Here is a 142,886-nt window from a genome sequence, read left to right as displayed (position 1 = left end):
TGGCCTATACGCACTAACCATCTATGCGGGGACAATTATGGGCACTCGACGTCGTGGTATCAGCCGAAGCCTTCGTGACGTCAGTGACTGAGTGGCGCGCGCCGGGTTGGACTGCGTAACGCAATTTCCTTTGTAATGGAGGTTGCTAGGTCTGCTCACCGGCCGCGGACGCAACATGCAGGTGTGCAATGGGCGATGGGCCCAGACCCCTGCGCCATAGGATTTAGACCGGCGTGCTGACCTCTCTGTTGTGCCTAGGTAGGGCTGCGACGAGTTGATCTTCCGAGGCCGGCCATGACCCAGGAAAGTGTGTCCGGCCAAATGGGATCGAGCATGTTGGGTTATGTGGTGCACCCCTGCAGGGAAGTTAATCTATTCGAATAGCCGTGATCTTCGGTAACAGGACGACTTGGAGTTGTACCTTGACCTTATGCCAACTAGAACCGGATACTTAATAAAATACACCCTTCCAAGTGCCAGATACAACCGGTGATTGCTCTCTCACAGGGCGACGAGGGGAGGATCATCGGTTAGGATTATGCTATGCGATGATACTTGGAGGACTTCAGTCTACTCTCTTCTACATGCTGCAAGACGGAGGTTAACAGAAGCGTAGTCTTCGACAGGATTAGCTATCCCCCCTTATTCTGGCATTCTGCAGTTCAGTCCACTTATGATACCCTTATTCCATATGATACAAATGCATACATATGTAGTGTAGCTCCTTGCTTGCGAGTACTTTGGATGAGTACTCACGGTTGCTTTTCTCCCCCTTTTCCCCTTTCCTATATCCGATTGCTGCAACCAGACGTTAGAGTCCAGGAGCCCGACGCCACCGACGACGACGACTACTACTACTCGGGAGGTTCCTACTACTACGTGCAGCCCGCTGACGGCGACCAGGAGTAGTTTAGGAGGATCCCAGGCAGGAGGCCTGCGCCTCTTTCGATCTATATCCCAGTTTGTGCTAGCCTTCTTAAGGAAAACTTGTTTAACTTATGTCTGTACTCAGATATTGTTGCTTCCGCTGACTCGTCTATGATCGAGCTCTTGTATTCGAGCCCTCGAGGCCCCGGGCTTGTAATATGATGCTTGTATGACTTATTTTATTTGTAGAGTTGTGTTGTGATATCTTCCTGTGAGTCCCTGATCTTGATCGTACACGTTTGCGTGTATGATTAGTGTACGATTGAATCGAGGGCGTCACACTGTTTCAGGGTGGAAGGTGGTGCATCCACTAGTAGAAAAAGGGCCTGTTGTCCCGGTTCGTAAGGGCCTTTTGTCCCGGTTCCTGAACCGGGACTAAAGGGTCGGTACTAATGTCCTGTCCCTTTAGTCCCGGTTCAATCCAGAACCGGGACAGATGGGCCTCGACGTGGCCTGTGCGCGGAGCCCAGGCGGGAGGGCCTTTGGTCCCGGTTGGTGACACCAACCGGGACCAATAGGCATCAACGCGTCAGCATTTTTGTGGCTGGGGTTTTTGTTTTTTTGAAAGGGGGTGTTTGGGGTTTTTGGGGGGTTAATTTAGGTGTTTCATATATTGTGTTAGCTAGCTATAATTAATAGAGAGAAGTGTCCTCTCTTATGTCCGTGCTTGGTTGACGCTACGTACTATACATACATATAGAGAGGACTAGACACGCTAGCTAGCTAGTAAGCAAACGAAGGAAACAGAAGATTGTCATGAACATATATGCATACAGAGAGAAGTGATATCGACCACCTCTCCTTCTCGTAGAGATTGGTCGAACAACAAGTTCTCGTATATCTATCCGACACTACCGGCTACATATATACAATAATTATCTCTTACAAATATAATCTCCTAACATACGGACTCATGGTCCACATAGTATTCTCCGTCTTCAGCGATCACGTGGTCAAGAAAGAATGCCGCCAATTCCTCTTGAATTGCTCGCATGCGAGCTGGTGCTAGGAGTTCATCCCGCTTCCGAAACATCTAATTTAAAGAAGGGGGTCAATACATACATACATATATATATATGAATGAATGAAACTCAACACAAATGATGGTAATAAAATAAAATTGTGAATGTTGTTATTTACGCACTTCATATTGTTCGTCGGAGTAGCCCCCCTCACAGGTCGTGTGGCGGATGAACTCGCAAACGTAGTATCCACAGAAATCATTCCCTTGTTCCTGCCACAACCACTTTACATGAAATAGAGGTCAATCAAACTGATAAGCAAGAATGCCAAATGGTATTGATAAAACTAGCGCTTGAATCAATAGGAGATGCGCGGAACATGCTACTATAGTACTTACTTTCGGGTGTCTAAATTGCAGCTTCTTCGGGAGTCCCGGAGCTTTTTTGGTGAATTTTTTCCAAACCCTGCCAGACAAAGAAAACAATTACTTGATATATCAGGAAATGAACAAAGTTGCTGATATGGTGGATAATGATCGATTTAACTTACTTCTCGAGCATTTGAGTCATGTCCGCATAGTCCTGGGGATCTTTTTGTCTTGAGTCTAAGACGGTTACTAGTCCCTGCTCAAGCTTAATCTCTAGGAGAATATAGTGGAAACTGCACACGCATGCATAACTCATCAATTACATTACTATAACCTTGACTAATATATAAGGGAAACCGAATACGAACAAGACAGTAACACTCATTGAAGTTGTAAGGAAAGAGTATTATATCTTTGTTTTCATTAATTACCAACGATCGTAGCAAGTTGCCCTTGGTATCTGTGGCATGAAATTTAACCTGAGTTGCATCTATGATATTTGTGTTAATGAAGCCAATATCACCGATTTGTCATTTCTTCAATTCGACGATCTTCAATCTGCATAATATAGTGAGGATAATTATAAATACATGCAATGAAAGAGCTGACCTATATAGAGAGACAATGACAGAAGTAGTACTACTTACAGACAGTAGCAGGTGACCGTTGCTTTATCGAGGGCCAATTGATTGAAAAACTGAAAGAACTCCTCAAATGGAACAGGCAACAGATCAATTCCAACGAGGTCATGCTCCTTTTTAACTCTCACATACAAAGTACTCCTCCCCCCAGACTCTCTGCAGATTTTCATGTACCAATCATGCAATCTTCGCATCTTCGCATCATCGTTATTAGAGATCTTTCATCTTTGACAAGAGGCTTCCCGTACTCCTATCTTTGTATCTGCACCTCCATGAAATCTTAATGTACATCGTCGGGCAGGTAATCTCCAAGATTGCTATAACCGAGCACCATCCTCGGATCATTAGCAACGATGTCGCTAGGCACCTTGAGCGGGGGGCACGATTGCTTCGCTTATTCGCCGAGCTGTGCAATTTGTTTCCCAGCTCGTCGTTCTTTCAGCCTTTGATCACTGACAGTACTTCCCGACCGCTCCGCTTCGGCAAATTCCTTTCCAATAATGCGCTCATAGTTTCCTTTCGGCGGAGACTTGGGTGGTTTTGTCAGGGCAGCCAGAGTGCGCTTCGCTTTCACGGGATCTACCTTCTCCTCCGAAGGTGGATGTTTCTTTGCTTTCACCCCTTCAAAGAAGTTCCTCACTTCTTCTCGCGCGATCTCGGCGTTCTCCTCCGGGGTCCTCTCGTATGGTAACTTCTTTGGAGTCTTCAGAGAAGGACCGAATCTGTATGTCCTCCTGCCTCTGGTTGTACTGCTAGACGTCGGCAGAGCAGACGGAGCGGTTGTCTTCTTTACTTGCTTACGAGGCGGAGGAGGACTACGACGTGCCGGAGCAGCCGGAGCGACGGCAGGTCTCTTCCGCCCTTGCTGACGAGGCGGAGAAGGAGGAGGTTGGCTGCTCGGGCGCGCCGGCGCAGGCGGAGAAGGAGGCGGAGTGCCGCCACGCGCCGGAGAAGGAGCCGGCCGAGTGCCCTGACCGTCACTCGCCGGAGGAGGAGGCGGTGGAGGAGGCGGAGTGCCTTGACTCGCCGAAGGAGGAGGAGGAGGCGGAGGCGTCTAGTTCGGAAGGTTGATGAGCTCCTTCCGCCATAGGCATGGAGTCTTCAGAGCAGAACCCAGCCGAGTCTCCCCTACACCGGTAGGGTGGTCAAGCAGGAGGTCCTCAAATCCCTCCGTTATTTCATCCACCATCACCCTAGCATATCCTTCTGGAATCGGCCGGCAGTGAAAAGTTGCGCCGGGTTCAGTAGGAAATACAGAGCCAACAGCCGCCTTGACCTTCATATTAATCCATTGCGTCATAAGGTAGCAATTTTGAGACTCCATGATAGCATCCACGGGATAGCTGGCAGGAGCCGTCAAGACATGCTTCGGCTGAAGCAGCTCGGTGGAAGCCACACTGCTTCTCCGCTGAGATGGCGGGGTAGTTTTAGGGGAAGCTTCGGCAGTTTGTTTGCTGCGATTTGCTTCTCGTTCCTCTATCGCTTGTACCCTTGCTTGCAGCGCCTGCATTTGGGTCTGCTGCACTTTTTTCCTCCTCTCCTGGCATTTGTAACCGCCTGCGTCCGGAAACCCAACCTTCCACGGAATGGAGCCTGGCGTGCCTCGTGTCCGTCCAGGGTGCCCAGGATTCCCGAGGGCCATTGTGAGCTCGTCGTTCTCTCTGTTTGGAACGAACGTCCCTTGCTGCGCTGCTTCGATATACTGCTGAAGCTTCTTGACTGGTATGTCCATTTGATCGTTCGTCCAAATGCACTTCCCTGATACAAAGTCCAAGGTTCCGCCAGCCCCGAAGAACCAAGTCCGGCAACGGTATGGCCAGTTAATTGTCTCTGTTTCGATCCCTTTATCAGCCAGATCATTCTCAGTCTTGGCCCACTTAGGCCGAGCTACGAGGTAGCCACCTGACCCCGTGCGATGGTGATGCTTCTTCTTCTTCGCAGCATTTTGCTTGTTTGTCGCCGACATCTTCTTACTCTTTTCCGATGTCTTGTGGGCCACAAATGCGGGCCAGTGATCTCTGATCTTCTCATATCTGCTCTTGAATTCTGGTGTCTCTTTATTTTCGACAAACTTATTCAGCTCTTTCTTCCACCTCCTGAATAGTTCTGCCGTCCTCTTAAGAGCAATAGACTTGATTAATTGCTCTTTAACTGGCTTCTCCGGATCATCCTCTTGCGGTAGGGTGAAATTTGACTTCAGCTCAGTCCAAAGATCATTTTTCTGCATATCATTGACATAAGACACCTCGGGGTCTTCTGTAGCCGGCTTTAACCATTGCTGGATGCTGATCGGGGTCTTGTCCCTAACCAAAACCCTGCACTGAGCAACAAATGCGCTCTTTGTCCGGAGGGGTTCAATCGGTTGGCCGTCGGGCGCGATTGCTATGATCTCAAACTTTTCATCCGAGCTCAACTTTTTCTTCGGGCCTCGTCTCTTTACCGAAGTTGTGCTCAATCCGGAGGTCTAGAAAAAAGAACAAAGACTTAATTAATATGTGTACATACCAAAACAATGAATGCATCAATTAGCTAGTCAGCAGAAGCTTAACTAATATATATACCTGGCCGGACTCGGTTCGGTCACCGGAGACGTCATCACGGTCTCCTTGTTGCACCGGCATTGGGTCACCGGAGCCGTCCTCACGGTCTCCTTCTTGCACCGGCATTAGGTCACCGGAGCCATCATAATCATAGCCAGCTGCTTCCAGACCATCGGTGTCGTTGAGAAACAACGAGCAGATGGCATCACTTCCTCGCGCGATTATGTCCCCCAACAACTCTTCTTGTACTTCGTCTCGGGCGGTGTCCATAGTTTCTACAAATATTTACAACATGGCAATTATTATTCGAACATGACAGATGGATATATTAGTGGCAAACGTAGAACTAATATTAATTAGTGGCCTCGAGCTGCTTCTCTAGGGTTTGGGGTGGCCTCGACGCTGCTTCTCTAGGGTTTGGGGTGGCCTCGACAATGCTTCAAGGATAAAAAAAGAAGAGGAAGAAGAAAAAAAGGAGAATAAAGAATAGAGGAGTAAGAACTCCTCTATTCTTTCTTCTCCTCTTTTTTTTCTTCTTCTTCCTCTTTTTTTATCGGGAACGAGGGTCGTCGAGGGTCACCGAGCGGTAGAGGAAACCCTAAATAGCAAGTATCGTGGGTGTGAGATACATGTGGCCGTCGGTGTCGGACACTACATCCACGTCCCACAAGTGACGTGGGCGTCGAAGCCCGCGTCACTTGTGGGACGTGGATGTACTGTCCGACACCGACGGCCACATGTATCTCACATCGACGATACTTGCTATTTAGGATTTCCTCTACCGCTCGGTGACCCTTACCCTCGACGACCCTCTTTCCCGATAAAATAAAGAGGAAGAAGAAGAAAAAAAGTGAAGAAGAAATCTTTCTTCTCTTCTTTTTTTTCTTCTTCTTCCTCTTTTTTTATCGGAAACGAGGGTCATCGAGGGTCGCCGAACGGTAGAGGAAACCCTAAATAGCAACAAAATACTTATTGTTGCAACAAAATACTTTTTGTTTCTACTTACAACAAAATACTTATTGTTGCTATTTTTCCAGTTTTATTGTTTTGTTTTCTGCATTATTTATTTTCTTTTGTTTTTTGCTTTATTTTTTTATTCTTTTTGCTTTTAGTTTTAGAAAAAATATAAACTTTCTGTTAGTGCCATTAGTTTTCAAATTTGAAAACACTTTTTTAGTTTTTTTTGTTTTCTTTGTTGCTTTATTTATTTTATTTTGTTTCTATTTACAGAAAAAAATACTTATAGTTGCTATTTTTTTGTTTTCCAGATTTTTTGTTTTGTTTTCTACATTATTTCTTTTCTTTTGTTTTTTGCTTTATTTTTTATTTCTTTTTTCTTTTAGGTCAGCAAAATTATAAATTTCTTGTTAATGCCATTAGTTTTAGAAAAATTATAAAATTTCTGTTAGTGCCATTAGTTTTCAAATTTGAATTCTTTGAAATTTGTGTGAATCACAAGTTTGTGATTAACTTTACTAAAAAAAATGAACATAGATGCATCTATAGAGAAAATTCGACCTAAATTCATAGTTTTCAAATGAACTTTGAAAAAGTTGGCATAGCATACTCGTGTGTTACAAAGTTGGCATGGTATCATCATAATAGTTGCGGGAGAAAGTCTTCACTTTTTCTTCGCTTGTGTCATTTGCTTATTTCGCCGTAACCATGGATAATCTTCATCGTTTATCAGGATGCTTGGGTCAGCCTTGACATTGAAGGGAGGAATTTCATGAAACTTTTCATAATCTTCAGACATGTCTGTCTTGCCGTCCACTCCCAGGATGTCCCTTTTTCCTGAAAGAACTATGTGGCGCTTTGGCTCATCGTATGATGTATTCGCTTCCTTATCTTTTCTTTTTCTCGGTTTGGTAGACATGTCCTTCACATAGATAACCTGTGCCACATCATTGGCTAGGACGAACGGTTCGTCAGTGTACCCAAGATTTTTCAGATCCACTGTTGTTATTCCGTACTGTGGGTCTACCTGTACCCCGCCGCCTGACAGATTGACCCATTTGCACTTAAACAAAGGGACCTTAAAATCATGTTCGTAGTCAAGTTCCCACATATCCACTATGTAACCATAATATATGTCCTTTCCGCTCTCGGTTGCTGCATCAAAGCGGACACCGCTGTTTTGGTTGGTGCTCTTTTGATCTTGGGCGATCGTGTAAAATGCATTCCCATTTATCTCGTATCCTTTGTAAGTCAATACAGTCAAAGATGGTCCCCTGGACAACACGTACAACTCATCACAAACAGTGTTGTCACCTCTGAGACGTGTTTCCAACCAACTGCTGAAAGTCCTGATGTGTTCACATGTAATCCAGTCGTCGCACCGCTCCGGATGTTTGGAGCGCAGACTGTTCTTGTGTTCATCGACATACAGGGTCACCAAGGTGGAGTTCTGTAGAACTGTGTAGTGTGCTTGAGACCAAGAATATCCGTCCCTGCATATTATTGAGTCACTTCCAAGAGTGCCTTTTCCAGTCAGTCTCCCCTCATACCGCGATTTAGGGAGACCTATCTTCTTAAGGCCAGGAATGAAGTCAACACAAAACCCGATAACATCCTCTGTTTGATGGCCCATGGAGATGCTTCCTTCTGGCCTAGCGCGGTTACGGACATATTTCTTTAGGACTCTCATGAACCTCTCAAAGGGGAACATATTGTGTAGAAATACGGGCCCCAGGATGACAATCTCGTCGACTAGATGAACTAGGACGTGTGTCATGATATTGAAGAAGGATGGTGGGAACACCAGCTCGAAACTGACAAGACATTGTGCCACATCACTCCTTAGCCTTGGTACGATTTCTGGATCGATCACCTTCTGAGAGATTGCATTGAGGAATGCACATAGCTTCACAATGGCTAATCGGACGTTTTCCGGTAGAAGCCCCCTCAATGCAACCGGAAGCAATTGCGTCATAATCACGTGGCAGTCATGAGACTTTAGGTTCTGAAACTTTTTCTCTGGCATATTTATTATTCCCTTTATATTCGACGAGAAGCCAGTCGCGACCTTCATACTGAGCAGGCATTCAAAGAAGATTTCTTTCTCTTCTTTCGTAAGAGCGTAGCTGGCAGGACCTTTATACTGCTTCGGAGGCATGCCGTCTTTTTCGTGCAAACATTGCAGGTCCTCCCGTGCCTCAGGTGTATCTTTTGTCTTCCCATACATGCCCAAGAAGCCTAGCAGGTTCACGCAAAGGTTCTTCGTCACGTGCATCACGTCGATTGAAGAGCGGACCTCTAGGTCTTTCCAGTAGGGTAGGTCCCAAAATATAGATTTCTTCTTCCACATGGGTGCGTGTCCCTCAGCGTCATTCGGAACAGCTAGTCCGCCGGGACCCTTTCCAAAGATTACGTGTAAATCATTGACCATAGCAAGTACGTGATCACCGGTACGCATGGCGGGGTTCTTCCGGTGATCTGCCTCGCCTTTGAAATGCTTGCCTTTCTTTCGACATTGATGGTTGGTCGGAAGAAATCGATGATGGCCCAGGTACACATTCTTCCTGCATTTGTCCAGGTATATACTTTCAGTGTCATCTAAACAGTGCGTGCATGCGTGGTATCCTTTGTTTGTCTGTCCTGAAAGGTTACTGAGAGCGGGCCAATCGTTGATGGTCACGAAAAGCAACGCCTTTAGCTTAAATTCCTCCTGTCTCTGCTCAACCCACGTACGTGCACCGTTTCCATTCCACAGCTGTAAAAGTTCTTCAACTAATGGCCTTAGGTACACATCATGTCGTTGCCGAGTTGCTTAGGGCCTTGGATGAGAACTGTCATCATAATGAACTTCCGCTTCATGCACATCCAAGGAGGAAGGTTATACATACATAGAGTCACCGGCCAGGTGCTGTGATTGCTGCTCTGCTCCCCGAAAGGATTAATGTCATCCGCGCTTAAAGCAAACCATACATTCCTTGGGTCCTTTGCAAACTCATCCCAGTACTTTCTCTCAATTTTTCTCCACTGCGACCCGTCAGCGGGTGCTCTCAACTTCCCATCTTTCTTTCGATTCTCACTTTGCCATCGCATCAACTTGGCATGCTCTTCGTTTCTGAACAGACATTTCAACCGTGGTATTATAGGAGCATACCACATCACCTTCGCAGGAACCCTCTTCCTGGGGGGCTCGCCATCAACATGACCAGGGTCATCTCGTCTGATCTTATACCGCAATGCACCGCATATCGGGCATGTGTTCAGATCCTTGTATGCACCGTGGTAGAGGATGCAGTCATTAGGGCATGCATGTATCTTCTCCACCTCCAATCCTAGAGGGCATACGACCTTCTTTGTTGCGTATGTACTGTCGGGCAATTCGTTATCCTTTGTAAGCTTCTTCTTCAATATTTTCAGCAGCTTCTCAAATCCTTTGTCAGCCACAGCATTCTCTGCCTTCCACTACAACAATTCCAGTACGGTACCGAGCTTTGTGTTGCCATCTTCGCAATTGGGGTACAACCCTTTTTTGTGATCCTCTAACATGCGATCGAACTTCAGCTTCTCCTTTTGACTTTCGCATTGCATCCTTGCATCGACAATGACCCAGCGGAGATCATCATCATCGGGCACATCGTCTGGTTTCTCTTGATCTTCAGCAGCTTCACCCGTTGCAGCATCATTGGGCACATCGTCTGGTTCCTCTTGATCTTCACCAGCTCCCCCGTTGTAGCATCACCGTATTCAGGGGGCACATAGTTGTCATCGTACTCTTCTTCTTCGCCGTCTTCCATCATAACCCCTATTTCTCCGTGCCTTGTCCAAACATTATAGTGTGGCATGAAACCCTTGTAAAGCAGGTGGGAGTGAAGGATTTTCCGGTTAGAGTAAGACCTCGTATTCCCACATTCAGTGCATGGACAACACATAAAACCATTCTGCTTGTTTGCCTCAGCCGCATCGAGAAACTCATGCACACCCTTCGGAGGTGTGTCTGTCACCGTACATCCATTGCCGGTTCATCTGCGTGCATTATATATAATTAAGTGTCCAAATTAATAGAAGTTCATCATCACATTAAAACCAAAGTGCATACATAGTTCTCATCTAACAACATATAGCTCTCCAGAGCATCTAATTAATTAAAACATACATTGAAACTATGTAAAACATTTCAATGCGAAAACAAATGCGATCATAATCGCAACCAAGGTAACAATTGATCCAACGGCATAATGATACCAAGCCTCGGTATGAATGTCATATTTTCTAATCTTTCTAATCTTCAAGCGCATTGCATCCATCTTGATCTTGTGATCATCGATGACATCCGCAACATGCAACTCCAATATCATCTTCTCCTCCTCAATTTTTTTATTTTTTCCTTCAACAAATTGTTTTCTTCTTCAACTAAATTTAACCTCTCGACAATAGGGTCGGTTGGCATTTCCGATTCACATACATCCTACATAAATAAAATCTATGTCACGTTGGTCGGCATAATTTTCATAAACAATAAATGAACCAATAGTTATAAAGATAATATATATACCACATCCGAATCATAGACAGGACGAGGGCCGACGGGGGCGGATACCAAAAGCATCACACTATATAAGATGCAATAATAAAAGTAAGAAAATAATACAAGTATCTATGTAAACATACAAGTAAGAATATTTTTCATTTCAGAAAGAAGATAAGAACAAGAGGCTCACCACGGTGGTGCCGGCGATGAGCTCGGCGCGGGTGATCGACGGCGGTGAAGACGGGGACGGGGCATGACGGACCGCTAAATCTAGACAAATATTGAGGAAAATGGAGTTTGGAGGTCGAGCTTGGAGAGGAGAAAGCTTAAGTAGTGTGGCTTGGGCATTCCATCGAACACCTTGTGTGCATAGGAGGTGAGCTAGAGCACCACCAAGCTCTCTCCCCTCGGCCAGAAAAACAGAGCAGTGTGCTCTGCTCTTACGCGAGGGGGTATATATAGGCACCTCATTGGTCCCGGTTGGTGGCATGAACCGGGACCAAAGGGGAGCCATTGGTCCCGGTTCAAGCCACCAACCGGGACCAATGGTGGTGGGACAGGAGCGAGGCCCATTGGTCCCGGTTCGTCCCACCAACCGGGACCAAAAAGTCCAGATGAACCGGGACCAATGGCCCACGTGGCCCGGCCGGCCCACTGGGCTCACGAACCGGGTACAATGCCCCCTTTGGTCCCGGTTCTGGAATGAACCGGGACTAATGGGCTGACCCAGCATGGATCAAAGCCTTGTTTTCTACTAGTGATCATAGTGTCAGTGGTTTTCTGACCGTACTTTCTGGGAAAACACATCGCAGAGAAAGGAAATTTCCGAAAAGAAAAAACTTGCATGATGCCAAGTCTAGATTATCATGATTGTGCATGTGCAAAAATGTATAACTGTGAGTGCAATCTGTACCTAACAAGCAAGATAACCAGCACAAAAATGTAAAAAAAACTAACAGTGATGTAATTGGTGGCAAAAAGAGACGCATTTCTGGCAGCGAGGAAGCAGTATGTAGCCTTGGTGGATGAGGAGCCCCAAGTCCTAAGAGCATCTCCAGCCGTTGCGCCCCAAGACGCGCTGAAAACCGCTGCTTCGGGCGAGCCGACGCTATTTTAGGCTTGGGTGCTAGTGCGTTCCCAGCTGCCGCCCCACCCCCCTCCCCCAGGTCGCCCCCAGGCGCCGATATCTGCCCAGTATCGGCGCTTTCAGCCCATTTTCGGTGCTGGATTGGCCCAATTTCCGGCGCAAAACGGCCCACGCTCAACGTGTTTCGGCGCTCATTCAAATAAAATCATCACAAATAATAAAAACACTCATATTTCATTGCACGTCCAGCTAGGCGTTGCCCCGTCGCCCCGGCGCCGAGCCGCCTCGGCTCGGGTTTGCATCGCCGGCAAGCAAGCCGGCCAGGGCGGCGAGGACCATGAGGTGTTCTTCGTCCTGGGCGGCGGCAGCGGCTTCCTCCTCGAGCAACGCCGCGAGCACCTCCTCGTCGTTGGAGTCCATCGCGGCCGGGGCAGGCAAAGCACCGAGCACGTAGCGGGCGTCGTGCGCAGACTCGTCGGCGGGTGCCGGAGCGGCGAGGGAAACTCGGGGAAAGTGGGGGTAGAGGGCGTCGGGGGGGTCTTTCTTTGTTTCACGGCGAGGAATGGCGAGATAGCGGCGGCGGCGGCGGAGAGGTGGCTCGCGACGCGGGGATCGGCAAGGTGTCGGGAAAGGAGAGGGGAAAACAGGGCGAATCAGTGTGACTTTTCGCCTGACAGTGGGGACCCGGGCGATTTTCCCTTCCGCCGGCGCCCCCAAGCGCCCCCAATGCGCCGGGTTCGGCCTGGGCGCGCCGAGTCAGAAAACAGGCCGATCCGACGGATTTCAACGTCTTGGGGGCGCGACTGGTAAAAAAAACCGGCCTGGGGGCGTCTTGGGGGCACGGCTGGAGATGCTGTAAGTCGTCCATGCCGCAGGATGCAGGCGATGTGCCGTCTCTGGTCCACTCGTGAGCTGCGGCGGGCCGGGAGGAACGGCGGCAGCGGCAGCGGCAGCAGACAAGCGACCCGGCTCTCTCCAGTGACCAGTCCACCTTGTGGAGCCTGTCCATGCATTGAGGTACGTACGTACATGTTGGGCTTTGACTTGAATCTGACTTGCTTTGATTCCGATGGATGGATTGAGAACGAACGAGAGGAGGATATATAGTGCATGTAGGATGCGGTACATGATTTTCAATAACACCCCCTAGATCTCTGTCAACCTGGTGTGTGTTGAGGGAGATCTAACACAATCGAGAACTGGGCTGTCCTTTCTGCCGTCATTGAGCAGTGGTAGGACATTTGACATTTGAACTTGGAATTTGCAGCTTTAGGTCGGACACCATCAGGTTGGACACAGACGACAGAGATGCCATGCCCAAATGGGTCTACTACAACATTGAGCAACAAAATCTGCTTGTCTTTGGTACAGAGAACGTGCAAGCCTGGTTGTACGTGGAACTCAAGCTTCCTGGAGTATCTGATGGTCGTAGGCGGCCGCTTGTGCATGGAGGTGAAATGGTCAAGAAGGGCGGCCGTTGGCCCCGCAAAGCCGCAGTTCAACTCCGGGCAGAAGCATGGGGCGTTCGGGCATTCCTTCTCGTGCCCTTCCTTCTGGTAGTAGGTGAGCTTCTCTGCGCATCCACGTTTTGCATTGGAGAAGGGACCATGACTGATTCCATGAGACGTTCCATCCCTAAACAGCGCAAGGTAGTTTCGGCAGAGCATAAGTGACAATTGTTGTGCATGAGCTTGGGACGGCAACACGAGCATATGAAATGCCCCACAGAACACTGTGGAACAAACAGGAAGGATTAACCAGGTCCTCGTGTTAGAATAACTTTTAACAGGAAGGATTAACCACGCACAAAAATTATGCGAACATAATGCTATTAGAGAGGTATATCATCCACCCCTGATCCATACCCTACCTAGGGATCAAGCGTGGACTAGAAAACAGTGTACATTGTTGCTGACAGTTTCAGTCTTGATCAAACTACCGGTGTCCTAAGACTACCCACAGTGGAAGTAACTTCAACAGTAACATCGAATCCAACTCAGCAAATTTGTTTATGTGGTAATGAGTTAATGAGGAAAGAGGTGGTTTGAGTACCTTAGCTAGTTACTGTAACATCACATGTCCGAATACAATATAAGTCTATAACCTAATAAATAAAATTTTGCATTACACTACACTTATGTTACTACCCATTAAAAAGATAGTAATATAGTCTAGGGATATGTGTATGTTACTAGTGTATGTTACTCCTCATTGTGGCTAGTGTAAGTCTGTGGACACACACACAAAAAAAGTGACCATTCATAGGCCATAGCTACTCCATTCCATGCTGTCAAAAGAAACTGTTTCTTGGCAAGTACTCCCTCCTTTCGAGAATATAAGGTATATTGATTTCCATGCAAGTCAACCACTTGAAAGTTTGACCAAGATTATAGAATAAAATAATAACATCTGCAAAAATCTAAGGCCAAAACATGTACCCCTTGACTCTGGTCAGCTGGAATTGGGTCAAGTGAAGTTCAATGTATTCAGGTGATGCACGGTGGCTTCAGCTGCTTCTCTCCTACTCTTCCACCCTCTTGACCATATTTAACTAGCACCTCGTCCTTAGCTAGAATAATTGCATTTATGAAGTCCACCGGCTGCGGCGAGCTTTTGCTATTCTCATCAGCCACAGACTAGCCGGATACAACTTTCTTCGCCAGGTTTCGTATGTACGAAGCTGATATGCTAGCCGTGAGCTAAGTGTTGATATGCACGCTGCATGCAGTTTGAGGTATCAGTGGGCGCCGCAAACCCTACTCAAACCACCAATCGGATGGCCCGGTAAAAAAAAGCAATCCAGACGGGCAGTATGGACTGACGGGGCTTGAGATGACATGATTCAAAAAAGAGCCGAGTATCATCAATGCTCACTTTGTGAGGGATACAATCTATGACTATGAATCTTCTCTACATATAAGCAGAGTAGATTCATAATGACAGCCATTTCTTCCATAAAGGATGCAATGATGACTCAAACTTGCCGCATTTGCATGACGTAACTATTTAACAGGCCGCATCGCTCCTCGCGTGGTGAGGTGGGACTAAACCAACTATGCATGTGTCGAGCCTCACTTAGCCGAAACTCGACAAACATAGAAAAAACGATCATTTTTTACATAGAAGACGTGTTTAGAAAAATAAAAACATATGGTAACAACAAAACTGAAGAAAAATGAAAAGTTTAAACAATTTATTTAAAATAAAAATCTCTTTCATCAGGCTATCAATGTACATGAATGAGCCGAAGTTGACACACGACGAACAATCATTGGTTAATTAAATGCAATCTTGTGTTAAGCTATTTCGTCCACGCAGCGAATTGATGAACCTAATGCAACAAGAGATAGGCTTATCACCGTCAGCAGACACGGCTACTAAAGCTGGTCGGTGCGTGTCTCGTGCAGTGATGTGGGACTAAACACAAGTCAAGGGGCATAACTTCGCTGAGTTCATTCTATCGGGAACTCGACAAAGATGGGTCCGATGAAATTCTAATTTAAAAATATAAAAAACTAAAAAGTTCTACCGAGTTTCTGTTAGAAGAAACTCAGGAAAGAAAGTCTGCCGTCATGGCTCCATCACCTGCTGCAAGGTGTGGCCCACATGTCAGTCTTTGCCGAGTTTCTTCCGTCGAGAAATCGGCGAACTTGATATTCTACAAGTACTTTTTTCGGATTTGCTATTTTACAGTCGACTGTTTCTCAATTCGACAACATTCAAATCTCTGTCTGTCCGTTTTTGCATGCAGATTCGTGCTTGGAGGTGTGGGTTTTGGGCTGGTTTGTTGTTTGTCGGGTGTGGTTTGTTTCTATTCCAGCCCGTTACGGCCGCCCCGGTCCGACTGGCTGTTTTTTTTCCTTTTTGAAATTGTCTGTGTCTTTTCCCCATTTCATTTGGCGGTACTGTTTGGATAAGGCAGAGAGGAGAGAGCGAGAGAGGGGAAGAGGCGCTCGAGCGGTGAAGGAGCGGAGGCGATTCCCGTCAGTCATGTCGATTCTGAGATCCCCTTCCCTTTGAGCTTGATTTCTCCTCCCTTGCTCTTCGTTCCTCGGTTGCCCCGGTTGGTTGTTCTCGTCTCTCTCTCTCCCCCGTGTGATCTAGGTTTCTCCTCCATTTCTGCTAGTTTCGATTCGAGATCCATGTATGTTCTGGTGTTTGATTGATGGATTGTGTATGTTCCTACCCGTGTTTGGTGTATGTGCTCTTGTAGATTTTCCCCATGGCTCCCGATGTGTTTGTGTAAGTTCTATGAAATTGATGTGGTTCCTCTGCTTAGGTTTTTAGCTCTTTCATGTCTGAATCCCCTTGGGTGTAGGCGCTGGTATGTGTTTCGTTTCCTGTAGTCGCTGGTAGGGGTCTAGATTTAGGGTTTCTGTTGGGTTTTGTTCTGGTTGGAGTATGATTCGTGTGTAATGCTTCATGTGTTTGGGTTGGTGATTTTGCTCTAGTGGGAGTCTCTGTAATGCTTAATGTGTCTCGTCCTTGGGAGTATGATTCTTCAGTGGATGTCCCTGATTGTGCTATTATGTAATCTCATGTGTTCTAGCCCTGCAATTGCTCCCTGTGTTTTCAGTCTTAGATCCCTCCAGTATTAGAGTGTAAGGTTAGGTTCAAGTGTTCTTAGTCATGTATTTGGCAGCATTTTCCGTGTGCTTACCCGGTAATATTTATCTGATTTTGTGGTGTAATTCCCATGCTTAGTGCATGTATTTTGCAGAATTACACTGTATTACTTCTTTGCACTATAATATTTATCTGATTTTGTGGTGTAATTCCCATGTTTAGTGCTTGTATTTTGTAGAATTACACTGTATTACTTCTTTGCACTGTAATTCACCTGATTTGCAGTGTAATTCCCATGCTCAGTCACTGTATTTTTTAGTTATATTACAGTGTATTTATCTCAGAGTTCCACTGTACTTCTGATGAATTTCATGTAGGCTTCTTCATCACACTGTATTATTCCCTTGATTTACTGTGTAATTCCCATGCTTAGTAACTATTTTTGGATATATTAATGTGTAATATTCCCAGATTTACGTTTTGTAGTTCCCTTGCTTCAAATTTGTAATTATGGTTGTACTGTAATTCCCATGCCCAGTCATTGTATTTTTTAGTTATAGTAAAGTGTAATTTTCCTCAGGTTTCTTGTGTAACTCCCATGATTTTCATGTATGCTTCTTCATCACTCTGTAATATTTCCCTGATTTACTGTGTAATTCCAATGCTTAGTCACTGTATTTTTTGGATATATTACGGTGTAATGTACCCATATTGTAATTCCAATGCCTCATTTTTGTAGTAATGCTTATATTGTAATTCCCATGCGTCGTCACTGTAATTTTCAGCTATATTACAGTGTAATATGGCTTAGTATTACAGTGTAATTTTGGGGTATTTTACTATGTAATTGCCATGCTTCTCCTATGTAATTCCTGTACAACATTAGTGTGTCTTATTTGCAACCATATAGGTCCTGATTAGTTTTCTTATTCTTTGTTGTTAATCTAGTATTTGATTTAGGATTTATGTAGCATTGTTTAAGAGTGTTTTGGTTTTGTAGTTTGACACTACTAGGGAAAAGCCTACCAGCAGCGAGGGTTTTGGGCCTCTCAGTAGCGCGGGCACCGGCGCTACTAATAAGGCGCTACAGCTAATGTATAGCAGTAGCGCCGGTTGTCCCACGCTACTGCTATACATGAATAGCTATAGCGCTCTTTGGGAAATGGCGCTACTGATATTATCTGCAGCGCTGTTTGCTGGGACGCGCTACTGACAATGCGGCGCTGCTGCTAAATTTCCCCCCTCGCTACTACTAGTTTATTTATTAGTTTTTTTCCTACATATTTGTTTTGTATTTGAATAGGCTTTATACAATAATCTTTAGCATATCATACACATACAAATGTAATCATAGCATATACATACAATTAGTCTCATCAAATCATGTCATCATCATAATCATCATCCAACACAAAGTGGTCTCTCGTCATCATCTCGAAAATAGCGATACAAGTCTCGAATGATATGCAAATACATCGTCATCCATCTAAACAATGATATATGCGAGAAGAGCTATCACTTTGAGAACATGAGTTCGTATCCCTCTTTCGCATTAGCGTGAACCTCTAAACTAACTACTGCCTGTCGCTCGGAAACCGGAAGGGCCTGACACTCCGGCCACTTTTCGTATATATACTCCTGGCATAGCACTTCTTCGCCATCTATGATATATGCACCTGCATCATCACATGAGTCGATGATATGCAACATATATAGTTGAGCAACAGAAAGAGACAGACTTGGCAAAAATAAAAACAACATATCATAAGCATAAATAACAAAGTTCATCGTACCCCAAAATGCCCTAACTAGAGTGATTTTCGCTAGTCGAGGAGGAGGACGGTTTAATTACATCACAAATAAAGTTTCACCGTGCATAACTCAAAGTTTTGTCATACAGAAAGTATGGACTAAACGGACACATTGTCATATATCGACAATCACTCCAACATGTCGTTCCATCCATCCAAGTCAGGGAGATAGTCCCCGAGCCTAGTGAAAGGCTTCAGGTCGAGACGCTGAGAGGCTATCCATGTTCGGACGTCTTCCCGCGACATTTGTCCTTCTCCGTAGAACATCCCTGTTTTTCCGACGACCTCCTTCATGATGATTTGGGCAAGTTCGCGTTGGATGTTATAGAACTCAGCTCGAAGTCGATGATCCTCGATATCTCCTATGTCCTTTGCCCATTGCGGAATATGGGCATCGCCGGATCTAGGTGACATGCGAAGGTTCTGGTGATCCCGTCTGTACTCCAGCATGTGGTGTAGGACATAGAATCCATCATTAAGAGAATCGTTCGGTTGTTGGATGCAGCAGAAGTCGGTCTTATGGCCGAAGGCGACCCTGCCGCCCCTTCTCTTCTTGTCCCTGACCTCTCCACCCCTTGCTTGGTAGTAAAACATAGCACTGTCGAGAACATCCTTGATGTGGGTGTAATCGTTTTTGTGAATGTTCTTCGACGAGTCCAAGTAAAGAGCGTGGGAGAATCGGGGGTAGAGGATGATGAGGACGGCGCGCCCGCCGCTGCGCAAAATAAGTCCTCAAATTAATTAGCCTCCACCGTGCAAATGAATGATTGAAATCGAAGGAAGGATAGCAGCGCGGATGACTTACACGGGATGATAAGGCACGAGAATCGCCTCCTTGTCCTTATTGGCGAGCATGAAATTGACGATGTAATCCCTCGCCTATTCACGGTGATTTTCGCAGACTCCCAAGAAGCCCTCGTGCATGTAGTACGGGTCAGCGACACAGATATGAGATATCTGCTCAACCCTGATGATGTAGTTCATGTGCAAGGCATAAAGGCAGACAAACGTAAAATCGAGCTTCTTCATGTGAAACATGTTGAATATGTAATCGAATCGGAGGAAGAACTTATCCGCGGGGAAGTTGTCGACGTACGACATTTGCCGCGGAACGTTAACCACGTAGAGTGGGTATCTTGGATCTTTCGAGGTGATGAGGTCTTTCTCTACCCGCAGCGCATCGTCATGAAGTCTCTTTAGATCGCCGAATCTGGCCCGTAGCGTTGTTGCAGGTAGGATTGGTTGACGGGGATATGCCATTTATCCGCACCGGGGATATCTATACGGTCCTGAAGACGAGGCTGCTGAGGCGGTTGGATCATAGAAACGGCTTTTTTGCCTTTCCTCGCTCTCTTCCTAAACTTCTTTACTACCGGAAGGTCGTCCATAATATGTTGAGACGGCAATTCAGGCACCGACTCATGACGCTCAAACCCTGAGGAGGCGCCAGTATAGACATACTGTTCAGCAGCGCCATCGTCGTCCTCATCCTCATCCATGGCGACGTCATCAGCGACTAATGGAGCCTCCTCCTTACCCCGTCTGCTATCACCCAACCCGACACCCGACGATAATTGGGTAGGTGGAGTGTTGATGTTCATACCTTGCTGAGGCTGCGTGCTCGTGGGTGTGCTCCCGGTCGCCTCCAGACAAAGCAGACTCTTTGGCCACAACAGGACCCACCCAGCATTGCAACAATCACCAAGCCACCGCGGTGTCTCGTCATCATCCCCCAGTAGTACTGGAGGAGGCAAATTCTCGTGGCCCGGTTTGACACTGGCCACGGAAACCTTGAAGACGTTCGGGGGGATCGGCCGGGTGTGGAACAATGGTTCCTTCGGCTCCATTATCGTTGCCTTCCCCACGTCCACCTTCTGGTCACCGATGGTGTACAATATGGTGAACGGGGTTTCGTCGGCCTGCAAAGAAAAGTCTGCGACGTGAGACATCCGAAAGGCAACGAAAACGGGAGATTATACATTTATATTGAAGGGGGCCGGTGTGACAGATACCGTGAGGGCGTCGAGCTCAGCCAAAGACGAAGCACCGCCTAGCACGTCCGATGCGGGAGCCGGTGCGGGAGCCGGTGTGGGAGCAGGTGCAGCTGCAGGTGCTGGTGCAACGCTAGTCGAGCTGCTCCCCGCCAAGAAATCAGCAAGGGGAAAGTCCGCTGCATCTTTTTTTGGATTTTGCCTGGTCCAATTGAAAACGGCCAGAACCAAGGTAGTAGAAATATCTAAAGCCACCTGTTTTGCGGCAGCTACCACTGTTGCGACTGTCTCAGTTGATTTCTTCTCAACCGCAATCTCAACCCTCTTGTCGATGTTTCCTTCATTTAACCTCCGTCTTTCCTTTCTCTCCTCCGTGGTCTCACGGTAGTACTTCTTCCACGTGGCGCCGTCTCGGACACCGTGCACGCGTCCATACGACGGTCGAGTATCCACCGGTTGTTGTTTCAATATGTTCAACGCCCGGTTGAATGGAGTGTCCCACTTGGGCCTCGCCAATGCCTCAGACGGCGAGTCGATTTCGGCCGCAATACTGTGCTGCTCTCTCTACAAAAGGCACAACGATCGTTTAGAAATATGACTAACGTGTGCAGTCGAATTGATCAGAAACTAAAATTACCAGCAGTCTCATGAACTCCGTAATGACCGGTGTTGTCTCGTAAACCTTTTTCACTGGGTCCCAACGGTGCCGGGACCTGAGGACGTCACGCTCCTGCGGGACGGTGAACTCCGCCAAGGGGTCTGGGATGCCCAGACTCGCGGCTTCCGCGTCCTCCTTGGCCCATTTAGACCTCTTTCCGTCGTAACCACGGCTTCCGAGGTGGTGGCTCCCAATGTTCCTCTCTTGAAGCCCCTTCATGTACTTAGACTTTTTTTGGCATCTTCGGCCTCGCAAGCCTCCTTGAATATTTCAAACTGCTCTTCCGTTATTGTCAGAATATCCTTTACAATCTCGGAGTAGGGTTCCTTCTTGTCGATGATCCTTGCTTTCACTCGATTTTTCCAGACGGCCAACGCGTCGCTAAACTTGGTCATGGCGTGTTTGTTTATCTTCTTCATTGCCGGGTCCTCATCTGGATCTTTATAATCCTTCTCATTCCGGCCCGGGAACAAGAATATCTGGTGAAACTTCTTTAGGAGGGAGCTCCTCATATTTTCTATCTTCTGTAGTTTCTCATCGTTGATGGTGGCGGTTGTCCGTACGATGCAGCCTATTTGATTGCCGTAGCATCGACGCGCTTCCTCGGGCGTCGTTGGCTCAAAATTGGCGTCGTCCACCTCCGTGACCACCACTCTAGTAGTCCTGAGTTTGTTAGGAACCCGTTGCCTCTTTGCTTTCGGTTCTACACCGGCTCCGCTCCCCGAGGCAGTGCCGGTCTCAGTCTCAGCGCCGGTCTCGATGCATGTCTAAGTCTGAGCGCCGGTCTCAATCTCAGCATCGGTCTGCGTGTCGGTCTCAGTCCCCGATGCCACCGGTGGGCCCAGCAATAACATCAGTTGATCATCGGTAAGGCTAAAAAATTCGTCTGCCGCCCGGTAGGCGTCGTCGCAATCACCAGAACCCTGTCCTTCATCGTTGCTAGCCATGTTTCCTATGATTAAATCTAGTCAATTAATTCTAGACCTAATAAAATGAATAATGACATAAAAAGGCCTATTGTTTTGCAGGAACGTTGACTCCTTCCTGGTGCGGCAAATCACACGGGCACTCGATATGTCCTAGTTTGTAGCACAAGTCATGCCGAAATTCACGGAAAATTTCGGCATGACCTTTGCTAAAAAGTGGACAAATCGAGAACCTGAAATTTGCCGGAACGGAAATGAATCAACATTCCGGCAAAATATATATAGGCCACTCAGCTTCATTGAAACAACAAAGGCACTTGGGCACAAACAACATGACCACTTCAATGAAAAGATATAATCAACAACAAAAGTCTAGGAAGGGATCATCTTTAAAATAAAACTTGCCTAAATAACCTAGATAATTAGCCTAATCAAACTAGTTAACCTGACTAGTTCTCTGTCAAAGCCCTAACTAAATTTTTGCACTAACCTAGGTAATTAACCTAATTAAACTAGTTAACCTAACTACTTCTCTGTCAAAGCCCTAACTAAAATTTTGCCCTAACCTAGATAATTAACATAATTAAACTAGCTAACCTATGCATGACAGAGAGAGAGGAGGGGTGGGGGCTTACAGAGGATGGCTCCGGTGGTGGCGAGGGAGGCAGTGGTGGCGAGGGAGGCAGGGGCGTCTCCGGTGACGGCGAGGGAGGCAGTTCTGGCGAGGGAGGATCCGGTGGCGTCAACGGCGGCTCCGGTGGCGTTGATGAGGCCGCGCGGCTCCGTGGCGTTGGGGGCGGCTCCGATGGCGTCGACGGCGCACGGCTCTGGTGGCTCCGGGGGCGTCGACGTCGGCAGGAGACGGCGGCGAAGTGGGGCGACGACGAATCGGGGAGACGGCGGCGGGGTGGGTCTAAAGATTTGGGGGGCAAGTGGTGGCCAGGGGGGAAACTATTTTTTGGTTAAGTCAAAACTAGCGGTAGCGCGTTTCACAAAACGCGCTATAGCTAAAGTAGCTATAGCGATTTTTCCAAAACGCGCTACTATACATATGTAAGTTTCTCTCTTTTTTATTTCCTTTTCTATTTCTATACCGGGGGTCCTCGAAACGCGCTGCAGCTGCGTTAGCTACAGCGCCTCTTACTAACACACGCTACAGCTAAGCCTTTCTCTGTTTTTTCGCTTTTTCATTTATTTTGCTTTACATTTTATTTTTTTTCTTTCTCCTTTTTCTGTTTCTTTCATTTTCATTTACTTTTCTATTTGTTTTTCATTTTATTTTATTTTCATTAGCAGTAGCGCTGTTACAGGAAAACGCGCTGCTACTCATGCCCTAGCGGTAGCGCGCTTCCTGCAAGGCCGCTACTGCTATGCGTAGCCCATCGTTCCAGCAATGGGAATATTAGTAGTAGCGTTTTTACGGGCACGCGCGCTACTGCTAGAATCGTATCTGCAGCGCGGTTTATTCTGAACCGCTACTGCTATCTAGCACTAGCGTCCTTTTTTAACCCGCGCTGTTGCTAAATTTCTGTGTATAAGGTTTTTCCTAGTAGTGTGAGGAGGGTCCTGGCAACCAGTTTTTTCGTGTTTAATGGGTAGGCTATGGAAAGTCTATCATCAGGGCGTTCCGTTAGCATCTTCTTTTGAGAGTGCAGATTGGTTTGCTGACGAATCATTTGCGCCTGTCAATGGTAGCTATTTCTTTCTTTTTCTCTACTTTTTTCAACTCTTATTTCTTAAAGTCTGTTTATTTATTTTGTGTCTGTTGTATTTTGCATTTTTTGGGAACTTTCAGGTGATGAAGCAGACTTTGACCAAGCTCTTTTGAAGTTTTATGTGAACCAAGCTCATTATTTCTCCTTTTGCTTGTTGTTCTTGAGGATGCTATTGTAGCCACTAAAAATCAAGCCAGTTTTGAGTAGAAATTCATATATTCCTGGGCTTCTTATTTTGTTTTGAACTACATGCCTAACTGTGGCTTGAAATTGCTGCTGGTGTTCATAAGATTGCCTTCTGATGCAGCCTCTTGCTGATTTTGTAGGAACCTCTCAATGTCTTCTTCATCGAGGTATTCATTGTCTGTGTCTTGTTCATGTGAGTCCTCTATTTCTCCCCTTTGTCCTTCTTGATTTTGTGTTTGACTTTGATTTAGTTGTTGTGGAACTGGGGTCAGTATCTTCAGGGACCTGCAAAATTATTCTTTTTGTGTCCGTTTTAATTTTCAAACAGGTTTGTACAAATACGTTCATATTCTATTTGTGACTTTGATTTATCTATTTATGTGGCTACCTGTTCCAAACTGATGTTGTCAAACATGTGTGCCTCCTAGGGATTAGGTTATGTTGTGCCTTCTTCGCTTGCTGTAGCTTCATAATGCATTTCCTGCAATGTCTGCAGTGTAAGTGAGATGTTACTTTCTCTCTTTTTTCTCAGTTCAGATATGGGTTATTCAGTACTAGTTTTCCTCTCCATCTTGTGTAATGTTTGCAGCACCATCTCCCGAATGTACCTGCGAGTATCATGATTTCTTTTTAATTTAAAACTTCTCCTTCTCACAGATTTGTAGCTATGCAGTATTTAAATTTCATTTTTACCTTGTAGATAATGTCTGAATTGAGAAGCGCTGTGAATGAAAATGATTCCCACAAAACAATTTTTGTTAGCATGAATGTATTGTATATAGCATTTGCCTCTATTGATTTTTGCAATCAGCTTGCTAGTATTTATACATGTCTCACATTTAGAATGAGTTCTTCTTGTGACATTGATAGAAGATCCTCTTCAGTCACTCTTCCTATCACGCTCCCCATATGCAGTATTGAAGATTAAATGTGAGAGAATTTTAATTTTGTAAGCGGCAAACTGTTATCAGTAATAGCTCTTTTCTCTGCATGTATTTCCTAAGCAGAAAACTGTCAATATTAACTTTTTAAGGTCCAAACTACAAATCATTTTTTAAGGAGCAAAGTGTGAGTTCCTGGTTTTGGACACTGTAAATCCTGGGTGGCATGAGGTGTTTTTACATTGTAAATCGGTAGTTTGAATGGTAAATGCTGGGTGCTTACTATGTTTATACAATGTAAATTCCAAGGTCTTTGGACTGTATTTGACATGTATTAAGAATGTAAATTCCAGGGCCATTATACTGAATTTACAGTGTAGATATATGCATTTTTACAGTCTAAATTCCAGGGTTTTAGTACTGAATTTACAGTGCTAAAACTTGGGTATTTACCGTGTAATTACAGGGCCATTATACTGAATTTACAGTGTAAATACTTGTGTATTTACAGTGTAATTACAGGGCCATTGTACTGAATTTACAGTGTAAATACTTGGGTATTTACAGTGTAGTTACAATACAAAGGCCCTGAATACCTTGGGTATTTACACTGTAAATTCATGCATTTGTACAGTGTATGTTGCAGGGTTTTGCATTATATTTACAGTGTAAATTCCAGGGCCATTGTACTGAATTTACAGTGTAGTTACAGGGCCATTCTACTGAATTTACAGTGTAAATACCGGGTATTTACAGTATAATTACAGTACAATCGCCCTGAAAAACACTGTAAATACATGCCTTTGAATAGTGTATGTTCCAGGGTTTGTATTTACAGTGTAAATTTCAGGCCATTGTACTGAATTTACAGTGTAAATACTTGGGTATTTATAGTGTAATTACAGTATAATGACCCTGAATACCTTGTGTATGTTCGAGGGTTTTGCATTGTAATTCCATGGGCTGGTCCCTGTTTGGTGTCGGGTTGTTCTGTGGTTATACAGGTGTCATATGTTCATTTGTGAGGAAATTTGAACGTTGCCGAATTGAAAAACAGTCAAGTGTCAAATAGACACTCCCCTTTTTTTTGTTCACCAAGTTGTTTTTCATCAGAACCTACCAAAGCCAAAGCTCTTCCGAGTTGCTTATCACTGCCGATTTCAATTTGATCAAACTCGGCAGATGGAAGTTTGCCGAGTTCACGACAGATTGAACTCAGCAAAGTCTTGTAACCCAGGACAAAACTAGATTCTAGTAGTCCATGGTTATGGTGCACCAACGAGTTTAGAGCATCTCGAAGATGTGCTAAATTCCAAACCCGCAAAATCAATTTACGATTCGCCGTTAATCGATTTGTGTGCAGTTTATCACCGTCGCAGAACAGACGCCGAAAACGGTAGCAAAATTTAAAACATAGTCTTAAAACAAGCTCCCGCTACATAGATAGTCCGAACCTCACCCGAGTTCACATACACACAAACAAAACTATAAACTTAAGAGGGCGGGTGACGCCTCACGGCTTCACGCTTAGGTAGAACTCGCATGCCAATTGGTAGTGGGTGTAGGCCAGGTCGTAGTTCACCTTCGCCGCCTCGAAGCGCTCGGTGGCACCGTCTTTGCCAGCCTCCAGCTGCCTCCTTCGCGGTGAAGCGCGCGGCCTCCGCCTCACGAAACTTCTTCATCACCGGCTAGAACGGCTCGTAGAGCTCGTCGAAGCGACACCACACGCGGTTCTTTCTACTGCGGGAGAGGGCGCTGTGGTTGCGCGCCTATGCCGTGTGCCACGGCTTGACGGCTGGAGCAATCCTCCGTGTCGTGCCGGCCGCTCATGTGTAGTGGCGATACGCGGAGGCCCCTACGTCTGTGGCCTTCACCCGACATGAGAAGCGTTTGATTCGGCCGGATGCACTCTGTTGGGTATAACCCTAGCTAGCTCTCACTGGTTTTCTGGAACGGCGGTAGACGAAAGCAAATTTTTTTTTTGGAAAAGGAGGAGGACCCCGGCCACTGCACCCGGAAGACCAAAGCAAATAGGGACTTGTATGTTTCTGGCAACGTACGCCACGGCGCCTAACACCCCATTTTTCTCCTCTTATAAATCTGGCTACACCCCAGATCACAACAACCACCTGATCGTGGCCAGCTATGTAGCCTACGAGACGCAGCGCCCAAGCTTTCGTTTCGTACGCACGCACGTACGAGCGCCCATCGACTCACTTGCGTAGACCGTCCTCTACGACGCGTTCTAACCAATCCAGCCGCCGCTGCTGCTAACTGATTAAGACTCGATCGCGAGTCTTTCACGCACACACGCACACACCACTGTGACGAACGCGCACACACGCGCGACGCACATCCCCACATAGAGTTTATTCTTGACACGCTCGCCGGAGCAAAGAAATCACGGAAACAGGAGAGCGGCAGAGGGGGCAAGATCTATGCAAGACGGAAACCCTAAAACGCCCCCTCCCAGTACATATAGTGGGAGGGGGCAATTTGTGGGCCGTCCGTATAATGTTTACGGCCAGTGCAAATTGGCCGCTTCTATTCTTGCCTGAAATTACCTAGATACGCTCGGAATCACTAATTAAGGAGTACTCGTTGCAAAGAACACTCCACCTTTCAGGTCGCCACAAGTGGCGCACATGCAGCGCATCACTTGTCGCAACCTGGGAGTTTTTCCTTTTTCGTAGATTCATTTATTCAAAACGTTTTATCTCTTAAACCGTAAGTAACCGATGGCTTGAGGAAAGCTGTGAAAATACAGGTATGTTTTCCACCATACTCAATTTGTTATGTCCAGATGCATAGCTTTCTGAATAAATGCATAGTGTATGTTTACTCACTGTCGTGATCTTTGTACGTCTGTGCCTACACCCTACAGCATGAGCCACTTGATGACCAATCTGCTATTAGATGTTACAAATGTAGATGTAAATATGTTAGTTCTAATGTGGCATCAAAATCCTAATAATTCATACCTGAAATAAAATTGTGATTTATTCACTATCTTACTATCGTATCCGTGTTGAGCACAACCAAACACCTCTCTTTCTGGTGAGGCCAACTATCCAGGATCCTCCAACAAGCTTAAATCCATTGATGATTTTTTGTTAAAGGCTTTGTTCTATGTAGATACTGAAAATAGCAAAGCCAAACTTTTAATCTGGAAATATCACTTAACTTTTGGACTCTCCTTTTCGTATAGGTCTTGGCTGGCATTAACTTTCTTTTTGGTTCAGAACTATGGGCTTTCTTGTGTTTGTTTGTGCACGACTTGCTTCTGATGAACTGTAATTCCAGTGGTGTTGCTACTTGTAACTTAACTTCTACTGATCCATGCCAACCGCATAATTATTTTCTAGCTTAGTTTGTTGAAGACCGTTAGTCCTTTAAAGACCATTAATTAGCTAGCTTGGTTTGGACTTTGGACTCATATCCTGTAGCTAGCTTGCATTTCCTTGACGTCTTATTTGTTGCGACTCCTCATCATTTAGACAAGCAAGAGAATAATGAAATGCATACATGAAGGCTATCTCCCATATTGTTGGATCTGGAGTTTATACTTATGCAATCGTGAAACGAAGACTAAAGTTCAATTTCATATTTTTCCAGAAACTTAAAACAGTGGCATACAATATTGTCTCACTGAACATTACAGGCTCCTGCTTTCTAGAGAGCGGATCATACCTATCTTGTTTGATTTGATGGGGGATATGAAGGAGAGGCAGTCCAAGAGATCCTGTGCAAGGACAACTGAGTTTTTGATTTTCTGTTCTATACCGTTGATATAATTTGACTCTTTATGATTATTTTACATGGACCTATAGCTATGTTGTTTACCTTAGGAGCAGTACCAATCTTGAAACATGTTTCTAATTCAAGAAAAACTTGGGAACATGTATGGATTAACAAATTCTAGGATTTTATCCCTTTTATTGACAAATTGTATAACTTTTGGTCTTATAGAGGTTAGAATTTTTTATCCTGTTCTTTATGGCTTAGGTTCCATCAGTAGTTGTGTACTATCGTTTTGCCGAGATAGGATGCACTATATCAAAATAAGATATAAGCAAAAACTTTGTAGAGGTATATTGGAGGAAGCCAAAATGAACTCAAATGCTTGGGGTAGGGAAATCAATTAAACTTTGCTTCTTTGTTGTTGTTTTGCTTCGTTTACTCTGGTCTCGGCAATTATTACGAGTTTTTGTAGCATGTACCGGGTCTCTGTGTGAAGAAGAGTGCAAAGACATCTGAAGTTCTTAATGCGCTCTGTCGGATGTCCTAATAGTTGTTTCATGCAGGAACAAACTGCAAAAGATATGGAATGGTCTATCTTTGGTGGAAGACAAGTACATATATAAAGTCAACCAGACCAAGTGCCATGTGATTACTACTTCATAAACCAGCTTCAAAAAGAGAGCAATATCAACCCCTACCAGCTATAATTACCCTAAAGGTGTTTTTACAGACCTACCCAATGCAAAGATAATTGGTGACTGGTGCACACGGCAACAAAGACTTTAGCTTCCCCCGCAAAAAATATCTGTAGTATATATCTAATAATATCTATAGTATATATCAGATTAATAATTCTCTCTAATAACATCTGTAGTATATATGTAAATACTCTCAGATTAATTAAAGGAATGTCTGTTGGCATTTAAGTTTTATGTGCTTGCCGACTAAACTGAAACCTTGTAGCGCTGTAAAAACATATTCTGCTTCTCTAACTTAATAGAAATCATTCATGTTCATAACAAATTTTTTGTCATAAATTTGTATGATGGAGACATTATCTCTTATCTGAATTCAGCATGCATGTTCCAAGTTGAAACAATAAGTGAAAATGATAAGGATTCGACGATCTCTGCTCTTCAGCATGAGTAAGATTTTGTGAGTTACTACTCCAGATATGCTACATGTAATAGACATGTACGCATGTATTTAACCATCTAGAAAAGAGGCTGTATTCCTGTTGAAAGCTATATTAAATCCTAAATTTTGACTCTTCGGACGAAATGAAGGTGAGGAACGGCATCTTGCATTGATTGAAAAAAAAACATTTAATAAATATTTTAATTTTTGCAGTAGTTACGACTGTCCGAGCGGAATAAGAGTGAGGGTTGAGAATGAGTGGGATGGGGATTGGGGTTGGTTTGTTTAGTTAGGCCGAACAGGACAGAAAACGTGGCCCAACGCAAACGAGCAGGTATCTGTTTTTCGTTCATCCACAACCCATTCACGTCCCAAATTTGAGCCGGATTTGTGTCCAAACGGATAGGGTATGCCAGTCGGCACGACACACGCCCATGTCCTCCCATTGGTATGCCGGGGCACGACGCACGCCCATGTCCTCCCATTGGTATGCCAGCCGGGGCACGCCCTCCCCATTTCCCCCTTCCCTCCCACCACCCCCCTGCTCCACCCTCCCTTCAAGGCCCAACATGGTAACAAGCCGCTCACCCTCACCCATTGGTTGGACGATCATTTGCAATTGCCCCAAGTAGAAGGAGCAATACGCCACCCAAAATAAGAATGGAGGGTCGGCGACCGTGGTTGAGCATGAAGAAGGGGAGAAGCGGCCGAGGGGCAAGACCAACTCCAAGGTGGACGAAAAGCACGACACAGTGGCATTTTCCTTTCAAGAAACTTTGCAAGGCATGATGACCCAAATGCAAGCAAGGGAGGAGAGGAAGCGCGAAGAGAAAGAGGAGCAAGTACCCTACATTGAGATACAATAGAAAAAGCTCGAGATTGAGGAGAACGTCCAAACCAAGAAGCTCGAGATTTGAGGCGGACAATGCAAAGACAAAGTAAAATAGGTGGTGCTCGCTTTCACGGCGAAGGAGGTGGAGATCATGACCGTGGACTTGACAAAGATGTCCCCGAGGAAAAGGTTGTGGTTCAAGAAGAAGTAAAAGGAGATGCTCGAGCTAGATGATTGAGCTATGACCAAGAGCGCCATCATTTTTTGTATGTCGGCTTGTGTGCCGACATGACCTAGGGACGTGATGCAAGAACTATGGCCCTTTTTTGGGTGTTGGCAAGTGTGTCGGCCGCTAGCACTCTGGTCGGCAAGAACTATGGCCACTGGCATGTCTATGGGCTTGCCTTAATTTTCGATTTCAAATTTCTTAAAAAAAACACTACGCCCGAACGAGATGGGTCGGCCGGTTGGGTACACCGGCCAGATTTGGTTAGGCGTGGCCAGACGCCACCCCTTTGGCCGATCCTAACAGACAGAATCCACACAAAACGGATGCCCATTTAGGGTCATGCATTGGAGTTGGCCTTTTGGCTGTCTGGGCGGAATAATGTCCCTACATTAGAAAATGTGGCAAAATGCATTTCACTAAGATGGCTTTGCAGAAAATTTCATGAACGAGTTGTTCATATTTTTTTCATCAAGTCGTAACTTTTTTTGTTAGGATAGAAGGGTAAATCCATTTGATGGTTGCTTCAAGGGTCAATGACAGACACGATGACGTATCAGTTGCATGTCCAACAACAAACATCATATATTTTTTTGTGGTGATGCACAACATTCAATCGTATATTCCAACATGGAAATGGCTTAGGGGGCATCGGATCTGGCTTCTTGGCTCGGGAATGTCACAGGCGGCGGACGCTCCCCCCCCCCCTCCCCTTGATGGAGGCGGAAGATCGACACGAACAAGAGGGGATTTGGGCGGAGAGTGGGTTGGTTGACAGGGGGCTCCTCCTTTGCAGACCGTGGGGAGGTATGACGTGAAGGAGAGAGGGTGTCGTGGTGAAGGTGAGGTGAGTCTCATTCAGTTTTAAAGGAGAGGACTCCAGCGAGAAATGCGCTGCTACAGCAGGAAACCGAGGGGGAAGGGGAGGCTCCAACAAGAAATGGGAAAGAGTGAATTATGGGGTGGAGTTTTTGTGTCCGGACCGTGTGTTGGAGCTAACATGATGGATAGTCCGGACGAAGGCAGGATTTTGGGGAGCCTGCTGGGCGCCTGTTTGATGTTCGAACACGTCCAGACGTATGAGGGAGAAATGAGCGTCAATCTTAAAGATGACCTTAATTACTTATTGGTTCATTTATACGTTGGAGCCCGTAGCAACGCACGGGCATTCTACTAGTATCAGTTAAGACCGACAGTACCCAGGAGGCGGGGGAGGTTTCCGCTTTCATCTATTCCGATTCCCAGGAAACCATAATTCAAGTTGAAGTGCAAGTTAATGGGGGAAACTATAAATAAGTTGGCTGATTTTATTTTTCACCCGCCAAAGAAAAGGATTTTTTTTAGGGGTCAGTACCCCCCTTCTGTTTCTATGAAAATCGACAACCGCTGAAAGAAATTTCAAGTGACTTACAAGTAGTACCAAACTTGCAGCTTAATTGTATTGTGTTGTGTGAGCAGGTGTTCACAAAAAACTGGTACTGCTCCATTTTTCGAATCGGAAAATTACCAGCCACCACACGATTCGGAAAAATTATCTATAACCCTCGAGATACTGCCGCTACCTGTGATCAAGCAATCTCATTTAGTGACAGAAAAATGAAAGAGAAGAGACTTACTCTGTTTTGCAAAACAAGAAGAGGCTTACTGTTATTGTGAAACAACAACAGTACAATAGTCCAAAATAGAGTAACTGCAAAAGTTGGTGTTTCAGACTCGATAAGCATGTAATGCACAGAAATGTAATAACACAACTACACAAGTACTACTATTTTATGGTATCTACTATTGTGCAGTAGCCTTCGATGGGACTGCCAAGCCTTTTTTAAATTCGGAATAAATATCGAAGATCGGATACAGTCAGACGACTCGGACCTTGACCATGAATGGTGACTTTAAGCATGATACCATTTGCATCATCAGAAACCTTTCCCTTGGGAAGTATTAAGTCATACAGTGTCGGAAGCCCATCAGAGAGTGAAGAGCTCCTTATGCCCGAGCTTGTACTTGCACGATAGCCTGTCGTTTTGCAGTCATGACTCATTTTATATCTGAACTTGGATTCCGTCCAGTTTGGTTCGATGCACACGACTGAGATGGCATGTCCAAAAGGCTGTGATGTCATGCGGAGCAAGACAAAGTAGTTGTTCCTGCTGCATTGCAGAACATGTAAGCCTGGCTGTAAGCAGAGAGACACAGTGCCAGAGTCTGGGAGGGTTGTTGACGGACACTTGTGTTGGGTCGTCAAATGGTCCAGGAGCTCTTCTGTTGGTCCAGCAAAGCCACATCCAGACTCTGGGCAGAAGCATGGAGCACGCGGGCATGCCTTCTTGTGTTCTTCTTTCTTGTAGTAGGTGACCTTCTCCGAACATCCATACTTGTCATTGGAGCAAGATACTGTGACCGACCGGACAACATGTTCCATCCCAAAGCAGCGCTGGAATGAAGTTTCTACAAAACATAAGTTACACTTGTTGTCCAGTCGATCCTCACAGCAATCCTCGCATATGAAATGCCCCACGGAGCACTGTGGAACAGAAAGAATTAATTGGGTCCTGTGAGGATTACTTGCAACGTAAATATATTTTAATTTTGAGAAACATAAAACAACATGATAGTTCATTGTTTGAGTTAAGGTATTATCCTAGGTTCACATGAAACACTTCCTTGCCATAGCACTACGTCCAGCTTCAAAAGCTCTTATTTTATCTTAATCTTTATCACAAATGACATAAAAGCTCAAGCTCAAAGAAGAGCCAACAGATAGTGCATTTACCTGGAATATTGGTGACCTGAGGGGCTCAGAGCAGATAGTGCAGTCAAGGAACTCCAGCCCTACGGTGCCATTCAGCCTCTTGGCACTGCTCTCTCCCTCTTGCTGTGCTTCAGCTTTCCTCTTGCTCGAGCCACTACCATCCATCGCCAACAAAATTCCAAGGTGCCCACCACACGGAAAAAAATCTGGTACGACCGGGTCGCACAAGGCCAAACGGGAGACCACCTCGCGCGCATGACATCTGGCAGCACGAATCTCAGCGCAGAGTCACCTTATCCCGAACCGAAGACCAGGGCGAGCGTGCATCAAATCCCTAGCCCAACTCCTCCGACGCCCCCAATTCCGGCCGCCGGCATGATTCGCTCCGGCTGCTCGCCACATCGCCGCTGGTGTGCTCCTCGACGCTGGACCCAACTCCCCTGCTCGACGTCCTCCATTCCCGCGGGCACGGCCGCGTTCGTTGGCGGCCCAGGTCGCGGCACCGTCGTAGCTGCTCGTCGGCCTGCTCCTCGACGCCGACTTGCTCGTGGCTCTCCATCCCCGCCGGCACCCACCATGTTTTCCGGCGGCCAAGCTCGCGGCGCCACACCATCTACCCTTGTCATGCCGCTGCCCATGGCAATGCTCCTCGGCCACATTCGCAGCGCTGCCGGCTTATTGTACAGGCTTCATACGCCCCTTGGCTCCGGCCAACCGTTTCGACGCTGCTGTGTCACCCTGGTCGCTTCTCGGCAAACAACATCAACTAACAAGTTCCTGTAGATTTTTGTGTGTGATTTGAGCTGTAAAAGCCTGAACAAAGGCAACTATTCTGTATTTTCCTGTCTGAATTTTATTCTCTTACAAGACTGGCCTATGTTGTAAACGAATTTCTGTGTGAATGAAAGCTTGTGGAATTTGCAATGTATAGTTGTTCTTGTCCACTCATCATATAATGTGTTGCGACATTTTCAGTGTATTTGTGCTGTTGAACATACTGATCACTTGTTTCCTTCCAATATCTGGTAAGGCACCAAGTATATGCACCCTTGTGTGTGTTGTACAACTGATCAGTTCACAGAGACAAAAGAAACTTTGTAGAAACCATTGTCAGGTGAAACACTAGCATATAACAGCAGAAGAAAATGATAGCTTCAGTTTGTGTTGCAGCAAGTAAATAGAACCATTTGACATGAATAAAACAAGATTTGCAATGTATATGTTGGTGTCCATTTTGCATTTGCCCTGATAATCTGATACGGTGTCAACTGTTGGCATGAACAAACATTCATGGTTTGCTACAGAGGAAAATGATAGCTTCAGTTTTATATTGCAGCAAGTAAATAGCACCATTTGCCAGGTGAAATACACACATAGCAGCAGAAGAAAATGATAGCTTCAGGTGAAACACTAGCACATAGCAGTAGAAGAAAATGATACCTTCAGTTTAATAGAATATATGTTTGATAATAGATGTTCAGCATTGTCAGGTGACACACACATAGCAGCAAAATAAAAGGATAGCTCCAGTTTTATGCTAAACCAAATACATAAACCATATAGCTGACATGCCCAGCTAACTAGCAGTGAGGAACCAACAAGACATTATACATCAACGCACGATCGGGCTCGTCACGGCTGAAACCTTGATGTACTAGCACCACCGTTGAAATCCAGTTGACGAGCGGCCGGCGGTGTTGTGCCATCTCCATGAGCCTCAAGCAATAGTCTTGTGAATTCTCCTTGGATAGGTTGACCTAAAAATGATGGATACTCTCCAAATGCCATGGATATTGATGGATTTATAGTACCACCAAAATCATATTCCGAAGGGCCAACTGCGGACGGACCAAACACGGACTCCTTTGCTGGATAGTTTGTACCTTTTCCTGCAAATTGTATGTAGATATAAGAAATAGAAATGAAACATTGCTACTTATTCACACAGAACAAGCAAAGGTACCTTTTTTTTGCCTTTCTTTGCTCCCTCTAGCACATCTTTTGATCTTTTTTGCTTTGAACCTTTTATTCGTTCAGGAGCTCTAAATGGCACCTTTGTTTTTGCAACATATCCAGTCATTTCGGAGGAACTTTCAAAGTCCTCATCTTCACCCAAGTTTAAATTGCTAAGTAATTCTAGTGCTTACAAAGCCAACTTATCAATACCATTGTTGAGATGTGTAAGAACCTCCTTTGATGTTTTGCACTTCAATGCAAGTGGAATCATCTTTCGAGAAGTATGTGCAAACATGGATTCTAAGCTATCATTGCAATTCAGTTTTGATGTAGAAATTTCTTGTTTTGCATACTTCATCCATCTGTTCGATATGTACTGACTTGGCAGGATGATGATATTGCAGCATGTGAAAACCTTATTATCGTGCTTGCACAATATACCTACAACATTTAGAGCAATTTCAGAAGGGTTGCACAATATACATACAACATTTAGAACAATTTTAGGCAAACGCGGAAGAATGTATTACGTACCTACACAACCATACAATTTGCATGAACAAGATATCTCCAAAGTAGTTGGGTTGAAAGCCACTATGGCTTCATCATTCTTGTACTCGAAAGATGTCACCTTGTAAGTGCTAATTGTGCCATCGGTGCTCAGGAAAATACATGATAAACTGAACTGCTTCTTGAATTCCTCTTGAAACTCAGAATAGAGTGTCCTAGTATATGATTCAGCCGCAGTCTTCAACAAAGGTAGGTTTGGTAGGCAGGGTACTGGAATGGTATGGCGTGACTTGTAGTCTTCGTATTTTTCTTTCCGGCAAAGACGAGCAATGCACTTATCATATGCTTCTATCAATTCAGAAAGACAAAGCCTTTTGCGGAAAGTTTTCTTGAACACGTTGTTCATTCCTTCACTCCTTTGGGTTGATGTCATATATGCACTAAAAGAATCCCGACGATATATAGTAGCCCACTTCTCACGCAACTTGTACAGATTTCTTATCCAAGAATTATCCTCAATCTGATACTTAAGCAATAGCTCATGCCATCTATTCTCAAAATGTGCCAGTGATCTATCTTCATACACACACCTTTTGAATTCTTTAAGAAAATTATCATTGTCGCTGATTACTTGACTTAGATGTTTTGCAGCATTTTGATACAAATGCCATAAACAAAGACGATGTCGTGTTCTTGGGAAAACCCTTCCAATAGCATTTATAATGGCGGCACATTGATCGGTGAATATTGTTTCAGGCTGCTTACCAGACATAGCTTGTAGAAAGGTTCTAAAAACCCACTCAAAGGTATCTGCAGATTCATTAGATAGTAGTGCTGCACCAAAAAGAATAGTCTGCTTGTGATGATTAACACCAATAAACGGAGCAAATGGCATTTGAAACTTATTTGTTGAAAATGTGGTGTCAAAGGAAAGGGCATCTCCAAAGACAGAATAGTCCATGATAGCTTGTCCATCAGTCCAAATAATGTTCATTATTGTACCATCATCATCATCTAACTGCATGGCATAGAAAAACGAAGGGTCCTCAGCTTGCTTGTTCTTTAGATACTCCATTAATGTTTGTGCATCTTTGGTTTCCAAATACTTTGAGCGCTCACTTCGCAAATAATTGTTGCAATCCATTTGCAAGAATGGTATAGCATCTTTACCATACCAAAGCTCGCAAAAATCATATATTTCAGCTTGTTTAATTCCCGATGTCCTCATTTGCTTAATCATGTGGCGATCAACATCTAAGAGTTGACGCTGCGATCTAAGCATGTGCCTCTTATCTGGACTTACAAGCTGGTGATTGTGGTCAAGCGTAACTTTCTGAGCAGTCCAAATTCCCTCTTGATTGATGCTGAATTGAACTCGAGCCATACAATTAGTCCTCGAAATAGCTTGTTCTTTCTTGGCCACACGTGTTGGATTAGCATTTTTCACACCTGCCTTGCTACAAACAAAATATCTGGAACTTAAAGTCCCATCAGCTCTAAACTTCAAGTGGCACTTCCTAATGCTAAATCCCTTGGTTTGAGCATAAGAATTGTAAAATTGGTACGCCTCTTCTTCAGACTGAAAGCACTTCCCAACTCTTGGAGCATTATCTGCATCTTGTATGTCTTGATTATTCAATGGTGTGTTGCTCATTCTCCGCTGGCCATTAGTCTCAGTTCTTGGCAATTGCTGCAAGGTAATTGAATCAATCAAGAGATGCTTCAGGAAGAGAGGATCGTGCTAGCTGTTGCATGCGTACTGGTTACTGAACTTACCATGGTCGGAGTAGCTGTGGGCAGAGAGGATTCTGGAGCAGAGGCCGCCGGTGTGCTGCTCATCGAGGGCTGGCCATTAGTCTCAGTCGTTGAAAATTGCTGCAAGGTAATTGAATCAATCAAAATAGGCTTCAGGAAGAGGGGATTGTGCTTGGTGTGGCATGTGTACTGATTATTTTACCCTGATTGGAGTAGCCGTGGGCAGAGAGGTGGTCTCCCGATCCAGTGCCTCCTTGCCCTCGTCGGGCTGCGCCATCTTGGCACGCCGTCGCCGGCGAGATGGAAGAGACGGAGATGGGTTTTTTTCGTTTTGGAAGATGAAACAGATTAGAAGCTGAAAGGACGGGGCGTGGGAAACGGAAGTGGGGTGGGCTGGGCTGGAAGCCAGGCGAACGCTGCTTTGAGATTCGTACGCCAGATGTCATGCGCTCGAGGTGGTCTCCCGTTTGGCCTCGTGCGACCCGGTCGTACAAGATTTTTTTCCCCGGTGGAAGTCACGCGTAGATGTCGACGTGGCAGTGAAGAAGTTCACGCGTAATGATGACCGCTGCTACGACGACTTCCTGGCAGAGGTTCATGTTATCAACCGTCTGCGTCACCGAAACATCGTGCCACTCGTCGGTATGAAAGTTCTTCACCATTCAATCATATTATTTGTCGTGTATATTTTGGTGTTTTCCTTTTCTAAGCAATAATTAATATCAGGTTGGTGCTATAAGAAAGGTGAACTCCTGCTCATCTACGAGTACATGCCAAATGGCAGCCTGGACCAGCACCTGTTTGGCAGGCGCGAAACCCCGCAGCAGTCAGTCACCCTCCTAGGATGGCCCGCTACGACATCATCATGGATGTCGCTGCAGGGCTCCACTACGTCCACCACGAGCACGAGCACATGGTGCTCCACCGCGATATCAAGGCGAGCAACATCATGCTCGACTCTTCCTTCCATGGCCGCCTCGGTGACTTCGGCCTTGCCCGCATCATCACTTGCTTGGACAAGAACTCCTACACGGATATAGGCGTCGCGGGGACATGAGGCTTCGTAGCACCGGAGTACTCGATGAGCCGCAAGGCCACACGCAAGACCGACATTTACGCGCTTGGGGTGCTAATCCTTGAGGTTGTCACCGGAAAGCGGGCACTCAATGGCTACCATGAGTCCTTTCAACTGCTAGCTGACTGGGTCTGGACAGCTCACCGGGAGGGGAGACTGCTCGAAGCTGTGGACGACGAGGTGGTTGGAGAGTTTGACGATGATGATGCTAGTCGCTTGCTGCTTCTTGGGTTGGCGTGCACCAACCCCAACCCGCCGGACCGCCCAAGCATGGCAGAGGTGGTGCATATCGTTGCCAAATCCACGCCCTTGCCGCACGTGCCACTAGAGAAACCAACCTTCGTGTGGCCGCCAGAAGGCGGCTGGATCCCCTTGGAATTTGATGAACCAGTGATGATCACAAGCACACAATGGGAGGATGGCTCGTCGGTGAGCAGCAGTGATGCCCTGGGGGCGACAACAACCTAGCGACCCATTGCCATCGCCTTCATTTCATATGTGTTAAAGATTATGTCGCTATTTCCTTAAAGAAAAGAGTGTGTATATGTACTTTTCATCCATTTCTCTACTATACTTCCTTGGTTCACAAATATAAAATATTTTGATATTTCAATATGGACTAGATACGGACTAAAATGGGTGAACAAACATTCTAAAACATGTCTCAAAAGGTTAAAACATCTTATATTTGTGAACAGAGGGAGTACATATCATCCATCTATGGTCCATCCTACCTAGCTAAGGGAATGTAAAATGCAAGATATTTGCTAAAAGATTTTAATACCTACAACAGAGAGTGATTCGTATAGCTGCTTAACTGCTTTAAAACCTAAGGAGGTTGCAGCCGGAACCCCACAAGCAGCGGTTGGCATCCAAGCAAAAGTTAGCACATGTTGCCCTTCTTAGGCTATTCATAGTGGAGAGTATCATATATATATTAGTATCATGCATATGATACTAGTGTATGATACTACCTTCATAGTGTATAGTATCATAGGGTAGTATCATAGATTATTATTTATTGTCATGCATGACACAAAATAGCATATCATTTAATATGATACGGTATCTATCTATGTTACTCTAGTCCTCTCTCTCTTCTTTAATTCTTTACCACATGTGTATGATACTAGCTAAGATACCACCACTATGGCCGGCTTTAAGCACCCCGCCAAGCGACGGGCTAAATAAGACCCGGTTTTTTATGAAGCACCGACGTATATACATGCACCTGCTCTGTACTGGGCCTAATTGTTTGTATGACATCTCCTTAACTTATAGTTAAAAGATGTCTCACTTTGAAAGTTGCGGGATTGTTATCACACGCGTTTATAACGTGTCATTGGGTTAACTTATTAATTGATAGTTTCTTAAAAAACAATTTACGGGATAGTTAAACCAGCACAACGCAATCAAAGCTTAATGAGTGGAACTGAAGAAATAGATAGTCTTTTCTTTAGAAACGGGAGAAGAGACCGGCCTGCCGGAGTGGAGACTTCATTAGTATTACTGTACCTACTCATCCAGCAAGATATTGAGACGACCAAAGGTCACGCTCTAATTAGGTCAGCTGATGTGCTCGTATTGGCTGAGGTATTACGATGAAAAATGGGTGCAAGGAAGTTTCCTCGAAGTTGCTCTAGTTGGAGCAGAGTTCATGGAGCCCCGTAAACCGTTATCGTCTCCTCTTACCTCTCGTGCACGGAAACCTCCTCCTCCTTCATTTATCCACTAGACCTGCAGCGTTGCCGGGTCCCAACGCTTGGGCTGAGCGTGTGTACCAGGTATACTATAATTGTGGCACGAGCTTAACATGTTTAACCAGCTTAATAACTTGATTTATATGTCCATGACAAAGTAGTAGTAGCATAAAGTTTTGCGGCTTTTGTAGAATTAACTTGTGTTAAGTATTTGTACTAAAGGTAGAGTCCAATTCTAACTCGGCTACCCCCTCCCCCTCCTTCTACCCCTCCCCCTCGTGTCGCCCCCGTGGGCGATCCGGGGCGAAACCCTAGCCGTCGCCACTCGAACCTCGCCCGCCTCTTCTCCCACCTCGCTGCCGTCAGCAGCGCCGTCGGGCAAAACCAGGACGGCGGGGCATCTCTCCCCTTCGAGCGTCACGGCTGGCATGGGACGGCCAGATCGAGAGGAGGCGTCAGGCTAGCGTGGGGTCCGACAGCGAGGCGTGCGGGCAACTCCTGACGGCGGCTTGTGCGGCGCAGCGGCGGCTTTTGGCGCCGCCTCCTCGCAACACCGCTCTTTTTCTACCTTGGTGCTGCCTCTCACAGCTCCCACTCTCTTTCTCTCGTTGTTTCTCTCTTCTTCTCACAAGAGCACAAGAACAAACACACACACACACATGAAACTCTACACACACGCGCAACCAAGGAGAAGACCAGCTGGTGCTTTGCCGGGAGGCTCTCCTCCTTGGTGGAACAAGAGACTACATTGTGTATTTTTCCCAGCCCTCACAGCCTCTTTCTTCTCATTCATTTTCTTAACTTAAGTAGGCAGTACAAGATAAGACCATGCATCCCTGGAATCTCTCCACGATGCACAAGACTCGGCCTCCACGCACTAACCTACTGGCTACATGCACGTCATCCTTTCTCAACGCCCACGCAACCTGGCCATGCAACTCATGCATGCAGCCACTAACTAACTAACTAGTGCATGCACAAATCCTAGCCACTAACACATGACCCAGCCAACACACGCAGCTTAACTACCTTGCCGGATCACCCAGCTCCTCCTCATCGTGCAGCCGGTCACGCTCCAGCTTCATCACATCTTCCCGCTTCTCACGGCGGTCTGGCATCTCGCCTTCTCCACACATCTTTGTTGAAGCTTCGCCGGACTCGCTACTCCCTAGACATCTAAGTTACAAGTAGGACTCAAAACAAATACGCAGATACATAATCAAGATTAAAAAGCTTAACAGCGGCTTGGATGTGTTCTCATGGCGAGGTTGTGGCTGCGTGGTGGGCAAGACCGGGTGGTCGCGGGCACCGCCCGGTTCAGGTTGGATCCCTCTGGATCCGGCGCTTGGACGCCGTCAGCCGGTGCGGGGTGTTGGTGTTCGTCGCTGGCCATGTCGGATAGTTGGATCTGGTGCCTAGATATCTACGGTGGTTGTTCTTCTCGATCCTCCTTCTTGGTGGGTTGAGCCCCATGGCACTTTCAGATCTGCACGTTTCGGTTCACGACTCGCTCCCGGATCCGGAGCAGATAGATAACAAAGTGCATGTGCTGCTGGTTAATAAAAACACGAATTTCGATAGGCTGGAGGAAAGATACTATAAGTAGGACTTGGGTGGTATAGGATGGGGACCGAAGGAAACTTTGGCCGGCTAGTTCGGCCCGACATCGGCGACGTTACCCTCCCTGGAGGCGAAGCCGAGGTCCCTCCTATCCACCTCCAAACCCATCCCGGACAAAAGTCCAAAATTTCGTCTGGATTGGGCGGTGGCATTGTCCAGCGCATCGTATCCTCCATGGAGGCGCCGTCCATCCTTGAAATGGCGCTAACTTTTTTTCATGGTCTTGTATGACAAATTCATGGCATCGATGTCAAGTTGTTTTGGTTTTCGACAAATTTTGCTTTTTCCGAAGTTTTCTCGGTCAGAAAAGGTTAATAAACCGTAGATATAGTGGTCGGGGCGTGCGGTTTGCGGGCCGCGGAAATTTTTTGTACGGGCCGGGCGAGTATGCGGGCTCTGTTTTGGCCGGAAAATTGGGCCAAGCCCGCATACTCGCCGGAATTTTATAATTTTGCGTCTTTTGCGGGGTCTGCTAGAGTTGCTCTTAAGCATCCCGCCAAGCGGTGGACTAAATAAGACCCCTTTTTTTTATGAAGCACCGATGTATATATATGCACCTGCTTAATTTGTACATGTCCTAATCGTTTGTATGACAACTCCATAACTTATAATTAAAAGATGTCTCACTTTCAAAGTTGCCGGATGGATATCAACCGCATTTATAATTTGTCATTGGGTTAACTTATTAATTGATAGTTTCTTAAAAAACAATTTAAGGGATAGTTAAACCAGCATAACGCAATCAAATCCCAATGAGTGGAACTGAAGAAATAGATCGTCTTTTCTTTAGAAACCGGACAAGAGACCGGCCGGCCGGAGTGGAGACTTCATTAGTAGTAGTACCTACTCATCCAGCAAGATATTAAGACGGCCAAAGGTCACGTCCTAATTAGGTCAGGTGATGTGCTCGGATTGGCTGAGGTATTACGACGAAAAATGGGTGCAAGGAAGTTTCCTCGAAGGTGCTCTAGGTGGAGCGGAGTTCATGGAGCCCCGCAAACCCTTATCATCTCCTCTTACCTCTCCTCACACACTAAAACCTCCTCCTCCTTCATTCATCCTCTAGACCTGCAGCTTTGCCGGGTCACAACGTTTAGGCTAAGCATGTGTACCAGGTATAGTATAATTGTGGCACAACCTTTGCATGTTTAACCAGCTTAATAACTTGATTTACATGCCCATGAGAAAGTAGAAGTATTTAGTATGTCAAAAGCAACAGGGCATAAAGTTTTTCTGCTCCTGTAGAATTGACTTGTGTTAAGTATTTGTACTACCGGCCACTCAAGTTTAGCCACTCAATTGTGTCAAGTATCTGTATAGGGCATAAGTTTAGACAGCCTATTGTAGAATTGACTTGTGTCAAGTATCTGTGCTATCGGAAGCGCGCGGTGCCATACACTAAAAATACTAGGTGATACCCCGCGCGTTGCCGCGGGATTCTATAGAGGAAGGTTGATGCAATGATAAATATTAAAAATCATCAAGGGGTATTTACGTTTCTTGATTGGATTAATGATTTGACTGGAACTGTTGTTGGCGTATTCGATGTACCCCACGCATTGTGGCGGAAGATGGATAGCTATACATGAATGACATTAATTGTGTACCGAGGTGACATGTTAGATTAATTATACGATAGTTGGATGTTCAAATATATCATACCATAAAACGGAGTGAAAAGTTTGGAGATGACTGAAACTTCTGAATGTGAAAAATGATTAACTAAATGCACACTTAAGTGCAGTAATGTAATGTACAATCGAGAAATATTGTTATAAATATTTCCAATTCACCAACAAATCATTAGATCTTGACATTTTTCACGCATTGTAGTGGGGAGAGAAAGGCCATCTCATTATACATATGGCACATTGTTTGATATATGACAATTGATCTTATAGCATGTTTATGTACACAGAAGTTAGTCCTCTTGTTTAGTATATGCAACTTTAAAAAGAAGGTAGCAGGCCATAAGACCATCAAAGCCAAGAAACCGTACTATATAATCTACATAGGAGTAATGATGGAAAAAAACTTGTCTTTTACATATAATTACTTGCTAACATATAGTTGCAACTTAGAAAATTCATTGATGGACAACAATTTTAATATTAAATCTCTTCACTGTAGCTGAATGAAACAAAAACACAAAACTATTAGTAAGATATTTCCAGAAAAAAACAAATGAAATTTTCTAGCGCCTTCCTGTCGAAGTGCTTCAGGAAAGATGTATAATGGAAGGTTAGCTGCTCAAGTATCCGCTCGAATCAAAATTGAAGACCTGGGAGGCAAGAACTCCGACACAATGATTGGCCATGACCCCTATGATAGGTCATTAGTAGCATGAACGGAACTCACGGGAGCAACACATAACTTTTCATTAGTGGTGTTAGATCATATTGGGTGTGATGAACTGGTGACCTGCAAAATCTTATATACCAGCTAGCACACACATACAGATGGACCCCAAAAGGAGGAAGATCAACAGCATCAGTAAAAAAAATTGTGTAAGAAGCATGTACTACATTGGGTAGCAATTGGAATATACCCTAGATAGTCTCTTCAATAGCATGCATTGAAGAAAAATACTTCTCAACATAGCACACTGTATCAGTTTTCTACAGAATAAAGTTGAAGTCGTAATATAAGTTGCCCAACTTGAGGAAATTCCAAATGGAGTTCTGTTATACTTTCAATAGCATGCAAAAAATGATAACCTTACCCTTGTGGCCTCTTTTCGGTCAGTTCATCACGCATGCATATCTAATGTTCTCTCTTCCCCATCTCGGACAAACTGCGTATGTTATATTTTAGTTGTTATTAAACTCTAGCATTGACAGAAAGCAAGAAACTGAATTGTTAATGAAAGTCTAGCTCTCTATTCCCCAACATGTTGTTAGAAACGAATATACTCAATCATACACGAAAACACATACCTATCAGGAAATCATATGGGAACGGAGAAAGGTTGTGTGATCTTTTTATTCGATGAGCAAAACACCTTTGGATCCGAAGCGCCAGATAGCAAATTCATAAACCATGAGCTCGGGGAAAGGAAAGGCTGACTGTGGCTGACAATAGGTAGCATCCACCTACCAGAGTTGACGACCGGAGGCTGGCTCGGAGGGTAGGAGGACCCGAGCAGTCTTCTGTGGTCGATGACGTCCCTTTAAAGACTGTGATTGGTTGCATTTGCAAGGTAATGGGGGGCGGGGTATTGAAGGGAAATGAATGCTGTTGTTTCATGTGTATTAGTGGATGCCGTTTCATGGCAGTGGAAGAGAGAGCGGCGGCGTTGAGAAGAAGACAGAGCGGTGGCAGCGAGCGAAACAGGAAGACAAACCCTGGAAACCTACTGCGAACAGTTATGGAAACCTACTGCGAACAGTTATATGGGCTAGCTTGATGACTGCGGGATTTTACTTTTAGGTCAGCAAAATTATAAATTTCTTGTTAATGCCATTAGTTTTAGAAAAATTATAAAATTTCTGTTAGTGCCATTAGTTTTCAAATTTGAATTCTTTGAAATTTGTGTGAATCACAAGTTTGTGATTAACTTTACTAAAAAAAATGAACATAGATGCATCTATAGAGAAAATTCGACCTAAATTCATAGTTTTCAAATGAACTTTGAAAAAGTTGGCATAGCATACTCGTGTGTTACAAAGTTGGCATGGTATCATCATAATAGTTGCGGGAGAAAGTCTTCACTTTTTCTTCGCTTGTGTCATTTGCTTATTTCGCCGTAACCATGGATAATCTTCATCGTTTATCAGGATGCTTGGGTCAGCCTTGACATTGAAGGGAGGAATTTCATGAAACTTTTCATAATCTTCAGACATGTCTGTCTTGCCGTCCACTCCCAGGATGTCCCTTTTTCCTGAAAGAACTATGTGGCGCTTTGGCTCATCGTATGATGTATTCGCTTCCTTATCTTTTCTTTTTCTCGGTTTGGTAGACATGTCCTTCACATAGATAACCTGTGCCACATCATTGGCTAGGACGAACGGTTCGTCAGTGTACCCAAGATTTTTCAGATCCACTGTTGTTATTCCGTACTGTGGGTCTACCTGTACCCCGCCGCCTGACAGATTGACCCATTTGCACTTAAACAAAGGGACCTTAAAATCATGTTCGTAGTCAAGTTCCCACATATCCACTATGTAACCATAATATATGTCCTTTCCGCTCTCGGTTGCTGCATCAAAGCGGACACCGCTGTTTTGGTTGGTGCTCTTTTGATCTTGGGCGATCGTGTAAAATGCATTCCCATTTATCTCGTATCCTTTGTAAGTCAATACAGTCAAAGATGGTCCCCTGGACAACACGTACAACTCATCACAAACAGTGTTGTCACCTCTGAGACGTGTTTCCAACCAACTGCTGAAAGTCCTGATGTGTTCACATGTAATCCAGTCGTCGCACCGCTCCGGATGTTTGGAGCGCAGACTGTTCTTGTGTTCATCGACATACAGGGTCACCAAGGTGGAGTTCTGTAGAACTGTGTAGTGTGCTTGAGACCAAGAATATCCGTCCCTGCATATTATTGAGTCACTTCCAAGAGTGCCTTTTCCAGTCAGTCTCCCCTCATACCGCGATTTAGGGAGACCTATCTTCTTAAGGCCAGGAATGAAGTCAACACAAAACCCGATAACATCCTCTGTTTGATGGCCCATGGAGATGCTTCCTTCTGGCCTAGCGCGGTTACGGACATATTTCTTTAGGACTCTCATGAACCTCTCAAAGGGGAACATATTGTGTAGAAATACGGGCCCCAGGATGACAATCTCGTCGACTAGATGAACTAGGACGTGTGTCATGATATTGAAGAAGGATGGTGGGAACACCAGCTCGAAACTGACAAGACATTGTGCCACATCACTCCTTAGCCTTGGTACGATTTCTGGATCGATCACCTTCTGAGAGATTGCATTGAGGAATGCACATAGCTTCACAATGGCTAATCGGACGTTTTCCGGTAGAAGCCCCCTCAATGCAACCGGAAGCAATTGCGTCATAATCACGTGGCAGTCATGAGACTTTAGGTTCTGAAACTTTTTCTCTGGCATATTTATTATTCCCTTTATATTCGACGAGAAGCCAGTCGCGACCTTCATACTGAGCAGGCATTCAAAGAAGATTTCTTTCTCTTCTTTCGTAAGAGCGTAGCTGGCAGGACCTTTATACTGCTTCGGAGGCATGCCGTCTTTTTCGTGCAAACATTGCAGGTCCTCCCGTGCCTCAGGTGTATCTTTTGTCTTCCCATACATGCCCAAGAAGCCTAGCAGGTTCACGCAAAGGTTCTTCGTCACGTGCATCACGTCGATTGAAGAGCGGACCTCTAGGTCTTTCCAGTAGGGTAGGTCCCAAAATATAGATTTCTTCTTCCACATGGGTGCGTGTCCCTCAGCGTCATTCGGAACAGCTAGTCCGCCGGGACCCTTTCCAAAGATTACGTGTAAATCATTGACCATAGCAAGTACGTGATCACCGGTACGCATGGCGGGGTTCTTCCGGTGATCTGCCTCGCCTTTGAAATGCTTGCCTTTCTTTCGACATTGATGGTTGGTCGGAAGAAATCGATGATGGCCCAGGTACACATTCTTCCTGCATTTGTCCAGGTATATACTTTCAGTGTCATCTAAACAGTGCGTGCATGCGTGGTATCCTTTGTTTGTCTGTCCTGAAAGGTTACTGAGAGCGGGCCAATCGTTGATGGTCACGAAAAGCAACGCCTTTAGCTTAAATTCCTCCTGTCTCTGCTCAACCCACGTACGTGCACCGTTTCCATTCCACAGCTGTAAAAGTTCTTCAACTAATGGCCTTAGGTACACATCATGTCGTTGCCGAGTTGCTTAGGGCCTTGGATGAGAACTGTCATCATAATGAACTTCCGCTTCATGCACATCCAAGGAGGAAGGTTATACATACATAGAGTCACCGGCCAGGTGCTGTGATTGCTGCTCTGCTCCCCGAAAGGATTAATGTCATCCGCGCTTAAAGCAAACCATACATTCCTTGGGTCCTTTGCAAACTCATCCCAGTACTTTCTCTCAATTTTTCTCCACTGCGACCCGTCAGCGGGTGCTCTCAACTTCCCATCTTTCTTTCGATTCTCACTTTGCCATCGCATCAACTTGGCATGCTCTTCGTTTCTGAACAGACATTTCAACCGTGGTATTATAGGAGCATACCACATCACCTTCGCAGGAACCCTCTTCCTGGGGGGCTCGCCGTCAACATGACCAGGGTCATCTCGTCTGATCTTATACCGCAATGCACCGCATATCGGGCATGTGTTCAGATCCTTGTATGCACCGTGGTAGAGGATGCAGTCATTAGGGCATGCATGTATCTTCTCCACCTCCAATCCTAGAGGGCATACGACCTTCTTTGTTGCGTATGTACTGTCGGGCAATTCGTTATCCTTTGTAAGCTTCTTCTTCAATATTTTCAGCAGCTTCTCAAATCCTTTGTCAGCCACAGCATTCTCTGCCTTCCACTACAACAATTCCAGTACGGTACCGAGCTTTGTGTTGCCATCTTCGCAATTGGGGTACAACCCTTTTTTGTGATCCTCTAACATGCGATCGAACTTCAGCTTCTCCTTTTGACTTTCGCATTGCATCCTTGCATCGACAATGACCCAGCGGAGATCATCATCATCGGGCACATCGTCTGGTTTCTCTTGATCTTCAGCAGCTTCACCCGTTGCAGCATCATTGGGCACATCGTCTGGTTCCTCTTGATCTTCACCAGCTCCCCCGTTGTAGCATCACCGTATTCAGGGGGCACATAGTTGTCATCGTACTCTTCTTCTTCGCCGTCTTCCATCATAACCCCTATTTCTCCGTGCCTTGTCCAAACATTATAGTGTGGCATGAAACCCTTGTAAAGCAGGTGGGAGTGAAGGATTTTCCGGTTAGAGTAAGACCTCGTATTCCCACATTCAGTGCATGGACAACACATAAAACCATTCTGCTTGTTTGCCTCAGCCGCATCGAGAAACTCATGCACACCCTTCGGAGGTGTGTCTGTCACCGTACATCCATTGCCGGTTCATCTGCGTGCATTATATATAATTAAGTGTCCAAATTAATAGAAGTTCATCATCACATTAAAACCAAAGTGCATACATAGTTCTCATCTAACAACATATAGCTCTCCAGAGCATCTAATTAATTAAAACATACATTGAAACTATGTAAAACATTTCAATGCGAAAACAAATGCGATCATAATCGCAACCAAGGTAACAATTGATCCAACGGCATAATGATACCAAGCCTCGGTATGAATGTCATATTTTCTAATCTTTCTAATCTTCAAGCGCATTGCATCCATCTTGATCTTGTGATCATCGATGACATCCGCAACATGCAACTCCAATATCATCTTCTCCTCCTCAATTTTTTTATTTTTTCCTTCAACAAATTGTTTTCTTCTTCAACTAAATTTAACCTCTCGACAATAGGGTCGGTTGGCATTTCCGATTCACATACATCCTACATAAATAAAATCTATGTCACGTTGGTCGGCATAATTTTCATAAACAATAAATGAACCAATAGTTATAAAGATAATATATATACCACATCCGAATCATAGACAGGACGAGGGCCGACGGGGGCGGATACCAAAAGCATCACACTATATAAGATGCAATAATAAAAGTAAGAAAATAATACAAGTATCTATGTAAACATACAAGTAAGAATATTTTTCATTTCAGAAAGAAGATAAGAACAAGAGGCTCACCACGGTGGTGCCGGCGATGAGCTCGGCGCGGGTGATCGACGGCGGTGAAGACGGGGACGGGGCATGACGGACCGCTAAATCTAGACAAATATTGAGGAAAATGGAGTTTGGAGGTCGAGCTTGGAGAGGAGAAAGCTTAAGTAGTGTGGCTTGGGCATTCCATCGAACACCTTGTGTGCATAGGAGGTGAGCTAGAGCACCACCAAGCTCTCTCCCCTCGGCCAGAAAAACAGAGCAGTGTGCTCTGCTCTTACGCGAGGGGGTATATATAGGCACCTCATTGGTCCCGGTTGGTGGCATGAACCGGGACCAAAGGGGAGCCATTGGTCCCGGTTCAAGCCACCAACCGGGACCAATGGTGGTGGGACAGGAGCGAGGCCCATTGGTCCCGGTTCGTCCCACCAACCGGGACCAAAAAGTCCAGATGAACCGGGACCAATGGCCCACGTGGCCCGGCCGGCCCACTGGGCTCACGAACCGGGTACAATGCCCCCTTTGGTCCCGGTTCTGGAATGAACCGGGACTAATGGGCTGACCCAGCATGGATCAAAGCCTTGTTTTCTACTAGTGATCATAGTGTCAGTGGTTTTCTGACCGTACTTTCTGGGAAAACACATCGCAGAGAAAGGAAATTTCCGAAAAGAAAAAACTTGCATGATGCCAAGTCTAGATTATCATGATTGTGCATGTGCAAAAATGTATAACTGTGAGTGCAATCTGTACCTAACAAGCAAGATAACCAGCACAAAAATGTAAAAAAAACTAACAGTGATGTAATTGGTGGCAAAAAGAGACGCATTTCTGGCAGCGAGGAAGCAGTATGTAGCCTTGGTGGATGAGGAGCCCCAAGTCCTAAGAGCATCTCCAGCCGTTGCGCCCCAAGACGCGCTGAAAACCGCTGCTTCGGGCGAGCCGACGCTATTTTAGGCTTGGGTGCTAGTGCGTTCCCAGCTGCCGCCCCACCCCCCTCCCCCAGGTCGCCCCCAGGCGCCGATATCTGCCCAGTATCGGCGCTTTCAGCCCATTTTCGGTGCTGGATTGGCCCAATTTCCGGCGCAAAACGGCCCACGCTCAACGTGTTTCGGCGCTCATTCAAATAAAATCATCACAAATAATAAAAACACTCATATTTCATTGCACGTCCAGCTAGGCGTTGCCCCGTCGCCCCGGCGCCGAGCCGCCTCGGCTCGGGTTTGCATCGCCGGCAAGCAAGCCGGCCAGGGCGGCGAGGACCATGAGGTGTTCTTCGTCCTGGGCGGCGGCAGCGGCTTCCTCCTCGAGCAACGCCGCGAGCACCTCCTCGTCGTTGGAGTCCATCGCGGCCGGGGCAGGCAAAGCACCGAGCACGTAGCGGGCGTCGTGCGCAGACTCGTCGGCGGGTGCCGGAGCGGCGAGGGAAACTCGGGGAAAGTGGGGGTAGAGGGCGTCGGGGGGGTCTTTCTTTGTTTCACGGCGAGGAATGGCGAGATAGCGGCGGCGGCGGCGGAGAGGTGGCTCGCGACGCGGGGATCGGCAAGGTGTCGGGAAAGGAGAGGGGAAAACAGGGCGAATCAGTGTGACTTTTCGCCTGACAGTGGGGACCCGGGCGATTTTCCCTTCCGCCGGCGCCCCCAAGCGCCCCCAATGCGCCGGGTTCGGCCTGGGCGCGCCGAGTCAGAAAACAGGCCGATCCGACGGATTTCAACGTCTTGGGGGCGCGACTGGTAAAAAAAACCGGCCTGGGGGCGTCTTGGGGGCACGGCTGGAGATGCTGTAAGTCGTCCATGCCGCAGGATGCAGGCGATGTGCCGTCTCTGGTCCACTCGTGAGCTGCGGCGGGCCGGGAGGAACGGCGGCAGCGGCAGCGGCAGCAGACAAGCGACCCGGCTCTCTCCAGTGACCAGTCCACCTTGTGGAGCCTGTCCATGCATTGAGGTACGTACGTACATGTTGGGCTTTGACTTGAATCTGACTTGCTTTGATTCCGATGGATGGATTGAGAACGAACGAGAGGAGGATATATAGTGCATGTAGGATGCGGTACATGATTTTCAATAACACCCCCTAGATCTCTGTCAACCTGGTGTGTGTTGAGGGAGATCTAACACAATCGAGAACTGGGCTGTCCTTTCTGCCGTCATTGAGCAGTGGTAGGACATTTGACATTTGAACTTGGAATTTGCAGCTTTAGGTCGGACACCATCAGGTTGGACACAGACGACAGAGATGCCATGCCCAAATGGGTCTACTACAACATTGAGCAACAAAATCTGCTTGTCTTTGGTACAGAGAACGTGCAAGCCTGGTTGTACGTGGAACTCAAGCTTCCTGGAGTATCTGATGGTCGTAGGCGGCCGCTTGTGCATGGAGGTGAAATGGTCAAGAAGGGCGGCCGTTGGCCCCGCAAAGCCGCAGTTCAACTCCGGGCAGAAGCATGGGGCGTTCGGGCATTCCTTCTCGTGCCCTTCCTTCTGGTAGTAGGTGAGCTTCTCTGCGCATCCACGTTTTGCATTGGAGAAGGGACCATGACTGATTCCATGAGACGTTCCATCCCTAAACAGCGCAAGGTAGTTTCGGCAGAGCATAAGTGACAATTGTTGTGCATGAGCTTGGGACGGCAACACGAGCATATGAAATGCCCCACAGAACACTGTGGAACAAACAGGAAGGATTAACCAGGTCCTCGTGTTAGAATAACTTTTAACAGGAAGGATTAACCACGCACAAAAATTATGCGAACATAATGCTATTAGAGAGGTATATCATCCACCCCTGATCCATACCCTACCTAGGGATCAAGCGTGGACTAGAAAACAGTGTACATTGTTGCTGACAGTTTCAGTCTTGATCAAACTACCGGTGTCCTAAGACTACCCACAGTGGAAGTAACTTCAACAGTAACATCGAATCCAACTCAGCAAATTTGTTTATGTGGTAATGAGTTAATGAGGAAAGAGGTGGTTTGAGTACCTTAGCTAGTTACTGTAACATCACATGTCCGAATACAATATAAGTCTATAACCTAATAAATAAAATTTTGCATTACACTACACTTATGTTACTACCCATTAAAAAGATAGTAATATAGTCTAGGGATATGTGTATGTTACTAGTGTATGTTACTCCTCATTGTGGCTAGTGTAAGTCTGTGGACACACACACAAAAAAAGTGACCATTCATAGGCCATAGCTACTCCATTCCATGCTGTCAAAAGAAACTGTTTCTTGGCAAGTACTCCCTCCTTTCGAGAATATAAGGTATATTGATTTCCATGCAAGTCAACCACTTGAAAGTTTGACCAAGATTATAGAATAAAATAATAACATCTGCAAAAATCTAAGGCCAAAACATGTACCCCTTGACTCTGGTCAGCTGGAATTGGGTCAAGTGAAGTTCAATGTATTCAGGTGATGCACGGTGGCTTCAGCTGCTTCTCTCCTACTCTTCCACCCTCTTGACCATATTTAACTAGCACCTCGTCCTTAGCTAGAATAATTGCATTTATGAAGTCCACCGGCTGCGGCGAGCTTTTGCTATTCTCATCAGCCACAGACTAGCCGGATACAACTTTCTTCGCCAGGTTTCGTATGTACGAAGCTGATATGCTAGCCGTGAGCTAAGTGTTGATATGCACGCTGCATGCAGTTTGAGGTATCAGTGGGCGCCGCAAACCCTACTCAAACCACCAATCGGATGGCCCGGTAAAAAAAAGCAATCCAGACGGGCAGTATGGACTGACGGGGCTTGAGATGACATGATTCAAAAAAGAGCCGAGTATCATCAATGCTCACTTTGTGAGGGATACAATCTATGACTATGAATCTTCTCTACATATAAGCAGAGTAGATTCATAATGACAGCCATTTCTTCCATAAAGGATGCAATGATGACTCAAACTTGCCGCATTTGCATGACGTAACTATTTAACAGGCCGCATCGCTCCTCGCGTGGTGAGGTGGGACTAAACCAACTATGCATGTGTCGAGCCTCACTTAGCCGAAACTCGACAAACATAGAAAAAACGATCATTTTTTACATAGAAGACGTGTTTAGAAAAATAAAAACATATGGTAACAACAAAACTGAAGAAAAATGAAAAGTTTAAACAATTTATTTAAAATAAAAATCTCTTTCATCAGGCTATCAATGTACATGAATGAGCCGAAGTTGACACACGACGAACAATCATTGGTTAATTAAATGCAATCTTGTGTTAAGCTATTTCGTCCACGCAGCGAATTGATGAACCTAATGCAACAAGAGATAGGCTTATCACCGTCAGCAGACACGGCTACTAAAGCTGGTCGGTGCGTGTCTCGTGCAGTGATGTGGGACTAAACACAAGTCAAGGGGCATAACTTCGCTGAGTTCATTCTATCGGGAACTCGACAAAGATGGGTCCGATGAAATTCTAATTTAAAAATATAAAAAACTAAAAAGTTCTACCGAGTTTCTGTTAGAAGAAACTCAGGAAAGAAAGTCTGCCGTCATGGCTCCATCACCTGCTGCAAGGTGTGGCCCACATGTCAGTCTTTGCCGAGTTTCTTCCGTCGAGAAATCGGCGAACTTGATATTCTACAAGTACTTTTTTCGGATTTGCTATTTTACAGTCGACTGTTTCTCAATTCGACAACATTCAAATCTCTGTCTGTCCGTTTTTGCATGCAGATTCGTGCTTGGAGGTGTGGGTTTTGGGCTGGTTTGTTGTTTGTCGGGTGTGGTTTGTTTCTATTCCAGCCCGTTACGGCCGCCCCGGTCCGACTGGCTGTTTTTTTTCCTTTTTGAAATTGTCTGTGTCTTTTCCCCATTTCATTTGGCGGTACTGTTTGGATAAGGCAGAGAGGAGAGAGCGAGAGAGGGGAAGAGGCGCTCGAGCGGTGAAGGAGCGGAGGCGATTCCCGTCAGTCATGTCGATTCTGAGATCCCCTTCCCTTTGAGCTTGATTTCTCCTCCCTTGCTCTTCGTTCCTCGGTTGCCCCGGTTGGTTGTTCTCGTCTCTCTCTCTCCCCCGTGTGATCTAGGTTTCTCCTCCATTTCTGCTAGTTTCGATTCGAGATCCATGTATGTTCTGGTGTTTGATTGATGGATTGTGTATGTTCCTACCCGTGTTTGGTGTATGTGCTCTTGTAGATTTTCCCCATGGCTCCCGATGTGTTTGTGTAAGTTCTATGAAATTGATGTGGTTCCTCTGCTTAGGTTTTTAGCTCTTTCATGTCTGAATCCCCTTGGGTGTAGGCGCTGGTATGTGTTTCGTTTCCTGTAGTCGCTGGTAGGGGTCTAGATTTAGGGTTTCTGTTGGGTTTTGTTCTGGTTGGAGTATGATTCGTGTGTAATGCTTCATGTGTTTGGGTTGGTGATTTTGCTCTAGTGGGAGTCTCTGTAATGCTTAATGTGTCTCGTCCTTGGGAGTATGATTCTTCAGTGGATGTCCCTGATTGTGCTATTATGTAATCTCATGTGTTCTAGCCCTGCAATTGCTCCCTGTGTTTTCAGTCTTAGATCCCTCCAGTATTAGAGTGTAAGGTTAGGTTCAAGTGTTCTTAGTCATGTATTTGGCAGCATTTTCCGTGTGCTTACCCGGTAATATTTATCTGATTTTGTGGTGTAATTCCCATGCTTAGTGCATGTATTTTGCAGAATTACACTGTATTACTTCTTTGCACTATAATATTTATCTGATTTTGTGGTGTAATTCCCATGTTTAGTGCTTGTATTTTGTAGAATTACACTGTATTACTTCTTTGCACTGTAATTCACCTGATTTGCAGTGTAATTCCCATGCTCAGTCACTGTATTTTTTAGTTATATTACAGTGTATTTATCTCAGAGTTCCACTGTACTTCTGATGAATTTCATGTAGGCTTCTTCATCACACTGTATTATTCCCTTGATTTACTGTGTAATTCCCATGCTTAGTAACTATTTTTGGATATATTAATGTGTAATATTCCCAGATTTACGTTTTGTAGTTCCCTTGCTTCAAATTTGTAATTATGGTTGTACTGTAATTCCCATGCCCAGTCATTGTATTTTTTAGTTATAGTAAAGTGTAATTTTCCTCAGGTTTCTTGTGTAACTCCCATGATTTTCATGTATGCTTCTTCATCACTCTGTAATATTTCCCTGATTTACTGTGTAATTCCAATGCTTAGTCACTGTATTTTTTGGATATATTACGGTGTAATGTACCCATATTGTAATTCCAATGCCTCATTTTTGTAGTAATGCTTATATTGTAATTCCCATGCGTCGTCACTGTAATTTTCAGCTATATTACAGTGTAATATGGCTTAGTATTACAGTGTAATTTTGGGGTATTTTACTATGTAATTGCCATGCTTCTCCTATGTAATTCCTGTACAACATTAGTGTGTCTTATTTGCAACCATATAGGTCCTGATTAGTTTTCTTATTCTTTGTTGTTAATCTAGTATTTGATTTAGGATTTATGTAGCATTGTTTAAGAGTGTTTTGGTTTTGTAGTTTGACACTACTAGGGAAAAGCCTACCAGCAGCGAGGGTTTTGGGCCTCTCAGTAGCGCGGGCACCGGCGCTACTAATAAGGCGCTACAGCTAATGTATAGCAGTAGCGCCGGTTGTCCCACGCTACTGCTATACATGAATAGCTATAGCGCTCTTTGGGAAATGGCGCTACTGATATTATCTGCAGCGCTGTTTGCTGGGACGCGCTACTGACAATGCGGCGCTGCTGCTAAATTTCCCCCCTCGCTACTACTAGTTTATTTATTAGTTTTTTTCCTACATATTTGTTTTGTATTTGAATAGGCTTTATACAATAATCTTTAGCATATCATACACATACAAATGTAATCATAGCATATACATACAATTAGTCTCATCAAATCATGTCATCATCATAATCATCATCCAACACAAAGTGGTCTCTCGTCATCATCTCGAAAATAGCGATACAAGTCTCGAATGATATGCAAATACATCGTCATCCATCTAAACAATGATATATGCGAGAAGAGCTATCACTTTGAGAACATGAGTTCGTATCCCTCTTTCGCATTAGCGTGAACCTCTAAACTAACTACTGCCTGTCGCTCGGAAACCGGAAGGGCCTGACACTCCGGCCACTTTTCGTATATATACTCCTGGCATAGCACTTCTTCGCCATCTATGATATATGCACCTGCATCATCACATGAGTCGATGATATGCAACATATATAGTTGAGCAACAGAAAGAGACAGACTTGGCAAAAATAAAAACAACATATCATAAGCATAAATAACAAAGTTCATCGTACCCCAAAATGCCCTAACTAGAGTGATTTTCGCTAGTCGAGGAGGAGGACGGTTTAATTACATCACAAATAAAGTTTCACCGTGCATAACTCAAAGTTTTGTCATACAGAAAGTATGGACTAAACGGACACATTGTCATATATCGACAATCACTCCAACATGTCGTTCCATCCATCCAAGTCAGGGAGATAGTCCCCGAGCCTAGTGAAAGGCTTCAGGTCGAGACGCTGAGAGGCTATCCATGTTCGGACGTCTTCCCGCGACATTTGTCCTTCTCCGTAGAACATCCCTGTTTTTCCGACGACCTCCTTCATGATGATTTGGGCAAGTTCGCGTTGGATGTTATAGAACTCAGCTCGAAGTCGATGATCCTCGATATCTCCTATGTCCTTTGCCCATTGCGGAATATGGGCATCGCCGGATCTAGGTGACATGCGAAGGTTCTGGTGATCCCGTCTGTACTCCAGCATGTGGTGTAGGACATAGAATCCATCATTAAGAGAATCGTTCGGTTGTTGGATGCAGCAGAAGTCGGTCTTATGGCCGAAGGCGACCCTGCCGCCCCTTCTCTTCTTGTCCCTGACCTCTCCACCCCTTGCTTGGTAGTAAAACATAGCACTGTCGAGAACATCCTTGATGTGGGTGTAATCGTTTTTGTGAATGTTCTTCGACGAGTCCAAGTAAAGAGCGTGGGAGAATCGGGGGTAGAGGATGATGAGGACGGCGCGCCCGCCGCTGCGCAAAATAAGTCCTCAAATTAATTAGCCTCCACCGTGCAAATGAATGATTGAAATCGAAGGAAGGATAGCAGCGCGGATGACTTACACGGGATGATAAGGCACGAGAATCGCCTCCTTGTCCTTATTGGCGAGCATGAAATTGACGATGTAATCCCTCGCCTATTCACGGTGATTTTCGCAGACTCCCAAGAAGCCCTCGTGCATGTAGTACGGGTCAGCGACACAGATATGAGATATCTGCTCAACCCTGATGATGTAGTTCATGTGCAAGGCATAAAGGCAGACAAACGTAAAATCGAGCTTCTTCATGTGAAACATGTTGAATATGTAATCGAATCGGAGGAAGAACTTATCCGCGGGGAAGTTGTCGACGTACGACATTTGCCGCGGAACGTTAACCACGTAGAGTGGGTATCTTGGATCTTTCGAGGTGATGAGGTCTTTCTCTACCCGCAGCGCATCGTCATGAAGTCTCTTTAGATCGCCGAATCTGGCCCGTAGCGTTGTTGCAGGTAGGATTGGTTGACGGGGATATGCCATTTATCCGCACCGGGGATATCTATACGGTCCTGAAGACGAGGCTGCTGAGGCGGTTGGATCATAGAAACGGCTTTTTTGCCTTTCCTCGCTCTCTTCCTAAACTTCTTTACTACCGGAAGGTCGTCCATAATATGTTGAGACGGCAATTCAGGCACCGACTCATGACGCTCAAACCCTGAGGAGGCGCCAGTATAGACATACTGTTCAGCAGCGCCATCGTCGTCCTCATCCTCATCCATGGCGACGTCATCAGCGACTAATGGAGCCTCCTCCTTACCCCGTCTGCTATCACCCAACCCGACACCCGACGATAATTGGGTAGGTGGAGTGTTGATGTTCATACCTTGCTGAGGCTGCGTGCTCGTGGGTGTGCTCCCGGTCGCCTCCAGACAAAGCAGACTCTTTGGCCACAACAGGACCCACCCAGCATTGCAACAATCACCAAGCCACCGCGGTGTCTCGTCATCATCCCCCAGTAGTACTGGAGGAGGCAAATTCTCGTGGCCCGGTTTGACACTGGCCACGGAAACCTTGAAGACGTTCGGGGGGATCGGCCGGGTGTGGAACAATGGTTCCTTCGGCTCCATTATCGTTGCCTTCCCCACGTCCACCTTCTGGTCACCGATGGTGTACAATATGGTGAACGGGGTTTCGTCGGCCTGCAAAGAAAAGTCTGCGACGTGAGACATCCGAAAGGCAACGAAAACGGGAGATTATACATTTATATTGAAGGGGGCCGGTGTGACAGATACCGTGAGGGCGTCGAGCTCAGCCAAAGACGAAGCACCGCCTAGCACGTCCGATGCGGGAGCCGGTGCGGGAGCCGGTGTGGGAGCAGGTGCAGCTGCAGGTGCTGGTGCAACGCTAGTCGAGCTGCTCCCCGCCAAGAAATCAGCAAGGGGAAAGTCCGCTGCATCTTTTTTTGGATTTTGCCTGGTCCAATTGAAAACGGCCAGAACCAAGGTAGTAGAAATATCTAAAGCCACCTGTTTTGCGGCAGCTACCACTGTTGCGACTGTCTCAGTTGATTTCTTCTCAACCGCAATCTCAACCCTCTTGTCGATGTTTCCTTCATTTAACCTCCGTCTTTCCTTTCTCTCCTCCGTGGTCTCACGGTAGTACTTCTTCCACGTGGCGCCGTCTCGGACACCGTGCACGCGTCCATACGACGGTCGAGTATCCACCGGTTGTTGTTTCAATATGTTCAACGCCCGGTTGAATGGAGTGTCCCACTTGGGCCTCGCCAATGCCTCAGACGGCGAGTCGATTTCGGCCGCAATACTGTGCTGCTCTCTCTACAAAAGGCACAACGATCGTTTAGAAATATGACTAACGTGTGCAGTCGAATTGATCAGAAACTAAAATTACCAGCAGTCTCATGAACTCCGTAATGACCGGTGTTGTCTCGTAAACCTTTTTCACTGGGTCCCAACGGTGCCGGGACCTGAGGACGTCACGCTCCTGCGGGACGGTGAACTCCGCCAAGGGGTCTGGGATGCCCAGACTCGCGGCTTCCGCGTCCTCCTTGGCCCATTTAGACCTCTTTCCGTCGTAACCACGGCTTCCGAGGTGGTGGCTCCCAATGTTCCTCTCTTGAAGCCCCTTCATGTACTTAGACTTTTTTTGGCATCTTCGGCCTCGCAAGCCTCCTTGAATATTTCAAACTGCTCTTCCGTTATTGTCAGAATATCCTTTACAATCTCGGAGTAGGGTTCCTTCTTGTCGATGATCCTTGCTTTCACTCGATTTTTCCAGACGGCCAACGCGTCGCTAAACTTGGTCATGGCGTGTTTGTTTATCTTCTTCATTGCCGGGTCCTCATCTGGATCTTTATAATCCTTCTCATTCCGGCCCGGGAACAAGAATATCTGGTGAAACTTCTTTAGGAGGGAGCTCCTCATATTTTCTATCTTCTGTAGTTTCTCATCGTTGATGGTGGCGGTTGTCCGTACGATGCAGCCTATTTGATTGCCGTAGCATCGACGCGCTTCCTCGGGCGTCGTTGGCTCAAAATTGGCGTCGTCCACCTCCGTGACCACCACTCTAGTAGTCCTGAGTTTGTTAGGAACCCGTTGCCTCTTTGCTTTCGGTTCTACACCGGCTCCGCTCCCCGAGGCAGTGCCGGTCTCAGTCTCAGCGCCGGTCTCGATGCATGTCTAAGTCTGAGCGCCGGTCTCAATCTCAGCATCGGTCTGCGTGTCGGTCTCAGTCCCCGATGCCACCGGTGGGCCCAGCAATAACATCAGTTGATCATCGGTAAGGCTAAAAAATTCGTCTGCCGCCCGGTAGGCGTCGTCGCAATCACCAGAACCCTGTCCTTCATCGTTGCTAGCCATGTTTCCTATGATTAAATCTAGTCAATTAATTCTAGACCTAATAAAATGAATAATGACATAAAAAGGCCTATTGTTTTGCAGGAACGTTGACTCCTTCCTGGTGCGGCAAATCACACGGGCACTCGATATGTCCTAGTTTGTAGCACAAGTCATGCCGAAATTCACGGAAAATTTCGGCATGACCTTTGCTAAAAAGTGGACAAATCGAGAACCTGAAATTTGCCGGAACGGAAATGAATCAACATTCCGGCAAAATATATATAGGCCACTCAGCTTCATTGAAACAACAAAGGCACTTGGGCACAAACAACATGACCACTTCAATGAAAAGATATAATCAACAACAAAAGTCTAGGAAGGGATCATCTTTAAAATAAAACTTGCCTAAATAACCTAGATAATTAGCCTAATCAAACTAGTTAACCTGACTAGTTCTCTGTCAAAGCCCTAACTAAATTTTTGCACTAACCTAGGTAATTAACCTAATTAAACTAGTTAACCTAACTACTTCTCTGTCAAAGCCCTAACTAAAATTTTGCCCTAACCTAGATAATTAACATAATTAAACTAGCTAACCTATGCATGACAGAGAGAGAGGAGGGGTGGGGGCTTACAGAGGATGGCTCCGGTGGTGGCGAGGGAGGCAGTGGTGGCGAGGGAGGCAGGGGCGTCTCCGGTGACGGCGAGGGAGGCAGTTCTGGCGAGGGAGGATCCGGTGGCGTCAACGGCGGCTCCGGTGGCGTTGATGAGGCCGCGCGGCTCCGTGGCGTTGGGGGCGGCTCCGATGGCGTCGACGGCGCACGGCTCTGGTGGCTCCGGGGGCGTCGACGTCGGCAGGAGACGGCGGCGAAGTGGGGCGACGACGAATCGGGGAGACGGCGGCGGGGTGGGTCTAAAGATTTGGGGGGCAAGTGGTGGCCAGGGGGGAAACTATTTTTTGGTTAAGTCAAAACTAGCGGTAGCGCGTTTCACAAAACGCGCTATAGCTAAAGTAGCTATAGCGATTTTTCCAAAACGCGCTACTATACATATGTAAGTTTCTCTCTTTTTTATTTCCTTTTCTATTTCTATACCGGGGGTCCTCGAAACGCGCTGCAGCTGCGTTAGCTACAGCGCCTCTTACTAACACACGCTACAGCTAAGCCTTTCTCTGTTTTTTCGCTTTTTCATTTATTTTGCTTTACATTTTATTTTTTTTCTTTCTCCTTTTTCTGTTTCTTTCATTTTCATTTACTTTTCTATTTGTTTTTCATTTTATTTTATTTTCATTAGCAGTAGCGCTGTTACAGGAAAACGCGCTGCTACTCATGCCCTAGCGGTAGCGCGCTTCCTGCAAGGCCGCTACTGCTATGCGTAGCCCATCGTTCCAGCAATGGGAATATTAGTAGTAGCGTTTTTACGGGCACGCGCGCTACTGCTAGAATCGTATCTGCAGCGCGGTTTATTCTGAACCGCTACTGCTATCTAGCACTAGCGTCCTTTTTTAACCCGCGCTGTTGCTAAATTTCTGTGTATAAGGTTTTTCCTAGTAGTGTGAGGAGGGTCCTGGCAACCAGTTTTTTCGTGTTTAATGGGTAGGCTATGGAAAGTCTATCATCAGGGCGTTCCGTTAGCATCTTCTTTTGAGAGTGCAGATTGGTTTGCTGACGAATCATTTGCGCCTGTCAATGGTAGCTATTTCTTTCTTTTTCTCTACTTTTTTCAACTCTTATTTCTTAAAGTCTGTTTATTTATTTTGTGTCTGTTGTATTTTGCATTTTTTGGGAACTTTCAGGTGATGAAGCAGACTTTGACCAAGCTCTTTTGAAGTTTTATGTGAACCAAGCTCATTATTTCTCCTTTTGCTTGTTGTTCTTGAGGATGCTATTGTAGCCACTAAAAATCAAGCCAGTTTTGAGTAGAAATTCATATATTCCTGGGCTTCTTATTTTGTTTTGAACTACATGCCTAACTGTGGCTTGAAATTGCTGCTGGTGTTCATAAGATTGCCTTCTGATGCAGCCTCTTGCTGATTTTGTAGGAACCTCTCAATGTCTTCTTCATCGAGGTATTCATTGTCTGTGTCTTGTTCATGTGAGTCCTCTATTTCTCCCCTTTGTCCTTCTTGATTTTGTGTTTGACTTTGATTTAGTTGTTGTGGAACTGGGGTCAGTATCTTCAGGGACCTGCAAAATTATTCTTTTTGTGTCCGTTTTAATTTTCAAACAGGTTTGTACAAATACGTTCATATTCTATTTGTGACTTTGATTTATCTATTTATGTGGCTACCTGTTCCAAACTGATGTTGTCAAACATGTGTGCCTCCTAGGGATTAGGTTATGTTGTGCCTTCTTCGCTTGCTGTAGCTTCATAATGCATTTCCTGCAATGTCTGCAGTGTAAGTGAGATGTTACTTTCTCTCTTTTTTCTCAGTTCAGATATGGGTTATTCAGTACTAGTTTTCCTCTCCATCTTGTGTAATGTTTGCAGCACCATCTCCCGAATGTACCTGCGAGTATCATGATTTCTTTTTAATTTAAAACTTCTCCTTCTCACAGATTTGTAGCTATGCAGTATTTAAATTTCATTTTTACCTTGTAGATAATGTCTGAATTGAGAAGCGCTGTGAATGAAAATGATTCCCACAAAACAATTTTTGTTAGCATGAATGTATTGTATATAGCATTTGCCTCTATTGATTTTTGCAATCAGCTTGCTAGTATTTATACATGTCTCACATTTAGAATGAGTTCTTCTTGTGACATTGATAGAAGATCCTCTTCAGTCACTCTTCCTATCACGCTCCCCATATGCAGTATTGAAGATTAAATGTGAGAGAATTTTAATTTTGTAAGCGGCAAACTGTTATCAGTAATAGCTCTTTTCTCTGCATGTATTTCCTAAGCAGAAAACTGTCAATATTAACTTTTTAAGGTCCAAACTACAAATCATTTTTTAAGGAGCAAAGTGTGAGTTCCTGGTTTTCGACACTGTAAATCCTGGGTGGCATGAGGTGTTTTTACATTGTAAATCGGTAGTTTGAATGGTAAATGCTGGGTGCTTACTATGTTTATACAATGTAAATTCCAAGGTCTTTGGACTGTATTTGACATGTATTAAGAATGTAAATTCCAGGGCCATTATACTGAATTTACAGTGTAGATATATGCATTTTTACAGTCTAAATTCCAGGGTTTTAGTACTGAATTTACAGTGCTAAAACTTGGGTATTTACCGTGTAATTACAGGGCCATTATACTGAATTTACAGTGTAAATACTTGTGTATTTACAGTGTAATTACAGGGCCATTGTACTGAATTTACAGTGTAAATACTTGGGTATTTACAGTGTAGTTACAATACAAAGGCCCTGAATACCTTGGGTATTTACACTGTAAATTCATGCATTTGTACAGTGTATGTTGCAGGGTTTTGCATTATATTTACAGTGTAAATTCCAGGGCCATTGTACTGAATTTACAGTGTAGTTACAGGGCCATTCTACTGAATTTACAGTGTAAATACCGGGTATTTACAGTATAATTACAGTACAATCGCCCTGAAAAACACTGTAAATACATGCCTTTGAATAGTGTATGTTCCAGGGTTTGTATTTACAGTGTAAATTTCAGGCCATTGTACTGAATTTACAGTGTAAATACTTGGGTATTTATAGTGTAATTACAGTATAATGACCCTGAATACCTTGTGTATGTTCGAGGGTTTTGCATTGTAATTCCATGGGCTGGTCCCTGTTTGGTGTCGGGTTGTTCTGTGGTTATACAGGTGTCATATGTTCATTTGTGAGGAAATTTGAACGTTGCCGAATTGAAAAACAGTCAAGTGTCAAATAGACACTCCCCTTTTTTTTGTTCACCAAGTTGTTTTTCATCAGAACCTACCAAAGCCAAAGCTCTTCCGAGTTGCTTATCACTGCCGATTTCAATTTGATCAAACTCGGCAGATGGAAGTTTGCCGAGTTCACGACAGATTGAACTCAGCAAAGTCTTGTAACCCAGGACAAAACTAGATTCTAGTAGTCCATGGTTATGGTGCACCAACGAGTTTAGAGCATCTCGAAGATGTGCTAAATTCCAAACCCGCAAAATCAATTTACGATTCGCCGTTAATCGATTTGTGTGCAGTTTATCACCGTCGCAGAACAGACGCCGAAAACGGTAGCAAAATTTAAAACATAGTCTTAAAACAAGCTCCCGCTACATAGATAGTCCGAACCTCACCCGAGTTCACATACACACAAACAAAACTATAAACTTAAGAGGGCGGGTGACGCCTCACGGCTTCACGCTTAGGTAGAACTCGCATGCCAATTGGTAGTGGGTGTAGGCCAGGTCGTAGTTCACCTTCGCCGCCTCGAAGCGCTCGGTGGCACCGTCTTTGCCAGCCTCCAGCTGCCTCCTTCGCGGTGAAGCGCGCGGCCTCCGCCTCACGAAACTTCTTCATCACCGGCTAGAACGGCTCGTAGAGCTCGTCGAAGCGACACCACACGCGGTTCTTTCTACTGCGGGAGAGGGCGCTGTGGTTGCGCGCCTATGCCGTGTGCCACGGCTTGACGGCTGGAGCAATCCTCCGTGTCGTGCCGGCCGCTCATGTGTAGTGGCGATACGCGGAGGCCCCTACGTCTGTGGCCTTCACCCGACATGAGAAGCGTTTGATTCGGCCGGATGCACTCTGTTGGGTATAACCCTAGCTAGCTCTCACTGGTTTTCTGGAACGGCGGTAGACGAAAGCAAATTTTTTTTTTGGAAAAGGAGGAGGACCCCGGCCACTGCACCCGGAAGACCAAAGCAAATAGGGACTTGTATGTTTCTGGCAACGTACGCCACGGCGCCTAACACCCCATTTTTCTCCTCTTATAAATCTGGCTACACCCCAGATCACAACAACCACCTGATCGTGGCCAGCTATGTAGCCTACGAGACGCAGCGCCCAAGCTTTCGTTTCGTACGCACGCACGTACGAGCGCCCATCGACTCACTTGCGTAGACCGTCCTCTACGACGCGTTCTAACCAATCCAGCCGCCGCTGCTGCTAACTGATTAAGACTCGATCGCGAGTCTTTCACGCACACACGCACACACCACTGTGACGAACGCGCACACACGCGCGACGCACATCCCCACATAGAGTTTATTCTTGACACGCTCGCCGGAGCAAAGAAATCACGGAAACAGGAGAGCGGCAGAGGGGGCAAGATCTATGCAAGACGGAAACCCTAAAACGCCCCCTCCCAGTACATATAGTGGGAGGGGGCAATTTGTGGGCCGTCCGTATAATGTTTACGGCCAGTGCAAATTGGCCGCTTCTATTCTTGCCTGAAATTACCTAGATACGCTCGGAATCACTAATTAAGGAGTACTCGTTGCAAAGAACACTCCACCTTTCAGGTCGCCACAAGTGGCGCACATGCAGCGCATCACTTGTCGCAACCTGGGAGTTTTTCCTTTTTCGTAGATTCATTTATTCAAAACGTTTTATCTCTTAAACCGTAAGTAACCGATGGCTTGAGGAAAGCTGTGAAAATACAGGTATGTTTTCCACCATACTCAATTTGTTATGTCCAGATGCATAGCTTTCTGAATAAATGCATAGTGTATGTTTACTCACTGTCGTGATCTTTGTACGTCTGTGCCTACACCCTACAGCATGAGCCACTTGATGACCAATCTGCTATTAGATGTTACAAATGTAGATGTAAATATGTTAGTTCTAATGTGGCATCAAAATCCTAATAATTCATACCTGAAATAAAATTGTGATTTATTCACTATCTTACTATCGTATCCGTGTTGAGCACAACCAAACACCTCTCTTTCTGGTGAGGCCAACTATCCAGGATCCTCCAACAAGCTTAAATCCATTGATGATTTTTTGTTAAAGGCTTTGTTCTATGTAGATACTGAAAATAGCAAAGCCAAACTTTTAATCTGGAAATATCACTTAACTTTTGGACTCTCCTTTTCGTATAGGTCTTGGCTGGCATTAACTTTCTTTTTGGTTCAGAACTATGGGCTTTCTTGTGTTTGTTTGTGCACGACTTGCTTCTGATGAACTGTAATTCCAGTGGTGTTGCTACTTGTAACTTAACTTCTACTGATCCATGCCAACCGCATAATTATTTTCTAGCTTAGTTTGTTGAAGACCGTTAGTCCTTTAAAGACCATTAATTAGCTAGCTTGGTTTGGACTTTGGACTCATATCCTGTAGCTAGCTTGCATTTCCTTGACGTCTTATTTGTTGCGACTCCTCATCATTTAGACAAGCAAGAGAATAATGAAATGCATACATGAAGGCTATCTCCCATATTGTTGGATCTGGAGTTTATACTTATGCAATCGTGAAACGAAGACTAAAGTTCAATTTCATATTTTTCCAGAAACTTAAAACAGTGGCATACAATATTGTCTCACTGAACATTACAGGCTCCTGCTTTCTAGAGAGCGGATCATACCTATCTTGTTTGATTTGATGGGGGATATGAAGGAGAGGCAGTCCAAGAGATCCTGTGCAAGGACAACTGAGTTTTTGATTTTCTGTTCTATACCGTTGATATAATTTGACTCTTTATGATTATTTTACATGGACCTATAGCTATGTTGTTTACCTTAGGAGCAGTACCAATCTTGAAACATGTTTCTAATTCAAGAAAAACTTGGGAACATGTATGGATTAACAAATTCTAGGATTTTATCCCTTTTATTGACAAATTGTATAACTTTTGGTCTTATAGAGGTTAGAATTTTTTATCCTGTTCTTTATGGCTTAGGTTCCATCAGTAGTTGTGTACTATCGTTTTGCCGAGATAGGATGCACTATATCAAAATAAGATATAAGCAAAAACTTTGTAGAGGTATATTGGAGGAAGCCAAAATGAACTCAAATGCTTGGGGTAGGGAAATCAATTAAACTTTGCTTCTTTGTTGTTGTTTTGCTTCGTTTACTCTGGTCTCGGCAATTATTACGAGTTTTTGTAGCATGTACCGGGTCTCTGTGTGAAGAAGAGTGCAAAGACATCTGAAGTTCTTAATGCGCTCTGTCGGATGTCCTAATAGTTGTTTCATGCAGGAACAAACTGCAAAAGATATGGAATGGTCTATCTTTGGTGGAAGACAAGTACATATATAAAGTCAACCAGACCAAGTGCCATGTGATTACTACTTCATAAACCAGCTTCAAAAAGAGAGCAATATCAACCCCTACCAGCTATAATTACCCTAAAGGTGTTTTTACAGACCTACCCAATGCAAAGATAATTGGTGACTGGTGCACACGGCAACAAAGACTTTAGCTTCCCCCGCAAAAAATATCTGTAGTATATATCTAATAATATCTATAGTATATATCAGATTAATAATTCTCTCTAATAACATCTGTAGTATATATGTAAATACTCTCAGATTAATTAAAGGAATGTCTGTTGGCATTTAAGTTTTATGTGCTTGCCGACTAAACTGAAACCTTGTAGCGCTGTAAAAACATATTCTGCTTCTCTAACTTAATAGAAATCATTCATGTTCATAACAAATTTTTTGTCATAAATTTGTATGATGGAGACATTATCTCTTATCTGAATTCAGCATGCATGTTCCAAGTTGAAACAATAAGTGAAAATGATAAGGATTCGACGATCTCTGCTCTTCAGCATGAGTAAGATTTTGTGAGTTACTACTCCAGATATGCTACATGTAATAGACATGTACGCATGTATTTAACCATCTAGAAAAGAGGCTGTATTCCTGTTGAAAGCTATATTAAATCCTAAATTTTGACTCTTCGGACGAAATGAAGGTGAGGAACGGCATCTTGCATTGATTGAAAAAAAAACATTTAATAAATATTTTAATTTTTGCAGTAGTTACGACTGTCCGAGCGGAATAAGAGTGAGGGTTGAGAATGAGTGGGATGGGGATTGGGGTTGGTTTGTTTAGTTAGGCCGAACAGGACAGAAAACGTGGCCCAACGCAAACGAGCAGGTATCTGTTTTTCGTTCATCCACAACCCATTCACGTCCCAAATTTGAGCCGGATTTGTGTCCAAACGGATAGGGTATGCCAGTCGGCACGACACACGCCCATGTCCTCCCATTGGTATGCCGGGGCACGACGCACGCCCATGTCCTCCCATTGGTATGCCAGCCGGGGCACGCCCTCCCCATTTCCCCCTTCCCTCCCACCACCCCCCTGCTCCACCCTCCCTTCAAGGCCCAACATGGTAACAAGCCGCTCACCCTCACCCATTGGTTGGACGATCATTTGCAATTGCCCCAAGTAGAAGGAGCAATACGCCACCCAAAATAAGAATGGAGGGTCGGCGACCGTGGTTGAGCATGAAGAAGGGGAGAAGCGGCCGAGGGGCAAGACCAACTCCAAGGTGGACGAAAAGCACGACACAGTGGCATTTTCCTTTCAAGAAACTTTGCAAGGCATGATGACCCAAATGCAAGCAAGGGAGGAGAGGAAGCGCGAAGAGAAAGAGGAGCAAGTACCCTACATTGAGATACAATAGAAAAAGCTCGAGATTGAGGAGAACGTCCAAACCAAGAAGCTCGAGATTTGAGGCGGACAATGCAAAGACAAAGTAAAATAGGTGGTGCTCGCTTTCACGGCGAAGGAGGTGGAGATCATGACCGTGGACTTGACAAAGATGTCCCCGAGGAAAAGGTTGTGGTTCAAGAAGAAGTAAAAGGAGATGCTCGAGCTAGATGATTGAGCTATGACCAAGAGCGCCATCATTTTTTGTATGTCGGCTTGTGTGCCGACATGACCTAGGGACGTGATGCAAGAACTATGGCCCTTTTTTGGGTGTTGGCAAGTGTGTCGGCCGCTAGCACTCTGGTCGGCAAGAACTATGGCCACTGGCATGTCTATGGGCTTGCCTTAATTTTCGATTTCAAATTTCTTAAAAAAAACACTACGCCCGAACGAGATGGGTCGGCCGGTTGGGTACACCGGCCAGATTTGGTTAGGCGTGGCCAGACGCCACCCCTTTGGCCGATCCTAACAGACAGAATCCACACAAAACGGATGCCCATTTAGGGTCATGCATTGGAGTTGGCCTTTTGGCTGTCTGGGCGGAATAATGTCCCTACATTAGAAAATGTGGCAAAATGCATTTCACTAAGATGGCTTTGCAGAAAATTTCATGAACGAGTTGTTCATATTTTTTTCATCAAGTCGTAACTTTTTTTGTTAGGATAGAAGGGTAAATCCATTTGATGGTTGCTTCAAGGGTCAATGACAGACACGATGACGTATCAGTTGCATGTCCAACAACAAACATCATATATTTTTTTGTGGTGATGCACAACATTCAATCGTATATTCCAACATGGAAATGGCTTAGGGGGCATCGGATCTGGCTTCTTGGCTCGGGAATGTCACAGGCGGCGGACGCTCCCCCCCCCCCTCCCCTTGATGGAGGCGGAAGATCGACACGAACAAGAGGGGATTTGGGCGGAGAGTGGGTTGGTTGACAGGGGGCTCCTCCTTTGCAGACCGTGGGGAGGTATGACGTGAAGGAGAGAGGGTGTCGTGGTGAAGGTGAGGTGAGTCTCATTCAGTTTTAAAGGAGAGGACTCCAGCGAGAAATGCGCTGCTACAGCAGGAAACCGAGGGGGAAGGGGAGGCTCCAACAAGAAATGGGAAAGAGTGAATTATGGGGTGGAGTTTTTGTGTCCGGACCGTGTGTTGGAGCTAACATGATGGATAGTCCGGACGAAGGCAGGATTTTGGGGAGCCTGCTGGGCGCCTGTTTGATGTTCGAACACGTCCAGACGTATGAGGGAGAAATGAGCGTCAATCTTAAAGATGACCTTAATTACTTATTGGTTCATTTATACGTTGGAGCCCGTAGCAACGCACGGGCATTCTACTAGTATCAGTTAAGACCGACAGTACCCAGGAGGCGGGGGAGGTTTCCGCTTTCATCTATTCCGATTCCCAGGAAACCATAATTCAAGTTGAAGTGCAAGTTAATGGGGGAAACTATAAATAAGTTGGCTGATTTTATTTTTCACCCGCCAAAGAAAAGGATTTTTTTTAGGGGTCAGTACCCCCCTTCTGTTTCTATGAAAATCGACAACCGCTGAAAGAAATTTCAAGTGACTTACAAGTAGTACCAAACTTGCAGCTTAATTGTATTGTGTTGTGTGAGCAGGTGTTCACAAAAAACTGGTACTGCTCCATTTTTCGAATCGGAAAATTACCAGCCACCACACGATTCGGAAAAATTATCTATAACCCTCGAGATACTGCCGCTACCTGTGATCAAGCAATCTCATTTAGTGACAGAAAAATGAAAGAGAAGAGACTTACTCTGTTTTGCAAAACAAGAAGAGGCTTACTGTTATTGTGAAACAACAACAGTACAATAGTCCAAAATAGAGTAACTGCAAAAGTTGGTGTTTCAGACTCGATAAGCATGTAATGCACAGAAATGTAATAACACAACTACACAAGTACTACTATTTTATGGTATCTACTATTGTGCAGTAGCCTTCGATGGGACTGCCAAGCCTTTTTTAAATTCGGAATAAATATCGAAGATCGGATACAGTCAGACGACTCGGACCTTGACCATGAATGGTGACTTTAAGCATGATACCATTTGCATCATCAGAAACCTTTCCCTTGGGAAGTATTAAGTCATACAGTGTCGGAAGCCCATCAGAGAGTGAAGAGCTCCTTATGCCCGAGCTTGTACTTGCACGATAGCCTGTCGTTTTGCAGTCATGACTCATTTTATATCTGAACTTGGATTCCGTCCAGTTTGGTTCGATGCACACGACTGAGATGGCATGTCCAAAAGGCTGTGATGTCATGCGGAGCAAGACAAAGTAGTTGTTCCTGCTGCATTGCAGAACATGTAAGCCTGGCTGTAAGCAGAGAGACACAGTGCCAGAGTCTGGGAGGGTTGTTGACGGACACTTGTGTTGGGTCGTCAAATGGTCCAGGAGCTCTTCTGTTGGTCCAGCAAAGCCACATCCAGACTCTGGGCAGAAGCATGGAGCACGCGGGCATGCCTTCTTGTGTTCTTCTTTCTTGTAGTAGGTGACCTTCTCCGAACATCCATACTTGTCATTGGAGCAAGATACTGTGACCGACCGGACAACATGTTCCATCCCAAAGCAGCGCTGGAATGAAGTTTCTACAAAACATAAGTTACACTTGTTGTCCAGTCGATCCTCACAGCAATCCTCGCATATGAAATGCCCCACGGAGCACTGTGGAACAGAAAGAATTAATTGGGTCCTGTGAGGATTACTTGCAACGTAAATATATTTTAATTTTGAGAAACATAAAACAACATGATAGTTCATTGTTTGAGTTAAGGTATTATCCTAGGTTCACATGAAACACTTCCTTGCCATAGCACTACGTCCAGCTTCAAAAGCTCTTATTTTATCTTAATCTTTATCACAAATGACATAAAAGCTCAAGCTCAAAGAAGAGCCAACAGATAGTGCATTTACCTGGAATATTGGTGACCTGAGGGGCTCAGAGCAGATAGTGCAGTCAAGGAACTCCAGCCCTACGGTGCCATTCAGCCTCTTGGCACTGCTCTCTCCCTCTTGCTGTGCTTCAGCTTTCCTCTTGCTCGAGCCACTACCATCCATCGCCAACAAAATTCCAAGGTGCCCACCACACGGAAAAAAATCTGGTACGACCGGGTCGCACAAGGCCAAACGGGAGACCACCTCGCGCGCATGACATCTGGCAGCACGAATCTCAGCGCAGAGTCACCTTATCCCGAACCGAAGACCAGGGCGAGCGTGCATCAAATCCCTAGCCCAACTCCTCCGACGCCCCCAATTCCGGCCGCCGGCATGATTCGCTCCGGCTGCTCGCCACATCGCCGCTGGTGTGCTCCTCGACGCTGGACCCAACTCCCCTGCTCGACGTCCTCCATTCCCGCGGGCACGGCCGCGTTCGTTGGCGGCCCAGGTCGCGGCACCGTCGTAGCTGCTCGTCGGCCTGCTCCTCGACGCCGACTTGCTCGTGGCTCTCCATCCCCGCCGGCACCCACCATGTTTTCCGGCGGCCAAGCTCGCGGCGCCACACCATCTACCCTTGTCATGCCGCTGCCCATGGCAATGCTCCTCGGCCACATTCGCAGCGCTGCCGGCTTATTGTACAGGCTTCATACGCCCCTTGGCTCCGGCCAACCGTTTCGACGCTGCTGTGTCACCCTGGTCGCTTCTCGGCAAACAACATCAACTAACAAGTTCCTGTAGATTTTTGTGTGTGATTTGAGCTGTAAAAGCCTGAACAAAGGCAACTATTCTGTATTTTCCTGTCTGAATTTTATTCTCTTACAAGACTGGCCTATGTTGTAAACGAATTTCTGTGTGAATGAAAGCTTGTGGAATTTGCAATGTATAGTTGTTCTTGTCCACTCATCATATAATGTGTTGCGACATTTTCAGTGTATTTGTGCTGTTGAACATACTGATCACTTGTTTCCTTCCAATATCTGGTAAGGCACCAAGTATATGCACCCTTGTGTGTGTTGTACAACTGATCAGTTCACAGAGACAAAAGAAACTTTGTAGAAACCATTGTCAGGTGAAACACTAGCATATAACAGCAGAAGAAAATGATAGCTTCAGTTTGTGTTGCAGCAAGTAAATAGAACCATTTGACATGAATAAAACAAGATTTGCAATGTATATGTTGGTGTCCATTTTGCATTTGCCCTGATAATCTGATACGGTGTCAACTGTTGGCATGAACAAACATTCATGGTTTGCTACAGAGGAAAATGATAGCTTCAGTTTTATATTGCAGCAAGTAAATAGCACCATTTGCCAGGTGAAATACACACATAGCAGCAGAAGAAAATGATAGCTTCAGGTGAAACACTAGCACATAGCAGTAGAAGAAAATGATACCTTCAGTTTAATAGAATATATGTTTGATAATAGATGTTCAGCATTGTCAGGTGACACACACATAGCAGCAAAATAAAAGGATAGCTCCAGTTTTATGCTAAACCAAATACATAAACCATATAGCTGACATGCCCAGCTAACTAGCAGTGAGGAACCAACAAGACATTATACATCAACGCACGATCGGGCTCGTCACGGCTGAAACCTTGATGTACTAGCACCACCGTTGAAATCCAGTTGACGAGCGGCCGGCGGTGTTGTGCCATCTCCATGAGCCTCAAGCAATAGTCTTGTGAATTCTCCTTGGATAGGTTGACCTAAAAATGATGGATACTCTCCAAATGCCATGGATATTGATGGATTTATAGTACCACCAAAATCATATTCCGAAGGGCCAACTGCGGACGGACCAAACACGGACTCCTTTGCTGGATAGTTTGTACCTTTTCCTGCAAATTGTATGTAGATATAAGAAATAGAAATGAAACATTGCTACTTATTCACACAGAACAAGCAAAGGTACCTTTTTTTTGCCTTTCTTTGCTCCCTCTAGCACATCTTTTGATCTTTTTTGCTTTGAACCTTTTATTCGTTCAGGAGCTCTAAATGGCACCTTTGTTTTTGCAACATATCCAGTCATTTCGGAGGAACTTTCAAAGTCCTCATCTTCACCCAAGTTTAAATTGCTAAGTAATTCTAGTGCTTACAAAGCCAACTTATCAATACCATTGTTGAGATGTGTAAGAACCTCCTTTGATGTTTTGCACTTCAATGCAAGTGGAATCATCTTTCGAGAAGTATGTGCAAACATGGATTCTAAGCTATCATTGCAATTCAGTTTTGATGTAGAAATTTCTTGTTTTGCATACTTCATCCATCTGTTCGATATGTACTGACTTGGCAGGATGATGATATTGCAGCATGTGAAAACCTTATTATCGTGCTTGCACAATATACCTACAACATTTAGAGCAATTTCAGAAGGGTTGCACAATATACATACAACATTTAGAACAATTTTAGGCAAACGCGGAAGAATGTATTACGTACCTACACAACCATACAATTTGCATGAACAAGATATCTCCAAAGTAGTTGGGTTGAAAGCCACTATGGCTTCATCATTCTTGTACTCGAAAGATGTCACCTTGTAAGTGCTAATTGTGCCATCGGTGCTCAGGAAAATACATGATAAACTGAACTGCTTCTTGAATTCCTCTTGAAACTCAGAATAGAGTGTCCTAGTATATGATTCAGCCGCAGTCTTCAACAAAGGTAGGTTTGGTAGGCAGGGTACTGGAATGGTATGGCGTGACTTGTAGTCTTCGTATTTTTCTTTCCGGCAAAGACGAGCAATGCACTTATCATATGCTTCTATCAATTCAGAAAGACAAAGCCTTTTGCGGAAAGTTTTCTTGAACACGTTGTTCATTCCTTCACTCCTTTGGGTTGATGTCATATATGCACTAAAAGAATCCCGACGATATATAGTAGCCCACTTCTCACGCAACTTGTACAGATTTCTTATCCAAGAATTATCCTCAATCTGATACTTAAGCAATAGCTCATGCCATCTATTCTCAAAATGTGCCAGTGATCTATCTTCATACACACACCTTTTGAATTCTTTAAGAAAATTATCATTGTCGCTGATTACTTGACTTAGATGTTTTGCAGCATTTTGATACAAATGCCATAAACAAAGACGATGTCGTGTTCTTGGGAAAACCCTTCCAATAGCATTTATAATGGCGGCACATTGATCGGTGAATATTGTTTCAGGCTGCTTACCAGACATAGCTTGTAGAAAGGTTCTAAAAACCCACTCAAAGGTATCTGCAGATTCATTAGATAGTAGTGCTGCACCAAAAAGAATAGTCTGCTTGTGATGATTAACACCAATAAACGGAGCAAATGGCATTTGAAACTTATTTGTTGAAAATGTGGTGTCAAAGGAAAGGGCATCTCCAAAGACAGAATAGTCCATGATAGCTTGTCCATCAGTCCAAATAATGTTCATTATTGTACCATCATCATCATCTAACTGCATGGCATAGAAAAACGAAGGGTCCTCAGCTTGCTTGTTCTTTAGATACTCCATTAATGTTTGTGCATCTTTGGTTTCCAAATACTTTGAGCGCTCACTTCGCAAATAATTGTTGCAATCCATTTGCAAGAATGGTATAGCATCTTTACCATACCAAAGCTCGCAAAAATCATATATTTCAGCTTGTTTAATTCCCGATGTCCTCATTTGCTTAATCATGTGGCGATCAACATCTAAGAGTTGACGCTGCGATCTAAGCATGTGCCTCTTATCTGGACTTACAAGCTGGTGATTGTGGTCAAGCGTAACTTTCTGAGCAGTCCAAATTCCCTCTTGATTGATGCTGAATTGAACTCGAGCCATACAATTAGTCCTCGAAATAGCTTGTTCTTTCTTGGCCACACGTGTTGGATTAGCATTTTTCACACCTGCCTTGCTACAAACAAAATATCTGGAACTTAAAGTCCCATCAGCTCTAAACTTCAAGTGGCACTTCCTAATGCTAAATCCCTTGGTTTGAGCATAAGAATTGTAAAATTGGTACGCCTCTTCTTCAGACTGAAAGCACTTCCCAACTCTTGGAGCATTATCTGCATCTTGTATGTCTTGATTATTCAATGGTGTGTTGCTCATTCTCCGCTGGCCATTAGTCTCAGTTCTTGGCAATTGCTGCAAGGTAATTGAATCAATCAAGAGATGCTTCAGGAAGAGAGGATCGTGCTAGCTGTTGCATGCGTACTGGTTACTGAACTTACCATGGTCGGAGTAGCTGTGGGCAGAGAGGATTCTGGAGCAGAGGCCGCCGGTGTGCTGCTCATCGAGGGCTGGCCATTAGTCTCAGTCGTTGAAAATTGCTGCAAGGTAATTGAATCAATCAAAATAGGCTTCAGGAAGAGGGGATTGTGCTTGGTGTGGCATGTGTACTGATTATTTTACCCTGATTGGAGTAGCCGTGGGCAGAGAGGTGGTCTCCCGATCCAGTGCCTCCTTGCCCTCGTCGGGCTGCGCCATCTTGGCACGCCGTCGCCGGCGAGATGGAAGAGACGGAGATGGGTTTTTTTCGTTTTGGAAGATGAAACAGATTAGAAGCTGAAAGGACGGGGCGTGGGAAACGGAAGTGGGGTGGGCTGGGCTGGAAGCCAGGCGAACGCTGCTTTGAGATTCGTACGCCAGATGTCATGCGCTCGAGGTGGTCTCCCGTTTGGCCTCGTGCGACCCGGTCGTACAAGATTTTTTTCCCCGGTGGAAGTCACGCGTAGATGTCGACGTGGCAGTGAAGAAGTTCACGCGTAATGATGACCGCTGCTACGACGACTTCCTGGCAGAGGTTCATGTTATCAACCGTCTGCGTCACCGAAACATCGTGCCACTCGTCGGTATGAAAGTTCTTCACCATTCAATCATATTATTTGTCGTGTATATTTTGGTGTTTTCCTTTTCTAAGCAATAATTAATATCAGGTTGGTGCTATAAGAAAGGTGAACTCCTGCTCATCTACGAGTACATGCCAAATGGCAGCCTGGACCAGCACCTGTTTGGCAGGCGCGAAACCCCGCAGCAGTCAGTCACCCTCCTAGGATGGCCCGCTACGACATCATCATGGATGTCGCTGCAGGGCTCCACTACGTCCACCACGAGCACGAGCACATGGTGCTCCACCGCGATATCAAGGCGAGCAACATCATGCTCGACTCTTCCTTCCATGGCCGCCTCGGTGACTTCGGCCTTGCCCGCATCATCACTTGCTTGGACAAGAACTCCTACACGGATATAGGCGTCGCGGGGACATGAGGCTTCGTAGCACCGGAGTACTCGATGAGCCGCAAGGCCACACGCAAGACCGACATTTACGCGCTTGGGGTGCTAATCCTTGAGGTTGTCACCGGAAAGCGGGCACTCAATGGCTACCATGAGTCCTTTCAACTGCTAGCTGACTGGGTCTGGACAGCTCACCGGGAGGGGAGACTGCTCGAAGCTGTGGACGACGAGGTGGTTGGAGAGTTTGACGATGATGATGCTAGTCGCTTGCTGCTTCTTGGGTTGGCGTGCACCAACCCCAACCCGCCGGACCGCCCAAGCATGGCAGAGGTGGTGCATATCGTTGCCAAATCCACGCCCTTGCCGCACGTGCCACTAGAGAAACCAACCTTCGTGTGGCCGCCAGAAGGCGGCTGGATCCCCTTGGAATTTGATGAACCAGTGATGATCACAAGCACACAATGGGAGGATGGCTCGTCGGTGAGCAGCAGTGATGCCCTGGGGGCGACAACAACCTAGCGACCCATTGCCATCGCCTTCATTTCATATGTGTTAAAGATTATGTCGCTATTTCCTTAAAGAAAAGAGTGTGTATATGTACTTTTCATCCATTTCTCTACTATACTTCCTTGGTTCACAAATATAAAATATTTTGATATTTCAATATGGACTAGATACGGACTAAAATGGGTGAACAAACATTCTAAAACATGTCTCAAAAGGTTAAAACATCTTATATTTGTGAACAGAGGGAGTACATATCATCCATCTATGGTCCATCCTACCTAGCTAAGGGAATGTAAAATGCAAGATATTTGCTAAAAGATTTTAATACCTACAACAGAGAGTGATTCGTATAGCTGCTTAACTGCTTTAAAACCTAAGGAGGTTGCAGCCGGAACCCCACAAGCAGCGGTTGGCATCCAAGCAAAAGTTAGCACATGTTGCCCTTCTTAGGCTATTCATAGTGGAGAGTATCATATATATATTAGTATCATGCATATGATACTAGTGTATGATACTACCTTCATAGTGTATAGTATCATAGGGTAGTATCATAGATTATTATTTATTGTCATGCATGACACAAAATAGCATATCATTTAATATGATACGGTATCTATCTATGTTACTCTAGTCCTCTCTCTCTTCTTTAATTCTTTACCACATGTGTATGATACTAGCTAAGATACCACCACTATGGCCGGCTTTAAGCACCCCGCCAAGCGACGGGCTAAATAAGACCCGGTTTTTTATGAAGCACCGACGTATATACATGCACCTGCTCTGTACTGGGCCTAATTGTTTGTATGACATCTCCTTAACTTATAGTTAAAAGATGTCTCACTTTGAAAGTTGCGGGATTGTTATCACACGCGTTTATAACGTGTCATTGGGTTAACTTATTAATTGATAGTTTCTTAAAAAACAATTTACGGGATAGTTAAACCAGCACAACGCAATCAAAGCTTAATGAGTGGAACTGAAGAAATAGATAGTCTTTTCTTTAGAAACGGGAGAAGAGACCGGCCTGCCGGAGTGGAGACTTCATTAGTATTACTGTACCTACTCATCCAGCAAGATATTGAGACGACCAAAGGTCACGCTCTAATTAGGTCAGCTGATGTGCTCGTATTGGCTGAGGTATTACGATGAAAAATGGGTGCAAGGAAGTTTCCTCGAAGTTGCTCTAGTTGGAGCAGAGTTCATGGAGCCCCGTAAACCGTTATCGTCTCCTCTTACCTCTCGTGCACGGAAACCTCCTCCTCCTTCATTTATCCACTAGACCTGCAGCGTTGCCGGGTCCCAACGCTTGGGCTGAGCGTGTGTACCAGGTATACTATAATTGTGGCACGAGCTTAACATGTTTAACCAGCTTAATAACTTGATTTATATGTCCATGACAAAGTAGTAGTAGCATAAAGTTTTGCGGCTTTTGTAGAATTAACTTGTGTTAAGTATTTGTACTAAAGGTAGAGTCCAATTCTAACTCGGCTACCCCCTCCCCCTCCTTCTACCCCTCCCCCTCGTGTCGCCCCCGTGGGCGATCCGGGGCGAAACCCTAGCCGTCGCCACTCGAACCTCGCCCGCCTCTTCTCCCACCTCGCTGCCGTCAGCAGCGCCGTCGGGCAAAACCAGGACGGCGGGGCATCTCTCCCCTTCGAGCGTCACGGCTGGCATGGGACGGCCAGATCGAGAGGAGGCGTCAGGCTAGCGTGGGGTCCGACAGCGAGGCGTGCGGGCAACTCCTGACGGCGGCTTGTGCGGCGCAGCGGCGGCTTTTGGCGCCGCCTCCTCGCAACACCGCTCTTTTTCTACCTTGGTGCTGCCTCTCACAGCTCCCACTCTCTTTCTCTCGTTGTTTCTCTCTTCTTCTCACAAGAGCACAAGAACAAACACACACACACACATGAAACTCTACACACACGCGCAACCAAGGAGAAGACCAGCTGGTGCTTTGCCGGGAGGCTCTCCTCCTTGGTGGAACAAGAGACTACATTGTGTATTTTTCCCAGCCCTCACAGCCTCTTTCTTCTCATTCATTTTCTTAACTTAAGTAGGCAGTACAAGATAAGACCATGCATCCCTGGAATCTCTCCACGATGCACAAGACTCGGCCTCCACGCACTAACCTACTGGCTACATGCACGTCATCCTTTCTCAACGCCCACGCAACCTGGCCATGCAACTCATGCATGCAGCCACTAACTAACTAACTAGTGCATGCACAAATCCTAGCCACTAACACATGACCCAGCCAACACACGCAGCTTAACTACCTTGCCGGATCACCCAGCTCCTCCTCATCGTGCAGCCGGTCACGCTCCAGCTTCATCACATCTTCCCGCTTCTCACGGCGGTCTGGCATCTCGCCTTCTCCACACATCTTTGTTGAAGCTTCGCCGGACTCGCTACTCCCTAGACATCTAAGTTACAAGTAGGACTCAAAACAAATACGCAGATACATAATCAAGATTAAAAAGCTTAACAGCGGCTTGGATGTGTTCTCATGGCGAGGTTGTGGCTGCGTGGTGGGCAAGACCGGGTGGTCGCGGGCACCGCCCGGTTCAGGTTGGATCCCTCTGGATCCGGCGCTTGGACGCCGTCAGCCGGTGCGGGGTGTTGGTGTTCGTCGCTGGCCATGTCGGATAGTTGGATCTGGTGCCTAGATATCTACGGTGGTTGTTCTTCTCGATCCTCCTTCTTGGTGGGTTGAGCCCCATGGCACTTTCAGATCTGCACGTTTCGGTTCACGACTCGCTCCCGGATCCGGAGCAGATAGATAACAAAGTGCATGTGCTGCTGGTTAATAAAAACACGAATTTCGATAGGCTGGAGGAAAGATACTATAAGTAGGACTTGGGTGGTATAGGATGGGGACCGAAGGAAACTTTGGCCGGCTAGTTCGGCCCGACATCGGCGACGTTACCCTCCCTGGAGGCGAAGCCGAGGTCCCTCCTATCCACCTCCAAACCCATCCCGGACAAAAGTCCAAAATTTCGTCTGGATTGGGCGGTGGCATTGTCCAGCGCATCGTATCCTCCATGGAGGCGCCGTCCATCCTTGAAATGGCGCTAACTTTTTTTCATGGTCTTGTATGACAAATTCATGGCATCGATGTCAAGTTGTTTTGGTTTTCGACAAATTTTGCTTTTTCCGAAGTTTTCTCGGTCAGAAAAGGTTAATAAACCGTAGATATAGTGGTCGGGGCGTGCGGTTTGCGGGCCGCGGAAATTTTTTGTACGGGCCGGGCGAGTATGCGGGCTCTGTTTTGGCCGGAAAATTGGGCCAAGCCCGCATACTCGCCGGAATTTTATAATTTTGCGTCTTTTGCGGGGTCTGCTAGAGTTGCTCTTAAGCATCCCGCCAAGCGGTGGACTAAATAAGACCCCTTTTTTTTATGAAGCACCGATGTATATATATGCACCTGCTTAATTTGTACATGTCCTAATCGTTTGTATGACAACTCCATAACTTATAATTAAAAGATGTCTCACTTTCAAAGTTGCCGGATGGATATCAACCGCATTTATAATTTGTCATTGGGTTAACTTATTAATTGATAGTTTCTTAAAAAACAATTTAAGGGATAGTTAAACCAGCATAACGCAATCAAATCCCAATGAGTGGAACTGAAGAAATAGATCGTCTTTTCTTTAGAAACCGGACAAGAGACCGGCCGGCCGGAGTGGAGACTTCATTAGTAGTAGTACCTACTCATCCAGCAAGATATTAAGACGGCCAAAGGTCACGTCCTAATTAGGTCAGGTGATGTGCTCGGATTGGCTGAGGTATTACGACGAAAAATGGGTGCAAGGAAGTTTCCTCGAAGGTGCTCTAGGTGGAGCGGAGTTCATGGAGCCCCGCAAACCCTTATCATCTCCTCTTACCTCTCCTCACACACTAAAACCTCCTCCTCCTTCATTCATCCTCTAGACCTGCAGCTTTGCCGGGTCACAACGTTTAGGCTAAGCATGTGTACCAGGTATAGTATAATTGTGGCACAACCTTTGCATGTTTAACCAGCTTAATAACTTGATTTACATGCCCATGAGAAAGTAGAAGTATTTAGTATGTCAAAAGCAACAGGGCATAAAGTTTTTCTGCTCCTGTAGAATTGACTTGTGTTAAGTATTTGTACTACCGGCCACTCAAGTTTAGCCACTCAATTGTGTCAAGTATCTGTATAGGGCATAAGTTTAGACAGCCTATTGTAGAATTGACTTGTGTCAAGTATCTGTGCTATCGGAAGCGCGCGGTGCCATACACTAAAAATACTAGGTGATACCCCGCGCGTTGCCGCGGGATTCTATAGAGGAAGGTTGATGCAATGATAAATATTAAAAATCATCAAGGGGTATTTACGTTTCTTGATTGGATTAATGATTTGACTGGAACTGTTGTTGGCGTATTCGATGTACCCCACGCATTGTGGCGGAAGATGGATAGCTATACATGAATGACATTAATTGTGTACCGAGGTGACATGTTAGATTAATTATACGATAGTTGGATGTTCAAATATATCATACCATAAAACGGAGTGAAAAGTTTGGAGATGACTGAAACTTCTGAATGTGAAAAATGATTAACTAAATGCACACTTAAGTGCAGTAATGTAATGTACAATCGAGAAATATTGTTATAAATATTTCCAATTCACCAACAAATCATTAGATCTTGACATTTTTCACGCATTGTAGTGGGGAGAGAAAGGCCATCTCATTATACATATGGCACATTGTTTGATATATGACAATTGATCTTATAGCATGTTTATGTACACAGAAGTTAGTCCTCTTGTTTAGTATATGCAACTTTAAAAAGAAGGTAGCAGGCCATAAGACCATCAAAGCCAAGAAACCGTACTATATAATCTACATAGGAGTAATGATGGAAAAAAACTTGTCTTTTACATATAATTACTTGCTAACATATAGTTGCAACTTAGAAAATTCATTGATGGACAACAATTTTAATATTAAATCTCTTCACTGTAGCTGAATGAAACAAAAACACAAAACTATTAGTAAGATATTTCCAGAAAAAAACAAATGAAATTTTCTAGCGCCTTCCTGTCGAAGTGCTTCAGGAAAGATGTATAATGGAAGGTTAGCTGCTCAAGTATCCGCTCGAATCAAAATTGAAGACCTGGGAGGCAAGAACTCCGACACAATGATTGGCCATGACCCCTATGATAGGTCATTAGTAGCATGAACGGAACTCACGGGAGCAACACATAACTTTTCATTAGTGGTGTTAGATCATATTGGGTGTGATGAACTGGTGACCTGCAAAATCTTATATACCAGCTAGCACACACATACAGATGGACCCCAAAAGGAGGAAGATCAACAGCATCAGTAAAAAAAATTGTGTAAGAAGCATGTACTACATTGGGTAGCAATTGGAATATACCCTAGATAGTCTCTTCAATAGCATGCATTGAAGAAAAATACTTCTCAACATAGCACACTGTATCAGTTTTCTACAGAATAAAGTTGAAGTCGTAATATAAGTTGCCCAACTTGAGGAAATTCCAAATGGAGTTCTGTTATACTTTCAATAGCATGCAAAAAATGATAACCTTACCCTTGTGGCCTCTTTTCGGTCAGTTCATCACGCATGCATATCTAATGTTCTCTCTTCCCCATCTCGGACAAACTGCGTATGTTATATTTTAGTTGTTATTAAACTCTAGCATTGACAGAAAGCAAGAAACTGAATTGTTAATGAAAGTCTAGCTCTCTATTCCCCAACATGTTGTTAGAAACGAATATACTCAATCATACACGAAAACACATACCTATCAGGAAATCATATGGGAACGGAGAAAGGTTGTGTGATCTTTTTATTCGATGAGCAAAACACCTTTGGATCCGAAGCGCCAGATAGCAAATTCATAAACCATGAGCTCGGGGAAAGGAAAGGCTGACTGTGGCTGACAATAGGTAGCATCCACCTACCAGAGTTGACGACCGGAGGCTGGCTCGGAGGGTAGGAGGACCCGAGCAGTCTTCTGTGGTCGATGACGTCCCTTTAAAGACTGTGATTGGTTGCATTTGCAAGGTAATGGGGGGCGGGGTATTGAAGGGAAATGAATGCTGTTGTTTCATGTGTATTAGTGGATGCCGTTTCATGGCAGTGGAAGAGAGAGCGGCGGCGTTGAGAAGAAGACAGAGCGGTGGCAGCGAGCGAAACAGGAAGACGAACCCTGGAAACCTACTGCGAACAGTTATGGAAACCTACTGCGAACAGTTATATGGGCTAGCTTGATGACTGCGGGATTTTACTTCCCATGGGCTTGCACGAACAGCCTTCTTAGCAAATCTTAGGGCATCTCCAGCCGTTGGCCCCCTAGAAGGGGCAGAAAATCGCCCCTTGGGGGCGCACCGGCGCTAAACCGCGCACCGGGGGCGTGATGCCCCCCCCCCCCCCCCCAGTCGTGGCGCTCACGTTATTTTTAAAAAGTCAAATACGGTGCAAACACGACTCAAATTTAACGCAAACATCGGCGAGTTCGTTCAAATTTAAACATAATTTACAAAAAAAGGGAAAAACTACCGCGGGCTACCCCCGCCGTCTCCCTCGCCGCCCGCCCACGCGGTTCTCCGCTCCCCGAGGCAGCGCCGGTCTCAGTCTCAGCGCCGGTCTCGATGCATGTCTAAGTCTGAGCGCCGGTCTCAATCTCAGCATCGGTCTGCGTGTCGGTCTCAGTCCCCGATGCCACCGGTGGGCCCAGCAATAACATCAGTTGATCATCGGTAAGGCTAAAAAATTCGTCTGCCGCCCGGTAGGCGTCGTCGCAATCACCAGAACCCTGTCCTTCATCGTTGCTAGCCATGTTTCCTATGATTAAATCTAGTCAATTAATTCTAGACCTAATAAATGAATAATGACATAAAAAGGCCTATTGTTTTGCAGGAACGTTGACTCCTTCCTGGTGCGGCAAATCACACGGGCACTCGATATGTCCTAGTTTGTAGCACAAGTCATGCCGAAATTCACGGAAAATTTCGGCATGACCTTTGCTAAAAAGTGGACAAATCGAGAACCTGAAATTTGCCGGAACGGAAATGAATCAACATTCCGGCAAAATATATATAGGCCACTCAGCTTCATTGAAACAACAAAGGCACTTGGGCACAAACAACATGACCACTTCAATGAAAAGATATAATCAACAACAAAAGTCTAGGAAGGGATCATCTTTAAAATAAAACTTGCCTAAATAACCTAGATAATTAGCCTAATCAAACTAGTTAACCTGACTAGTTCTCTGTCAAAGCCCTAACTAAATTTTTGCACTAACCTAGGTAATTAACCTAATTAAACTAGTTAACCTAACTACTTCTCTGTCAAAGCCCTAACTAAAATTTTGCCCTAACCTAGATAATTAACATAATTAAACTAGCTAACCTATGCATGACAGAGAGAGAGGAGGGGTGGGGGCTTACAGAGGATGGCTCCGGTGGTGGCGAGGGAGGCAGTGGTGGCGAGGGAGGCAGGGGCGTCTCCGGTGACGGCGAGGGAGGCAGTTCTGGCGAGGGAGGATCCGGTGGCGTCAACGGCGGCTCCGGTGGCGTTGATGAGGCCGCGCGGCTCCGTGGCGTTGGGGGCGGCTCCGATGGCGTCGACGGCGCACGGCTCTGGTGGCTCCGGGGGCGTCGACGTCGGCAGGAGACGGCGGCGAAGTGGGGCGACGACGAATCGGGGAGACGGCGGCGGGGTGGGTCTAAAGATTTGGGGGGCAAGTGGTGGCCAGGGGGGAAACTATTTTTTGGTTAAGTCAAAACTAGCGGTAGCGCGTTTCGCAAAACGCGCTATAGCTAAAGTAGCTATAGCGATTTTTCCAAAACGCGCTACTATACATATGTAAGTTTCTCTCTTTTTTATTTCCTTTTCTATTTCTATACCGGGGGTCCTCGAAACGCGCTGCAGCTGCGTTAGCTACAGCGCCTCTTACTAACACACGCTACAGCTAAGCCTTTCTCTGTTTTTTCGCTTTTTCATTTATTTTGCTTTACATTTTATTTTTTTTCTTTCTCCTTTTTCTGTTTCTTTCATTTTCATTTACTTTTCTATTTGTTTTTCATTTTATTTTATTTTCATTAGCAGTAGCGCTGTTACAGGAAAACGCGCTGCTACTCATGCCCTAGCGGTAGCGCGCTTCCTGCAAGGCCGCTACTGCTATGCGTAGCCCATCGTTCCAGCAATGGGAATATTAGTAGTAGCGTTTTTACGGGCACGCGCGCTACTGCTAGAATCGTATCTGCAGCGCGGTTTATTCTGAACCGCTACTGCTATCTAGCACTAGCGTCCTTTTTTAACCCGCGCTGTTGCTAAATTTCTGTGTATAAGGTTTTTCCTAGTAGTGTGAGGAGGGTCCTGGCAACCAGTTTTTTCGTGTTTAATGGGTAGGCTATGGAAAGTCTATCATCAGGGCGTTCCGTTAGCATCTTCTTTTGAGAGTGCAGATTGGTTTGCTGACGAATCATTTGCGCCTGTCAATGGTAGCTATTTCTTTCTTTTTCTCTACTTTTTTCAACTCTTATTTCTTAAAGTCTGTTTATTTATTTTGTGTCTGTTGTATTTTGCATTTTTTGGGAACTTTCAGGTGATGAAGCAGACTTTGACCAAGCTCTTTTGAAGTTTTATGTGAACCAAGCTCATTATTTCTCCTTTTGCTTGTTGTTCTTGAGGATGCTATTGTAGCCACTAAAAATCAAGCCAGTTTTGAGTAGAAATTCATATATTCCTGGGCTTCTTATTTTGTTTTGAACTACATGCCTAACTGTGGCTTGAAATTGCTGCTGGTGTTCATAAGATTGCCTTCTGATGCAGCCTCTTGCTGATTTTGTAGGAACCTCTCAATGTCTTCTTCATCGAGGTATTCATTGTCTGTGTCTTGTTCATGTGAGTCCTCTATTTCTCCCCTTTGTCCTTCTTGATTTTGTGTTTGACTTTGATTTAGTTGTTGTGGAACTGGGGTCAGTATCTTCAGGGACCTGCAAAATTATTCTTTTTGTGTCCGTTTTAATTTTCAAACAGGTTTGTACAAATACGTTCATATTCTATTTGTGACTTTGATTTATCTATTTATGTGGCTACCTGTTCCAAACTGATGTTGTCAAACATGTGTGCCTCCTAGGGATTAGGTTATGTTGTGCCTTCTTCGCTTGCTGTAGCTTCATAATGCATTTCCTGCAATGTCTGCAGTGTAAGTGAGATGTTACTTTCTCTCTTTTTTCTCAGTTCAGATATGGGTTATTCAGTACTAGTTTTCCTCTCCATCTTGTGTAATGTTTGCAGCACCATCTCCCGAATGTACCTGCGAGTATCATGATTTCTTTTTAATTTAAAACTTCTCCTTCTCACAGATTTGTAGCTATGCAGTATTTAAATTTCATTTTTACCTTGTAGATAATGTCTGAATTGAGAAGCGCTGTGAATGAAAATGATTCCCACAAAACAATTTTTGTTAGCATGAATGTATTGTATATAGCATTTGCCTCTATTGATTTTTGCAATCAGCTTGCTAGTATTTATACATGTCTCACATTTAGAATGAGTTCTTCTTGTGACATTGATAGAAGATCCTCTTCAGTCACTCTTCCTATCACGCTCCCCATATGCAGTATTGAAGATTAAATGTGAGAGAATTTTAATTTTGTAAGCGGCAAACTGTTATCAGTAATAGCTCTTTTCTCTGCATGTATTTCCTAAGCAGAAAACTGTCAATATTAACTTTTTAAGGTCCAAACTACAAATCATTTTTTAAGGAGCAAAGTGTGAGTTCCTGGTTTTGGACACTGTAAATCCTGGGTGGCATGAGGTGTTTTTACATTGTAAATCGGTAGTTTGAATGGTAAATGCTGGGTGCTTACTATGTTTATACAATGTAAATTCCAAGGTCTTTGGACTGTATTTGACATGTATTAAGAATGTAAATTCCAGGGCCATTATACTGAATTTACAGTGTAGATATATGCATTTTTACAGTCTAAATTCCAGGGTTTTAGTACTGAATTTACAGTGCTAAAACTTGGGTATTTACCGTGTAATTACAGGGCCATTATACTGAATTTACAGTGTAAATACTTGTGTATTTACAGTGTAATTACAGGGCCATTGTACTGAATTTACAGTGTAAATACTTGGGTATTTACAGTGTAGTTACAATACAAAGGCCCTGAATACCTTGGGTATTTACACTGTAAATTCATGCATTTGTACAGTGTATGTTGCAGGGTTTTGCATTATATTTACAGTGTAAATTCCAGGGCCATTGTACTGAATTTACAGTGTAGTTACAGGGCCATTCTACTGAATTTACAGTGTAAATACCGGGTATTTACAGTATAATTACAGTACAATCGCCCTGAAAAACACTGTAAATACATGCCTTTGAATAGTGTATGTTCCAGGGTTTGTATTTACAGTGTAAATTTCAGGCCATTGTACTGAATTTACAGTGTAAATACTTGGGTATTTATAGTGTAATTACAGTATAATGACCCTGAATACCTTGTGTATGTTCGAGGGTTTTGCATTGTAATTCCATGGGCTGGTCCCTGTTTGGTGTCGGGTTGTTCTGTGGTTATACAGGTGTCATATGTTCATTTGTGAGGAAATTTGAACGTTGCCGAATTGAAAAACAGTCAAGTGTCAAATAGACACTCCCCTTTTTTTTGTTCACCAAGTTGTTTTTCATCAGAACCTACCAAAGCCAAAGCTCTTCCGAGTTGCTTATCACTGCCGATTTCAATTTGATCAAACTCGGCAGATGGAAGTTTGCCGAGTTCACGACAGATTGAACTCAGCAAAGTCTTGTAACCCAGGACAAAACTAGATTCTAGTAGTCCATGGTTATGGTGCACCAACGAGTTTAGAGCATCTCGAAGATGTGCTAAATTCCAAACCCGCAAAATCAATTTACGATTCGCCGTTAATCGATTTGTGTGCAGTTTATCACCGTCGCAGAACAGACGCCGAAAACGGTAGCAAAATTTAAAACATAGTCTTAAAACAAGCTCCCGCTACATAGATAGTCCGAACCTCACCCGAGTTCACATACACACAAACAAAACTATAAACTTAAGAGGGCGGGTGACGCCTCACGGCTTCACGCTTAGGTAGAACTCGCATGCCAATTGGTAGTGGGTGTAGGCCAGGTCGTAGTTCACCTTCGCCGCCTCGAAGCGCTCGGTGGCACCGTCTTTGCCAGCCTCCAGCTGCCTCCTTCGCGGTGAAGCGCGCGGCCTCCGCCTCACGAAACTTCTTCATCACCGGCTAGAACGGCTCGTAGAGCTCGTCGAAGCGACACCACACGCGGTTCTTTCTACTGCGGGAGAGGGCGCTGTGGTTGCGCGCCTATGCCGTGTGCCACGGCTTGACGGCTGGAGCAATCCTCCGTGTCGTGCCGGCCGCTCATGTGTAGTGGCGATACGCGGAGGCCCCTACGTCTGTGGCCTTCACCCGACATGAGAAGCGTTTGATTCGGCCGGATGCACTCTGTTGGGTATAACCCTAGCTAGCTCTCACTGGTTTTCTGGAACGGCGGTAGACGAAAGCAAATTTTTTTTTTGGAAAAGGAGGAGGACCCCGGCCACTGCACCCGGAAGACCAAAGCAAATAGGGACTTGTATGTTTCTGGCAACGTACGCCACGGCGCCTAACACCCCATTTTTCTCCTCTTATAAATCTGGCTACACCCCAGATCACAACAACCACCTGATCGTGGCCAGCTATGTAGCCTACGAGACGCAGCGCCCAAGCTTTCGTTTCGTACGCACGCACGTACGAGCGCCCATCGACTCACTTGCGTAGACCGTCCTCTACGACGCGTTCTAACCAATCCAGCCGCCGCTGCTGCTAACTGATTAAGACTCGATCGCGAGTCTTTCACGCACACACGCACACACCACTGTGACGAACGCGCACACACGCGCGACGCACATCCCCACATAGAGTTTATTCTTGACACGCTCGCCGGAGCAAAGAAATCACGGAAACAGGAGAGCGGCAGAGGGGGCAAGATCTATGCAAGACGGAAACCCTAAAACGCCCCCTCCCAGTACATATAGTGGGAGGGGGCAATTTGTGGGCCGTCCGTATAATGTTTACGGCCAGTGCAAATTGGCCGCTTCTATTCTTGCCTGAAATTACCTAGATACGCTCGGAATCACTAATTAAGGAGTACTCGTTGCAAAGAACACTCCACCTTTCAGGTCGCCACAAGTGGCGCACATGCAGCGCATCACTTGTCGCAACCTGGGAGTTTTTCCTTTTTCGTAGATTCATTTATTCAAAACGTTTTATCTCTTAAACCGTAAGTAACCGATGGCTTGAGGAAAGCTGTGAAAATACAGGTATGTTTTCCACCATACTCAATTTGTTATGTCCAGATGCATAGCTTTCTGAATAAATGCATAGTGTATGTTTACTCACTGTCGTGATCTTTGTACGTCTGTGCCTACACCCTACAGCATGAGCCACTTGATGACCAATCTGCTATTAGATGTTACAAATGTAGATGTAAATATGTTAGTTCTAATGTGGCATCAAAATCCTAATAATTCATACCTGAAATAAAATTGTGATTTATTCACTATCTTACTATCGTATCCGTGTTGAGCACAACCAAACACCTCTCTTTCTGGTGAGGCCAACTATCCAGGATCCTCCAACAAGCTTAAATCCATTGATGATTTTTTGTTAAAGGCTTTGTTCTATGTAGATACTGAAAATAGCAAAGCCAAACTTTTAATCTGGAAATATCACTTAACTTTTGGACTCTCCTTTTCGTATAGGTCTTGGCTGGCATTAACTTTCTTTTTGGTTCAGAACTATGGGCTTTCTTGTGTTTGTTTGTGCACGACTTGCTTCTGATGAACTGTAATTCCAGTGGTGTTGCTACTTGTAACTTAACTTCTACTGATCCATGCCAACCGCATAATTATTTTCTAGCTTAGTTTGTTGAAGACCGTTAGTCCTTTAAAGACCATTAATTAGCTAGCTTGGTTTGGACTTTGGACTCATATCCTGTAGCTAGCTTGCATTTCCTTGACGTCTTATTTGTTGCGACTCCTCATCATTTAGACAAGCAAGAGAATAATGAAATGCATACATGAAGGCTATCTCCCATATTGTTGGATCTGGAGTTTATACTTATGCAATCGTGAAACGAAGACTAAAGTTCAATTTCATATTTTTCCAGAAACTTAAAACAGTGGCATACAATATTGTCTCACTGAACATTACAGGCTCCTGCTTTCTAGAGAGCGGATCATACCTATCTTGTTTGATTTGATGGGGGATATGAAGGAGAGGCAGTCCAAGAGATCCTGTGCAAGGACAACTGAGTTTTTGATTTTCTGTTCTATACCGTTGATATAATTTGACTCTTTATGATTATTTTACATGGACCTATAGCTATGTTGTTTACCTTAGGAGCAGTACCAATCTTGAAACATGTTTCTAATTCAAGAAAAACTTGGGAACATGTATGGATTAACAAATTCTAGGATTTTATCCCTTTTATTGACAAATTGTATAACTTTTGGTCTTATAGAGGTTAGAATTTTTTATCCTGTTCTTTATGGCTTAGGTTCCATCAGTAGTTGTGTACTATCGTTTTGCCGAGATAGGATGCACTATATCAAAATAAGATATAAGCAAAAACTTTGTAGAGGTATATTGGAGGAAGCCAAAATGAACTCAAATGCTTGGGGTAGGGAAATCAATTAAACTTTGCTTCTTTGTTGTTGTTTTGCTTCGTTTACTCTGGTCTCGGCAATTATTACGAGTTTTTGTAGCATGTACCGGGTCTCTGTGTGAAGAAGAGTGCAAAGACATCTGAAGTTCTTAATGCGCTCTGTCGGATGTCCTAATAGTTGTTTCATGCAGGAACAAACTGCAAAAGATATGGAATGGTCTATCTTTGGTGGAAGACAAGTACATATATAAAGTCAACCAGACCAAGTGCCATGTGATTACTACTTCATAAACCAGCTTCAAAAAGAGAGCAATATCAACCCCTACCAGCTATAATTACCCTAAAGGTGTTTTTACAGACCTACCCAATGCAAAGATAATTGGTGACTGGTGCACACGGCAACAAAGACTTTAGCTTCCCCCGCAAAAAATATCTGTAGTATATATCTAATAATATCTATAGTATATATCAGATTAATAATTCTCTCTAATAACATCTGTAGTATATATGTAAATACTCTCAGATTAATTAAAGGAATGTCTGTTGGCATTTAAGTTTTATGTGCTTGCCGACTAAACTGAAACCTTGTAGCGCTGTAAAAACATATTCTGCTTCTCTAACTTAATAGAAATCATTCATGTTCATAACAAATTTTTTGTCATAAATTTGTATGATGGAGACATTATCTCTTATCTGAATTCAGCATGCATGTTCCAAGTTGAAACAATAAGTGAAAATGATAAGGATTCGACGATCTCTGCTCTTCAGCATGAGTAAGATTTTGTGAGTTACTACTCCAGATATGCTACATGTAATAGACATGTACGCATGTATTTAACCATCTAGAAAAGTGGCTGTATTCCTGTTGAAAGCTATATTAAATCCTAAATTTTGACTCTTCGGACGAAATGAAGGTGAGGAACGGCATCTTGCATTGATTGAAAAAAAAACATTTAATAAATATTTTAATTTTTGCAGTAGTTACGACTGTCCGAGCGGAATAAGAGTGAGGGTTGAGAATGAGTGGGATGGGGATTGGGGTTGGTTTGTTTAGTTAGGCCGAACAGGACAGAAAACGTGGCCCAACGCAAACGAGCAGGTATCTGTTTTTCGTTCATCCACAACCCATTCACGTCCCAAATTTGAGCCGGATTTGTGTCCAAACGGATAGGGTATGCCAGTCGGCACGACACACGCCCATGTCCTCCCATTGGTATGCCGGGGCACGACGCACGCCCATGTCCTCCCATTGGTATGCCAGCCGGGGCACGCCCTCCCCATTTCCCCCTTCCCTCCCACCACCCCCCTGCTCCACCCTCCCTTCAAGGCCCAACATGGTAACAAGCCGCTCACCCTCACCCATTGGTTGGACGATCATTTGCAATTGCCCCAAGTAGAAGGAGCAATACGCCACCCAAAATAAGAATGGAGGGTCGGCGACCGTGGTTGAGCATGAAGAAGGGGAGAAGCGGCCGAGGGGCAAGACCAACTCCAAGGTGGACGAAAAGCACGACACAGTGGCATTTTCCTTGCAAGAAACTTTGCAAGGCATGATGACCCAAATGCAAGCAAGGGAGGAGAGGAAGCGCGAAGAGAAAGAGGAGCAAGTACCCTACATTGAGATACAATAGAAAAAGCTCGAGATTGAGGAGAACGTCCAAACCAAGAAGCTCGAGATTTGAGGCGGACAATGCAAAGACAAAGTAAAATAGGTGGTGCTCGCTTTCACGGCGAAGGAGGTGGAGATCATGACCGTGGACTTGACAAAGATGTCCCCGAGGAAAAGGTTGTGGTTCAAGAAGAAGTAAAAGGAGATGCTCGAGCTAGATGATTGAGCTATGACCAAGAGCGCCATCATTTTTTGTATGTCGGCTTGTGTGCCGACATGACCTAGGGACGTGATGCAAGAACTATGGCCCTTTTTTGGGTGTTGGCAAGTGTGTCGGCCGCTAGCACTCTGGTCGGCAAGAACTATGGCCACTGGCATGTCTATGGGCTTGCCTTAATTTTCGATTTCAAATTTCTTAAAAAAAACACTACGCCCGAACGAGATGGGTCGGCCGGTTGGGTACACCGGCCAGATTTGGTTAGGCGTGGCCAGACGCCACCCCTTTGGCCGATCCTAACAGACAGAATCCACACAAAACGGATGCCCATTTAGGGTCATGCATTGGAGTTGGCCTTTTGGCTGTCTGGGCGGAATAATGTCCCTACATTAGAAAATGTGGCAAAATGCATTTCACTAAGATGGCTTTGCAGAAAATTTCATGAACGAGTTGTTCATATTTTTTTCATCAAGTCGTAACTTTTTTTGTTAGGATAGAAGGGTAAATCCATTTGATGGTTGCTTCAAGGGTCAATGACAGACACGATGACGTATCAGTTGCATGTCCAACAACAAACATCATATATTTTTTTGTGGTGATGCACAACATTCAATCGTATATTCCAACATGGAAATGGCTTAGGGGGCATCGGATCTGGCTTCTTGGCTCGGGAATGTCACAGGCGGCGGACGCTCCCCCCCCCCCCCTCCCCTTGATGGAGGCGGAAGATCGACACGAACAAGAGGGGATTTGGGCGGAGAGTGGGTTGGTTGACAGGGGGCTCCTCCTTTGCAGACCGTGGGGAGGTATGACGTGAAGGAGAGAGGGTGTCGTGGTGAAGGTGAGGTGAGTCTCATTCAGTTTTAAAGGAGAGGACTCCAGCGAGAAATGCGCTGCTACAGCAGGAAACCGAGGGGGAAGGGGAGGCTCCAACAAGAAATGGGAAAGAGTGAATTATGGGGTGGAGTTTTTGTGTCCGGACCGTGTGTTGGAGCTAACATGATGGATAGTCCGGACGAAGGCAGGATTTTGGGGAGCCTGCTGGGCGCCTGTTTGATGTTCGAACACGTCCAGACGTATGAGGGAGAAATGAGCGTCAATCTTAAAGATGACCTTAATTACTTATTGGTTCATTTATACGTTGGAGCCCGTAGCAACGCACGGGCATTCTACTAGTATCAGTTAAGACCGACAGTACCCAGGAGGCGGGGGAGGTTTCCGCTTTCATCTATTCCGATTCCCAGGAAACCATAATTCAAGTTGAAGTGCAAGTTAATGGGGGAAACTATAAATAAGTTGGCTGATTTTATTTTTCACCCGCCAAAGAAAAGGATTTTTTTTTAGGGGTCAGTACCCCCCTTCTGTTTCTATGAAAATCGACAACCGCTGAAAGAAATTTCAAGTGACTTACAAGTAGTACCAAACTTGCAGCTTAATTGTATTGTGTTGTGTGAGCAGGTGTTCACAAAAAACTGGTACTGCTCCATTTTTCGAATCGGAAAATTACCAGCCACCACACGATTCGGAAAAATTATCTATAACCCTCGAGATACTGCCGCTACCTGTGATCAAGCAATCTCATTTAGTGACAGAAAAATGAAAGAGAAGAGACTTACTCTGTTTTGCAAAACAAGAAGAGGCTTACTGTTATTGTGAAACAACAACAGTACAATAGTCCAAAATAGAGTAACTGCAAAAGTTGGTGTTTCAGACTCGATAAGCATGTAATGCACAGAAATGTAATAACACAACTACACAAGTACTACTATTTTATGGTATCTACTATTGTGCAGTAGCCTTCGATGGGACTGCCAAGCCTTTTTTAAATTCGGAATAAATATCGAAGATCGGATACAGTCAGACGACTCGGACCTTGACCATGAATGGTGACTTTAAGCATGATACCATTTGCATCATCAGAAACCTTTCCCTTGGGAAGTATTAAGTCATACAGTGTCGGAAGCCCATCAGAGAGTGAAGAGCTCCTTATGCCCGAGCTTGTACTTGCACGATAGCCTGTCGTTTTGCAGTCATGACTCATTTTATATCTGAACTTGGATTCCGTCCAGTTTGGTTCGATGCACACGACTGAGATGGCATGTCCAAAAGGCTGTGATGTCATGCGGAGCAAGACAAAGTAGTTGTTCCTGCTGCATTGCAGAACATGTAAGCCTGGCTGTAAGCAGAGAGACACAGTGCCAGAGTCTGGGAGGGTTGTTGACGGACACTTGTGTTGGGTCGTCAAATGGTCCAGGAGCTCTTCTGTTGGTCCAGCAAAGCCACATCCAGACTCTGGGCAGAAGCATGGAGCACGCGGGCATGCCTTCTTGTGTTCTTCTTTCTTGTAGTAGGTGACCTTCTCCGAACATCCATACTTGTCATTGGAGCAAGATACTGTGACCGACCGGACAACATGTTCCATCCCAAAGCAGCGCTGGAATGAAGTTTCTACAAAACATAAGTTACACTTGTTGTCCAGTCGATCCTCACAGCAATCCTCGCATATGAAATGCCCCACGGAGCACTGTGGAACAGAAAGAATTAATTGGGTCCTGTGAGGATTACTTGCAACGTAAATATATTTTAATTTTGAGAAACATAAAACAACATGATAGTTCATTGTTTGAGTTAAGGTATTATCCTAGGTTCACATGAAACACTTCCTTGCCATAGCACTACGTCCAGCTTCAAAAGCTCTTATTTTATCTTAATCTTTATCACAAATGACATAAAAGCTCAAGCTCAAAGAAGAGCCAACAGATAGTGCATTTACCTGGAATATTGGTGACCTGAGGGGCTCAGAGCAGATAGTGCAGTCAAGGAACTCCAGCCCTACGGTGCCATTCAGCCTCTTGGCACTGCTCTCTCCCTCTTGCTGTGCTTCAGCTTTCCTCTTGCTCGAGCCACTACCATCCATCGCCAACAAAATTCCAAGGTGCCCACCACACGGAAAAAAATCTGGTACGACCGGGTCGCACAAGGCCAAACGGGAGACCACCTCGCGCGCATGACATCTGGCAGCACGAATCTCAGCGCAGAGTCACCTTATCCCGAACCGAAGACCAGGGCGAGCGTGCATCAAATCCCTAGCCCAACTCCTCCGACGCCCCCAATTCCGGCCGCCGGCATGATTCGCTCCGGCTGCTCGCCACATCGCCGCTGGTGTGCTCCTCGACGCTGGACCCAACTCCCCTGCTCGACGTCCTCCATTCCCGCGGGCACGGCCGCGTTCGTTGGCGGCCCAGGTCGCGGCACCGTCGTAGCTGCTCGTCGGCCTGCTCCTCGACGCCGACTTGCTCGTGGCTCTCCATCCCCGCCGGCACCCACCATGTTTTCCGGCGGCCAAGCTCGCGGCGCCACACCATCTACCCTTGTCATGCCGCTGCCCATGGCAATGCTCCTCGGCCACATTCGCAGCGCTGCCGGCTTATTGTACAGGCTTCATACGCCCCTTGGCTCCGGCCAACCGTTTCGACGCTGCTGTGTCACCCTGGTCGCTTCTCGGCAAACAACATCAACTAACAAGTTCCTGTAGATTTTTGTGTGTGATTTGAGCTGTAAAAGCCTGAACAAAGGCAACTATTCTGTATTTTCCTGTCTGAATTTTATTCTCTTACAAGACTGGCCTATGTTGTAAACGAATTTCTGTGTGAATGAAAGCTTGTGGAATTTGCAATGTATAGTTGTTCTTGTCCACTCATCATATAATGTGTTGCGACATTTTCAGTGTATTTGTGCTGTTGAACATACTGATCACTTGTTTCCTTCCAATATCTGGTAAGGCACCAAGTATATGCACCCTTGTGTGTGTTGTACAACTGATCAGTTCACAGAGACAAAAGAAACTTTGTAGAAACCATTGTCAGGTGAAACACTAGCATATAACAGCAGAAGAAAATGATAGCTTCAGTTTGTGTTGCAGCAAGTAAATAGAACCATTTGACATGAATAAAACAAGATTTGCAATGTATATGTTGGTGTCCATTTTGCATTTGCCCTGATAATCTGATACGGTGTCAACTGTTGGCATGAACAAACATTCATGGTTTGCTACAGAGGAAAATGATAGCTTCAGTTTTATATTGCAGCAAGTAAATAGCACCATTTGCCAGGTGAAATACACACATAGCAGCAGAAGAAAATGATAGCTTCAGGTGAAACACTAGCACATAGCAGTAGAAGAAAATGATACCTTCAGTTTAATAGAATATATGTTTGATAATAGATGTTCAGCATTGTCAGGTGACACACACATAGCAGCAAAATAAAAGGATAGCTCCAGTTTTATGCTAAACCAAATACATAAACCATATAGCTGACATGCCCAGCTAACTAGCAGTGAGGAACCAACAAGACATTATACATCAACGCACGATCGGGCTCGTCACGGCTGAAACCTTGATGTACTAGCACCACCGTTGAAATCCAGTTGACGAGCGGCCGGCGGTGTTGTGCCATCTCCATGAGCCTCAAGCAATAGTCTTGTGAATTCTCCTTGGATAGGTTGACCTAAAAATGATGGATACTCTCCAAATGCCATGGATATTGATGGATTTATAGTACCACCAAAATCATATTCCGAAGGGCCAACTGCGGACGGACCAAACACGGACTCCTTTGCTGGATAGTTTGTACCTTTTCCTGCAAATTGTATGTAGATATAAGAAATAGAAATGAAACATTGCTACTTATTCACACAGAACAAGCAAAGGTACCTTTTTTTTGCCTTTCTTTGCTCCCTCTAGCACATCTTTTGATCTTTTTTGCTTTGAACCTTTTATTCGTTCAGGAGCTCTAAATGGCACCTTTGTTTTTGCAACATATCCAGTCATTTCGGAGGAACTTTCAAAGTCCTCATCTTCACCCAAGTTTAAATTGCTAAGTAATTCTAGTGCTTACAAAGCCAACTTATCAATACCATTGTTGAGATGTGTAAGAACCTCCTTTGATGTTTTGCACTTCAATGCAAGTGGAATCATCTTTCGAGAAGTATGTGCAAACATGGATTCTAAGCTATCATTGCAATTCAGTTTTGATGTAGAAATTTCTTGTTTTGCATACTTCATCCATCTGTTCGATATGTACTGACTTGGCAGGATGATGATATTGCAGCATGTGAAAACCTTATTATCGTGCTTGCACAATATACCTACAACATTTAGAGCAATTTCAGAAGGGTTGCACAATATACATACAACATTTAGAACAATTTTAGGCAAACGCGGAAGAATGTATTACGTACCTACACAACCATACAATTTGCATGAACAAGATATCTCCAAAGTAGTTGGGTTGAAAGCCACTATGGCTTCATCATTCTTGTACTCGAAAGATGTCACCTTGTAAGTGCTAATTGTGCCATCGGTGCTCAGGAAAATACATGATAAACTGAACTGCTTCTTGAATTCCTCTTGAAACTCAGAATAGAGTGTCCTAGTATATGATTCAGCCGCAGTCTTCAACAAAGGTAGGTTTGGTAGGCAGGGTACTGGAATGGTATGGCGTGACTTGTAGTCTTCGTATTTTTCTTTCCGGCAAAGACGAGCAATGCACTTATCATATGCTTCTATCAATTCAGAAAGACAAAGCCTTTTGCGGAAAGTTTTCTTGAACACGTTGTTCATTCCTTCACTCCTTTGGGTTGATGTCATATATGCACTAAAAGAATCCCGACGATATATAGTAGCCCACTTCTCACGCAACTTGTACAGATTTCTTATCCAAGAATTATCCTCAATCTGATACTTAAGCAATAGCTCATGCCATCTATTCTCAAAATGTGCCAGTGATCTATCTTCATACACACACCTTTTGAATTCTTTAAGAAAATTATCATTGTCGCTGATTACTTGACTTAGATGTTTTGCAGCATTTTGATACAAATGCCATAAACAAAGACGATGTCGTGTTCTTGGGAAAACCCTTCCAATAGCATTTATAATGGCGGCACATTGATCGGTGAATATTGTTTCAGGCTGCTTACCAGACATAGCTTGTAGAAAGGTTCTAAAAACCCACTCAAAGGTATCTGCAGATTCATTAGATAGTAGTGCTGCACCAAAAAGAATAGTCTGCTTGTGATGATTAACACCAATAAACGGAGCAAATGGCATTTGAAACTTATTTGTTGAAAATGTGGTGTCAAAGGAAAGGGCATCTCCAAAGACAGAATAGTCCATGATAGCTTGTCCATCAGTCCAAATAATGTTCATTATTGTACCATCATCATCATCTAACTGCATGGCATAGAAAAACGAAGGGTCCTCAGCTTGCTTGTTCTTTAGATACTCCATTAATGTTTGTGCATCTTTGGTTTCCAAATACTTTGAGCGCTCACTTCGCAAATAATTGTTGCAATCCATTTGCAAGAATGGTATAGCATCTTTACCATACCAAAGCTCGCAAAAATCATATATTTCAGCTTGTTTAATTCCCGATGTCCTCATTTGCTTAATCATGTGGCGATCAACATCTAAGAGTTGACGCTGCGATCTAAGCATGTGCCTCTTATCTGGACTTACAAGCTGGTGATTGTGGTCAAGCGTAACTTTCTGAGCAGTCCAAATTCCCTCTTGATTGATGCTGAATTGAACTCGAGCCATACAATTAGTCCTCGAAATAGCTTGTTCTTTCTTGGCCACACGTGTTGGATTAGCATTTTTCACACCTGCCTTGCTACAAACAAAATATCTGGAACTTAAAGTCCCATCAGCTCTAAACTTCAAGTGGCACTTCCTAATGCTAAATCCCTTGGTTTGAGCATAAGAATTGTAAAATTGGTACGCCTCTTCTTCAGACTGAAAGCACTTCCCAACTCTTGGAGCATTATCTGCATCTTGTATGTCTTGATTATTCAATGGTGTGTTGCTCATTCTCCGCTGGCCATTAGTCTCAGTTCTTGGCAATTGCTGCAAGGTAATTGAATCAATCAAGAGATGCTTCAGGAAGAGAGGATCGTGCTAGCTGTTGCATGCGTACTGGTTACTGAACTTACCATGGTCGGAGTAGCTGTGGGCAGAGAGGATTCTGGAGCAGAGGCCGCCGGTGTGCTGCTCATCGAGGGCTGGCCATTAGTCTCAGTCGTTGAAAATTGCTGCAAGGTAATTGAATCAATCAAAATAGGCTTCAGGAAGAGGGGATTGTGCTTGGTGTGGCATGTGTACTGATTATTTTACCCTGATTGGAGTAGCCGTGGGCAGAGAGGTGGTCTCCCGATCCAGTGCCTCCTTGCCCTCGTCGGGCTGCGCCATCTTGGCACGCCGTCGCCGGCGAGATGGAAGAGACGGAGATGGGTTTTTTTCGTTTTGGAAGATGAAACAGATTAGAAGCTGAAAGGACGGGGCGTGGGAAACGGAAGTGGGGTGGGCTGGGCTGGAAGCCAGGCGAACGCTGCTTTGAGATTCGTACGCCAGATGTCATGCGCTCGAGGTGGTCTCCCGTTTGGCCTCGTGCGACCCGGTCGTACAAGATTTTTTTCCCCGGTGGAAGTCACGCGTAGATGTCGACGTGGCAGTGAAGAAGTTCACGCGTAATGATGACCGCTGCTACGACGACTTCCTGGCAGAGGTTCATGTTATCAACCGTCTGCGTCACCGAAACATCGTGCCACTCGTCGGTATGAAAGTTCTTCACCATTCAATCATATTATTTGTCGTGTATATTTTGGTGTTTTCCTTTTCTAAGCAATAATTAATATCAGGTTGGTGCTATAAGAAAGGTGAACTCCTGCTCATCTACGAGTACATGCCAAATGGCAGCCTGGACCAGCACCTGTTTGGCAGGCGCGAAACCCCGCAGCAGTCAGTCACCCTCCTAGGATGGCCCGCTACGACATCATCATGGATGTCGCTGCAGGGCTCCACTACGTCCACCACGAGCACGAGCACATGGTGCTCCACCGCGATATCAAGGCGAGCAACATCATGCTCGACTCTTCCTTCCATGGCCGCCTCGGTGACTTCGGCCTTGCCCGCATCATCACTTGCTTGGACAAGAACTCCTACACGGATATAGGCGTCGCGGGGACATGAGGCTTCGTAGCACCGGAGTACTCGATGAGCCGCAAGGCCACACGCAAGACCGACATTTACGCGCTTGGGGTGCTAATCCTTGAGGTTGTCACCGGAAAGCGGGCACTCAATGGCTACCATGAGTCCTTTCAACTGCTAGCTGACTGGGTCTGGACAGCTCACCGGGAGGGGAGACTGCTCGAAGCTGTGGACGACGAGGTGGTTGGAGAGTTTGACGATGATGATGCTAGTCGCTTGCTGCTTCTTGGGTTGGCGTGCACCAACCCCAACCCGCCGGACCGCCCAAGCATGGCAGAGGTGGTGCATATCGTTGCCAAATCCACGCCCTTGCCGCACGTGCCACTAGAGAAACCAACCTTCGTGTGGCCGCCAGAAGGCGGCTGGATCCCCTTGGAATTTGATGAACCAGTGATGATCACAAGCACACAATGGGAGGATGGCTCGTCGGTGAGCAGCAGTGATGCCCTGGGGGCGACAACAACCTAGCGACCCATTGCCATCGCCTTCATTTCATATGTGTTAAAGATTATGTCGCTATTTCCTTAAAGAAAAGAGTGTGTATATGTACTTTTCATCCATTTCTCTACTATACTTCCTTGGTTCACAAATATAAAATATTTTGATATTTCAATATGGACTAGATACGGACTAAAATGGGTGAACAAACATTCTAAAACATGTCTCAAAAGGTTAAAACATCTTATATTTGTGAACAGAGGGAGTACATATCATCCATCTATGGTCCATCCTACCTAGCTAAGGGAATGTAAAATGCAAGATATTTGCTAAAAGATTTTAATACCTACAACAGAGAGTGATTCGTATAGCTGCTTAACTGCTTTAAAACCTAAGGAGGTTGCAGCCGGAACCCCACAAGCAGCGGTTGGCATCCAAGCAAAAGTTAGCACATGTTGCCCTTCTTAGGCTATTCATAGTGGAGAGTATCATATATATATTAGTATCATGCATATGATACTAGTGTATGATACTACCTTCATAGTGTATAGTATCATAGGGTAGTATCATAGATTATTATTTATTGTCATGCATGACACAAAATAGCATATCATTTAATATGATACGGTATCTATCTATGTTACTCTAGTCCTCTCTCTCTTCTTTAATTCTTTACCACATGTGTATGATACTAGCTAAGATACCACCACTATGGCCGGCTTTAAGCACCCCGCCAAGCGACGGGCTAAATAAGACCCGGTTTTTTATGAAGCACCGACGTATATACATGCACCTGCTCTGTACTGGGCCTAATTGTTTGTATGACATCTCCTTAACTTATAGTTAAAAGATGTCTCACTTTGAAAGTTGCGGGATTGTTATCACACGCGTTTATAACGTGTCATTGGGTTAACTTATTAATTGATAGTTTCTTAAAAAACAATTTACGGGATAGTTAAACCAGCACAACGCAATCAAAGCTTAATGAGTGGAACTGAAGAAATAGATAGTCTTTTCTTTAGAAACGGGAGAAGAGACCGGCCTGCCGGAGTGGAGACTTCATTAGTATTACTGTACCTACTCATCCAGCAAGATATTGAGACGACCAAAGGTCACGCTCTAATTAGGTCAGCTGATGTGCTCGTATTGGCTGAGGTATTACGATGAAAAATGGGTGCAAGGAAGTTTCCTCGAAGTTGCTCTAGTTGGAGCAGAGTTCATGGAGCCCCGTAAACCGTTATCGTCTCCTCTTACCTCTCGTGCACGGAAACCTCCTCCTCCTTCATTTATCCACTAGACCTGCAGCGTTGCCGGGTCCCAACGCTTGGGCTGAGCGTGTGTACCAGGTATACTATAATTGTGGCACGAGCTTAACATGTTTAACCAGCTTAATAACTTGATTTATATGTCCATGACAAAGTAGTAGTAGCATAAAGTTTTGCGGCTTTTGTAGAATTAACTTGTGTTAAGTATTTGTACTAAAGGTAGAGTCCAATTCTAACTCGGCTACCCCCTCCCCCTCCTTCTACCCCTCCCCCTCGTGTCGCCCCCGTGGGCGATCCGGGGCGAAACCCTAGCCGTCGCCACTCGAACCTCGCCCGCCTCTTCTCCCACCTCGCTGCCGTCAGCAGCGCCGTCGGGCAAAACCAGGACGGCGGGGCATCTCTCCCCTTCGAGCGTCACGGCTGGCATGGGACGGCCAGATCGAGAGGAGGCGTCAGGCTAGCGTGGGGTCCGACAGCGAGGCGTGCGGGCAACTCCTGACGGCGGCTTGCGCGGCGCAGCGGCGGCTTTTGGCGCCGCCTCCTCGCAACACCGCTCTTTTTCTACCTTGGTGCTGCCTCTCACAGCTCCCACTCTCTTTCTCTCGTTGTTTCTCTCTTCTTCTCACAAGAGCACAAGAACAAACACACACACACACATGAAACTCTACACACACGCGCAACCAAGGAGAAGACCAGCTGGTGCTTTGCCGGGAGGCTCTCCTCCTTGGTGGAACAAGAGACTACATTGTGTATTTTTCCCAGCCCTCACAGCCTCTTTCTTCTCATTCATTTTCTTAACTTAAGTAGGCAGTACAAGATAAGACCATGCATCCCTGGAATCTCTCCACGATGCACAAGACTCGGCCTCCACGCACTAACCTACTGGCTACATGCACGTCATCCTTTCTCAACGCCCACGCAACCTGGCCATGCAACTCATGCATGCAGCCACTAACTAACTAACTAGTGCATGCACAAATCCTAGCCACTAACACATGACCCAGCCAACACACGCAGCTTAACTACCTTGCCGGATCACCCAGCTCCTCCTCATCGTGCAGCCGGTCACGCTCCAGCTTCATCACATCTTCCCGCTTCTCACGGCGGTCTGGCATCTCGCCTTCTCCACACATCTTTGTTGAAGCTTCGCCGGACTCGCTACTCCCTAGACATCTAAGTTACAAGTAGGACTCAAAACAAATACGCAGATACATAATCAAGATTAAAAAGCTTAACAGCGGCTTGGATGTGTTCTCATGGCGAGGTTGTGGCTGCGTGGTGGGCAAGACCGGGTGGTCGCGGGCACCGCCCGGTTCAGGTTGGATCCCTCTGGATCCGGCGCTTGGACGCCGTCAGCCGATGCGGGGTGTTGGTGTTCGTCGCTGGCCATGTCGGATAGTTGGATCTGGTGCCTAGATATCTACGGTGGTTGTTCTTCTCGATCCTCCTTCTTGGTGGGTTGAGCCCCATGGCACTTTCAGATCTGCACGTTTCGGTTCACGACTCGCTCCCGGATCCGGAGCAGATAGATAACAAAGTGCATGTGCTGCTGGTTAATAAAAACACGAATTTCGATAGGCTGGAGGAAAGATACTATAAGTAGGACTTGGGTGGTATAGGATGGGGACCGAAGGAAACTTTGGCCGGCTAGTTCGGCCCGACATCGGCGACGTTACCCTCCCTGGAGGCGAAGCCGAGGTCCCTCCTATCCACCTCCAAACCCATCCCGGACAAAAGTCCAAAATTTCGTCTGGATTGGGCGGTGGCATTGTCCAGCGCATCGTATCCTCCATGGAGGCGCCGTCCATCCTTGAAATGGCGCTAACTTTTTTTCATGGTCTTGTATGACAAATTCATGGCATCGATGTCAAGTTGTTTTGGTTTTCGACAAATTTTGCTTTTTCCGAAGTTTTCTCGGTCAGAAAAGGTTAATAAACCGTAGATATAGTGGTCGGGGCGTGCGGTTTGCGGGCCGCGGAAATTTTTTGTACGGGCCGGGCGAGTATGCGGGCTCTGTTTTGGCCGGAAAATTGGGCCAAGCCCGCATACTCGCCGGAATTTTATAATTTTGCGTCTTTTGCGGGGTCTGCTAGAGTTGCTCTTAAGCATCCCGCCAAGCGGTGGACTAAATAAGACCCCTTTTTTTTATGAAGCACCGATGTATATATATGCACCTGCTTAATTTGTACATGTCCTAATCGTTTGTATGACAACTCCATAACTTATAATTAAAAGATGTCTCACTTTCAAAGTTGCCGGATGGATATCAACCGCATTTATAATTTGTCATTGGGTTAACTTATTAATTGATAGTTTCTTAAAAAACAATTTAAGGGATAGTTAAACCAGCATAACGCAATCAAATCCCAATGAGTGGAACTGAAGAAATAGATCGTCTTTTCTTTAGAAACCGGACAAGAGACCGGCCGGCCGGAGTGGAGACTTCATTAGTAGTAGTACCTACTCATCCAGCAAGATATTAAGACGGCCAAAGGTCACGTCCTAATTAGGTCAGGTGATGTGCTCGGATTGGCTGAGGTATTACGACGAAAAATGGGTGCAAGGAAGTTTCCTCGAAGGTGCTCTAGGTGGAGCGGAGTTCATGGAGCCCCGCAAACCCTTATCATCTCCTCTTACCTCTCCTCACACACTAAAACCTCCTCCTCCTTCATTCATCCTCTAGACCTGCAGCTTTGCCGGGTCACAACGTTTAGGCTAAGCATGTGTACCAGGTATAGTATAATTGTGGCACAACCTTTGCATGTTTAACCAGCTTAATAACTTGATTTACATGCCCATGAGAAAGTAGAAGTATTTAGTATGTCAAAAGCAACAGGGCATAAAGTTTTTCTGCTCCTGTAGAATTGACTTGTGTTAAGTATTTGTACTACCGGCCACTCAAGTTTAGCCACTCAATTGTGTCAAGTATCTGTATAGGGCATAAGTTTAGACAGCCTATTGTAGAATTGACTTGTGTCAAGTATCTGTGCTATCGGAAGCGCGCGGTGCCATACACTAAAAATACTAGGTGATACCCCGCGCGTTGCCGCGGGATTCTATAGAGGAAGGTTGATGCAATGATAAATATTAAAAATCATCAAGGGGTATTTACGTTTCTTGATTGGATTAATGATTTGACTGGAACTGTTGTTGGCGTATTCGATGTACCCCACGCATTGTGGCGGAAGATGGATAGCTATACATGAATGACATTAATTGTGTACCGAGGTGACATGTTAGATTAATTATACGATAGTTGGATGTTCAAATATATCATACCATAAAACGGAGTGAAAAGTTTGGAGATGACTGAAACTTCTGAATGTGAAAAATGATTAACTAAATGCACACTTAAGTGCAGTAATGTAATGTACAATCGAGAAATATTGTTATAAATATTTCCAATTCACCAACAAATCATTAGATCTTGACATTTTTCACGCATTGTAGTGGGGAGAGAAAGGCCATCTCATTATACATATGGCACATTGTTTGATATATGACAATTGATCTTATAGCATGTTTATGTACACAGAAGTTAGTCCTCTTGTTTAGTATATGCAACTTTAAAAAGAAGGTAGCAGGCCATAAGACCATCAAAGCCAAGAAACCGTACTATATAATCTACATAGGAGTAATGATGGAAAAAAACTTGTCTTTTACATATAATTACTTGCTAACATATAGTTGCAACTTAGAAAATTCATTGATGGACAACAATTTTAATATTAAATCTCTTCACTGTAGCTGAATGAAACAAAAACACAAAACTATTAGTAAGATATTTCCAGAAAAAAACAAATGAAATTTTCTAGCGCCTTCCTGTCGAAGTGCTTCAGGAAAGATGTATAATGGAAGGTTAGCTGCTCAAGTATCCGCTCGAATCAAAATTGAAGACCTGGGAGGCAAGAACTCCGACACAATGATTGGCCATGACCCCTATGATAGGTCATTAGTAGCATGAACGGAACTCACGGGAGCAACACATAACTTTTCATTAGTGGTGTTAGATCATATTGGGTGTGATGAACTGGTGACCTGCAAAATCTTATATACCAGCTAGCACACACATACAGATGGACCCCAAAAGGAGGAAGATCAACAGCATCAGTAAAAAAAATTGTGTAAGAAGCATGTACTACATTGGGTAGCAATTGGAATATACCCTAGATAGTCTCTTCAATAGCATGCATTGAAGAAAAATACTTCTCAACATAGCACACTGTATCAGTTTTCTACAGAATAAAGTTGAAGTCGTAATATAAGTTGCCCAACTTGAGGAAATTCCAAATGGAGTTCTGTTATACTTTCAATAGCATGCAAAAAATGATAACCTTACCCTTGTGGCCTCTTTTCGGTCAGTTCATCACGCATGCATATCTAATGTTCTCTCTTCCCCATCTCGGACAAACTGCGTATGTTATATTTTAGTTGTTATTAAACTCTAGCATTGACAGAAAGCAAGAAACTGAATTGTTAATGAAAGTCTAGCTCTCTATTCCCCAACATGTTGTTAGAAACGAATATACTCAATCATACACGAAAACACATACCTATCAGGAAATCATATGGGAACGGAGAAAGGTTGTGTGATCTTTTTATTCGATGAGCAAAACACCTTTGGATCCGAAGCGCCAGATAGCAAATTCATAAACCATGAGCTCGGGGAAAGGAAAGGCTGACTGTGGCTGACAATAGGTAGCATCCACCTACCAGAGTTGACGACCGGAGGCTGGCTCGGAGGGTAGGAGGACCCGAGCAGTCTTCTGTGGTCGATGACGTCCCTTTAAAGACTGTGATTGGTTGCATTTGCAAGGTAATGGGGGGCGGGGTATTGAAGGGAAATGAATGCTGTTGTTTCATGTGTATTAGTGGATGCCGTTTCATGGCAGTGGAAGAGAGAGCGGCGGCGTTGAGAAGAAGACAGAGCGGTGGCAGCGAGCGAAACAGGAAGACGAACCCTGGAAACCTACTGCGAACAGTTATGGAAACCTACTGCGAACAGTTATATGGGCTAGCTTGATGACTGCGGGATTTTACTTCCCATGGGCTTGCACGAACAGCCTTCTTAGCAAATCTTAGGGCATCTCCAGCCGTTGGCCCCCTAGAAGGGGCAGAAAATCGCCCCTTGGGGGCGCACCGGCGCTAAACCGCGCACCGGGGGCGTGATGCCCCCCCCCCCCCCCCCCAGTCGTGGCGCTCACGTTATTTTTAAAAAGTCAAATACGGTGCAAACACGACTCAAATTTAACGCAAACATCGGCGAGTTCGTTCAAATTTAAACATAATTTACAAAAAAAGGGAAAAACTACCGCGGGCTACCCCCGCCGTCTCCCTCGCCGCCCGCCCACGCGGTTCTCCGCTCCCCGAGGCAGCGCCGGTCTCAGTCTCAGCGCCGGTCTCGATGCATGTCTAAGTCTGAGCGCCGGTCTCAATCTCAGCATCGGTCTGCGTGTCGGTCTCAGTCCCCGATGCCACCGGTGGGCCCAGCAATAACATCAGTTGATCATCGGTAAGGCTAAAAAATTCGTCTGCCGCCCGGTAGGCGTCGTCGCAATCACCAGAACCCTGTCCTTCATCGTTGCTAGCCATGTTTCCTATGATTAAATCTAGTCAATTAATTCTAGACCTAATAAAATGAATAATGACATAAAAAGGCCTATTGTTTTGCAGGAACGTTGACTCCTTCCTGGTGCGGCAAATCACACGGGCACTCGATATGTCCTAGTTTGTAGCACAAGTCATGCCGAAATTCACGGAAAATTTCGGCATGACCTTTGCTAAAAAGTGGACAAATCGAGAACCTGAAATTTGCCGGAACGGAAATGAATCAACATTCCGGCAAAATATATATAGGCCACTCAGCTTCATTGAAACAACAAAGGCACTTGGGCACAAACAACATGACCACTTCAATGAAAAGATATAATCAACAACAAAAGTCTAGGAAGGGATCATCTTTAAAATAAAACTTGCCTAAATAACCTAGATAATTAGCCTAATCAAACTAGTTAACCTGACTAGTTCTCTGTCAAAGCCCTAACTAAATTTTTGCACTAACCTAGGTAATTAACCTAATTAAACTAGTTAACCTAACTACTTCTCTGTCAAAGCCCTAACTAAAATTTTGCCCTAACCTAGATAATTAACATAATTAAACTAGCTAACCTATGCATGACAGAGAGAGAGGAGGGGTGGGGGCTTACAGAGGATGGCTCCGGTGGTGGCGAGGGAGGCAGTGGTGGCGAGGGAGGCAGGGGCGTCTCCGGTGACGGCGAGGGAGGCAGTTCTGGCGAGGGAGGATCCGGTGGCGTCAACGGCGGCTCCGGTGGCGTTGATGAGGCCGCGCGGCTCCGTGGCGTTGGGGGCGGCTCCGATGGCGTCGACGGCGCACGGCTCTGGTGGCTCCGGGGGCGTCGACGTCGGCAGGAGACGGCGGCGAAGTGGGGCGACGACGAATCGGGGAGACGGCGGCGGGGTGGGTCTAAAGATTTGGGGGGCAAGTGGTGGCCAGGGGGGAAACTATTTTTTGGTTAAGTCAAAACTAGCGGTAGCGCGTTTCGCAAAACGCGCTATAGCTAAAGTAGCTATAGCGATTTTTCCAAAACGCGCTACTATACATATGTAAGTTTCTCTCTTTTTTATTTCCTTTTCTATTTCTATACCGGGGGTCCTCGAAACGCGCTGCAGCTGCGTTAGCTACAGCGCCTCTTACTAACACACGCTACAGCTAAGCCTTTCTCTGTTTTTTCGCTTTTTCATTTATTTTGCTTTACATTTTATTTTTTTTTCTTTCTCCTTTTTCTGTTTCTTTCATTTTCATTTACTTTTCTATTTGTTTTTCATTTTATTTTATTTTCATTAGCAGTAGCGCTGTTACAGGAAAACGCGCTGCTACTCATGCCCTAGCGGTAGCGCGCTTCCTGCAAGGCCGCTACTGCTATGCGTAGCCCATCGTTCCAGCAATGGGAATATTAGTAGTAGCGTTTTTACGGGCACGCGCGCTACTGCTAGAATCGTATCTGCAGCGCGGTTTATTCTGAACCGCTACTGCTATCTAGCACTAGCGTCCTTTTTTAACCCGCGCTGTTGCTAAATTTCTGTGTATAAGGTTTTTCCTAGTAGTGTGAGGAGGGTCCTGGCAACCAGTTTTTTCGTGTTTAATGGGTAGGCTATGGAAAGTCTATCATCAGGGCGTTCCGTTAGCATCTTCTTTTGAGAGTGCAGATTGGTTTGCTGACGAATCATTTGCGCCTGTCAATGGTAGCTATTTCTTTCTTTTTCTCTACTTTTTTCAACTCTTATTTCTTAAAGTCTGTTTATTTATTTTGTGTCTGTTGTATTTTGCATTTTTTGGGAACTTTCAGGTGATGAAGCAGACTTTGACCAAGCTCTTTTGAAGTTTTATGTGAACCAAGCTCATTATTTCTCCTTTTGCTTGTTGTTCTTGAGGATGCTATTGTAGCCACTAAAAATCAAGCCAGTTTTGAGTAGAAATTCATATATTCCTGGGCTTCTTATTTTGTTTTGAACTACATGCCTAACTGTGGCTTGAAATTGCTGCTGGTGTTCATAAGATTGCCTTCTGATGCAGCCTCTTGCTGATTTTGTAGGAACCTCTCAATGTCTTCTTCATCGAGGTATTCATTGTCTGTGTCTTGTTCATGTGAGTCCTCTATTTCTCCCCTTTGTCCTTCTTGATTTTGTGTTTGACTTTGATTTAGTTGTTGTGGAACTGGGGTCAGTATCTTCAGGGACCTGCAAAATTATTCTTTTTGTGTCCGTTTTAATTTTCAAACAGGTTTGTACAAATACGTTCATATTCTATTTGTGACTTTGATTTATCTATTTATGTGGCTACCTGTTCCAAACTGATGTTGTCAAACATGTGTGCCTCCTAGGGATTAGGTTATGTTGTGCCTTCTTCGCTTGCTGTAGCTTCATAATGCATTTCCTGCAATGTCTGCAGTGTAAGTGAGATGTTACTTTCTCTCTTTTTTCTCAGTTCAGATATGGGTTATTCAGTACTAGTTTTCCTCTCCATCTTGTGTAATGTTTGCAGCACCATCTCCCGAATGTACCTGCGAGTATCATGATTTCTTTTTAATTTAAAACTTCTCCTTCTCACAGATTTGTAGCTATGCAGTATTTAAATTTCATTTTTACCTTGTAGATAATGTCTGAATTGAGAAGCGCTGTGAATGAAAATGATTCCCACAAAACAATTTTTGTTAGCATGAATGTATTGTATATAGCATTTGCCTCTATTGATTTTTGCAATCAGCTTGCTAGTATTTATACATGTCTCACATTTAGAATGAGTTCTTCTTGTGACATTGATAGAAGATCCTCTTCAGTCACTCTTCCTATCACGCTCCCCATATGCAGTATTGAAGATTAAATGTGAGAGAATTTTAATTTTGTAAGCGGCAAACTGTTATCAGTAATAGCTCTTTTCTCTGCATGTATTTCCTAAGCAGAAAACTGTCAATATTAACTTTTTAAGGTCCAAACTACAAATCATTTTTTAAGGAGCAAAGTGTGAGTTCCTGGTTTTGGACACTGTAAATCCTGGGTGGCATGAGGTGTTTTTACATTGTAAATCGGTAGTTTGAATGGTAAATGCTGGGTGCTTACTATGTTTATACAATGTAAATTCCAAGGTCTTTGGACTGTATTTGACATGTATTAAGAATGTAAATTCCAGGGCCATTATACTGAATTTACAGTGTAGATATATGCATTTTTACAGTCTAAATTCCAGGGTTTTAGTACTGAATTTACAGTGCTAAAACTTGGGTATTTACCGTGTAATTACAGGGCCATTATACTGAATTTACAGTGTAAATACTTGTGTATTTACAGTGTAATTACAGGGCCATTGTACTGAATTTACAGTGTAAATACTTGGGTATTTACAGTGTAGTTACAATACAAAGGCCCTGAATACCTTGGGTATTTACACTGTAAATTCATGCATTTGTACAGTGTATGTTGCAGGGTTTTGCATTATATTTACAGTGTAAATTCCAGGGCCATTGTACTGAATTTACAGTGTAGTTACAGGGCCATTCTACTGAATTTACAGTGTAAATACCGGGTATTTACAGTATAATTACAGTACAATCGCCCTGAAAAACACTGTAAATACATGCCTTTGAATAGTGTATGTTCCAGGGTTTGTATTTACAGTGTAAATTTCAGGCCATTGTACTGAATTTACAGTGTAAATACTTGGGTATTTATAGTGTAATTACAGTATAATGACCCTGAATACCTTGTGTATGTTCGAGGGTTTTGCATTGTAATTCCATGGGCTGGTCCCTGTTTGGTGTCGGGTTGTTCTGTGGTTATACAGGTGTCATATGTTCATTTGTGAGGAAATTTGAACGTTGCCGAATTGAAAAACAGTCAAGTGTCAAATAGACACTCCCCTTTTTTTTGTTCACCAAGTTGTTTTTCATCAGAACCTACCAAAGCCAAAGCTCTTCCGAGTTGCTTATCACTGCCGATTTCAATTTGATCAAACTCGGCAGATGGAAGTTTGCCGAGTTCACGACAGATTGAACTCAGCAAAGTCTTGTAACCCAGGACAAAACTAGATTCTAGTAGTCCATGGTTATGGTGCACCAACGAGTTTAGAGCATCTCGAAGATGTGCTAAATTCCAAACCCGCAAAATCAATTTACGATTCGCCGTTAATCGATTTGTGTGCAGTTTATCACCGTCGCAGAACAGACGCCAAAAACGGTAGCAAAATTTAAAACATAGTCTTAAAACAAGCTCCCGCTACATAGATAGTCCGAACCTCACCCGAGTTCACATACACACAAACAAAACTATAAACTTAAGAGGGCGGGTGACGCCTCACGGCTTCACGCTTAGGTAGAACTCGCATGCCAATTGGTAGTGGGTGTAGGCCAGGTCGTAGTTCACCTTCGCCGCCTCGAAGCGCTCGGTGGCACCGTCTTTGCCAGCCTCCAGCTGCCTCCTTCGCGGTGAAGCGCGCGGCCTCCGCCTCACGAAACTTCTTCATCACCGGCTAGAACGGCTCGTAGAGCTCGTCGAAGCGACACCACACGCGGTTCTTTCTACTGCGGGAGAGGGCGCTGTGGTTGCGCGCCTATGCCGTGTGCCACGGCTTGACGGCTGGAGCAATCCTCCGTGTCGTGCCGGCCGCTCATGTGTAGTGGCGATACGCGGAGGCCCCTACGTCTGTGGCCTTCACCCGACATGAGAAGCGTTTGATTCGGCCGGATGCACTCTGTTGGGTATAACCCTAGCTAGCTCTCACTGGTTTTCTGGAACGGCGGTAGACGAAAGCAAATTTTTTTTTTGGAAAAGGAGGAGGACCCCGGCCACTGCACCCGGAAGACCAAAGCAAATAGGGACTTGTATGTTTCTGGCAACGTACGCTACGGCGCCTAACACCCCATTTTTCTCCTCTTATAAATCTGGCTACACCCCAGATCACAACAACCACCTGATCGTGGCCAGCTATGTAGCCTATGAGACGCAGCGCCCAAGCTTTCGTTTCGTACGCACGCACGTACGAGCGCCCATCGACTCACTTGCGTAGACCATCCTCTACGACGCGTTCTAACCAATCCAGCCGCCGCTGCTGCTAACTGATTAAGACTCGATCGCGAGTCTTTCACGCACACACGCACACACCACTGTGACGAACGCGCACACACGCGCGACGCACATCCCCACATAGAGTTTATTCTTGACACGCTCGCCGGAGCAAAGAAATCACGGAAACAGGAGAGCGGCAGAGGGGGCAAGATCTATGCAAGACGGAAACCCTAAAACGCCCCCTCCCAGTACATATAGTGGGAGGGGGCAATTTGTGGGCCGTCCGTATAATGTTTACGGCCAGTGCAAATTGGCCGCTTCTATTCTTGCCTGAAATTACCTAGATACGCTCGGAATCACTAATTAAGGAGTACTCGTTGCAAAGAACACTCCACCTTTCAGGTCGCCACAAGTGGCGCACATGCAGCGCATCACTTGTCGCAACCTGGGAGTTTTTCCTTTTTCGTAGATCCATTTATTCAAAACGTTTTATCTCTTAAACCGTAAGTAACCGATGGCTTGAGGAAAGCTGTGAAAATACAGGTATGTTTTCCACCATACTCAATTTGTTATGTCCAGATGCATAGCTTTCTGAATAAATGCATAGTGTATGTTTACTCACTGTCGTGATCTTTGTACGTCTGTGCCTACACCCTACAGCATGAGCCACTTGATGACCAATCTGCTATTAGATGTTACAAATGTAGATGTAAATATGTTAGTTCTAATGTGGCATCAAAATCCTAATAATTCATACCTGAAATAAAATTGTGATTTATTCACTATCTTACTATCGTATCCGTGTTGAGCACAACCAAACACCTCTCTTTCTGGTGAGGCCAACTATCCAGGATCCTCCAACAAGCTTAAATCCATTGATGATTTTTTGTTAAAGGCTTTGTTCTATGTAGATACTGAAAATAGCAAAGCCAAACTTTTAATCTGGAAATATCACTTAACTTTTGGACTCTCCTTTTCGTATAGGTCTTGGCTGGCATTAACTTTCTTTTTGGTTCAGAACTATGGGCTTTCTTGTGTTTGTTTGTGCATGACTTGCTTCTGATGAACTGTAATTCCAGTGGTGTTGCTACTTGTAACTTAACTTCTACTGATCCATGCCAACCGCATAATTATTTTCTAGCTTAGTTTGTTGAAGACCGTTAGTCCTTTAAAGACCATTAATTAGCTAGCTTGGTTTGGACTTTGGACTCATATCCTGTAGCTAGCTTGCATTTCCTTGACGTCTTATTTGTTGCGACTCCTCATCATTTAGACAAGCAAGAGAATAATGAAATGCATACATGAAGGCTATCTCCCATATTGTTGGATCTGGAGTTTATACTTATGCAATCGTGAAACGAAGACTAAAGTTCAATTTCATATTTTTCCAGAAACTTAAAACAGTGGCATACAATATTGTCTCACTGAACATTACAGGCTCCTGCTTTCTAGAGAGCGGATCATACCTATCTTGTTTGATTTGATGGGGGATATGAAGGAGAGGCAGTCCAAGAGATCCTGTGCAAGGACAACTGAGTTTTTGATTTTCTGTTCTATACCGTTGATATAATTTGACTCTTTATGATTATTTTACATGGACCTATAGCTATGTTGTTTACCTTAGGAGCAGTACCAATCTTGAAACATGTTTCTAATTCAAGAAAAACTTGGGAACATGTATGGATTAACAAATTCTAGGATTTTATCCCTTTTATTGACAAATTGTATAACTTTTGGTCTTATAGAGGTTAGAATTTTTTATCCTGTTCTTTATGGCTTAGGTTCCATCAGTAGTTGTGTACTATCGTTTTGCCGAGATAGGATGCACTATATCAAAATAAGATATAAGCAAAAACTTTGTAGAGGTATATTGGAGGAAGCCAAAATGAACTCAAATGCTTGGGGTAGGGAAATCAATTAAACTTTGCTTCTTTGTTGTTGTTTTGCTTCGTTTACTCTGGTCTCGGCAATTATTACGAGTTTTTGTAGCATGTACCGGGTCTCTGTGTGAAGAAGAGTGCAAAGACATCTGAAGTTCTTAATGCGCTCTGTCGGATGTCCTAATAGTTGTTTCATGCAGGAACAAACTGCAAAAGATATGGAATGGTCTATCTTTGGTGGAAGACAAGTACATATATAAAGTCAACCAGACCAAGTGCCATGTGATTACTACTTCATAAACCAGCTTCAAAAAGAGAGCAATATCAACCCCTACCAGCTATAATTACCCTAAAGGTGTTTTTACAGACCTACCCAATGCAAAGATAATTGGTGACTGGTGCACACGGCAACAAAGACTTTAGCTTCCCCCGCAAAAAATATCTGTAGTATATATCTAATAATATCTATAGTATATATCAGATTAATAATTCTCTCTAATAACATCTGTAGTATATATGTAAATACTCTCAGATTAATTAAAGGAATGTCTGTTGGCATTTAAGTTTTATGTGCTTGCCGACTAAACTGAAACCTTGTAGCGCTGTAAAAACATATTCTGCTTCTCTAACTTAATAGAAATCATTCATGTTCATAACAAATTTTTTGTCATAAATTTGTATGATGGAGACATTATCTCTTATCTGAATTCAGCATGCATGTTCCAAGTTGAAACAATAAGTGAAAATGATAAGGATTCGACGATCTCTGCTCTTCAGCATGAGTAAGATTTTGTGAGTTACTACTCCAGATATGCTACATGTAATAGACATGTACGCATGTATTTAACCATCTAGAAAAGTGGCTGTATTCCTGTTGAAAGCTATATTAAATCCTAAATTTTGACTCTTCGGACGAAATGAAGGTGAGGAACGGCATCTTGCATTGATTGAAAAAAAAACATTTAATAAATATTTTAATTTTTGCAGTAGTTACGACTGTCCGAGCGGAATAAGAGTGAGGGTTGAGAATGAGTGGGATGGGGATTGGGGTTGGTTTGTTTAGTTAGGCCGAACAGGACAGAAAACGTGGCCCAACGCAAACGAGCAGGTATCTGTTTTTCGTTCATCCACAACCCATTCACGTCCCAAATTTGAGCCGGATTTGTGTCCAAATGGATAGGGTATGCCAGTCGGCACGACACACGCCCATGTCCTCCCATTGGTATGCCGGGGCACGACGCACGCCCATGTCCTCCCATTGGTATGCCAGTCGGGGCACGCCCTCCCCATTTCCCCCTTCCCTCCCACCACCCCCCTGCTCCACCCTCCCTTCAAGGCCCAACATGGTAACAAGCCGCTCACCCTCACCCATTGGTTGGACGATCATTTGCAATTGCCCCAAGTAGAAGGAGCAATACGCCACCCAAAATAAGAATGGAGGGTCGGCGACCGTGGTTGAGCATGAAGAAGGGGAGAAGCGGCCGAGGGGCAAGACCAACTCCAAGGTGGACGAAAAGCACGACACAGTGGCATTTTCCTTGCAAGAAACTTTGCAAGGCATGATGACCCAAATGCAAGCAAGGGAGGAGAGGAAGCGCGAAGAGAAAGAGGAGCAAGTACCCTACATTGAGATACAATAGAAAAAGCTCGAGATTGAGGAGAACGTCCAAACCAAGAAGCTCGAGATTTGAGGCGGACAATGCAAAGACAAAGTAAAATAGGTGGTGCTCGCTTTCACGGCGAAGGAGGTGGAGATCATGACCGTGGACTTGACAAAGATGTCCCCGAGGAAAAGGTTGTGGTTCAAGAAGAAGTAAAAGGAGATGCTCGAGCTAGATGATTGAGCTATGACCAAGAGCGCCATCATTTTTTGTATGTCGGCTTGTGTGCCGACATGACCTAGGGACGTGATGCAAGAACTATGGCCCTTTTTTGGGTGTTGGCAAGTGTGTCGGCCGCTAGCACTCTGGTCGGCAAGAACTATGGCCACTGGCATGTCTATGGGCTTGCCTTAATTTTCGATTTCAAATTTCTTAAAAAAAACACTACGCCCGAACGAGATGGGTCGGCCGGTTGGGTACACCGGCCAGATTTGGTTAGGCGTGGCCAGACGCCACCCCTTTGGCCGATCCTAACAGACAGAATCCACACAAAACGGATGCCCATTTAGGGTCATGCATTGGAGTTGGCCTTTTGGCTGTCTGGGCGGAATAATGTCCCTACATTAGAAAATGTGGCAAAATGCATTTCACTAAGATGGCTTTGCAGAAAATTTCATGAACGAGTTGTTCATATTTTTTTCATCAAGTCGTAACTTTTTTTGTTAGGATAGAAGGGTAAATCCATTTGATGGTTGCTTCAAGGGTCAATGACAGACACGATGACGTATCAGTTGCATGTCCAACAACAAACATCATATATTTTTTTGTGGTGATGCACGACATTCAATCGTATATTCCAACATGGAAATGGCTTAGGGGGCATCGGATCTGGCTTCTTGGCTCGGGAATGTCACAGGCGGCGGACGCTCCCCCCCCCCCCCCTCCCCTTGATGGAGGCGGAAGATCGACACGAACAAGAGGGGATTTGGGCGGAGAGTGGGTTGGTTGACAGGGGGCTCCTCCTTTGCAGACCGTGGGGAGGTATGACGTGAAGGAGAGAGGGTGTCGTGGTGAAGGTGAGGTGAGTCTCATTCAGTTTTAAAGGAGAGGACTCCAGCGAGAAATGCGCTGCTACAGCAGGAAACCGAGGGGGAAGGGGAGGCTCCAACAAGAAATGGGAAAGAGTGAATTATGGGGTGGAGTTTTTGTGTCCGGACCGTGTGTTGGAGCTAACATGATGGATAGTCCGGACGAAGGCAGGATTTTGGGGAGCCTGCTGGGCGCCTGTTTGATGTTCGAACACGTCCAGACGTATGAGGGAGAAATGAGCGTCAATCTTAAAGATGACCTTAATTACTTATTGGTTCATTTATACGTTGGAGCCCGTAGCAACGCACGGGCATTCTACTAGTATCAGTTAAGACCGACAGTACCCAGGAGGCGGGGGAGGTTTCCGCTTTCATCTATTCCGATTCCCAGGAAACCATAATTCAAGTTGAAGTGCAAGTTAATGGGGGAAACTATAAATAAGTTGGCTGATTTTATTTTTCACCCGCCAAAGAAAAGGATTTTTTTTTAGGGGTCAGTACCCCCCTTCTGTTTCTATGAAAATCGACAACCGCTGAAAGAAATTTCAAGTGACTTACAAGTAGTACCAAACTTGCAGCTTAATTGTATTGTGTTGTGTGAGCAGGTGTTCACAAAAAACTGGTACTGCTCCATTTTTCGAATCGGAAAATTACCAGCCACCACACGATTCGGAAAAATTATCTATAACCCTCGAGATACTGCCGCTACCTGTGATCAAGCAATCTCATTTAGTGACAGAAAAATGAAAGAGAAGAGACTTACTCTGTTTTGCAAAACAAGAAGAGGCTTACTGTTATTGTGAAACAACAACAGTACAATAGTCCAAAATAGAGTAACTGCAAAAGTTGGTGTTTCAGACTCGATAAGCATGTAATGCACAGAAATGTAATAACACAACTACACAAGTACTACTATTTTATGGTATCTACTATTGTGCAGTAGCCTTCGATGGGACTGCCAAGCCTTTTTTAAATTCGGAATAAATATCGAAGATCGGATACAGTCAGACGACTCGGACCTTGACCATGAATGGTGACTTTAAGCATGATACCATTTGCATCATCAGAAACCTTTCCCTTGGGAAGTATTAAGTCATACAGTGTCGGAAGCCCATCAGAGAGTGAAGAGCTCCTTATGCCCGAGCTTGTACTTGCACGATAGCCTGTCGTTTTGCAGTCATGACTCATTTTATATCTGAACTTGGATTCCGTCCAGTTTGGTTCGATGCACACGACTGAGATGGCATGTCCAAAAGGCTGTGATGTCATGCGGAGCAAGACAAAGTAGTTGTTCCTGCTGCATTGCAGAACATGTAAGCCTGGCTGTAAGCAGAGAGACACAGTGCCAGAGTCTGGGAGGGTTGTTGACGGACACTTGTGTTGGGTCGTCAAATGGTCCAGGAGCTCTTCTGTTGGTCCAGCAAAGCCACATCCAGACTCTGGGCAGAAGCATGGAGCACGCGGGCATGCCTTCTTGTGTTCTTCTTTCTTGTAGTAGGTGACCTTCTCCGAACATCCATACTTGTCATTGGAGCAAGATACTGTGACCGACCGGACAACATGTTCCATCCCAAAGCAGCGCTGGAATGAAGTTTCTACAAAACATAAGTTACACTTGTTGTCCAGTCGATCCTCACAGCAATCCTCGCATATGAAATGCCCCACGGAGCACTGTGGAACAGAAAGAATTAATTGGGTCCTGTGAGGATTACTTGCAACGTAAATATATTTTAATTTTGAGAAACATAAAACAACATGATAGTTCATTGTTTGAGTTAAGGTATTATCCTAGGTTCACATGAAACACTTCCTTGCCATAGCACTACGTCCAGCTTCAAAAGCTCTTATTTTATCTTAATCTTTATCACAAATGACATAAAAGCTCAAGCTCAAAGAAGAGCCAACAGATAGTGCATTTACCTGGAATATTGGTGACCTGAGGGGCTCAGAGCAGATAGTGCAGTCAAGGAACTCCAGCCCTACGGTGCCATTCAGCCTCTTGGCACTGCTCTCTCCCTCTTGCTGCGCTTCAGCTTTCCTCTTGCTCGAGCCACTACCATCCATCGCCAACAAAATTCCAAGATGCCCACCACACGGAAAAAAATCTGGTACGACCGGGTCGCACAAGGCCAAACGGGAGACCACCTCGCGCGCATGACATCTGGCAGCACGAATCTCAGCGCAGAGTCACCTTATCCCGAACCGAAGACCAGGGCGAGCGTGCATCAAATCCCTAGCCCAACTCCTCCGACGCCCCCAATTCCGGCCGCCGGCATGATTCGCTCCGGCTGCTCGCCACATCGCCGCTGGTGTGCTCCTCGACGCTGGACCCAACTCCCCTGCTCGACGTCCTCCATTCCCGCGGGCACGGCCGCGTTCGTTGGCGGCCCAGGTCGCGGCACCGTCGTAGCTGCTCGTCGGCCTGCTCCTCGACGCCGACTTGCTCGTGGCTCTCCATCCCCGCCGGCACCCACCATGTTTTCCGGCGGCCAAGCTCGCGGCGCCACACCATCTACCCTTGTCATGCCGCTGCCCATGGCAATGCTCCTCGGCCACATTCGCAGCGCTGCCGGCTTATTGTACAGGCTTCATACGCCCCTTGGCTCCGGCCAACCGTTTCGACGCTGCTGTGTCACCCTGGTCGCTTCTCGGCAAACAACATCAACTAACAAGTTCCTGTAGATTTTTGTGTGTGATTTGAGCTGTAAAAGCCTGAACAAAGGCAACTATTCTGTATTTTCCTGTCTGAATTTTATTCTCTTACAAGACTGGCCTATGTTGTAAACGAATTTCTGTGTGAATGAAAGCTTGTGGAATTTGCAATGTATAGTTGTTCTTGTCCACTCATCATATAATGTGTTGCGACATTTTCAGTGTATTTGTGCTGTTGAACATACTGATCACTTGTTTCCTTCCAATATCTGGTAAGGCACCAAGTATATGCACCCTTGTGTGTGTTGTACAACTGATCAGTTCACAGAGACAAAAGAAACTTTGTAGAAACCATTGTCAGGTGAAACACTAGCATATAACAGCAGAAGAAAATGATAGCTTCAGTTTGTGTTGCAACAAGTAAATAGAACCATTTGACATGAATAAAACAAGATTTGCAATGTATATGTTGGTGTCCATTTTGCATTTGCCCTGATAATCTGATACGGTGTCAACTGTTGGCATGAACAAACATTCATGGTTTGCTACAGAGGAAAATGATAGCTTCAGTTTTATATTGCAGCAAGTAAATAGCACCATTTGCCAGGTGAAATACACACATAGCAGCAGAAGAAAATGATAGCTTCAGGTGAAACACTAGCACATAGCAGTAGAAGAAAATGATACCTTCAGTTTAATAGAATATATGTTTGATAATAGATGTTCAGCATTGTCAGGTGACACACACATAGCAGCAAAATAAAAGGATAGCTCCAGTTTTATGCTAAACCAAATACATAAACCATATAGCTGACATGCCCAGCTAACTAGCAGTGAGGAACCAACAAGACATTATACATCAACGCACGATCGGGCTCGTCACGGCTGAAACCTTGATGTACTAGCACCACCGTTGAAATCCAGTTGACGAGCGGCCGGCGGTGTTGTGCCATCTCCATGAGCCTCAAGCAATAGTCTTGTGAATTCTCCTTGGATAGGTTGACCTAAAAATGATGGATACTCTCCAAATGCCATGGATATTGATGGATTTATAGTACCACCAAAATCATATTCCGAAGGGCCAACTGCGGACGGACCAAACACGGACTCCTTTGCTGGATAGTTTGTACCTTTTCCTGCAAATTGTATGTAGATATAAGAAATAGAAATGAAACATTGCTACTTATTCACACAGAACAAGCAAAGGTACCTTTTTTTTGCCTTTCTTTGCTCCCTCTAGCACATCTTTTGATCTTTTTTGCTTTGAACCTTTTATTCGTTCAGGAGCTCTAAATGGCACCTTTGTTTTTGCAACATATCCAGTCATTTCGGAGGAACTTTCAAAGTCCTCATCTTCACCCAAGTTTAAATTGCTAAGTAATTCTAGTGCTTACAAAGCCAACTTATCAATACCATTGTTGAGATGTGTAAGAACCTCCTTTGATGTTTTGCACTTCAATGCAAGTGGAATCATCTTTCGAGAAGTATGTGCAAACATGGATTCTAAGCTATCATTGCAATTCAGTTTTGATGTAGAAATTTCTTGTTTTGCATACTTCATCCATCTGTTCGATATGTACTGACTTGGCAGGATGATGATATTGCAGCATGTGAAAACCTTATTATCGTGCTTGCACAATATACCTACAACATTTAGAGCAATTTCAGAAGGGTTGCACAATATACATACAACATTTAGAACAATTTTAGGCAAACGCGGAAGAATGTATTACGTACCTACACAACCATACAATTTGCATGAACAAGATATCTCCAAAGTAGTTGGGTTGAAAGCCACTATGGCTTCATCATTCTTGTACTCGAAAGATGTCACCTTGTAAGTGCTAATTGTGCCATCGGTGCTCAGGAAAATACATGATAAACTGAACTGCTTCTTGAATTCCTCTTGAAACTCAGAATAGAGTGTCCTAGTATATGATTCAGCCGCAGTCTTCAACAAAGGTAGGTTTGGTAGGCAGGGTACTGGAATGGTATGGCGTGACTTGTAGTCTTCGTATTTTTCTTTCCGGCAAAGACGAGCAATGCACTTATCATATGCTTCTATCAATTCAGAAAGACAAAGCCTTTTGCGGAAAGTTTTCTTGAACACGTTGTTCATTCCTTCACTCCTTTGGGTTGATGTCATATATGCACTAAAAGAATCCCGACGATATATAGTAGCCCACTTCTCACGCAACTTGTACAGATTTCTTATCCAAGAATTATCCTCAATCTGATACTTAAGCAATAGCTCATGCCATCTATTCTCAAAATGTGCCAGTGATCTATCTTCATACACACACCTTTTGAATTCTTTAAGAAAATTATCATTGTCGCTGATTACTTGACTTAGATGTTTTGCAGCATTTTGATACAAATGCCATAAACAAAGACGATGTCGTGTTCTTGGGAAAACCCTTCCAATAGCATTTATAATGGCGGCACATTGATCGGTGAATATTGTTTCAGGCTGCTTACCAGACATAGCTTGTAGAAAGGTTCTAAAAACCCACTCAAAGGTATCTGCAGATTCATTAGATAGTAGTGCTGCACCAAAAAGAATAGTCTGCTTGTGATGATTAACACCAATAAACGGAGCAAATGGCATTTGAAACTTATTTGTTGAAAATGTGGTGTCAAAGGAAAGGGCATCTCCAAAGACAGAATAGTCCATGATAGCTTGTCCATCAGTCCAAATAATGTTCATTATTGTACCATCATCATCATCTAACTGCATGGCATAGAAAAACGAAGGGTCCTCAGCTTGCTTGTTCTTTAGATACTCCATTAATGTTTGTGCATCTTTGGTTTCCAAATACTTTGAGCGCTCACTTCGCAAATAATTGTTGCAATCCATTTGCAAGAATGGTATAGCATCTTTACCATACCAAAGCTCGCAAAAATCATATATTTCAGCTTGTTTAATTCCCGATGTCCTCATTTGCTTAATCATGTGGCGATCAACATCTAAGAGTTGACGCTGCGATCTAAGCATGTGCCTCTTATCTGGACTTACAAGCTGGTGATTGTGGTCGAGCGTAACTTTCTGAGCAGTCCAAATTCCCTCTTGATTGATGCTGAATTGAACTCGAGCCATACAATTAGTCCTCGAAATAGCTTGTTCTTTCTTGGCCACACGTGTTGGATTAGCATTTTTCACACCTGCCTTGCTACAAACAAAATATCTGGAACTTAAAGTCCCATCAGCTCTAAACTTCAAGTGGCACTTCCTAATGCTAAATCCCTTGGTTTGAGCATAAGAATTGTAAAATTGGTACGCCTCTTCTTCAGACTGAAAGCACTTCCCAACTCTTGGAGCATTATCTGCATCTTGTATGTCTTGATTATTCAATGGTGTGTTGCTCATTCTCCGCTGGCCATTAGTCTCAGTTCTTGGCAATTGCTGCAAGGTAATTGAATCAATCAAGAGATGCTTCAGGAAGAGAGGATCGTGCTAGCTGTTGCATGCGTACTGGTTACTGAACTTACCATGGTCGGAGTAGCTGTGGGCAGAGAGGATTCTGGAGCAGAGGCCGCCGGTGTGCTGCTCATCGAGGGCTGGCCATTAGTCTCAGTCGTTGAAAATTGCTGCAAGGTAATTGAATCAATCAAAATAGGCTTCAGGAAGAGGGGATTGTGCTTGGTGTGGCATGTGTACTGATTATTTTACCCTGATTGGAGTAGCCGTGGGCAGAGAGGTGGTCTCCCGATCCAGTGCCTCCTTGCCCTCGTCGGGCTGCGCCATCTTGGCACGCCGTCGCCGGCGAGATGGAAGAGACGGAGATGGGTTTTTTTCGTTTTGGAAGATGAAACAGATTAGAAGCTGAAAGGACGGGGCGTGGGAAACGGAAGTGGGGTGGGCTGGGCTGGAAGCCAGGCGAACGCTGCTTTGAGATTCGTACGCCAGATGTCATGCGCTCGAGGTGGTCTCCCGTTTGGCCTCGTGCGACCCGGTCGTACAAGATTTTTTTCCCCGGTGGAAGTCACGCGTAGATGTCGACGTGGCAGTGAAGAAGTTCACGCGTAATGATGACCGCTGCTACGACGACTTCCTGGCAGAGGTTCATGTTATCAACCGTCTGCGTCACCGAAACATCGTGCCACTCGTCGGTATGAAAGTTCTTCACCATTCAATCATATTATTTGTCGTGTATATTTTGGTGTTTTCCTTTTCTAAGCAATAATTAATATCAGGTTGGTGCTATAAGAAAGGTGAACTCCTGCTCATCTACGAGTACATGCCAAATGGCAGCCTGGACCAGCACCTGTTTGGCAGGCGCGAAACCCCGCAGCAGTCAGTCACCCTCCTAGGATGGCCCGCTATGACATCATCATGGATGTCGCTGCAGGGCTCCACTACGTCCACCACGAGCACGAGCACATGGTGCTCCACCGCGATATCAAGGCGAGCAACATCATGCTCGACTCTTCCTTCCATGGCCGCCTCGGTGACTTCGGCCTTGCCCGCATCATCACTTGCTTGGACAAGAACTCCTACACGGATATAGGCGTCGCGGGGACATGAGGCTTCGTAGCACCGGAGTACTCGATGAGCCGCAAGGCCACACGCAAGACCGACATTTACGCGCTTGGGGTGCTAATCCTTGAGGTTGTCACCGGAAAGCGGGCACTCAATGGCTACCATGAGTCCTTTCAACTGCTAGCTGACTGGGTCTGGACAGCTCACCGGGAGGGGAGACTGCTCGAAGCTGTGGACGACGAGGTGGTTGGAGAGTTTGACGATGATGATGCTAGTCGCTTGCTGCTTCTTGGGTTGGCGTGCACCAACCCCAACCCGCCGGACCGCCCAAGCATGGCAGAGGTGGTGCATATCGTTGCCAAATCCACGCCCTTGCCGCACGTGCCACTAGAGAAACCAACCTTCGTGTGGCCGCCAGAAGGCGGCTGGATCCCCTTGGAATTTGATGAACCAGTGATGATCACAAGCACACAATGGGAGGATGGCTCGTCGGTGAGCAGCAGTGATGCCCTGGGGGCGACAACAACCTAGCGACCCATTGCCATCGCCTTCATTTCATATGTGTTAAAGATTATGTCGCTATTTCCTTAAAGAAAAGAGTGTGTATATGTACTTTTCATCCATTTCTCTACTATACTTCCTTGGTTCACAAATATAAAATATTTTGATATTTCAATATGGACTAGATACGGACTAAAATGGGTGAACAAACATTCTAAAACATGTCTCAAAAGGTTAAAACATCTTATATTTGTGAACAGAGGGAGTACATATCATCCATCTATGGTCCATCCTACCTAGCTAAGGGAATGTAAAATGCAAGATATTTGCTAAAAGATTTTAATACCTACAACAGAGAGTGATTCGTATAGCTGCTTAACTGCTTTAAAACCTAAGGAGGTTGCAGCCGGAACCCCACAAGCAGCGGTTGGCATCCAAGCAAAAGTTAGCACATGTTGCCCTTCTTAGGCTATTCATAGTGGAGAGTATCATATATATATTAGTATCATGCATATGATACTAGTGTATGATACTACCTTCATAGTGTATAGTATCATAGGGTAGTATCATAGATTATTATTTATTGTCATGCATGACACAAAATAGCATATCATTTAATATGATACGGTATCTATCTATGTTACTCTAGTCCTCTCTCTCTTCTTTAATTCTTTACCACATGTGTATGATACTAGCTAAGATACCACCACTATGGCCGGCTTTAAGCACCCCGCCAAGCGACGGGCTAAATAAGACCCGGTTTTTTATGAAGCACCGACGTATATACATGCACCTGCTCTGTACTGGGCCTAATTGTTTGTATGACATCTCCTTAACTTATAGTTAAAAGATGTCTCACTTTGAAAGTTGCGGGATTGTTATCACATGCGTTTATAACGTGTCATTGGGTTAACTTATTAATTGATAGTTTCTTAAAAAACAATTTACGGGATAGTTAAACCAGCACAACGCAATCAAAGCTTAATGAGTGGAACTGAAGAAATAGATAGTCTTTTCTTTAGAAACGGGAGAAGAGACCGGCCTGCCGGAGTGGAGACTTCATTAGTATTACTGTACCTACTCATCCAGCAAGATATTGAGACGACCAAAGGTCACGCTCTAATTAGGTCAGCTGATGTGCTCGTATTGGCTGAGGTATTACGATGAAAAATGGGTGCAAGGAAGTTTCCTCGAAGTTGCTCTAGTTGGAGCAGAGTCCATGGAGCCCCGTAAACCGTTATCGTCTCCTCTTACCTCTCGTGCACGGAAACCTCCTCCTCCTTCATTTATCCACTAGACCTGCAGCGTTGCCGGGTCCCAACGCTTGGGCTGAGCGTGTGTACCAGGTATACTATAATTGTGGCACGAGCTTAACATGTTTAACCAGATTAATAACTTGATTTATATGTCCATGACAAAGTAGTAGTAGCATAAAGTTTTGCGGCTTTTGTAGAATTAACTTGTGTTAAGTATTTGTACTAAAGGTAGAGTCCAATTCTAACTCGGCTACCCCCTCCCCCTCCTTCTACCCCTCCCCCTCGTGTCGCCCCCGTGGGCGATCCGGGGCGAAACCCTAGCCGTCGCCACTCGAACCTCGCCCACCTCTTCTCCCACCTCGCTGCCGTCAGCAGCGCCGTCGGGCAAAACCAGGACGGCGGGGCATCTCTCCCCTTCGAGCGTCACGGCTGGCATGGGACGGCCAGATCGAGAGGAGGCGTCAGGCTAGCGTGGGGTCCGACAGCGAGGCGTGCGGGCAACTCCTGACGGCGGCTTGCGCGGCGCAGCGGCGGCTGTTGGCGCCGCCTCCTCGCAACACCGCTCTTTTTCTACCTTGGTGCTGCCTCTCACAGCTCCCACTCTCTTTCTCTCGTTGTTTCTCTCTTCTTCTCACAAGAGCACAAGAACAAACACACACACACACATGAAACTCTACACACACGCGCAACCAAGGAGAAGACCAGCTGGTGCTTTGCCGGGAGGCTCTCCTCCTTGGTGGAACAAGAGACTACATTGTGTATTTTTCCCAGCCCTCACAGCCTCTTTCTTCTCATTCATTTTCTTAACTTAAGTAGGCAGTACAAGATAAGACCATGCATCCCTGGAATCTCTCCACGATGCACAAGACTCGGCCTCCACGCACTAACCTACTGGCTACATGCACGTCATCCTTTCTCAACGCCCACGCAACCTGGCCATGCAACTCATGCATGCAGCCACTAACTAACTAACTAGTGCATGCACAAATCCTAGCCACTAACACATGACCCAGCCAACACACGCAGCTTAACTACCTTGCCGGATCACCCAGCTCCTCCTCATCGTGCAGCCGGTCACGCTCCAGCTTCATCACATCTTCCCGCTTCTCACGGCGGTCTGGCATCTCGCCTTCTCCACACATCTTTGTTGAAGCTTCGCCGGACTCGCTACTCCCTAGACATCTAAGTTACAAGTAGGACTCAAAACAAATACGCAGATACATAATCAAGATTAAAAAGCTTAACAGCGGCTTGGATGTGTTCTCATGGCGAGGTTGTGGCTGCGTGGTGGGCAAGACCGGGTGGTCGCGGGCACCGCCCGGTTCAGGTTGGATCCCTCTGGATCCGGCGCTTGGACACCGTCAGCCGGTGCGGGGTGTTGGTGTTCGTCGCTGGCCATGTCGGATAGTTGGATCTGGTGCCTAGATATCTACGGTGGTTGTTCTTCTCGATCCTCCTTCTTGGTGGGTTGAGCCCCATGGCACTTTCAGATCTGCACGTTTCGGTTCACGACTCGCTCCCGGATCCGGAGCAGATAGATAACAAAGTGCATGTGCTGCTGGTTAATAAAAACACGAATTTCGATAGGCTGGAGGAAAGATACTATAAGTAGGACTTGGGTGGTATAGGATGGGGACCGAAGGAAACTTTGGCCGGCTAGTTCGGCCCGACATCGGCGACGTTACCCTCCCTGGAGGCGAAGCCGAGGTCCCTCCTATCCACCTCCAAACCCATCCCGGACAAAAGTCCAAAATTTCGTCTGGATTGGGCGGTGGCATTGTCCAGCGCATCGTATCCTCCATGGAGGCGCCGTCCATCCTTGAAATGGCGCTAACTTTTTTTCATGGTCTTGTATGACAAATTCATGGCAACGATGTCAAGTTGTTTTGGTTTTCGACAAATTTTGCTTTTTCCGAAGTTTTCTCGGTCAGAAAAGGTTAATAAACCGTAGATATAGTGGTCGGGGCGTGCGGTTTGCGGGCTGCGGAAATTTTTTGTACGGGCCGGGCGAGTATGCGGGCTCTGTTTTGGCCGGAAAATTGGGCCAAGCCCGCATACTCGCCGGAATTTTATAATTTTGCGTCTTTTGCGGGGTCTGCTAGAGTTGCTCTTAAGCATCCCGCCAAGCGGTGGACTAAATAAGACCCCTTTTTTTTATGAAGCACCGATGTATATATATGCACCTGCTTAATTTGTACATGTCCTAATCGTTTGTATGACAACTCCATAACTTATAATTAAAAGATGTCTCACTTTCAAAGTTGCCGGATGGATATCAACCGCATTTATAATTTGTCATTGGGTTAACTTATTAATTGATAGTTTCTTAAAAAACAATTTAAGGGATAGTTAAACCAGCATAACGCAATCAAATCCCAATGAGTGGAACTGAAGAAATAGATCGTCTTTTCTTTAGAAACCGGACAAGAGACCGGCCGGCCGGAGTGGAGACTTCATTAGTAGTAGTACCTACTCATCCAGCAAGATATTAAGACGGCCAAAGGTCACGTCCTAATTAGGTCAGGTGATGTGCTCGGATTGGCTGAGGTATTACGACGAAAAATGGGTGCAAGGAAGTTTCCTCGAAGGTGCTCTAGGTGGAGCGGAGTTCATGGAGCCCCGCAAACCCTTATCATCTCCTCTTACCTCTCCTCACACACTAAAACCTCCTCCTCCTTCATTCATCCTCTAGACCTGCAGCTTTGCCGGGTCACAACGTTTAGGCTAAGCATGTGTACCAGGTATAGTATAATTGTGGCACAACCTTTGCATGTTTAACCAGCTTAATAACTTGATTTACATGCCCATGAGAAAGTAGAAGTATTTAGTATGTCAAAAGCAACAGGGCATAAAGTTTTTCTGCTCCTGTAGAATTGACTTGTGTTAAGTATTTGTACTACCGGCCACTCAAGTTTAGCCACTCAATTGTGTCAAGTATCTGTATAGGGCATAAGTTTAGACAGCCTATTGTAGAATTGACTTGTGTCAAGTATCTGTGCTATCGGAAGCGCGCGGTGCCATACACTAAAAATACTAGGTGATACCCCGCGCGTTGCCGCGGGATTCTATAGAGGAAGGTTGATGCAATGATAAATATTAAAAATCATCAAGGGGTATTTACGTTTCTTGATTGGATTAATGATTTGACTGGAACTGTTGTTGGCGTATTCGATGTACCCCACGCATTGTGGCGGAAGATGGATAGCTATACATGAATGACATTAATTGTGTACCGAGGTGACATGTTAGATTAATTATACGATAGTTGGATGTTCAAATATATCATACCATAAAACGGAGTGAAAAGTTTGGAGATGACTGAAACTTCTGAATGTGAAAAATGATTAACTAAATGCACACTTAAGTGCAGTAATGTAATGTACAATCGAGAAATATTGTTATAAATATTTCCAATTCACCAACAAATCATTAGATCTTGACATTTTTCACGCATTGTAGTGGGGAGAGAAAGGCCATCTCATTATACATATGGCACATTGTTTGATATATGACAATTGATCTTATAGCATGTTTATGTACACAGAAGTTAGTCCTCTTGTTTAGTATATGCAACTTTAAAAAGAAGGTAGCAGGCCATAAGACCATCAAAGCCAAGAAACCGTACTATATAATCTACATAGGAGTAATGATGGAAAAAAACTTGTCTTTTACATATAATTACTTGCTAACATATAGTTGCAACTTAGAAAATTCATTGATGGACAACAATTTTAATATTAAATCTCTTCACTGTAGCTGAATGAAACAAAAACACAAAACTATTAGTAAGATATTTCCAGAAAAAAACAAATGAAATTTTCTAGCGCCTTCCTGTCGAAGTGCTTCAGGAAAGATGTATAATGGAAGGTTAGCTGCTCAAGTATCCGCTCGAATCAAAATTGAAGACCTGGGAGGCAAGAACTCCGACACAATGATTGGCCATGACCCCTATGATAGGTCATTAGTAGCATGAACGGAACTCACGGGAGCAACACATAACTTTTCATTAGTGGTGTTAGATCATATTGGGTGTGATGAACTGGTGACCTGCAAAATCTTATATACCAGCTAGCACACACATACAGATGGACCCCAAAAGGAGGAAGATCAACAGCATCAGTAAAAAAAATTGTGTAAGAAGCATGTACTACATTGGGTAGCAATTGGAATATACCCTAGATAGTCTCTTCAATAGCATGCATTGAAGAAAAATACTTCTCAACATAGCACACTGTATCAGTTTTCTACAGAATAAAGTTGAAGTCGTAATATAAGTTGCCCAACTTGAGGAAATTCCAAATGGAGTTCTGTTATACTTTCAATAGCATGCAAAAAATGATAACCTTACCCTTGTGGCCTCTTTTCGGTCAGTTCATCACGCATGCATATCTAATGTTCTCTCTTCCCCATCTCGGACAAACTGCGTATGTTATATTTTAGTTGTTATTAAACTCTAGCATTGACAGAAAGCAAGAAACTGAATTGTTAATGAAAGTCTAGCTCTCTATTCCCCAACATGTTGTTAGAAACGAATATACTCAATCATACACGAAAACACATACCTATCAGGAAATCATATGGGAACGGAGAAAGGTTGTGTGATCTTTTTATTCGATGAGCAAAACACCTTTGGATCCGAAGCGCCAGATAGCAAATTCATAAACCATGAGCTCGGGGAAAGGAAAGGCTGACTGTGGCTGACAATAGGTAGCATCCACCTACCAGAGTTGACGACCGGAGGCTGGCTCGGAGGGTAGGAGGACCCGAGCAGTCTTCTGTGGTCGATGACGTCCCTTTAAAGACTGTGATTGGTTGCATTTGCAAGGTAATGGGGGGCGGGGTATTGAAGGGAAATGAATGCTGTTGTTTCATGTGTATTAGTGGATGTCGTTTCATGGCAGTGGAAGAGAGAGCGGCGGCGTTGAGAAGAAGACAGAGCGGTGGCAGCGAGCGAAACAGGAAGACGAACCCTGGAAACCTACTGCGAACAGTTATGGAAACCTACTACGAACAGTTATATGGGCTAGCTTGATGACTGCGGGATTTTACTTCCCATGGGCTTGCACGAACAGCCTTCTTAGCAAATCTTAGGGCATCTCTAGCCGTTGGCCCCCTAGAAGGGGCAGAATATCGCCCCTTGGGGGCGCACCGGCGCTAAACCGCGCACCGGGGGCGTGATGCCCCCCCAGTCGTGGCGCTCACGTTATTTTTAAAAAGTCAAATACGGTGCAAACACGACTCAAATTTAACGCAAACATCGGCGAGTTCGTTCAAATTTAAACATAATTTACAAAAAAAGGGAAAAACTACCGCGGGCTACCCCCGCCGTCTCCCTCGCCGCCCGCCCACGCGGTTCTACATGCTGAGGAGGCGGTAGAACCGCGTGTAGTCACCGCCGTCGTCGTCGTTGTCGTCGTCATCGTCGTCGCCCCCGCCGACGCCTCCGCCGTCCCTGCTGCATCCCTCCCCCGGTTGGCGCGGCGGGTTGGACGGTCTGGGGGCGTCGTCGTCGTCGTCGCTGTCGAGGACCACGACGCCGTGCTCGTCCTCGCGCCCACGCTTGTGGGCGGCGATCTCCTCCAGGGCCCGGCGCTGCCGGACCATCTCGTCGCGGAGGTAGTCGTCTCGCGCCCACCGCAGGGCGTCCTCGTCGGAGAAGCCACGCCGGGCTACCTCCTCGTACTCCGCGGGGAGGCCGGGCTCCGGCTTGGGCTCCGGCTTGGGCTCGACGAGGACGAAGCGGCCGGTGGGGGAGGCGTTGTCACCGATGCGGACGCCGGAGCAGCGGGTGCGCGCGCTAACAGGCGCGCCCTAGGGCTCCGGGTTGACGGGGCGCTGGTGGAGGCAACGGGAGCCGCCGGACGAGGAGGAGGACCCCCCGGTCTCCATGCGCCTCGGGGTCCAGGAGCTTCCCCGGCGGCGTGTGAAGGACGGGGGAGCGGGGTACTCGAGGCGCGGCGTGTTGCCGCCCTCGATGTACTCAAGCACGGCCTCCAACGTGCGCCCGGGCACACCCCACCACCGATGCCGTCCGACGGCGTTGAGCCTGCCGGAGGGCTCGACGCCGTTGGTGGCCTCGAGCTGCTCGGCGTGACGGCGGCGGAAGTAGGGCTCCCAGAGCGGGCTGTCGGGGACGTACCGTGGCCCCTCCCTCGCCGCATGCGGCAGGGACGAGCGGATGCGTGCGATCTCCGCACACCGCGCCGCGCCGGTGGGTATCGGGGGCACCGGCACGCCGCCGGCGCTGATCCTCCATGCCCCGGGTACCCGCATGTCCGGCGGGACCGGGTACTCGGCCTCTGTTGGAAATATGCCCTAAAGGCAATAATAAATTGTTTATTATTATATTTCCTTGTTCATGATAATCGTCTATTATCCATGCTAGAATTGTATTGATAGGAAACTCAGATACATGTGTGGATACATAGACAACACCATGTCCCTAGTAAGCCTCTAGTTGACTAGCTCGTTGATCAATAGATGGTTACAGTTTCCTGACCATGGACATTGGATGTCGTTGATAATGGGATCACATCATTAGGAGAATGATGTGATGGACAAGACCCAATCCTAAGCCTAGCACAAAGATCGTGTAGTTTGTATGCTAAAGCTTTTCTGATGTCAAGTATCATTTCCTTAGACCATGAGATTGTGCAACTCCCGGATACCGTAGGAGTGCTTTGGGTGTGCCAAACGTCACAACGTAACTGGGTGGCTATAAAGGTTCACTACAGGTATCTCCGAAAGTGTCTGTTGGGTTGGCATGAATCGAGACTGGGATTTGTCACTCCGTGTAAACGGAGAGGTATCTCTGGGCCCACTCGGTAGGACATCATCATAATGTGCACAATGTGACCAAGGAGTTGATCACGGGATGATGTGTTACGGAACGAGTAAAGAGACTTGCCGGTAACGAGATTGAACAAGGTATCGGATACCGACGATCGAATCTCGGGCAAGTACTATACCGCTAGGCAAAGGGAATTGTATACGGGATTGATTGAATCCTTGACATCGTGGTTCATCCGATGAGATCATCGTGGAACATGTAGGAGCCAACATGGGTATCCAGATCCCGCTGTTGGTTATTGACCGGAGAGTTGTCTCGGCCATGTCTGCATGACTCCCGAGCCCGTAGGGTCTACACACTTAAGGTTCGATGACGCTAGGGTTATAGGGAATAGATGTACGTGGTTACCGAATGTTGTTCGGAGTCCCGGATGAGATCCCGGACGTCACGAGGAGTTCCGGAATGGTCCGGAGGTAAAGATTTATATATAGGAAGTCATCATACGGTCACCGGAATAATTCGGGGGTTACCGGTATTGTATCGGGACCACCGGAGGGGTTCCAGGGGGTCCACCGGGAGGGTCCACCTGCCCCGGAGGGCCCTATGGGCTGTATGTGGAGAGGGACCAGCCCCTTAGTGGGCTGGGCGCCTCCCCCCTAGGGCCCATGGGCCTAGGGTTTGGGGGAACCCTAAAGGGGGGGCGCCCCCTTGCCTTGGGGGGCAAGGCAACCCCCCTTGGCCGCCGCCCCCTCCTCAGATTGGATCTGAGGGGGCCGGCCCCCCTTTCTCTTGCCCCTATATATATGTGGGAGGTGGGAGGGCAGCCGCACCCAAGTCCTCCTCTTCTCCCGCGGTGCTTGGCGAAGCCCTGCAGGATTGCCACGCTCCTCCTTCACCACCATGCCGTCGTGCTGCTGCTGGATGGAGTCTTCCCCAGCCTCTCATTCTCCCCTTCCTGGATCAAGGCGTAGGAGACGTCACCGGGCTGTACATGTGTTGAACGCGGAGGTGCCATCCGTTCGGCACTAGGATCATCGGTGATTTGAATCACGACGAGTACGACTCCATCAACTCCGTTCACTTGAACGCTTCCGCTTAGCGATCTACAAGGGTATGTAGATGCACTGTCCTTCCCCTCGTTGCTAGATTACTCCATAGATTGATCTTGGTGATGCGTAGAAAATTTTGAATTTCTGCTACGTTCCCCAACAGTGGCATCATGAGATAGGTCTATGCGTAGTTTCTATGCACGAGTAGAACACAAAGCAGTTGTGGGCGTCGATATTGTCAATTTACTTGCCGTTACTAGTCTTATCTTGATTCGGCGGCATCGTGGGATGAAGCGGCCCGGACCGACCTTACACGTACTCTTACGTGAGACTGGTTCCACCGACTGGCATGCACTAGTTGCATAAGGTGGCTAGCGGGTGTCTGTCTCTCCCACTTTAGTCGGATCGAATTCGATGAAAAGGGTCCTTATGAAGGGTAAATAGAAATTGGCATATCACGTTGTGGTTTTCGCGTAGGTAAGAAACGTTCTTGCTAGAAACCTATAGCAGCCACGTAAAAAACTTGCAACAACAATTAGAGGACGTCTAACTTGTTTTTTGTTTTTGCAGCATATGCCGTGTGATGTGATATGGCCAAAAGGATGTGATGAATGATATATGTGATGTATGAGATTGATCATGTTCTTGTAATAGGAATCATGACTTGCATGTCGATGAGTATGACAACCGGCAGGAGCCATAGGAGTTGTCTTAATTTATTAATGACCTGCGTGTCAACATAAATGTCATGTAATTACTTTACTTTATTGCTAAAGCGTTAGCCATAGTAGTAGAAGTAATAGATGACGAGACAACTATAAGAAGACACGATGATGGAGATCATGGTGTCATACTGGTGACAATGATGATCATGGAGCCCCGAAGATGGAGATCAAAAGGAGCAAAATGATATTGGCCATATCATGTCACTATTTGATTGCATGTGATGTTTATCATGTTTTACATCTTATTTGCTTAGAACGACGCTAGCTTAAATAAGATGACCCCTCACTAAAATTTCAAGAAAAGTGTTCCCCCTAACTGTGCACTGTTGCGAAGGTTCGTTGTTTCGAAGCACCACGTGATGATCGGGTGTGATAGATTCTAACGTTCGAATACAACGGGTGTTGACGAGCCTAGCATGTACAGACATGGCCTTGGGACACATGCGAAATACCTAGGTTGACTTGACGAGCCTAGCATGTACAGACATGGCCTCGGAACACGGAAGACCGAAAGGTCGAACATGAGTCATATAGAAGATATGATCAACATGAGATGTTCACCGTTGATGACTAGTCCGTCTCACGTGATGATCGGACATGGCCTAGTCGATTCGGATCATGTTTCACTTAGATGACTAGAGGGATGTCTATCTGAGTGGGAGTTCATTAAATAATTTGATTAGATGAACTCAATTATCATGAACATAGTCTAAATTGTCTTTGCAAATATGTTGTAGATAAATAGCTCACGTTGTAGCTCCCTGTTTCAATACGTTCCTAGAGAAAGATTAAGTTGAAAGATATTGTAAGCAATGATGCGGACTGGGTCCGTAGTCTGAGGAGTGTCCTCACTGCTACACAGAAGGCTTACGTCTTTGATGCACCGCTCGATGTGCAAACCCCTACAACGTCGTCTGTGGATGTTGTGAACACCTGACAGACACATTCTGATGACTACCTGATAGTTTAGTGCACCATACTTTACGACTTAGAATCGGGATTCCAATGACGTTTTGAACGCCATAGAACATATGAGATGTTCCAAGAGCTGAAATTGGGATTTTAGGCTCATGCCCGTGTTGAGAGGTGTGAGACCTCTGACAAGTTCTTTTGCCAACAAGATGGAGGAGAATAGCTCAGCTAGTGAGCATGTGCTCAGAATGTCTGAGTGCTACAATCACTTAAATCAAGTGGGAGTTAAACTTCCAGATAAGATAGTGATTGATAGAGTTCTCTAGCCACTATCACTAAGCTACTAGATCTTCGTGATGAACTATGACATGCAAGGGATGGAGTTGATCCCGGAGCTGTTCGCGGTGCTTAAGACCGCAAAAGGTAGAAATCAAGGAGCATCAAGTGTTGATGGTTTAACAAGACCACTGGTTTCAAGAAGGGCAAGGGCTAAAAGGGAAACTTCATGGATGGCAAACCAGTTACCGCTCCAGTGAAGGAACCCAAGGTTGAACCCAAACCCGAGACTAAATGCTTCTATTGTAAGGGGAACTGTCACTGGTAGCGAAATTACCCCAAATGCATGGTAGATAAGAAGGCTGGCAACTTCAAAGTATATACGTGTTATTAATGTGTACCTCACTAGTACTCCTGGTAGCACTTGGGTATTGGATACCGGTTCAGTTACTATTATTGGTGACTTGAAGCAAAAGCTACGGACTAAACGGAGACTGGCTAAGGGCGAGGTGACAATGTGTGTTGGAAGTGTTTCCAAAGTTGATGAGATCACCATCGCACGCTCCATCTGCCTTCGGGATTAGTATTGAACCTAGATAAATGTTATCAGGTGTCTACATTGAGCATGAATATGATTAGATCATGTTCATTACAATACGGTCATTCATTTAAGTTAGAGAATAATGGTTATTCTGTTTACATGAATGATACCTTTCATGGTCATGCACCCTATGTGAATGGTTAATTGAATCTCGGTCGTGGTAATACACATGTTCACGCCAAAAGATGTAGAGTTAAAAATGATAGTACCACTTTCTCGTGGCACTGCCGCGTAGGTCATATTGGCGTAAGATGCATGAAGAAACTCCATGCCGATGGATGTTTGGAGTCACTTGATTTTGAATCACTTGACACATGCGAGCCATGCCTCATGGGCAGGATGACTAAGACCCCATTTTCAGGTACAATGAAACGGGCAAGTGACTTGTTGGAAATCATACATGCAGATGCGTGTGATCCAATGAGAATTGAAGCGTGCGGTGGATATCGCTATTTTCTCATCTTCACTGACGATTTGAGTAGATATAGGTATATTTACTTAATGAAGTACAAGTCTGAAACGTTTGAAAAGTTCAAGCGATTTCAGAGTGAAGTTAAGAATCATCATAATAAGAAGATCAAATTCCTCCGATCTGATCAATGAGAATTTCTGAGTTATGAGTTTGGCAATCACTTAAGACATTGTGGAATTGTTTCACAGTTGAAGCCACCTGGAACACCACAAGGTAATGGTGTGTCCGGACGTCATAATCGAACACTATGAGATATGGTGCGATCTATGATGTCTCTTATCAATCTACCGTTTTCATTTTGAGATTATGCGTTAGAGACAGCTGCATTCACTTTAGATAGGACACCATCTAAGTCCGTTGAGACGACGTCGTATGAACATTGGTTTGGCAACAAACCAAAGTTGTCGTTTCTTAATGTTTGGGGCTGCGATGCTTAAGGCTTCAGCCGGAGAGGCTCAAACCCAAAGCGGACAAACACATCTTCATAGGATACCCAAAGGTGATAGTAGGGTATACCTTCTATCTCAGATCCGAGGGCAAATTGTTTGTCGCTAAGAACGGGTCCTTTCTCGAGAAGGAGTTTCTCTCGAAAGAATTGAGTGGGAGGAAGATAGAACTTGATGAGGTTGTCAAACCTTTACTTCAACCAGAGAGTGATGCAGCACAGAAAGATGTTTTTGTGGCGCCTACGTCTGTTGAATAGGAAGTTAATGATAGTGATCATGAAGCTTCGGATCAAGTTGCTATCGAACCTTGTAGGTCGACAAGGATATGTACTACTCCTAAGTGGTACGGTAATCCTGTCTTAGATATCATGTTGTTGGACAACAATGAACCTACGAACTAAGGAGAAGCGATGGTGGGCCCGTATTCCGACAAATGGTTAGAAGCCATGAAATCCGAGATAGGATCCATATATCAGAACAAAGTATGGACTTTGGTGGACTTGCCCGATGATCAGCAAGCCATTGAGATAAATGGGTCTTTAAGAAGAAGACGGACGTGGGCGGTAATGTTACCGTCTATGAAGCTCGACTTGTGGAAAAGAGTCTTTTCACAAGTTCAAGGAGTTGACTACGATGAGAATTTCTCATCCGTAGCGATGCTTAAGTCCGCCGGAATCATGTTAGCATTAGCTGTATTTTTCGATTATGAAATCTTACAGATGGATGTCAAAACAAGTTTTCTTACCAGTTTTCGTAAGAAAAGTTGTATGTGATACAATAAAAGGTTTTGACGATCCTAAGGATGCTAAAAGGTATGCTGGCTCCAGCAATCCTTCTATGGACTAGATCAAGCATCTCGGAATCGGAATATATGTTTTGATGGAGTGATTAAAGCTTTTAGGTGTATACAATGTTTGCTAGAAACTTGTATTTACAAGAAAGTGAGTGGGAGCACTACAACATTTCTGATAAGTATATGTGGATGACATATTGCTGATTCAAAATAATATAAAATTTCTGGAAAGCATAAACAGTTGTTTGAAGAGTGTTTTTCAAAGGAAGACCTGGATAAAGCTGCTTACAAATTGGGCATCAAGATCTATAGAAATAGGTCAAGACGCCTGATGATACTTTCAAAGAACACACACCTTGACATGTTTTTGAAGGAGTTCAAAATAGATCAGTCAAAGAAGGGGTTCTTACCTAAGTTGTCAGGTGTGAAGCTGAGTAAGACTCAAAGCTTGACCACGGCAGAAGAAAGAGGAAGGACGAAGGTCGTCCCCTATGCTTATGTCATAGGCTCTATACGGTATGCCATGCTGAAGTACCGCACCTGATGTGTGCCTTGCCACATGTCTGGCAAGAGGGTACAAAGGTGATCTAGGAGTAGATCACCAGATAGCGGTCAAAATTATCCTTAGAGGAATAAGGAAATGTTTCTCGGTTATGGAGGTGATAAAGAGTTCGACGTAAAGAGTTACGTCGATGCAAGCTTAACACCTATCCGGATAGCTCTGAGTAGAGATACCGGATAGGTATAATGAAGCAATAATTTGGAATAGCTCCAAGTGGAACGTGGTAGCAGCATCTACGATATAAAGTTTTGCGAAATACATAGGGATCTGAATATGGCAAGACCCGTTGACTACAACCTCTCTCACAAGCATAACATGATCAAACCCAGAACTCATTGAGTGTTTATCACATAGTGATGTGAACTAGATCATTGAGTCTAGTAGACTCTTGGATGTTGGTCACATGGCGATGTGACCTGTGAGTGTTAATCACATGGCGATGTGAACTAGATTATTGACTCTAGTGCAAGTGGGAGACTGTTGGAAATATGCCCTAGAGGCAACAATAAATTGTTTATTATTATATTTCCTTGTTCATGATAATCGTTTATTATCCATGCTAGAATTGTATTGATAGGAAACTCAGATACATGTGTGGATACATAGACAACACCATGTCCCTAGTAAGCCTCTAGTTGACTAGCTCGTTGATCAATAGATGGTTACGGTTTCCTGACCATGGACATTGGATGTCGTTGATAACGGGATCACATCATTAGGAGAATGATGTGATGGACAAGACCCAATCCTAAGCCTAGCACAAAGATCGTGTAGTTCGTATGCTAAAGCTTTTCTAATGTCAAGTATCATTTCCTTAGACCATGAGATTGTGCAACTCCCGGATACCGTAGGAGTGCTTTGGGTGTGCCAAACGTCACAACGTAACTGGGTGGCTATAAAGGTTCACTACAGGTATCTCCGAAAGTGTCTGTTGGGTTGGCACGAATGAAGACTGGGATTTGTCACTCCGTGTAAACGGAGAGGTATCTCTGGGGCCACTCGGTAGGACATCATCATAATGTGCACAATGTGACCAAGGAGTTGATCACGGGATGATGTGTTACGGAACGAGTAAAGAGACTTGCCGGTAACGAGATTGAACAAGGTATCGGATACCGACGATCGAATCTCGGGCAAGTACTATACCGCTAGGCAAAGGGAATTGTATACGGGATTGATTGAATCCTTGACAGCATGGTTCATCCGATGAGATCATCGTGGAACATGTAGGAGCCAACATGGGTATCCAGATCCCGTTGTTGGTTATTGACCGGAGAGTTTTCTCGGCCATGTCTGCATGACTCCCGAGCCCGTAGGGTCTACACACTTAAGGTTCGATGACGCTAGGGTTATAGGGAATAGATGTACGTGGTTACCGAATGTTGTTCGGAGTCCCGGATGAGATCCCGGACGTCACGAGGAGTTCCGGAATGGTCCGGAGGTAAAGATTTATATATGGGAAGTCATCATACAGTCACCGGAATAATTCGGGGTTACCGGTATTGTACCGGGACCACCGGAGGGGTTCCGGGGGGTCCACCGGGAGGGTCCACCTGCCCCGGAGGGCCCTATGGGCTGTATGTGGAGAGGGACCAGCCCCTTAGTGGGCTGGGTGCCTCCCCCCTAGGGCCCATGCGCCTAGGGTTTGGGGGAACCCTAAAGGGGGGGCGCCCCCCTTGCCTTGGGGGGCAAGGCAACCCCCCTTGGCCGCCGCCCCCTCCTCAGATTGGATCTGAGGGGGCCGGCCGCCCTCTCTCTTGCCCCTATATATATGTGGGAGGTGGGAGGGCAGCCGCACCCAAGTCTTGGCGCAGCCCTCCCCCTCTCCCAAGTCCTCCTCTTCTCCCGCGGTGCTTGGCGAAGCCCTGCAGGATTGCCACGCTCCTCCTTCACCACCATGCCGTTGTGCTGCTGCTGGATGCAGTCTTCCCCAGCCTCTCCTTCTCCCTTTGCTGGATCAAGGCGTAGGAGACGTCACCGGGCTGTACATGTGTTGAACGCGGAGGTGCCGTCCGTTCGGCACTAGGATCATCGGTGATTTGGATCACGACGAGTACGACTCCATCAACCCCGTTCACTTGAACGCTTCCGCTTAGCGATCTACAAGGGTATGTAGATGCACTCTCCTTCCCCTCATTGCTAGATTACTCCATAGATTGATCTTGGTGATGCGTAGAAAATTTTGAATTTCTGCTACGTTCCCCAACAGCCTCGAAAAGGAGGTGAGCCTCGCTCTCGTGAAGATGGCGGCGGTCGAAGCCGTTCGCCGCGCCGTCGCCTGGGAAGCGCTCGGCCATGGGTGCTGGAGACGGCGAGAGAGAGGAGAGGGAGGAACGACGACGGCGAGAGAGAGGAGAGGGAGGAACGACGACGGTGAGAGAGCACGAGTCGCCGAGTGCGCTGGGGCGCGTCTTATATAGGCCGAGGCACCGCCCGTGCGCGAGCTGCCGTGAGTACGCGTGGCGGGCGAGGGAGGGCGAGGGACGCGCGTCATCCATCCTTCACTGCGCCGCCCGTGAGGCATCAATGGCGCAGGCTGACCGGCGCGGCAGCGCGGCAGCTTTGGCATTGATTCACCACGGAAAACAAGGCGATGAGGACGACGAAGGGGCGAGAAGAGGGTAGAGTCGCTGACGCGGCGGGCCCACGGCTGTTTCGCGCCAAAACAGTTCGCCCCGGCGCCCCCGGGCGCCCGCCTGCGCGCCGGGTTTGGCCTGGGTCCGCCTGCGCTGTTTTCGGCCCAAGCCGGCAAAAATCGGGCTCCTGGGGGCGCGACTGGGCCGATTTTTCGGCGCCGGCGCAAAAAAAAACGCCTGGGGAAGCCTTCCTGGGGCGTGGCTGGAGATGCCCTTATGCCCAGCCCAAAAGATGGTCTCGGGGGCCAGCAGCGAGCGATCAGAACGAAACGGTATACGTTCACTACACGATGGCAGCTCTTAGTAAATTTGACCAACACTTGATCGGACGGCTGTAGATTACCGATCTATGTTGCATCAACGGCTAAAACAATTCGGGTGATGTGGCTTCATGAGAAGGCAGGAAAACCACCTAGTGGGGTGCCC

The 142,886-nt window shown here is 45.3% G+C and overlaps 8 protein-coding genes and 6 pseudogenes across 8 annotated transcripts; 4 read left to right on the top strand and 10 right to left on the bottom strand.

Annotated features, from left to right (window-relative positions):
* Nucleotides 1–13,164: 13,164 nt before the first annotated feature.
* On the bottom strand, nt 13,165–13,913 carry LOC147977875 (putative E3 ubiquitin-protein ligase SINA-like 6; annotated as a pseudogene).
* A 17,104-nt stretch (nt 13,914–31,017) lies between these two features.
* On the bottom strand, nt 31,018–33,600 carry LOC147977874 (E3 ubiquitin-protein ligase SINA-like 8). Its single transcript, XM_087514579.1, has 3 exons — nt 33,451–33,600; nt 32,550–33,201; nt 31,018–31,064 (listed from the first exon to the last, which is right to left on the bottom strand). The coding sequence occupies exons 1-3, from the start codon at nt 33,592–33,594 to the stop codon at nt 31,018–31,020; spliced, it is 843 nt and encodes a 280-aa protein (XP_087370705.1). The 5' UTR covers nt 33,595–33,600.
* A 1,461-nt stretch (nt 33,601–35,061) lies between these two features.
* Nucleotides 35,062–37,734, bottom strand: LOC147977873 (protein FAR1-RELATED SEQUENCE 5-like). Its single transcript, XM_087514578.1, has 4 exons — nt 37,672–37,734; nt 35,920–37,585; nt 35,596–35,826; nt 35,062–35,318 (listed from the first exon to the last, which is right to left on the bottom strand). The coding sequence occupies exons 1-4, from the start codon at nt 37,732–37,734 to the stop codon at nt 35,062–35,064; spliced, it is 2,217 nt and encodes a 738-aa protein (XP_087370704.1).
* Nucleotides 37,735–37,832: 98 nt separating this feature from the next.
* On the top strand, nt 37,833–39,226 carry LOC147977872 (putative L-type lectin-domain containing receptor kinase S.5; annotated as a pseudogene).
* Nucleotides 39,227–51,857: 12,631 nt separating this feature from the next.
* Nucleotides 51,858–52,606, bottom strand: LOC147977871 (putative E3 ubiquitin-protein ligase SINA-like 6; annotated as a pseudogene).
* Nucleotides 52,607–69,710: 17,104 nt separating this feature from the next.
* LOC147977870 (E3 ubiquitin-protein ligase SINA-like 8) lies at nt 69,711–72,293 on the bottom strand. Its single transcript, XM_087514577.1, has 3 exons — nt 72,144–72,293; nt 71,243–71,894; nt 69,711–69,757 (listed from the first exon to the last, which is right to left on the bottom strand). Exons 1-3 carry the CDS (start codon nt 72,285–72,287, stop codon nt 69,711–69,713), a joined length of 843 nt encoding a protein of 280 aa, XP_087370703.1. The 5' UTR covers nt 72,288–72,293.
* A 1,461-nt stretch (nt 72,294–73,754) lies between these two features.
* LOC147977869 (protein FAR1-RELATED SEQUENCE 5-like) lies at nt 73,755–76,427 on the bottom strand. The gene is made up of 4 exons (XM_087514576.1): nt 76,365–76,427; nt 74,613–76,278; nt 74,289–74,519; nt 73,755–74,011 (listed from the first exon to the last, which is right to left on the bottom strand). Exons 1-4 carry the CDS (start codon nt 76,425–76,427, stop codon nt 73,755–73,757), a joined length of 2,217 nt encoding a protein of 738 aa, XP_087370702.1.
* Nucleotides 76,428–76,525: 98 nt separating this feature from the next.
* On the top strand, nt 76,526–77,919 carry LOC147977868 (putative L-type lectin-domain containing receptor kinase S.5; annotated as a pseudogene).
* A 15,829-nt stretch (nt 77,920–93,748) lies between these two features.
* On the bottom strand, nt 93,749–96,334 carry LOC147977867 (E3 ubiquitin-protein ligase SINA-like 8). Its single transcript, XM_087514575.1, has 3 exons — nt 96,185–96,334; nt 95,284–95,935; nt 93,749–93,795 (listed from the first exon to the last, which is right to left on the bottom strand). Exons 1-3 carry the CDS (start codon nt 96,326–96,328, stop codon nt 93,749–93,751), a joined length of 843 nt encoding a protein of 280 aa, XP_087370701.1. The 5' UTR covers nt 96,329–96,334.
* Nucleotides 96,335–97,795: 1,461 nt separating this feature from the next.
* Nucleotides 97,796–100,468, bottom strand: LOC147977866 (protein FAR1-RELATED SEQUENCE 5-like). Its single transcript, XM_087514574.1, has 4 exons — nt 100,406–100,468; nt 98,654–100,319; nt 98,330–98,560; nt 97,796–98,052 (listed from the first exon to the last, which is right to left on the bottom strand). The coding sequence occupies exons 1-4, from the start codon at nt 100,466–100,468 to the stop codon at nt 97,796–97,798; spliced, it is 2,217 nt and encodes a 738-aa protein (XP_087370700.1).
* Nucleotides 100,469–100,566: 98 nt separating this feature from the next.
* Nucleotides 100,567–101,960, top strand: LOC147977865 (putative L-type lectin-domain containing receptor kinase S.5; annotated as a pseudogene).
* Nucleotides 101,961–117,792: 15,832 nt separating this feature from the next.
* LOC147977864 (E3 ubiquitin-protein ligase SINA-like 8) lies at nt 117,793–120,379 on the bottom strand. Its single transcript, XM_087514573.1, has 3 exons — nt 120,230–120,379; nt 119,329–119,980; nt 117,793–117,839 (listed from the first exon to the last, which is right to left on the bottom strand). The coding sequence occupies exons 1-3, from the start codon at nt 120,371–120,373 to the stop codon at nt 117,793–117,795; spliced, it is 843 nt and encodes a 280-aa protein (XP_087370699.1). The 5' UTR covers nt 120,374–120,379.
* Nucleotides 120,380–121,840: 1,461 nt separating this feature from the next.
* LOC125517288 (protein FAR1-RELATED SEQUENCE 5-like) lies at nt 121,841–124,513 on the bottom strand. The gene is made up of 4 exons (XM_087514572.1): nt 124,451–124,513; nt 122,699–124,364; nt 122,375–122,605; nt 121,841–122,097 (listed from the first exon to the last, which is right to left on the bottom strand). Exons 1-4 carry the CDS (start codon nt 124,511–124,513, stop codon nt 121,841–121,843), a joined length of 2,217 nt encoding a protein of 738 aa, XP_087370698.1.
* A 98-nt stretch (nt 124,514–124,611) lies between these two features.
* Nucleotides 124,612–126,005, top strand: LOC147977863 (putative L-type lectin-domain containing receptor kinase S.5; annotated as a pseudogene).
* Nucleotides 126,006–142,886: the final 16,881 nt, after the last annotated feature.

Source organism: Triticum urartu, chromosome 3A (assembly GCF_056163025.1).
Source record: "Triticum urartu cultivar PI428250 chromosome 3A, HENAU_Tu73, whole genome shotgun sequence".
Lineage (NCBI taxonomy): Eukaryota > Viridiplantae > Streptophyta > Magnoliopsida > Poales > Poaceae > Triticum > Triticum urartu.
This window is presented reverse-complemented; position numbering and strand designations above follow the sequence as displayed.

Coding starts and splice junctions, on each gene's coding strand:
- LOC147977874 (XM_087514579.1), bottom strand. CDS start 33,594: ATGGATGGTAGTGGCTCGAGCAAGAGGAAAGCTGAAGCACAGCAAGAG. Junction 33,202..33,450: donor TCAGGTCACCAATATTCCAG/GTAAATGCACTA, acceptor TCTGTTCCACAG/TGCTCCGTGGGGCATTTCAT. Junction 31,065..32,549: donor AGTCACCATTCATGGTCAAG/GTCCGAGTCGTC, acceptor TTTCTAATGTAG/GGACATTATTCCGCCCAGAC.
- LOC147977873 (XM_087514578.1), bottom strand. CDS start 37,734: ATGAGCAGCACACCGGCGGCCTCTGCTCCAGAATCCTCTCTGCCCACA. Junction 37,586..37,671: donor CCACAGCTACTCCGACCATG/GTAAGTTCAGTA, acceptor ATTACCTTGCAG/CAATTGCCAAGAACTGAGAC. Junction 35,827..35,919: donor CAAATTGTATGGTTGTGTAG/GTACGTAATACA, acceptor TAAATGTTGTAG/GTATATTGTGCAAGCACGAT.
- LOC147977870 (XM_087514577.1), bottom strand. CDS start 72,287: ATGGATGGTAGTGGCTCGAGCAAGAGGAAAGCTGAAGCACAGCAAGAG. Junction 71,895..72,143: donor TCAGGTCACCAATATTCCAG/GTAAATGCACTA, acceptor TCTGTTCCACAG/TGCTCCGTGGGGCATTTCAT. Junction 69,758..71,242: donor AGTCACCATTCATGGTCAAG/GTCCGAGTCGTC, acceptor TTTCTAATGTAG/GGACATTATTCCGCCCAGAC.
- LOC147977869 (XM_087514576.1), bottom strand. CDS start 76,427: ATGAGCAGCACACCGGCGGCCTCTGCTCCAGAATCCTCTCTGCCCACA. Junction 76,279..76,364: donor CCACAGCTACTCCGACCATG/GTAAGTTCAGTA, acceptor ATTACCTTGCAG/CAATTGCCAAGAACTGAGAC. Junction 74,012..74,288: donor TCTTACACATCTCAACAATG/GTATTGATAAGT, acceptor TACAATTTGCAG/GAAAAGGTACAAACTATCCA.
- LOC147977867 (XM_087514575.1), bottom strand. CDS start 96,328: ATGGATGGTAGTGGCTCGAGCAAGAGGAAAGCTGAAGCACAGCAAGAG. Junction 95,936..96,184: donor TCAGGTCACCAATATTCCAG/GTAAATGCACTA, acceptor TCTGTTCCACAG/TGCTCCGTGGGGCATTTCAT. Junction 93,796..95,283: donor AGTCACCATTCATGGTCAAG/GTCCGAGTCGTC, acceptor TTTCTAATGTAG/GGACATTATTCCGCCCAGAC.
- LOC147977866 (XM_087514574.1), bottom strand. CDS start 100,468: ATGAGCAGCACACCGGCGGCCTCTGCTCCAGAATCCTCTCTGCCCACA. Junction 100,320..100,405: donor CCACAGCTACTCCGACCATG/GTAAGTTCAGTA, acceptor ATTACCTTGCAG/CAATTGCCAAGAACTGAGAC. Junction 98,561..98,653: donor CAAATTGTATGGTTGTGTAG/GTACGTAATACA, acceptor TAAATGTTGTAG/GTATATTGTGCAAGCACGAT.
- LOC147977864 (XM_087514573.1), bottom strand. CDS start 120,373: ATGGATGGTAGTGGCTCGAGCAAGAGGAAAGCTGAAGCGCAGCAAGAG. Junction 119,981..120,229: donor TCAGGTCACCAATATTCCAG/GTAAATGCACTA, acceptor TCTGTTCCACAG/TGCTCCGTGGGGCATTTCAT. Junction 117,840..119,328: donor AGTCACCATTCATGGTCAAG/GTCCGAGTCGTC, acceptor TTTCTAATGTAG/GGACATTATTCCGCCCAGAC.
- LOC125517288 (XM_087514572.1), bottom strand. CDS start 124,513: ATGAGCAGCACACCGGCGGCCTCTGCTCCAGAATCCTCTCTGCCCACA. Junction 124,365..124,450: donor CCACAGCTACTCCGACCATG/GTAAGTTCAGTA, acceptor ATTACCTTGCAG/CAATTGCCAAGAACTGAGAC. Junction 122,098..122,374: donor TCTTACACATCTCAACAATG/GTATTGATAAGT, acceptor TACAATTTGCAG/GAAAAGGTACAAACTATCCA.